The sequence below is a fragment of the Acartia tonsa genome, chromosome 4 (assembly GCF_053477335.1).
Source record: "Acartia tonsa isolate MP-2025a chromosome 4, ASM5347733v1, whole genome shotgun sequence".
In the NCBI taxonomy this organism is placed as follows: domain Eukaryota; kingdom Metazoa; phylum Arthropoda; class Copepoda; order Calanoida; family Acartiidae; genus Acartia; species Acartia tonsa.
In genome coordinates this window covers 33,353,620-33,477,953 of record NC_137263.1, presented here as the reverse complement: position 1 = coordinate 33,477,953, position 124,334 = coordinate 33,353,620, and the positions used below count along the sequence as shown (strand labels likewise).

The 124,334-nt window shown below is 31.3% G+C and overlaps 4 protein-coding genes across 5 annotated transcripts; 3 read left to right on the top strand and 1 right to left on the bottom strand.

Annotated features, from left to right (window-relative positions):
• Positions 1 to 10,973: 10,973 nt before the first annotated feature.
• Positions 10,974 to 28,504, top strand: LOC145316872 (Ig-like and fibronectin type-III domain-containing protein 1). Of its 2 annotated transcripts, none has more exons than XM_080157658.1 (16): positions 10,974 to 11,058; positions 13,413 to 13,503; positions 19,968 to 20,726; positions 20,949 to 21,081; positions 21,247 to 21,370; positions 21,455 to 21,639; positions 22,226 to 22,385; positions 23,309 to 23,530; positions 23,793 to 23,869; positions 24,685 to 24,793; positions 24,959 to 25,019; positions 25,119 to 25,540; positions 25,900 to 26,174; positions 26,273 to 26,504; positions 26,726 to 26,972; positions 27,081 to 28,504. In XM_080157658.1, exons 2-16 carry the CDS (start codon positions 13,431 to 13,433, stop codon positions 28,199 to 28,201), a joined length of 4,200 nt encoding a protein of 1,399 aa, XP_080013784.1. In that variant the 5' UTR covers positions 10,974 to 11,058; positions 13,413 to 13,430; the 3' UTR covers positions 28,202 to 28,504. The 2 variants fall into 2 exon arrangements, with proteins under 2 accessions (XP_080013784.1, XP_080013782.1); XM_080157656.1 differs by lacking the exon at positions 10,974 to 11,058 and adding an exon at positions 13,144 to 13,163.
• Positions 28,505 to 30,282: 1,778 nt separating this feature from the next.
• Positions 30,283 to 45,040, bottom strand: LOC145318301 (phosrestin-2-like). The gene is made up of 11 exons (XM_080159611.1): positions 44,968 to 45,040; positions 43,231 to 43,392; positions 42,429 to 42,539; positions 38,859 to 38,944; positions 38,330 to 38,537; positions 35,508 to 35,585; positions 34,535 to 34,606; positions 32,540 to 32,622; positions 32,119 to 32,180; positions 31,281 to 31,360; positions 30,283 to 30,766 (listed from the first exon to the last, which is right to left on the bottom strand). Exons 1-11 carry the CDS (start codon positions 45,001 to 45,003, stop codon positions 30,698 to 30,700), a joined length of 1,047 nt encoding a protein of 348 aa, XP_080015737.1. The 5' UTR covers positions 45,004 to 45,040; the 3' UTR covers positions 30,283 to 30,697.
• A 4,515-nt stretch (positions 45,041 to 49,555) lies between these two features.
• Positions 49,556 to 94,627, top strand: LOC145316883 (protein SSUH2 homolog). Its single transcript, XM_080157686.1, has 8 exons — positions 49,556 to 50,068; positions 69,990 to 70,050; positions 79,996 to 80,159; positions 80,399 to 80,680; positions 86,303 to 86,367; positions 88,719 to 88,779; positions 89,004 to 89,140; positions 90,374 to 94,627. Exons 1-8 carry the CDS (start codon positions 49,796 to 49,798, stop codon positions 90,672 to 90,674), a joined length of 1,344 nt encoding a protein of 447 aa, XP_080013812.1. The 5' UTR covers positions 49,556 to 49,795; the 3' UTR covers positions 90,675 to 94,627.
• Positions 94,628 to 102,037: 7,410 nt separating this feature from the next.
• Positions 102,038 to 109,325, top strand: LOC145315430 (uncharacterized). The gene is made up of 6 exons (XM_080155411.1): positions 102,038 to 102,045; positions 102,791 to 102,844; positions 103,415 to 103,478; positions 105,936 to 106,004; positions 106,495 to 106,593; positions 108,711 to 109,325. The coding sequence occupies exons 1-6, from the start codon at positions 102,038 to 102,040 to the stop codon at positions 108,780 to 108,782; spliced, it is 366 nt and encodes a 121-aa protein (XP_080011537.1). The 3' UTR covers positions 108,783 to 109,325.
• Positions 109,326 to 124,334: the final 15,009 nt, after the last annotated feature.

Sequence of the window (124,334 nt, the reverse complement as noted above, 5' to 3'; positions counted from 1 at the left end):
TTCTAGCCCCTTGAGGAGGCTGTAACCCTACGGGGCAATATGCCTAAGTGGTATTATCCCTGCGAGGCTTTTTTTACCTTTACTTCACCTAACCAAATAAAAATCGAAAAAATGTTGTTTTTTTTTTTATCAAAAATGTTTATTAATGGTCCTTATGGGTTTGAGGGGATCCGCAAAGTTTTATTTTTTAAGTTTGTTATCAAAATATGTAAATTACAAAATGGCAAACTTTTTTTTTTACAATGTCTTAGTTTTAAGGAAAGATAGAGAACAATTTATAAACAATCTTCCCTCAAATTCCAGTTTGTAAAATTTACTTTTAGTAGCTAGAAAAAAAATGTGGAGTAGAATAGGCTGCAGATTAATTTAACTGTCCTTTCATTTACTTTACTGTTTTCAAGTTAAATTTGTTTTACTGTGTGAATTTTAGCGGATACTTTGCGGTTGTCTTACTTGCCAGAAATTTCTCTCTTTTTATGTTCTCTTTACAATATAAGTAGCGGAGCTACTCCTTAATTAGCAAAAACTTAAAATATCAAAAATACCAAAATTCAAGCAAACAGTATATATTTACAGGCTTCAGAAAAGTCGATATTATTACTCTCTAGTGCCCTAGCAAAATAGGGTTAGATGTCACCACTTTTGACGTGCCTATTCTATTGACGTCATAAAATACCTTAAACCTCATCTCTTTTCTAGGGGGTTTCTTTCCTTCCCCCTTCACTTTACCTTTCCCTCTACTATGGCGTCAATAGAATACGTAAACCAAACTCGTTTACATCTATCCCCATTTTGCTAGGGCACTAAAGACAGCTACAACTAAGGTCGAATAAGGCTTTTTATATGATTTTTAACATTTGAATTATCTAATTGCCACGCCCTCTTGGTTATCATTATGCTTTTAAATATTGACGTGATGAGAAAAGTTATCTTAAATTTAGATAAAAAAAGTATTTTAGAAAAAGTCAACGTAAATAAGAAAGGGGTAATCAATGTAATGAAGAACAATAAGGCACTCATAAATAATTTGATTTCTTATATTTAAAATTATAATTTCTTACAGTTTAAAATAGAGAAGGAGGGGGGGGGGGGGGTGTAAATCGACCCTCCATTTTTTATTTTAGATTGACAAGATTATTTTTATTTGTGGGGAGAGGGCAGGTATTTTTTTCAGGGGCGTTATCTCATTAGTGATTGGAGGTACAATCACCCAATATAGTTATGACTTTACCTGAAAAGGAGAATCATATTTGTCCAGCGGTTAGCGAGATTTTAAGGTACAGACAGACAAAGATCCTGTAACTTTTATATGGGGATAATAATAACATATAGATGCAGAAAATCCTTAATTTTGTCTCAATTCTTAACAATGATAATTTTTGGCATGGTATAAATCTAAAGATAGAATACTTTTTTTGTATGCAATATCCTTATCCAGTGAAATCTTTTATAGAATATCTATGTCTCTCCCTGACTATTGATTGTAATCGCGTGTAGAAAATTCGTTTGAGGTCACATATAGTTAAAATTTGTCTCTATGTAATTAAAGATCTCGATAACCTCTGGACCGATATGGTTATTTTTTAATAGGGAAGCTTCTATTACATCATGAGGTTTTTTGAGAATAGTCCCTTTCGTGGCAACACCCCTTAAAAGGCGATTCGTCGTATTTTTAAAATGGCTTTTTATAGGTTATTTTAGGTTAGGTTAGGTAATATTTGGTTAGGTGATTGTCCCACAGGGTTAGGCAATTGGCCCCGCAGGGTTAGAGCCCCCCGCAGGTGCTAGAAATAGGAGAAAAGCTACTGTAAAAAATACGAAAAATCGCCCCTTAAGTTGCGTTGCCACGAAAGGGACTATACCCGGTTTTTAAAGCTAATTTCAGGTGGATGGGTTCATTGTAAAGAAAAAAAAACATGGGGAAAGGGGAAGGACCCTCCACCTCTGGCGTGGGGTGAAGCCTTGATTCTATACTATAAAGTAGTAAGTTATTTTTCGTTTTAGTTTGCTTTTCTGTTTTGGTTATGCTTTTCTGTTAAGCCTTATATGAATATTATCTAGGTTTTAAGCTATATCATAGCCGACAGGGAGTCCCCAGAAGCTTGAGGTTAAGCTAATCTTATTCAACATTTATCAAGCATATTTAACTTGCAAATCTGCTTTAAAGCCGTATTCCTTTTAAACTAGAAGATAGAGGCAAAACACTTAGTCTAAAAATATTTCTATAACTACGTTTATAAACTTTTATCTACGTAGATTTTTGATATCTTACTGAGATAATTAAAAAGAACTTTTAAAGTTAAACAATATCTCTTGATTACAACTCATTCAAATTGCTTAATGGTTTCTAAAGCGAATATTTTTTCTTTTGGGGTGTATTAGTCTGTAATGCATAGCTGTAATCAATTTCAATCTTTTAGGTACAATTTAGAAAGCGTAGTAACTCTATAATTACTGTCGGTGCGTTCATTTCAAACAGTTGGATTTTTTTGCTTCTATTGCCGTATAATTATAAGAACATCCTCCTACTTGATTTTTGGTTTCGTCATTCCTAAAATGATTGGGAACAAAAATTTTAAATCATTTCATTTAGTTGTTCATATGGATATTGTCATCGCTGTTATTCATTATAAAATCCAAATTAAGAATTATTTTACTTCCAACTGCGTTTCTCTTGTAAGAGCTATTTTTGTTACAAATCTACGTAGATTATTATTTAAACTTTAAATACGGATCTAATTGAAAAATATGTGATTATTAAGGGTTTATCAATTTGCCTCTTTGAAAATAAATTCATCGTAAATAAAAATGATAGTTACCTATCGCCAGGTATCATAGATAGGTTCCACGGATATTATAATAAAAAAATTGAAGCCAGTTTTGTTAGCCCCATTATTATTTAAATTCTCGTGGAAAATTGTCTTTAATACGAAGATTTATTTATCGATTTGTCTAAGAACCGGTGCTATTTCAGTGTATATTGATCGGTTTCGAAGCAATACTACTTTATTAACATAAAATATAATTTATGTTTTCGTTTTATGCTATTCTGAACAACTGTACTTATAATATTTGTTATATCTGTTACTTTGGTTTTAATTTTCCTATAAAAAAAACTATTTTTTTAAAATTATAACTATTTTCTTTTAATAATCTTTGCTCCAATTGGACGTAATAGTTCTTGTTAGCACGTAATACGAGCAATATGAATCATTTTTAATGTTTTTATTTACGATGCAGTGTCGAAGATTCGTACCTATAACCTTCACGACAACGAGCGAATACGCAATGTCGCGGGTTCTTGCTTACTTGTTTTATTTTATTGTTTTAATTTCTCCTTTCATCCAAATTTCCTTCTTTCTCTCCAATGAACAATCGAACAGGACACTCCATTATTTGTTTTTCTTGGTTTCAGAAAGGAATCAAAAATGCTTTTTTGAATAGGTACAACATAAAATATTATCTGAGGTTTTAATATGATAGGATGATTTTAAAATCCCAAAACTGCAATTACAAGATTATGTTTCTTTTGTATTGAGTTTTAAAAAGTTATGTGTAGAAAATTATTCCTGGATGCTTGCATGATATCTTTGTAGAAAGTTAGGTGACTCTACTCATCTAACCTATTCTCAATCCATCTTGGTTGTTACAGGCAACCAACCTTTTAAGTGCATACTTTTTTTCCCTTAACTGTTGATGATCACGAGTTGCACAAATTTTTGTGTTTATGCATTTGCTCTACTATTTCTTTTTTAAGTGGTTGCACCCATAGCCCCTATTAGAAACCTGCTTGGGACCCATATGAAGCTTTCCTAAAATGAAGAACTCAGTGAAGTTGGTAGCGAGATAAAACTTCAATGGCTAATATAATAGGAAAATATAAAATGTAGAATGGTAGTATCCCTTTAAAACTTGATTTAAATTGCGGTATACTTCTAGGTACTAGGTACTATCTATCCTCAAATAATTTACATACTGGCAACACAACTTCATTTCGGAGCACAACGGGGAAAGTTGCTTTTATCTTAGGGTTACAAAGATACGTAAATGAGAGAAAAAAGTAATATTCTACATGGTCAAAACCCGTGACATTTGGGTAGATAGTTCAGTGCCGGCTTTCTATCTATTCCATGTTTAATTCTAATCGGAACTACAACTAAAGTTATGCTAAAGATGTTTATAAGTACCTTCTTACAACTGCTATGTTTGGCGTGAGACATCAGTAGTAATTATAAGGGGTTATAGGGCTCGTTAATACTGTAAATGCACAGCTAAGATTTTTAGGTAAACGTCGTGCAAACAATGCTTAAGGTTTTGGAGAGAAATTATTTGCTCCCCTTGGCTGTTGGACCTTACTTCATACAATGGATTTGTTAATTCTTGGATCTTGCACCAGATTATCATGTACTCTAATAAAGTAAACTTGTAGCGGCTAAAATAACTAAAACCCCCATTCCCCAAACCTTCCTTGACCCCATCCCCTCCCATCCTACTGGACGAACAAACTGACCAATAAATACCAGGGAAATAACAACCTAAATTGACGACAATTTTCCCTTGTCATAATATTCACGTATATTCTACATCCATTGATAATACACAATTTTATATTATTCTCTTCTAAGCTTAGAAAGAACTAAAGGCAAAATGCAGAATATAAATAAATAATCTTCTTCTTTACCTATCCCAGAATTACTGGCTTATTAGAAATCAATTTTTACATGCAGACTAAAACGGGTTAGATTTGGGTTGCAATTTACTACAAGTAAGCACATAGAGAGGGGATAATGCATGGGCTGTTTATTGTTTATTGCACTAGTCCCCAAAGTCTTATATTAACGTTTTCTTATTTGTTGGCCCAACAACTTTAGGAACTTTAGTGAGTTTTGATTTGTTGGTTAATTAAGTTGAGTGTTCAAACGTTTCAACCACTATTTTCAATCTATAGAAGGGGTAATTTTGTGCATCATCATTAGGAATGCACAATGTACATCAATTTATCGCCCATTGTTTTATCCATTTATATCCCTGACAAGTAAGACTTTTCACAAATATAGTTATATGCGTCTGTCTTTATGACATCAAGAGTATTTATTTAGTTGTTGAAATGTTTACATGTATGTTAGAATTGTTTTTTCAATTTCATACTTGGTATTAAGGTATTTTAACCTATTATTGACGCTATAGTCATTAACGTCCAAAAATAATAAAATTCGTTTTCAATTGAAATTCATCTGAACAAAAACCGGTTGGATGTACAAAAAATAATACTTAACTTGATATTAAGTAAATTTAATTGCCTAAATAAAAGTAATTCAGAATCACCCTACAAACCCTATGTGCCCATCGAAATCTCGGGAATGGCAAAAATCGTTAAAAAAAAAACGCTGCCGTTAATGGGCTAACTTCTAGGAATATAAATTTATCATTGAATTACCAAAAAAAATAAATGAAAAATAGTACCTTTTCAAGTACGTGCTTCAATTTCCCTATATTTTCCACTGCAATCCTATTTAAGGATGATTTTTTTTTGTAAAATGTTTGTATAGACAACATTTGAATTTTCTATTGTGCCGAAGGTCATTTTCTTTTATGGTAGATATACTTATAATAAAGCAAAAGGATGTTTGTCTGCTTTTACCAGCTAACCGCTGAACCGATCGGGTTCTCCTAAACAGGGTGGCTTCTCATAGGTCCCGGGAAGGTTTATGACTATTTTGGAGGAGGGTACCACCACCCTTCCAAGAGAAATCACAAAAAAATTGACTTGAACGCAACATATACAAATTATTTCTCAAATTAAATAAAAAAATACATTTAAAGTACCACTAGAGGCCTAGTCGCTAGTATCTATACAGAAGTAATGCTGAGGTTTTACGTAAAATAGATGTAAATATTAAGAAAATAAATTCAATTATAGAAGAGCATTTAACACTTTTTTAAAGAAATGCTGTCTTTGATAGTAAATATTGGAGGATGAACTTAGGGAAGATTAAAGTGCTTCACTGATCCTAAAGCAGCACCTGCAACCAGAAACCACGTATTTTAGATATCGTTATTTTCATTTTACATAATTGTATGTTGGTGTATGTATAAAGAGGATGTTTCATTTAAATTGTGGCATTTAAAGCCACTAAAAAGTTTTATGAAAATTTGTTTTACCTCCAAATAGTTTTACTTTCAATGGCAAATCAACTGTGAATTTATAACTGTAAATTAAGGGGGTTCTGTGCTTGCTAAGCACTTTGAGCGAAAGCCCTGATTCACACTTATAATCTAAACGCAAAATTTTTTATGTTGCCTCGCCTCTAGCCTCTAGAGAAGGGCAAAGGCAGTCAACAAAAACAGCCAAAAACCACCCAAAGACATTTATAAAGCTTTCCTAAAACGTACAATTAATTCGTACTCGCAGTTTCCGAGATCTTTAGCTTCAGACAAAAAACCCTACTACGTTATGATAGGAAGAAAATACCTACTTTTTTTTCGCTAGATTGTATAAACGCACCAAAAACCAAAGAGAAAGCCATTTGTTAAAGTAAAACTTGAAGAAAATCTTCGTAGTTTCTCATCTTTCTTCACGTCAAGTCCAAACACATTAGGGGACTCTAACGAATATACTCCGTATAAAAAGTATTATTAATAGAATAAGACGGGCTATGTTTTGCCATTCAAAAATATTTTAAATTTTGCTATGATTTATTATTTCGTCTTTCATTGATTTGGAGTATAGCAAACTTCTATCCTATTATATAAAGCAGTAAGGTTTTTTTGTTTGTTTGTTCGTTGAAATATTCCTAAGCAGTGACCAATTAAGTTGTCCATTTAAAGGAAGCTTCATATAGAGTGTGGGGTGGTTTTAGGCTATTTTTTATTCGCCTGCCTTTCACTTCAACTTCAAATGTAGACAGATTATCTAATTGCAAGGAGCATAGTAGTATTTGCATATGTGGTAAGGTTTTTTGTTTGTCCCTTCGGGTCTTGCTATTTTATTGGGTTTTCATTGAGCTTCACATAAGTCCTAGGATTTAAAATTTTCAAATTTAAGTCTTGGGATTGACAAAGGCATCAAATCGAATTTATTATTACTGTCATTTATCAGACATAGCAGCAGTGGCAATAATCTTAAATATCTTTGGTACTTACGCTGAACCCTGAGTCTATGAAACCTTTGCATATAAAATGCATATACAAATTTAAGATTGGTTCTGGAATAAAGTAGGTTGATCAAGTCTTAAAATTTATAAAGGGTCATTCATTATCCTAATTTTATTTGTAAAATTTCATTTCAATAGTATTTAAGTTGTGTTATAAAATAATTTTAAAAACAAACAATAAGCAGCCAAGATTTAAAAATAAGCTTGGCTGAAGCTGCTATTTGTTTAAAAATTCTAATATTTGCAAAAAATCTAGAAATACATGCAAAGGCTACCATATTTTAGTACCAAGTCTGGAAAAAATGAGCAGCTGAGAAGGTTCTTTTTGGCTGCTTAAAATAAGTCAATTTGTCTTTTTGAAAATTATTTTAAAAGATGGGCAAATGATGCATGTCTGCTTTTTTTTAAAGCACACACAATCTGACTTATTCTAAGAAAAAAATATTAGAATTGCTCTTCAATTATACAAAAAATTTGTTAATCAAAGAATATGAAAAGAAAGACAGTTAAACAGAAACGTCAGATATATTGAATATACGCGCCAGACATGTAGAGCAGCCTTGCTACAAATTATACAATTTTTTTGTCATTTTTGTAAAATATAATGTATTCTTGAATAACCTAAAATTGCAGAGTTATCTTTAAACAAGCTTTCACTTTAAAAAGTTTCTCCTCGTCCTAAGATTTAGTTTGTATGAGTGTTTTCACTAATGGATGTAGAATATACGTGGATATTATGACAGGGGAAAAATTGTCGTTAATTTAGGTTCCTATTTCCCTTGTCATTTATTGGTCAGTTCGTTCATCCAGGGGAGTGAAAGGATTGAAAGGAGGAATTTGTAAGATCCAAGTGTATGTTTTTTAATATTAAATTTATTTTATTTTCATTTAAATTACAAGCGTTGTAACTTTACAGTTCTATCGGCTTCGATTTATAGATAATTTAACTTTATGATTTTTTTATGATATCCTATTATTAGTAAAGTAGATCTCCATTTTAAGGAGTTTGTACATAGGTCCCAAGATTTTGTCTTTATTTTTATCCAACCCCCCCCCCCCCCCCCCTCGCAACCTTAGAATGCAGCGCCCCATGATGCTAGGTCTCTATGTGGAAGATGATTAAAGTCCCTCTACAGATTTTGACGTCATACGATAGAATAGCTAATGAGAGGCCAGTATACACTGTAATTGACCAATGGTAAAATTTATTCTGGCCTCTTATTGGTTATTTTATCGTATGAGGGACTTTAATCATCTTCGTGAATGTGTATTTAACATGTATGTCTAGTAAGATCTTGCAGACAGCTGAATTGATCACTTTAAATTGTTGATGGAAGATTAGTATTTACAAAATATTGGAATAGATATATTTTACCCAAAAAAGCAGCTAGTTGTTTTGTTATACATTAAATATGAAAAAAATACTTTACTTTTTTGTCCAGTCATAATTGAAACCAAATAGTCACCTAATGACCTAACTATAACAACTTTTATATTGCCAAGTTTAATTTAAAGCTTTTTTTATCCGCAGATAAAAGTAATAGGATCCCTATTTGTGTGTGTCTGTCTGTACCAAAGGATCTCACTAACTGCTGGACCGATATGGTTCTTCTATACAATGTAGCTTCTCAAAGGTCCTAGGAAGGTTTATAACAATTTTGGAGGAGGGAACCACCAGCCTCCCAAGAAAAATCACCCCCAGAAAAATAATTACCCAAAAAATTTTGTTGCATTTTCTTTTAAAATAAAATTAAAAAGGGATAGCCGCTGTTTATTTATATCTTGGCGAGAGGAACTTAAAAAATCTGCTTAGCAGGCGGAGCAAAAATGGCGCGGTTGATTAGTAGATAGATTGATTACCAGCAGCCACAGCCGATGTTGGTCCTTAAATAAAGATGCAGGTAAACCGTTAATATTCAGGCGGCTGTTAAGCCTTAGATAACTGGTTGTAACTTGTGGTTGAAGCTTTTTAAAATAACTAAATAGAAAATATCGCTCCAACCGGCGGTTAATTCCATATTTATGATGCACGGGAAAATTTGACTGTCTCATTATAAACCACTGCAGTAAAAATGAAATTATTGTCTTGATGTATAAGGCTATTGAAAATGAGACATTTTTTCATCTTCTCATATAAAGTAGTATGCCTTTTTTTTGTCTGTAGCGTAGGATCTCGCTAACCACTGAACCAATATGATTATCCTTTACATTAAAGCTTCTTATAGGTCCTGAGATCGCTCTAGACTTCTCCTGCCCTTCTATTTCTCTTCAAATATAGAGCCCTTAGATGCTAGGGGCGCAGCCGCTAGTGATAAATAAATAGCTAAAATAAGGTTGATAAAATTATATAATAATACAAAAATCAATTTATATCAAACTTCAATTTTTGAAATTTTCAATTTTACTCTTGCTCAAAGTAGGAATTAAAACTTCCCAAACCCTGACCCGCCAAAAATACAAAGAAAATTATGGAGGGCCATATTTTTTAGAGAAAAAAGATTTATCATAAATATGAGAAGTATTTTTTTACGCATCTATCGAGAAAAGAACGTATGGGACGCGTCGAACATTAAACATTGGCGCAGTTTTTTTAAAGGTTTTTCAAAAATGTTTATTTTTATTTGTTAAGATACATTTACATGTAGTACTTATAAATCACTTAAAAAATCTGTCCTGGTTTTAAAAAATCCAAGTAAGATATAAAATTTAGGCCTTATCTTAACATATATGCATTTTAGAATTTCAAAAACATTGTTTTTCCATTAAAAAACTAGGCTTCCAATAATTTAAGCTTCTAAATTGGGTGTGGCGATGCCATAAAAGAGGAGAGAAAATGCTCAAACCATGAAAAAAGGGAGAGGGGCTGATTTTTTAGAGAAAATTCTGAGGAGAAAAAGGGTGAAAGGCTGAAAACTGGGGAGAATATGGAGGGCGGGGAAGGATTACTTGAGGGGGAGGAGATTTTGAAGATGAACCGCTGCGCGCAATCCAGCGCAACACATAGCAACCCATCCATCGGTAACCATATAAAACAACCAAAAGTCAAATATTTGGGTATAGTCCCTTTCGTGGCAACGCTCCTTAAGAGGCAATTCTTCGTTTTTTTTTTTTTTCACAGTAGCTTTTCTCCTATTTCTAGCCCCTGCGGGGCAAATTGCCTAATCCTGTGGGGCAATCACCTAACCTAATATAACCTAAAATAACCTATCAAAAGCCATTTTAAAAATACGACGAATCGCCCCTTAAATGCATTGCCACGAAAGGGACACTTCTCAAATATTTTAATAAAAAGTATCTTACTATGGAACTTAAAATTGAAAAGGAATGAAGAAAATAATCCTACTGTCCCGGAATTAAATCTGAAGCAAGATTCTTAAATGTCTAACTATGCAGGGCATTAACCCTGCGGAGGCTCAACTTATTAGGGTAATATAACCGTGCATAGCTATCTAAAACCCAGTAAAACCTAACTGTACGGTCAAAATAAAATAAATTTCTGTAACATTGTGCGACTATCGAATCTATCCATCCAATTTCTACCTTAGAGGTTCGTTGCTTTCGCCGTCGTTTGCCTACTAAAGTTTCATTTATCATGAAATACAATATTGTATAAGAGTAATATTTTTTGCGAATTTTTTCTTTCTTGTTGATTTTTTGGTTGAGTCGAAAATGACGACATTTTAAATGGCACAACATCTTGGTTAGAAATATTTTCCGTCTTTCGAAGCGAAGACTAATTTCTCTACGTTAAAAAAATTAATATGGAGAGTGAGAGAGAGAGAGAGCTGAGGGAGACAGAGAGAGGGGTAGTCTGAAAAAAAGCGGGAGAAAGAAGTTGAAAAAAGCTTGTGAGTGTGTGTGTGAGTGTGTGATAGAGGAAGACCAAAAAAGAAACTTCTTAGTGGTATGAGAAACCCTGTTTAACCAACAGATCCAAAAAACACGCTATAAGCTTAACAAAACCATCCAGAGCATTGACCCTTGCGAGTTTACATTTTATTATCACCTCACTTCCCCTTTAGAAATTAACCATCCCTTTTTGGATTCAACTTCCCTGTTGAAGGTGCACATTTTTAACACTCTACCCCTTTTTTCCTAATGGTCTAAGCCTTTTTGAATAATTAAATGCGGGAAAAGGAAGGTTGGATAACTATGTAGTTTGTACTCTTCTTCTTATGAGTTTTACAAATTAGTTGTGCCTAATCATCAGGAAGTTGTAACAGTGATTTAAAAAAAATTCAAAAAGTGATTATCTAATCATGCTTACAGTGATAGTTTCAAAAGAAATGAAGTAACTAATCATGTAAAAAAAATATTTTAAATTGTCGCTTAATCTTTATTTTGTATTGTGTGTTCTTGAAAATAATCAACTTCATGAGTGCGAAGCGCAATGAAAATTTTTACATTCCTTGTAAGATTGAAACTGCCTTGTATTGGATTTGTGGTGGGGGGAGGGGAGGGGGTGTAAATAAAACCTAAATAATTTTCTCCATGCACGCCCCTAGTCTTTGAAAATTAGCTAGTACATGATTTCATGTTTTAGCTTAATCAAAAACTGTTATGTTATGAATCAATGAAAATTATTTATGTACATTTTTACTTTTTTAGGCAATACAATAAAAAACATATAAATTTTGTAATACAACAGGAAAGACTACTTATGTAATAATTGATAAGATTATGTATTAAAACTATTTAGGCGCGGTTATACAAAGGATATGCAAGTAGTAAGTACTAGCTAAGCGTATCATTTTTATATTTTTAGCAAGGATAAGTAGGCAGCCGCTCTAAATATATTTACCTTTTAAAAATCAAATAATTGTTTAACAATATTTTTGTATTTTTTATCTCTAGAATTTAGTATATTTTTTTTGGGTGTCTAAAGGGTAGTAAATTGGCGGATAGAGCAGCTTATTGGCGGGTGTGAATCCCTTAAGCTTTTAAGTTTGCAATTTTAATTATCAACATCTTCTATTTTATGCTTAAGTAAGATTGCATCTAAAAAAAAGTTTTAAAATTAATGATACTTCCATGAAAGTTAATCTAACGACAAAAACAAATTTTTTATATGGTGAAGTAAATTGATTATTTGGATAAATTGAAAATCTTTCATTTAAGCCTAAACAAATTTTAGGCTATCCTAAAGTCGATAAAAGCCATAATACAAAACTGAATATATCAGAAACTTAAGAAAGTTGTTAAATATCTTAACATCTTAAAGGGATAAGACAATGATGAATGATAAATCGATTTACATTTTTATGATAAAGAAGAATACCCCTTCAGTATACAACAGTCATTGAATAAAAAGATTCCGTTTTAAAGCCAACAAATAAAAGCAAGTTTTCATATGAGACCTGAATAATTTACAGTCCCATTCCCCCTACCTCCCTGAAAATAAGAAACAAGAGCGAACAGGTCAAGTTTTAACCTTAGGTTTCAGAACATATTATGCTAAGTCCTTTCTTTTTTTATCTTTAGATCTAAGATCAGTGTAAATGCTAAAAAGAGTATATTAATAATACTCTAATATTTTTGGTCTTAATCAATTATGAACACTAAAAGGTAATTAAGTGTTCTTTTTGCATTCAAGTAAAGCAAAATATGTATACTTTCCAAAGAAGATAAGACTTTCATTAGTTGATATAAACCGATTTTATCAAAGAATAGTACTTATAAAGGGAACATACATATTACATAATATCAACAAAAAAAAGGTGTTTAATCCTATCAATGTGTTGATAAATGGGCGGGGCTAGGTCATCATAAAAAAGGGTTGTTGCTTCAGGTACAGGAGTAAGGGGGAATAGGGGACCGCCTAGGTACGCCGACACTCCGCCAAGCTCATGCAGGTTACATCAGCCAGGTACTAAGCGGTCAGACAGGACAACCTTAATATTCCCTCCGCCCTGCATAGAGGAAAGTTTGTCAGTTAATCTTTTACTTTCAAAGGTTAAACATATATTTTATATTATTTGTAAAAAAAGAAATTATTTTATATAAAGACAGGTAATTTATTTATTAAAATTTTTATCGTATGAATTGAGAATTTTCTTTTGTCAGAAATAGGATATCTTTATGGAAATTAAAGACGTATGGTGTCAATATATAATGTCGGTTTTACTGTCAACAGGAACAGACCTCTTTATTACATGCCTTGTAGTCGACATTAATCCTTGGAATATCATATTAACACAACAGAAATTAACCAACATTTACTCAAAAAATCAATAACAATGAAATTATTTTATTATTCAGATTGTGATATGTAAAAAGATGCTTATTCGTGGAAGTTGGATTATCATATTAGTCTTACAGTTGGTTCCCCTTTCTTTGCACAAAAAAGCAAGTAAGTAATCTTTTATTTCACGATAGAATCGCTATATTACTATTCATCCCGTACTTTGTAAAGAGGCCCTAATGAAAAATATTAAATGTTTAATTATGTCACAAAGAATCAAGTGGAGCATAAAATTTGTGGATTTGTTCAAGTAAATAAATATCCTGTAACAAAAAAATATTTAATTGGCCAATATATTACATAACCCACAGAAAGACCAATACTTAAGTGGCTAAATCATTGACTTTAAGCCATAAATGAAGTTAACAGAAAATTATAATTACTAAAATCAAAAAGTAGTAATATATATAAAGCTCTCCTCTTTTTTTAGAAACCTTTCTACAATTTTTTCCCCGCTTTTCATGAAAAACGAAAACCAATTTGTCTAAAAAGGCTAATTTAACATTTAATTTACAGTATTTTGTCCTTCACAGACCAAATATCTATATATAGATATCAGAAATTTAGTTTCTAAAAGAATGCATTAATTCACTTTACATGGTTATTGTTGAAGATAAAATTATAACTTTAGAAATAAGGAGATTGCTGCTTTTGTTGAAAGTCAAATAAATCTTTGGGTATTATATTTTATTTAGATTTTTAAAATCTAGCCCTTTTCTTAATCTTGGAAAATTTTGAATTCACGTTCAATGTGTTGTAAAAAATGGGACCCCCTTAAAAAAGGTAATTTAGGTAGTTCTAAATTAGACATCTTTGTGGGATATGGAGTTGTGTTCTTTTTTTGGGGAGTTACACTACATTTTTTGCTTTAAGAATTGTGTTTTTTTATTGAAATTTTTTTTTATGGTGCACAAGAATTATGGACAATTTTATCTATCAAATTTTTAATTGAAATGACATCTTCTGCTTTCATGTGATTTTATGTTTCTAATCAATTACCCAATCTATCAAATTTACTACGCCTTTGTCTTTTGTCTGTAGATTAAATAGGCTTTTAAAATACAAGTTTATCAATAAAGATATATTGACCCTGCTCAGAAGATATTTTCAAGAAATGGGGCAACAGGATTCGGTTTTCACCTTTTTTCTTCGTGCTTTCTAGTTTAGAAAGCATTTTTACATATTTGGTATTTGATGTGCGTGTTTGTGTGAATGTGCTTATGTGTGTGTGTGTCAACTTGTGAAAGCAGGATATGTGCCAAATATAGGTCAAATAAAATGGAAATTTCTGATTGGTATTTCAGATAACAATACATCTTGTTTGTGTGTGTGTTTGTTGATGTGAGGAGGGCCACTCTTGCTATTCTTGACTTTATATGGTCGTAATTTCAGGCAATGGATATTTTATAACTTGGATCTTGCGCCAAATTTTCAAGTTCTTTAATAAAATTAAATCGGGTTAAAATAACGTTTCCTCTCTCTTCCACCTCCTCTTTCCAAGCTAAATTGACGACAATTTTAAACTGTCCTAATATCCACGTATATTCTACATCCATTGGCAAAGCAAAACGACAAATTTAACTGCTTCCCTTTTAAACCATTTAGTCCAAAGTTCCTGTTTTCTGTAAATTTATTTATTTTTACACAAACTAAAATATTAACAAAGCATGTAAAACGCTATAAAACCCAACCATGAAATGTAATAATGGCAATTTTTCAATATTCCGCCAAAATGCCGTTTCAAACATTAAAAAAAAAAATTTTAATATATTTTCTTTCAATACTTGACTTGAAATAAACTATAACTTAATTTTTTAAACAAAAAATCAAATACTACTTTATTTGTTTTAAATGCGATTTTATTTAAATTTTAAGGCATATAAAATTATGTAATACTATCAATTCAACCAGAAGTAAGAGGAGAGTTTGAATTAGAGTTGTTACATTTACAACATGCACAATTTACAAATCTACCCAAAAAAGTACAAAATTCTTATAGCCTGGAACAGATAATTGGAATGACAAAATGATGACAAAATTAACTTTTTACATCTTAAACTTTTAGTAAAAATCTGCGTTTTTAATACATTTTACGTATTTTGTCTTATTGGGGGTGAATGGATAGGCTAAGAACGTATAGTTAAATATTCCCTATTTTAATTCAAAGATACTTTATTTTAGACTATTTTTTCGCAAACGAATTGACCAATGGATTTTTTCCTTATATAATCTACACACAATCTGCTTTAGTAACCCACCCACGCAATTTATATTTTGATTGTAAACCCCGAACCACTTCATTATGCAATCTACATTTTCCTGGATATTTTGTCTACGGTAGTCCATAAGTGTACAGCTTTACAGTACATTGTTTCTATTTGTTAAAGCAACACGTATGATAAAAGAAAAGGATTCTTTTTAAAGTAAAAGGCTTATCTTTCAATCAAAATCTATATTTTTTTATTTTTTACCGATCCACGTCATTATGCAAATCAAAAGAAAATCAATGAGAAAACGTTTGTTTTGCACTTTTCTCCAATTTTAAAAAATGATTCTGATAAAATAGCAATATTTTAAGGGATTAATGCATTAATTATAATGAAAAACAGTTTAAGGTAGATTTTAATGATTTTTCTAAATAAGAAATAATTGAAAAAAATAAATTCTATCCTTATCACTTTAGAGGACAGCTGTTAACCCCCATTCTTATGGATGAAGCTAAATACATGTTAAAGATAAAAGTTACCCTGAAAAGTATACAAAAATGTTTTTTGATGTGTTAAAAAATCCATTTTAAAATCTTGATTTTCAGGATGATGGCCTTTAAGATGCTCTTACTGGTGGTGAAGGTGAGCTAAATGTTATCTAAGTACATGAACATTACAACAACTTGTCTATTAACCTATGTACCATTTTTTGTAGTCATAGCAGCCTCCAGTGGAGCCTCTCGACATGAAATATAACCATTATCTAAAAACTACATTATTTACTTTATGAATTTTAGTAATTAAAATTGCAATTTTTTTCTTTTTTAATATTGCTTGGCTGGAGGCTGCTATGACTACAAAAATTGGACCATAGTTCAATATATAAGTTTTCTTCAAGGGCATGCACTTTGATAACATTTAGCTCACCATCACCACCAGTAAGAGCATCTTAAAGGCCATCATCCTCAAAATCAAGATTTTTAAATGGATTTTTTTAACACATCAAAAAACATTTTTGTATACTTTTCAGGCAAATTTTTTATATGTATTTAGCTTCATCCATAAGATTGGGGGTCGGCAGCTGTCCTCTAAAGTGATAGGGATAGAATTTCTTTTTTTCAATTATTTCTTATTTGGAAAAATCAATAAAATCTACCTCAAACTGTTTTTCATTATAATTAATGCATAAATCCCTTAAAATATTGTTATTTTATCAGAATTATTTTTTAAAAGTGGAGAAAAGGGCAAAACAAACGTTTTCTCATTGATTTTCTTTTGATTTGCATAATGAAGTGGATCGGTAAAAAATACAAAAATATAGATTTTGATTGAAATATAAGCATTTTACTTTAAACAGAATCTTTTTCTTTTATCATACGTGTTGCTTTAACAAATAGAAACAATGTACTGTAAAGCTGTACACTTATGGTCTATCGTAGACAAAATATCCAGGAAAATGTAGATTGCATAATGAAGTGGTTCGGGGTTTATAACATTGTTGCAAGTAGCTTCATACAACTAATTCCTATACTTTAACAATGAACAAACAAATTTCTTCAAAATGATTTGACAATTTTAAGAAATATAAACATAGGATTTTATTGTTAACTTCAAATGACAAGTTTTAAAAAAAGAAAAATCAGGCTTTTTGGAATTCATTGTTCTCTAAATCTTCAAATATTTTTGGGTTGACTATTTTCTGTCTTATTTCTTTTCTATCAAGGCATAATGGTGTTTGCAAGCCATCAATATTAAAAGTTTATAAATGTTCACTTCGCAGATAATAAACCACAAAAAGTTAAGCAAGGGTTGTCACTAAAAATGTTATATATTTTATAATTTATGTTGAAAAAAACCCAGATTCCTTAGGTATTCAATTGGGTTTCTAAGCTGCTCTTAAAAATAGATGTCTATCTTTTTTGTCCCTAATTTTAATTGCTTTTTGATAATTTACTTACATTTGCTCTAATTGTGTAAAAGATAATCACCTATTTTTTGTTTGTGAAAATTTGTTATTAATTGGCATGTCATTAATTGTCTCTTTGGTTCTTTTGGGTTCTAATTTTATATGAAGTATATGCTTTAAATATGGTTTCTAAACTGCATAAATTTCTTATCGACACAACCCTGTAAATGATTAAAGTAAAGGTATTGGATTGCAGCCATAGATCAATTTTTACAAGTACTTAAATGCAAGCAGTTGAAGTTCAATAGCAAAGCTACTCTTTAAATAATTATATATTTTCAAATTTTATTTCTGTGCCTTGTTAAGGATCAAATTAGAACATAATATCATATCTAATATTACCCAATTTTTCAAAATCAAATCACGAAACACTTAAATTACGCTTAAGGACTCATTAAATATTTTTTTTGCAAAAACCATGATAAGTTGTTATATTATCATCTCAAAACTTTGCCAAAAAATGCACAAAAATCATTCTTATTCATTTATTATTCTTTATCATTCTTATAATAGGCAAAACATTAAAAAGTAATAAAGCTCAAAAGTAAGTTTAAAATAATGAGAGGTTTTAAAAAAATGATGTTTCCTGATTTCTTGTGCTCTACAAATTTTGAAGCTTGACGTTAAAAACAGTAAGGGCAGCTTTAGTAATTAAAAAATGGCAAAAAATATAAAATTAGAATTTTAAAATAATAAGTATGGGACGTGAGTTTTGCATTATTAATAACCTCATATAAAAAAAGTAAGTTCAAATTTTCAAATTACGTCCCTGAAAGTCGTAGCCCACCCCCCCCCCCCAACCACCAAACCAATTTTTGTCATGCTTGAGAAAATGAAGAAAAAATATTGTCTTATGCAAATCATACGAAACAGCTACACAGTAATTACTTTTTCGCTGTAAAATTTAGTAACTTTATAATAAACTAGCGGCTACGTCCCTAGAGGCCTCTAGGTGCACTTAAGTTGGAAGGAAGGAAAGTTGACCTCCCTCATTTTTTAACTTGAGTTTTAAAAAGAAAAAGGGGAAGGGGGTCATTTTTATTAGGAGGGTGGAGATACCCTCCCCCAAAATAGTTAAAAACCTTCCCTGGACCTCTAAGAAGCTTTAATGTAAAGGAGAACCATAACGCTTCAGCGGTTAGCGAGATACTTCACTACAGACAAAAAAAAGCTTAATACTTTATATAATAGGATGAGCATAATTATTTTTCTTTCTTGTATTTTATTGTTCATTTTTCCCACTTAAATGTTGTTAATAGTATGAAACTTCTGTACACAGTTGTCATTAATTTAACAATCAAATATATTCTTTGGTTTTGGGGCAACACCGTTTTAAAGTAAGTTAGAGGATCCTAGGTTCTAGCAAATTTTCGCAGAGAATAATTTTTGTATTGCAAATTGTTTCCTCACTTTCAAGATGATTTTGTCACGGATAAGGGAACTGTAAATTTGCCTTTTTAAATCATCCTTAAATATAATTAATTTTTAAGAAGCTAATTTATGTCAAATTCATTTTAATCCGTTAAACAGTTTATACATAGTATTTTTTGGAAATTATCTTTTGATTGTTAAAAGACATGAGTTCAATTTTGTAATGTATATGATAATAAAATTGTTTTAGTTACTTTACAAACTCCAAATTCCCCTATCCATGGTTGACTTCTCAGAAATTTTATCAATTGAGATTGACATAATTTTCCTTCACCTTTTGCTGCTTAAACAAGATTTGCCTCTTCCTCAATTTGTATTATTTGGTATTGTACAACATTTTACAGTAATTTGGCACTTTTATCCTTTAGAAAAGGGTGGGGTTCAAATTGACCATTTCAACCATGATTTTATCAACAAATAACAAATTTGAGAAATCTTCATTCAGCTTGAAATATTTTTTGTTTTGTTTAAAGTGTAAATTGATTGGACCAAATCATTATCTTATTATCAAATATAAAACCAGACAAATTTTCACTTGAAAGCCTCTGAAGTCCACAATAGCACAAGTTTAAAATTCCCCCCCCCCCATATAAGTTTCAGTTTCAGATTAGATTAAAGTAAACATATAAGAATGTTAGAAATTTAATATTATTTTTCACATTATGTTAGAATAATTTCTTGAATCTTGCACAATTTTAGCCCATTTCGAAATATTGCACTAAACAAATTTGCACTAATATTATTTTAGAGTTTGTGCAGAATTTTTGCCAAGAAAATAAATGATGTATTTATAGATCTAACACACACACAAACTATCTTACAATATAAACAGATGAAATCAAATCTAACTGGATCTAAACAGTTTGTTGTTGGAAATAAATAGGTTTTGGAATGTTTTGATGCACTTCGAAATAGAAAAGAGGCAAACTTTAGATTATTTCTAACAAATCTTTTTATTTCTATTTTAGTAACCACAGTAGAGCAGCTACACACGAAGGCAGTGACTCGCGTGGTGGGGGAGGATGGTCTGTTGACCTGCATAGTTCGGCACCAGGGGGACAACACTGTCATATGGAAGAAGGACCAGAAGGGGAAGAACAGCATCAGAGTGCTGACCGCTAATAGTGCTGTCATCACTAGCGACAAGCGTATCAGTGTACTTCATGAAAATGATGGCGAAGTGTATGTGTTATTAATTAAAAATTTAATTACCAAAGATGCTGGATTCTATGTTTGCGAAGTAAACAGTGATCCTCCAATTAGAACTTTCCAGCAGCTTAAAGTTGTCAAGGAAAGTGCCGTTGAAATTGACGATGAAGTTACTGCAAATCCCAATGTGCCTGAGGCTGCCTCAATTCATACAGGACTAGTAGCTCCAGCTGCTGAAGCCTACTGGGCCAACCCACTCGACTCCCTTATCCACAATTTCACCCAATGTTGCGCGGACAAAAAAGTATCAAACACGTGTCTTGGCTTCTGTGACGTCACTAACATATTAGGCGGAGTGGCGGGAAATCCGAGCCAGTGCGAGTCAGATTTCCCGGCTATTGCCGAATGTATGGCGGATGGACGCAACCATGTGCCGTGCTGCGAGGCTGCTGGCATTCCTGAGGTCTGCCAGGATCTCTGCCGTGGAGAGTACAATGTCCAGACTGACCTGCTGAAGACACATTTTTCGTGTGCTGAACATACAACTGCAACACTCACTTGTATTGCCATTGGAATTGGTGAGTAAATTGATTTAATTTATATTCCTTGGAATTATATAAAAAAAACTTACGCAACAGATGGACGGACGAAAAATTTAAATTATAAAGTAGCTTTGATATAAAAAAGGGTAATGGCTCAATTAATAGAATGTTGATCTGTCTGTCCGTCTCAAATCCAAGAACTGCCTACGTCGAGGATTTTAGGGATTTGCTATCAATCAATATACTTTTTTTCTCCAGAATCCTTACCTGGAAGCCCAGAAGACCTGTCTGTGACCGCTGTGAATGATACAACCCTGAAAATCAGATGGAACCCTCCCCACACCCCGCCAGGACTTAACCACAAATATTTTGTCAATGTCACCTATCACCAGTAAGTATAAAATTCCACATAATTAAAAGCACATAAATACATTAGAAAAACTTTTTTTAAAATATGATATAAATTATTTGAAATTTTCATACAAAATTTAAATTTCAATGTCAGATTATTAGAAAAGACCTAATGATTACAGATTTAAACCTTTTCTTTGTTTAGATTGTTGATACCAGTATATTCTGTTACGGTGAACAGTACAGCAGCTAAACAGTTCTATCCTTCTCAATCACAAATCTACGAAGTTCCTATTAACACAACCACTCTTGTTGTTTCTAGTCTTGAGGTAAGCAATCTTTGCTTTCTTGCGTTTTTTTTAAGTGAATTTTTTGAAATCCATCATAAAAAATCTTTCAATGATTATTTTTAGGTATTTTCCCTATACGAAGTATACATGTGGACTGAGGGTAAGAATGGGGGTAAGAGCTTGCCGACGTACAAGGAGATGGTGGTCACCCACGTCAAGGGCGGAGAATATGAGTCTAGAGAAGCTCCGCCCCCTCAACTACCTGACATCAAGTCATGCTGCATCAAAAATAATGTCACACATGCAAAGTAAGTTACCATTAAGAAAAATCTTTATTTTGGTCCAAATTTAGTTTTAATTTTACAAGGTTAACCCTAAAAGACAATTATTGGGTAAAAATTATGACAAATTTTAAATAAATCTGTGTGTGTTTTAGTAAATTTATGTGTTCGTTTATTGAGAAATGCATGAATATATCTGGAATATTCAGGAATATGTCAATTGGTTGTATAATAATTTTCCAATTATCCAAAAAAAAGTCATTTATATTTCATAAAGGAAAACTAAGCTGTCTTTTTTCTTTAATTAAAAACATTAGAAAAAAACATTATGTACATGTAGTACATTATTTTTCTTAAATTTTCCTATCCCTACACGCCTGGGATTTATTTTCCTTTTGTGAATATTTGAGAGAATATATTTTGACTGGTGTGTGCAAATGTAACACTTACATCAGCCAATATTTATGTCAATACCCTCACAGGTGGATTCAAATTCAACACGGCTTCAAAATATAAAATTCAACATTTTTTTTAGAATTAAATTTTGATGCTTGAAAATTAAAAGTTGACCTATCTTTGGTGTACAGCTTCTTTAACTTAGTTTTATTTCTAGGTGCGTTGATGATTTTTGTGACCCGCTGCGCATGAGCTCTGCCTCAGTGACCGACCTTATGATCTGCGCACCCTGGGACACCCAGATATTTTCCTGCCTGGCGGATGGACGGGACCACACTCCCTGCTGCTCCAGAAAATCCATTCCTCCAATTTGCCAGGTACAGAACTCAAATAACGTCTATTGTAAATTAGTGGCTTGCATAGGGTTTTGCCATGGGGTTTGAGTTTTTTTCTTGACAATCCCCTTGGCTGTAAATTAAATCGGTATATAAGGGGGATTTATATAGGGGGGGGGGGGGTGTAGATATGTGCTAGACCCCTAGGGGATAGCATCAACCTTCATTAACTTTCAAGTGGGATGGATAATCCCCCTACACCCAAATACTGCATGTCTCTCTTGTAAATTCAAAACGTAACTACAATTTAGAAAAATCATTTTCCTTTTAATTTTTAGTAATAACAAACAAAATTAATCAGCTTGTTAAAAATGACATTTTCGTTTCTTTATTAAAAAAGTATTGAAAATTTGACATTGCTTCGCTATTCATATACAAACTGGCCTCATTTAAATGCATGACAAAACCATGATATCAACGTTTATGTCTGTGATTGAGGAATTAATCATTACTGATTGACACTGTCACAGTACCCTCATATGTCACAATTATAATCTGTGTCATAAAAGACATTAATATCAGAGGTATTTGGAGAGGCAAATGGCAGAAAAATAATCTTTCACTCTATTTAAAACTTAAGAAAATACATCTTTTGTTGACATTTTGTGTAAGATTAATAATTCTTCCATTTACCGATCACTTTATCAATGTCTAGTAGACTACTTATGGTACAAACCAGTTAAAGCTGATTTAGAACTGACTTTTTTTCTGGAAATATCTAGATTTTTAATGTACGTAAATTATATGCCTTTTTAGATCATTTTTTCCTAATTAAAGTAGTTTTAAAATATCTTTAAATATATGTGCTTAGATTAAGTCAATGCATAAAGAAAACAGAATAAACAAATAATAATCATAGACTGTTTTTTGGTTTATAGGAAATATTCTACAATTAAATATTTTAGGAGCTTTGTTCTGGAAGGGTAACCGACATAAGCTACAAATATTTCCGCTGCCTGTCCTACATGGATGAGCTGTCCAGCTGCCTGCTGGACGGATACAACGTCCTGCCCTCCGCCCCCAAGAACCTGAGGTTCTCGAATGTTGAGACAAACTTTGGTATTCTGCATTGGGATAAACCTGACGAGCATGCAGATTCTGTCCAGCAGTACGTTGTCTCATACCAGGTAGTTAAAAGTTCATAGCTATTGAAAAAAATCATCACTAATTTTTTAGTAATTTAAGTAAAATTATACATAGATAAGTCAATGAAATATAGCAAAACACTTCCTAAGTAACTGTTTGAAAAATTGTAATTTTTTTTAGATATTCTGAATTTGATTTACTTTTTCTTTTTATTGAGGGCAAAAACATGCTTTACCTCACTTCTTTTTCGATAGTCAATATTTCTGATTTATGAATTAAAATTAATATTGTATTTTATTCCAGGAAATGGGCAGAAATATGGGACAAAGAAAAGAATTATTCAACGCAGAAAGTCCTTTTATTCTAGAACATTTAAACAGGTAAAATTTTAAAACTACGGTCTTTTTATAATCAGTAAGTAGTAAATGATATTTTAAGACTAATACTTAATGTCTAGTATTATTTTTAGACAGGAAACTGCATTGAGAAATTATGTTACACTCCCATTAATTATCTATCTATCTTCAATTCTTTTTATTAGCACAGCTACTGTATAAAAAGTTACTCAATCACCTAGAGGCTTTTAGGGAGACTTAAAGGAGGGGAGGGGGTTACTTATTCTTGGTTATTAAATTCAAAAAAGAACATTGTTATTTTACATTAAAAGATCGTATATCGACTGAAGTCAGAGTCTGTGGTTTTTAACAATACCTGCCAAAAACTGTCTTCTCCGTTTGCATGAAAAGTGCTCTTTTGCTGGTTATTGCTGCGCTACTTATGGGTCATGTTTATCCTTGTTAAATACATACATCATTTAAAAATGATTGTCAGTGGGAAATTTTACTTTCTTTTTCCCACAACTATTTTTTCAAGCGGAAGATTTCTAGAATAAGTGTGTTTTTCAGGGGGGGGGGGGGGTTCTCGAATAAACGTGGTAAAAATCATTTAAGGCGCTAATTTTGTAGAAGTATCAGGATCGGTGTCTGCTTGTGTATACCAATAGAGTTTGCCAACCGCTGAACCGACATGGTTTTCATTTATATTTTATCGTCTCCCTTTGTAGCTATTTCGGGGAAATCAATCAGAAATATGACCCCAAAAATTCCCTACTCCCCACACCTTCAAGTGCCCTAAAAGGCCGCTAAGGGCGTAACTGCTAGTATTTTATAAAACTAATTGTGAAATTATATTTTAGTTCCTCGTCATATGAAGTGTATGTGATGGCTATGAATGAATATGGAGTTGGAGAGGAATCATCCAGAATTGTATTCAGAACAGCTTCCAGAACTCTGGCGGATCTTCAGGTAAAAACCAAAAAAATTTAAATTTTAATTAAAAATAAAAAGATAAATTAAAAAAAAACGACTTAACAATATTCTAAAAAGATTTGTTTTTAGCTTTTTTAGGCCGCTAGCTCTGCAAAGGTCTAAAAGGATTTACAATAAGTGATATACTTTTATTTAATTTAGGAAGATACAGGATCATATAATCAGACAAAATGCTGCATCAGCGCTGGTGTTAAAAAATCATGTAAGTTATTTAAGACATTAATTTTAACTTAGTTAAAAATGAAATTAAACTTTTAAATTTTTTTTTAAAAACAGTTTATGTCAATTTTTATTATTATAGGTCAAAAGTTGTGTACTTACAATGCCAAATTCTCTGACCTGTTGAGCCTTCACTCTACCTGCCAGGAGGACCTCAGCAAGATCCTGCGTTGCGGCGTGGGTGGGCGCGACCATCTGCCCTGCTGCACACAGCGTGGCGTGCCGCGCCAGTGTCAACCTCTCTGCCAGGCGGTCAATCAGCTGTCCAGTGGTACAGACTACAGCGCGTGTCTGCCCTACATTGGGCAGGTGTACATGTGTCTGGAGGAGGGAACTGCAAGCCTGCCAGAGTCTCCAAGCTACCTGAGGGCCGCTAGAGTTACAAATGACACTGTAACATTAATGTGGCATGTTGAAAACAGAGCTGAAATTGATCAATATGAAATTTATTACCGCAAAGTTTTGAATAACTCAGACAATTCTAACATCTTCAAAAGTGATAAGGTAAGACTTAAAAAATTATATAATTTTTTTAAAAATAAGAAATTAGTTGATTGGGGTATAGTCCCTTTCGTAACATCGCACCCTATGAGGGCGATTCTTCGTGTTTTTCACAGTAGCTTTTCTCCTATTTCTAGCCCCTGTGGGGGGCTCTTACCCTGCGGGGCCAATTACCTAACCCTGTGGGGCAATCACCTAACCCAATATAACCTAACCTAACCTAACCTAAAATAACCTATAAAAAAAACATTTTAAAAATACGACGAATCGCCCCTTATGGGGCGATGTTACGAAAGGGACTATTCCCGTTGATTGATTTTAATGTCTCTTTAAATGTTAATCTTAAAAATAAAATATTTCAGCAAATGAATACAACATCAATAATCGCCAACGTGAATGATCTGGAGACGAATATGTTCTACACCTTCTATGTGGTTGCCAGGAACAGCTACGGTACCTCCCTGCCTACCTCCATCCTCAAGGTTAACGTATCAGACGCCTCCTGGAATGGCAGCAGTATCACATCAGCCGCCTCACCGCCCCATCTGCTGGAGGTTGGCGCTAAGTCAGCGCTCTGGCTGGATATTACCTGGAATCCTCCAGTTATTGCACATCCCGAGGATATGCTTTCTTACAGGTAAATAACATCTGATTTTCATGTATTTTTACAAAATCTTTATATTTATAAAAAAAAAAGATTGTTGGTGCACATGTAAACATTTTGCATTTTTTCAGATTATTTTTCCGTGAAGTGAGCCAGGACGAAACCGCCAAGGCCGACAACAAATTCAACCAGATCGACACAGAGACCACGGCCATCCGGCTGATCAACCTGCGGCCCAACACTCAGTACAGCATGTACGCTGTCACAGTGTCTAGGAAGGCGGATGAAAATACCAACAGGACAAGTGATCCTAGTGAGACTCTGATTGCATGGACTGATCCTGCTCTTCCTGCATTTGTTGAGGTAAAAATTATTTAAACTGTTGTTACAATTTGAACTTTATTCAATCAGAATTTTCAGAGAATATGAAACAACTGATTACATTCAATGGTTTTCTCCTTCTTTTCGACTTTCCATAAATTTACTATTTCAATATTTAAATTACTTGTCTGTTTAAAAAATGCATTTGCATAATTAAAATTGGTAAATCTAGTAAATTTTAATTTATTTATATTAATTTTTAGGCACCTATATTAGAGCCAAGCGGAGCAGTGAACGAGGGAGACAACATGACCATCATCTGCGCGGCCACAGGCAGCCCCACACCCACCATCACTCTGTATGTGGACGGACACCCGCTGTTCAGCAACACTAGCAGGCGCATTGTCACTACTATTCATAATGTGAAGAGACACATGGGATATATTTCTTGCCTTGCGGATAATGGATATGGAACGCCCATGCAGACAACCAGAAATATTGTCATTAATAGTAAGTTTCCTTCCTAATTATTCTAAATTTTGATGCAAATTATATAAATTTACCACTTCTAAATTAGATTTGAAAAGAAAAATTATAACAATTTTTTTTTATTTTTAGGGACACCAAGCATTGAGGCGAAAATTAAATTCGAAGGTATCATCGGAGATGACCTTACAATCGAGTGCAAGGCTGACGCACTGCCCCGTCCTTCCATCCAGCTCTTCAGGGACAAAGCGATGCGCAACATGTTGATGAGCAATGGCCGCACAGAGATAAACTTCAGCCAGACCGACGACGAGACCAAGTACATGTTAAGTGCTACAATAAAGAATATTAGTGTAAATGATGCAGGATTTTATTATTGTAAGGCTAAAAACCATCTTGGTGAGAAGGTTGCTCCTATCAGTGTTGTTGTGCCACAAGAGATCAGAAAAACCATAGACGTGCGCACCTGCTGTGCCAACCAGAATGTCAGCGCCGACTGCCAGGACATTTGCCAGTTCTCAATCGACTTTGACGACCTGCTGCGCAAGCCCCAGTGCTTCTTGGAGTTCAGCAAGATCATGTTCTGTGCCTCTGATGGCTCCGACCACAGACACTGCTGCAAGATGGCGGAGGTACCCAACAAGTGTATCAACTGGTGTCGCGGCCAGCCTAGCGATGACGAGATCCTTTGCGCAGCCGAACATTCCTCAACCATCCTACAGTGCTTCCATGAGAACCAAGACGATCTGCCCGGCCCGCCACAGAAGGTAAAAGTCCAGTTGACCAGCAATCATTCGGCTGTTGTTACCTGGGATGTTCCTGCTAAAAACGCCGACAAGGTTGAGCTGTACAGAGTATACTACAGGGAACAGGGTACCAGAGAGTCAATCATCAATGATACACCCAAAAAAAGCTTCACCTTGGATAGTCTTATACCTGGCAAGTTGTATGAGGTGGTACTGAAATCCGGCAACGCTAAAGGCACCTCACATTTGACGCCACCCATAGTATTTGCTACCAACAACCATGTCCTTATAGAGACCTCATTCTACCGGGCAGAAACAAACCTGACTGCAATCATTGTCTTCCTTGTTGTGTTCATCCTTGCAGCTACAGTTACTGTGATCATATTTGTTAAGAAGCGCAACATGTGCTCAGCTTTCAGAAGAAAAAATAGTGCCATGAGTGTCTACTTTGAAAATCCTTTCATGAACATCCAAGAAGTACAAAATCCAACTGTAACAACCAGTTAAAAAAAACTTTTTGTTGTTGATTTTTTGTGCCTCTAGTGATGTGATATAATACTAAAATTATCTTACTCAAACAATTTCATTCAGTTACATAATATATTGCTGATAGTAAACACGTTTATTTAGTCAAAAATTTGATAAAATCGGCAATTTTTTTCTTCATAACAATATGTACAAGGCATTCTTTTTGTATTATCAATCTTGTTAAAATTTAAGCATTTTTTTGTATAGTGTACAGTTTTCTTGTATAGATTAGTAAAATCAATTATACAATATTGTAAAGAAAATATACGTATAAAATGAAAATTTATTATTTGTTTATTTATTTATAGAATGAAACTACATGACAACTTTAGACATCTTTATATCAAAATTGGAGTAAAGGGGGGAGGGGATGAAAATAGGAGAGGGATAAGCAATTTCAAAATTAAAAACTAAGGAAATGAGGGAAATTTGTATGTATATATTGATATGGTTTTTCAAAACAATTATGTTTTGGATCATCTGTAATTACAATTAAAAGATTAGCTAAATAATCACCATGTAAACGGCTGCATAATTTCGAACCTTTAACGTCAAGGCTTGAAAAATGTTTTACTAATAAATATTTAAACCAGCAACACGATGCAACTACGATAAAGATATAAATAAATGAATAAAGAAATTATTATATAAACTTGGGTTACTAACAAAAGTACATAATGATAGACATAGTGTCCAAAATAAAGTTTTGTAGAACACAATTTTCGTTGTTAAAAACCAGGCAAACCTGCTGAAATAAATCTGTGTAATGTATTTTTAACATACAGTCATCGAATTGATTTATATAGTTCTTAAACAATTTCCCTAGAGGCAAGGATATGAGTTAATAGTCCACTTATTAGGATTATTAGTTTGACAGTTAAGAATCGATTGAGTTCTCCATTTTAAGTAGGCTTCACATAGGTCCTGAGATGATCATAGACTATTTTACAGCACTAGCCTAAGAAAAAAAGGAATGCTGTATTACTGAACCTAGTAATAGTGTCTAACTTTTGATCTTTGTGACATATCAAAAATCCATCTCTTTTTTGGGGGTTTCCTTTCCCACATCCCCTCTCATCCTTCGATTTTGTTACGTCACAAAGATAAAAAGTTAGACACTATTACTAGGTTCGTATTACTCTATCTTAGCTCTAATTTTTGAATAAATTGTACAGTAATATGGTAAAGGATTTAAGCTTTGTTTGTGGGAAACAAAGAGAAGCAGTAATAATGAAAACTTGAATAGAACCCAAATCAGCTATTCATCCTGATGATGGTTTACCTCATAGTGCATTTGGACCACGAATAGACTTTTTAAAGGAAAATAACGTTTTTTTCCCAGTATGGCTTTGAAAACTATTAAAATCCGCTAAATTAGAACAGGTTCTCAATCATACTGAAAAATCACGTAAAGCATTTTATTACAGACAATTTTCCAGGAATATTAAAATACAAATCATAGGACTAATATCATTTTTTTGGTCTAACAAAGCTAGTTTTAATCTAAGAACTTTTCATTTTAATATCTGCAGACAGCTGTCTATAATACGATGCGATAAATAACTATGCTTCTTAATATATTATTAGTAAGAGGGGGGGGGGGGGCTGAGGGGTGAACAAAAGTAGGTTTAGTAAAATCACCATCCTACTACCACACATTATGTAGGAATAAAATTAAATATTAAAATGTTGTATCTAAATTTTAAATTTATTTAATTATTTAATTTATTGATAATTGTGCTTTTATCAAAATATCTATAAGTTTTGTAGTTTGATTTCCTTTTAGAAATGGTAGGCTGCGAATTGTAAAGCAAAAAGTTTTAAGAACTTGGCAGCTTTACACGGTTTTCTTAACTGCAGCGTGTACTGTGGGAGTAAAAACGAAGATGAAACATTACTTGAGTAAAGTTTAGTAATAATTTAAATAATATAAATAACATAATATTTAGAAAATAAGTAAAGATGTAAATTAATTGTTTATTTATAAAAATATCACAATTACACATTCAATATTATTTTCTTTTTAACATTTTTTACATTAATAACACAAAACGCATACATTTTTAAAATTTTATTCGGGGATATATGAAATGTAAATCATACTGTTACCCAACTTTTTATTAACACATTTTCTCATTCGTTTGCTCAGATCATATCTTGATTTTTTTCTATGTTAGTTTTAGGAGTCCCTTTTTAATTTTTTGTGTTTTGGGGTGGTTTTAGGCTATTTTCTTTCTAACGAAAAGAGAGCCCCTACATACTAGGGGCGAAACCACTAGTTATTAATAAAACAATATATATGGCTACTACAACTAAAAAGGTATACCAATTAAAATAATTTTTTGTTAAAAATTTTGGACACTGAAGGTTTGCACAACTCCATCAAAGTTTTTAAGCCAACAAATGAAAGATTTTGTTTATGAAACATAAATATTACTGATAAAACTTTAATCTTCCAAAATTTAACATATATATTTATCTGTTGAGAACAAAAGGGAGCTTCAGAGTGATTTCTTTTGATACATTCTCCAATTTTACTATAACCTGAAAATTAATTCTAATAATATATGAAAAGCAGGACTCCGGAGCCGCGCGCCAGCCACAATAAGACTCAAATTTAAACACATCTAGATGCTTTGAAAAGAGGCATTAACATATTTTGGGTCAGGTTTTGACTTCCAGCTAATATCTAAAGTAGTATAAGATTGATTTTCATGAGGCTTACAGGCTGGCGAGCGGCTGCCGAGCCCTGCATAAAAGCTAAACAAGAATGATACTATCTATAATAAAAAAAATGGATTGAAACACAGAAAAAGTGATATAAAGGAACTTGTCCAGTAGTCTTAAATAGAAAATGAATAAATAGAAATCGCGAAACCTTTTACCTTTTTTTTTGTATGTTCTTATATTTCTATTATTATAGCATGACTAACAGACCAACGGAACAAATGATTTATATACTGGACGCTCATAATTATAGGAAATTAAGGAAAAGTATCACATTATTTCGTCCAGAAGATTTTTATCAAATTATTGAAAGGTTGCGTGATTATCATACCTGTGCGTAATAGATGATCCTTATACTGAATAGATTTTGATCAGCTGACAGAACAGACCCGGCCAATCTCTCTCCAATACCTTGATGGACATATTATTACTTAGATCTTACACCAGATTTTCATGTTCTATAATCAAGTGAATCACGCAGCTGGCTAAAATAACAATTCAACCCTTCCACCACATTTATCTCCCCCTTCCAATGGGATGAAAGAACTGACCAATAAATGAAGGGGGAAATAGCAATCTAAAATGACGAAAATTTTTACCCTGTCATAAAATCCACGTATATTCTACATTGATAGCTTTAATTTAAAGAAAAGAGATAAAAATAGAAACTGAATTACTAAAGGTTTTGATTTTTTTTCTTATAAGAAATTAATTAGTTACTTCACTCCTCCCTTTGACCCCACCTACATAGCAGCGGTAAGTGAAATTTCATCATCTCTAGTATAGTATACCGTGGAGTGGTGTAATCCAGACTAGAACCCGACAACAAGCAAACGTTACCAATTACCTTAATCGTCAGAATGGTTAAATACCATTGCCTATATCCCTTCGAAAAAAAATTTTCATTATTAATTCAATCTATTCACATAGTTTAATCTATCTTAGATATAAGATAAATATACCTAACTTTTTTGTGATTAACAAACTAAACATGTATGCTATTATTGTTTATTAGTAGCGCAGTTACTACTTGGCATGTCTGTACATTTTTTCTCAACAACACAACGTGATAGTGCTTTACCTTACAAGGTATAAGATGTTTCAGTATTGATTTAATTCTATTATGCGCAACTTATGTACACACTTGTCCATGTTTATTGTTTACTCACCTCCTTTGTTATGTATTGTGTCCTGAATGGCCAACCAATGTTTCCCTGGCCTGGATAGAGAACTGCAAACATTATACAAACATGCAGTTAACATAATTAATCCAATGTACAACAGGGAGTAAGGGATATAGTCTGTTTAATTAAAGATAAATTTATACTCGAGATATATATAATATAAATTTCAATAAATCTTATAAAAATCAGAAATATCGAGGGATAAGACAATGAACGATAAGTTGATATTCCCAATAATAATAAACAAATTACAATTTCACTAGAATAAAATAAAAAAGTTATACCACTGCTAGTTTGAACCAAGCATTCAAGCTTTAATAAAAATATCAAAACTTTGGGAACAAATTCAATTTACAATCCAATGTCCACTCCCTCCCTGCAAAATATTACTACTTGCACCCTTTACCTGCAATGTGGCGTAATCTTGAACTGAAACCTGTAGGTGTTTTCAAAATCAACCATCTTGGATTCTGCAAACCCAACATCATTCTAATAATGGATATATTATTACTTGGATGTTGAACTAGATTTTCATGTACTCTGATAAAGTGATTTCCCTGTGCCTGTTTTCCTAATGAAATACGTGTGTTCTTGAAACATTTTTTATTCAATTTTTAACCATTAAAAGAATTTTCTATTCAAAAGAATTGATATCATATCAAACGATCAAAGAATGTTTGTTCAAAGTTTCCATGAAAAATGTAGGACACAAAGTTTGAGAATCCTTTCTAAAAATTTGCATTTTATCTTTAACAATGCTTTGCCAATGGTGGGGAATTAGGGGAACAGAATTATGTTCATACACAACTAAAAAAAAAACAGATTTGAATTTTAGAAAATTCATAATTAATAGAAAATAACAGTTTTAAAAAAAAATTCTTTGTTAATAAAATCAAGGTTGGAACAAATTGCTTAAGTTAAAATGCAAGGCTTAGCATTTGGAACATAAAATTGGGAAGCTGTGACTAATCAGTAAAAATGGAGACTTCTGATAACAACTATTGCAGACAACTAACTAATTTTATTGAAGAACTTTAGCCTGGAAGTCCTTGTTATACATGAAAAAAGCGCCTGTTTAGGGCGAAGGATTTTCGTCTGCCATAGAATTTGTAGGTAATACTTTTAAGGCTTTTAGTAATGGTGTTGTTTTGGACAAGATTCGAACCCTTTACCTCCTTGACAACGAGAGGAATTGTAAAAATAAAGCTAAAATACAGAAATACAAATATAACTAGAAAAATAATGTTAAGTATTAGGAAATGGAATTTTTCCTCAATTTCGAATTTTATTGGAATTAAAAACAAGCACTGAGAAATAAATAAATTGCCATTCAAGTGTGATCATAACATATTTTTATAACGTCACAATTGCATCATTGACCGCCCAACCAGTGCTAAGACTTGTAGAATAGATATGCTACTGGAAAAAAAGCATAGATAGTAAATGCAAAATTTTGCATAAAAAATCTCCAAACAATGAAACTGAAATGTTTTTTTTTATTCTTCAATCTCGTAACTATATGAGAAGCATTCATTCAGAGATAACTTTTATCTTTATTTATTCATAAAAGAAATAGAATTGCATAAAGAATTCCACTTTCAAGATTAATACAGAAAAAAAACATTTACATTAATGAAAATAATATATGCAAATTTTGTTTATCAAAAAAGTCGATAGGCCAAATTCTATGAAAATTTTTTAGGCTAGCTTATGAGTTTGAGTTACCATGGCCTTCCATAACCTAACATATCTAACAAATCAATTTCTTAACAAACTTTGGGTATAGTCCCTTTCGTGGCAACACCCCTTAAGGAGCATTTCTTCGTATTTTAACAGAAACTTTTCTCCTATTTCTAACCCCTGCGGGAGAATCTAACCCCGCGGGGGCCAATTGTTGAACACTGCGGGGCAATCACCTAACCCAATATAACCTAACCTAACCTAAAATTACCTATCTAAAGCCATTCTAAAAATACGACGAATCGCCCCTTAAAAGGCGCTTCCACGAGAGGGACTATACCCCAATCTTTTTGTTTGTCTCTTCTTCAATTTTTCCGTCAGTCTGTAACGCTATAGAGAAAATTTATTTTTCTTAGTTGTCATTTAATATAGACGGTCATATTTTTTGTGGAGATTCCCTGAACCGATAAACATCCATGTACTGTGGGTCATTAATAATTTTTAAAAACATTTTTTTTACTTTCAATATTTTTACGACTAGTAAACATCTGCTCTATATATCCATTTGTATGTCTGTCCATCCATTTTTTTGGATGTTGTCATCATTGTTAATAAATCTTTGAAAAGATGCGAATTGGGCTGGGACATGATACTATCAACCAACCTCCCCCCTCACATCTAGTGAATGAATTATATATGACGAAAATGCCGCAGATTTTACCTTAAAATATCCGCTTGAGAACATGGCCACATCAACTGCTTGGATCAGGCGCACTTTCAGGTGCTCAATCTTCATATTTGGTATATTTAAAGAGTTTAATATTTAGATTTTAGAACAAAGTTTTTTGAAGTAATAGTAGCTAAGATTAGATTGTCTAGAATAAAAAATCCCTTTGTAAATGTAAAAGATGTTCGTCAATAGCTTGGAATCTCATTAACTGCTTGCTTTCATGGTTCTTCTTTACGGTGAATATTTACAATTATTTTGTGATTGAGTACCTCCATCCCACAGAAGATAAAGTATAGAATAGAATCCAGGTAGACGATTCTGCATGTATTTTGAAAGTCCTAAAAGTCAGTATGGCTTTTAGTAAAATAGCATGATTTCAGGAATTATCTAGATATATTATTAAAATTAATACCTTTTTTAATAATTTACTGAAAGTTATACCGACTGGCATTCGGCAATTCACAATCAATTAAAACTTTATATAATGTATAAAATTGAATTTAGTAAAAAATGACAAAGAAATATTTGGACAAAAATAATGACATTGGCACATTTTTTAAAATTTCTTTTTAAAAAGTATTATTTCAGTTTTGTCCAAACTGGACAATCGTTCAATTCAAGTTGGTTACAAGTTTTTTTTTATTTCGCAAGATATATTTGAGGTTTTCAATTCTATATTTTATCTTCTTTGCTCCACCCTCACAAGAAAAAAACACCAACAAAATCTTTAAACAACTACAATGGAAAACACCCACCCCCAACCGACTAAACCTGTTTAGAGTAGCTTGGATATCTGTGAAGTAAGAGGATTAATGAGATCAATGTGTATTCCATTAATCAAACTAAGCCGTTTTAGAGATCTTAGTTAGTAAACAAAACCAAATTTTTATCTTAATATAACTATTAGTTCATTTTCGCATTTTTCATGTTCAATTTCTGTTTTAAAAATATTTAAATATTCCTTTTTGCATGGCCAGCATTGGATGTTTCCTTTGACAAGGACTGTACACGCCTCCTTTTCTTTTTCTATTAGAGCAGCAGCCTAAATGATAAAAGTATATAAGTAACATAGTGTATGTTTGTCTTTGTGTATGGACTTCCCATTGTGAAGCTTCATATAGGTTCAGGGAAGATTTATATCTTTTTGTAGAGGGTGTATCTCCATCTTCCCAAGAAAAGTCACCTTTAGAAGAAAATGTAAAATTAATGTAGAGTCAAATTCCATAATCCTATCTTTCCTGAAGGGTCCCTCGTGGCCCAAAATGTCGTAGCCACTAATTTATAATATAGAAAAGTCTTAAAACTGTAATTTTGTCCTCCTAGCATCCTTTTAAAGGAAATTTTATGACATTTTTACATCAACCTTTTGTTTAGACTCTGAATTATATTTTATTTCACATTTTCCTCTAACTAACTCCAGCCCAAAATAAGTAAGGAACTTTGTAAGTAATTATTAAATAGCTGCAGCCAAAACATAAAAAAGTTTACATTCTTTTTTGCATTTGTCTTATTTCTTTGCTAAAGGACAAATAAAAATATCATTTCCAGAAACTTGAAACCAATTAGTAAATTATTTTATTTTATAATGTGAAATTGATACTTTGGAATTGTTTTTACAATAAAAGAATGACAACAATTATAAAGCATATATTCAGTAGTTATAAGAAAGAAAAATATATGATAAAGGTATGAAATCACAAAACCTTTATAAATATTTAAGAGTATTGATGTCTTTTTTTATGTCTGATAGACTGACAGACAAAGTACGTCGTATAATGGATGGTTATTAAAAGAGTTATCTTACCCGCAAAAAGCACCAGTTTATCTTAAATAAAAGCTGAAAAATACACATCTCTACATAGTATTACACACGAACTGACGAATGGAAAACACACTAAACGAATTTTGAAGCATCTTTTTTTTTAGCATTTTAGCTTTTTAAAACAAGCAGCTACATCATTGTTATAGTATTCAATTTTTTCAAGGAATGTCCTTTTAATTAAGATGACATTTAATCTTAATTTAGAGAAGATTGTCTTGTCTGTTTTAATTAGCCATAGTAATATACCACCAGACATAGAACAACTATGAGACAATGCCTTTCTTAAACTAATAATAAATCTTCCCTATTATGTAAATGATTTTTTTATGATTTTCCTGTCACGATGGTTTTATTCCATTGAGTACACTGTACAGTATGATAAATATTATTTTATCGCTTTTACAATTTCAAATGATATAATCCTCATATAAAAGAAATAGGATGTATATCTGTCTTTCTCTGTGTCAATACTAAAAGGTCTCACTAACTGCTGAAACTATATGGATCTCCTTTACAGTGAAGCTTTTTTATAGATTCTAGAAAGGCTATGACTTACAACTTACAGTGGCAATTCGTCCTTTATACAGCTCAGTTTGTTGTTGTTGCTTGGATAAGTGCGACACTTATTAGGGGACTTTTGTAAGCCGCGCACCTGAGATGCTGTGCCGTAATTTATACCTACTTTTCTTTAGCGATAGTTTGTAAATGTTAACAATGAAAAATGTTTGTCAACAACATACCTCTTTTTTTTCACAGAGGTTAATTACTTGTATAAAGTGATATCTCTGTATGACATTAACCACCCAGCACCCAGTTAACAGGGTTTGGTCTGTGTTTATTAAAAACTACAAAATAGATAAAAAATATATTATTGCTAAACCGTCTTTTATTCTGTCTGTTTGTTAATACAGATCTCTAAAACAGCAGCCAGAGATTTTTCACTTTATATCATAATATTTTCGTTTCTAAAATATAAGAGGGAGGGCGGGTTTCCCATATATGACATTAGAAGAAATATTTTGCTATAGAACAAAAGCTTGTATAATTGAAAGAGCACCATCAAACCTGGATAATCTAGAAGGCTAAATGGTTTTAACAATTGATTACACACAGCTGGCCATTCTATGTACACAGTCTAAGAGATATAAGTTTTCCGGAATTGTAATGTAGGGAGTAGATTTGAAATCTGCATCAAATTTTAAGTATTTTTTATAAAATTCTTTTTTTTGTAAAATTCTTTATCTAAAAGCGAAAATACATTTTAAGTTAATTAATTTTGACCAATAGGATAGGTGGATTTTAAACTACCTGCGCTCTAATGGTTGAATGATGTAGACATCCAATCAGAGCGCAGATTTTTTAAATCCACCAATCACAGATGCCAAAATTAATTAACTTAATTTGTATTTCCGCTTTTAGATAAAGAATTATACAAAAAACGAATTTTATAAAAAAATCCTTAAAATTTGATGCAGATTTCAAATCTACTCCCTACATTACAATTCCGGAAAACTTATATCTCTTACACACATATGTACATACATACAGGTCACTGACATGGTTAAAAGAGAAGATTTTCTATAACTGAGACCTGTGCTCTTGTAAGTTTATGTTTTACTCTATGAGCGTCGCCAAACGTAAGATATTTTATCAATTGATTACACATATTCGGCCTTTTTTATTTATGCATGTATAACAAAATAATAGCAACCCTACCCACACACAAAAAAAAACATTTGGGGTGCCTATACAACCCCAACTTTTTTTTGGGGGGGGGTGGGGGGGGGGGAGAAAACAATATTTCCAGAAACATTATTTTGTCTAGGAAGATAAACACCCCTTAGTTACCTCCCACTCCCTTGGATGTCTTTACCTTTACGAATATTGATCGCTCTAAATTAAATTGAAGCAACCCGATTAATATAAATGAAACTATCTATGTTTTAAATAACAATATTAATCACCTTAACTTTGACAAAGCTCCTCGGCATAAGCAGCCTCTTGAATATCTTAGCCTCACCCAGGTAGATCTCATCCTTCACCTCGGGCTCTTTCACCCACACGTTCATGTGGATCATAGAGGTCTTCTGCAGGTTCTTTATCCCGTCCTTCTCCGTGGTGATGTATACGGACATGGTGTAGGTGGTTCCTATTGGACTTCCAGTGTACAATCTAAATTCGTGATCGTATTTTGAACCTTATAAATGTCTGCAAGTGCTTATAATTTTCAAAAAAAAATGGTCTGCTAAAAGTGTAACTATTCAGTGGCATTCTGTGATAGTGTTCAAAGCTTTAAAAAAGCCTAAACAAGAAAAGTTGCGTTAGCTGTAGTACCTAAAGTCAAAGACAACCAAAAGAATAAATCACTGTATTCCTTACAATTTTATCTGTTCGGAAAAAAGGATTTCGAATTAATTCGTACTTAGCTTCAATTAAGACCTTAGAGTCTTAGAATACAGTAAAATATAAAGAAGTTACGTTACTAAATCTGACCTGCTGGGTTTCAGCCTGACCGTTGGGGAAAGGTTGCCGCTGATTTCCATCTTGAAAGGTATTACCAAGGTTTTATTCGCAGTGCGCTGAAAAAATACTACAAGTTTAGGCTTATGAAAATGAAAACATTTACAATTATATATATAACTAGCGGCTGCGCCCCTAGAAGCCTCTAGGGACATTTAAGGTAGGAGGGGGAAAAGTCGACCTCATCCCATTTTAAATTTGAGTTTTAAAAAGGTAAATTTTTTTTTTCTTTTTTGGGGGGAGGGGGTGAAGACACCCTCCCCAAAAATAGTTTAAAACCATCCACGGACCTATAAGAAGCTTCACTGTAAAGGAGAAAAATATCGGTTCAGCCGTTAGCGAGATCCTTCGGGACAGACAAAAACGCTTACTACTTTATATAATAGGATTAGCTAAGCAACAATTTGATTTAGATCAGATTTTTCCTCTTTTATAATAATCTGAAGACATATTTAGTGAATGTATTGTAAAATGACATTTTATGATTTAGTCAACGTTGAGGTGTTTTTTGCTTTAATTTGCAATATTGTTTTAAAAACTATATATAATAGACATGATATTTATGACATATTCTATTTACTGAATTAAGTTTATAGTGCAGTCTTTATTATTAGATAATGCATATGTAGTTTCCATAATTATTATACTACATAGTTACAATATATTTCCATGGTGTAGCAAAGATTTTGTACTGTAATATTGAATGAAAATATCCATTGTAACCGCCTCTATTATGCACCAGAAGAGTGCACCAATTTACATATAAAAATAATATTCTAGTTTTGTCAGGGATCTCAAGGGATAAGACAATAAGAGTTGGATTCATGTGCATTCTAAATTATAATAAACAATAATACTTCTTTAGAATTATTGATTTAAAAGTTTTAACCAACCAATATAAGTAAATTAAAGTTTATAAGCCAACGAATTAAAGAAAGTGTAGATGAAACTTACGGTACCAATGTACTTCTAAAAAGTAAAAAATTGAATAATGCAAAATTAGAAAAGTAAAAAAAATGTATTTAATTTTCGTGATAAATACCATGCTTTACTAAAACGGCAGATTCTTTGACCTTGTCGTTTACGAGATTTTAACTTTCAAATACTATCCTTATGTAAATTTTCCATGTACTGTAAAATATGTCGTTATACATATGTAAATAAATAACAAAAGTTTGTTAAAAAACTGTAATGAAATGGAGAACAAACCAGACAAGTTTAACTTTAGAAACTTAATAAACATTTCATAAAGTGTACAATGTACAATGTAACGTTTTATATTTTGCAGGGTTTTTAAGAGATAAGACAATAGGCGTATCATTGATGTACATCCTCAATAATAATAACAATAACTTCTGTTGAGGCAAGTGTAAAGTAGCCGCGTTGATAAATATGAGTAGGCTATCAAAAGCCCCGGACTTCAACTGCCCAGTAATAGGGGATTTAAAATTTCCTGCCTGCTTTTAAAGTATATGTACGTATATGTTTAATTTTTTGTTGGATTTCTAAATAACATGTATATCCTATTTATTACATATATAAAATAGTAAGGTGTTTTTGTCTGTGGCTTTAAATTTCAATAAATATCAAACCGATAGAATTCTCCTGTTAAGGGAAGCTTAATATACATAGGTTCCAGGATGATTTTAGCACAGTTAATTTTTAGATAAAAGACTTTGGTTGGTTTTAAGATATTTCTGCCATTTTCAACTTCTTTGAATATAGACTCATGAAGCCTCTAATTCTAACGGACTCAGCGCTTGCCTATGCCCAATGTAAAACAAACAATCAAGAAAATCTTAGATGCATGTATTGTAAATATGAATAAAGGAAAATTATGGTTCAAAAACAAATATTCATCATATACAATAGTATATATATATGTATTTATATTATAGGCCAAGTACAAAGATAGAAATTCCAAGGAAGGCGTATAAGACATTTCTAGAAAGTGAAAGGAAGAGGGAAGGGGGTCAGAACTCTATAATTTTTTGCTTTATTTAAACAGTTGATAATTATTCCTCGACGAGGGGGGTTGTAATTTTTAAATAAAATGCTATTTTCTCCCAACTTCCATTTTACAATATTTCTTTTAAGTTTAAATTATACTCTTCCTTTTAGGATATTTGGACAAACATTAATTAAACTTTCATGAATTTTTATATTTCTTTTTTTTTTTGGGGGGGGGGGGGGTGTGAAGTGCTAAAATTTGATGAGCACCCTTCTTACTATCTAACCAAGAATATGACATGTATAGATGTCTTGTAAATATCACGGAGCGAGTGGACAATGACAGTAAATTTAATCTACCCCACCCCCCTACCATTATTCACTTGACACTAAAGGTTGAATATTTCTTTTAATAAATTTGAGGAGAAAATTATTCTATATTTTATTGTCATATCCCTGTGAACGTGTGTAGAAATACATATCATGTCTGGGACTCAAGATTATTCAACATAAAACATGAATTAATTACATAAACATAGATTGCATTTTTCATATCTATATATTGTACATATAGATATTATGTCAGTCGCGTGACCAAAAAAAGTATAAACAGTGAAATGTTTTGATAAATAAAAATGACCATGATATTTTAATTTAGATAATCTAATAATGATACGTACCAATTTCTACAGCTAGTTTATCAAATTAAACTAATTCTGATATTCTAAGCAGGAAAAATTGTTGGTTTATCAATAATTATTACTAGTGTAGTAAATGATACTTACCCTGATATACTGAGCAGGATAAATTTGTTGATTTATCAATGACTATTTCTAGTGTAGTAAATGATACTTACCCTGATATCCTGGGTAGAATAATTTGATGGAATTTCAATATGATTTCTAGTGTAGTAAATGATACTTACCCTGATATCCTGGGTGGGATACATTTCTAAGAATATCAAAAGTATTCCTAGTGTAGTAATTGATACTTATCTTAATATCCTGGGTAGGAAAAATTTATTGGTTTATTAAGTAATACTAGTGTAGTAAATGAAATTTACCATGATATCCAAAGCCAAATAAATGTGTTGGTTTATCAATAAGTATTATTAGTGTAGTAAATGATACTTACACTAATATCCTGAGACGAGTAGATTTATTGATTATCAATAAGTATTACTAAATTAGTAAATGCTACTTTTACCTTACCATTACCTCGTCAGGGTAGGATTCTCCTTCGATTTAAGTGATCATCTAGAGAATCCAGAGCATCATCCGCTTTTAATGGGATGCGATACTCTAACACCAAAGGATATTAGTTTAAGTAATATGGACCAAGCCATTGCCCCTACTCTTTCTATTTATGTCGCGCACCTGACATAGCAGCAGTAGGAACTATTTATAACGTCTTTAGTTATGACGCGGTGTCGGCCCGAGATTCGAACCTATTACCTCCCTGGGGACGAGCGGATGCGCTAAATGTTGAGCCACGATCGCGGGTTTCAGTAAATGATACTTACCCTGATATCCTGAGCCGAATAAATTTGTTGATTTATCAATAAGTATTTATAGTGCAGTAAATGATACTTACCCTGATATCCTGAGCCGGATAAATTTGTTGGTTTCTAACAATCATTTCATTGCAAAACTGAAGTCCCATCAATTCTTCATCTTCTCGGCCATATCTCAACTCCAAGCTCAGCTAAAAAGAAAGATTTTATTAAATGGTTGCTTTAAAAAATGAGAAAAAACACATAGGAAAAAGGTTAGGGTAACGTCAAAAAATGTTGCAGTAAAGCTTTTCTATAGTTGGAATCACATCGATAAATCACCATTGATAACAAACAAAATTGTCCCATCTGTAGATAATTTAATTGAAAAATATACCATTTATAATTTACAATCCCTTTCTTACTGCTAATCTTTGAGCAAAATTATTTGTACAAAAAAACAAGAAAAGATTTTGTAAAAATTTATTTATATTTACTTTTATTTTGAGAACGTAAAAGTATTGAGCCAAAACACAAATAGATAAATTCAATTATAGTGGTTCAACAACTTCTATGTAGAGTATTTAGACAATAGAGTAAAAATAGAGTATTCTAAAAACTATATATGATAGAATTGTTCAATTAATTTTAAAAAAAAACAGTAGATAAAATCATTTAGAGTGGTTCAACTTCTAGAGTATTTAGACATTATAGTAATAAAAACATAGTGATTATGGGACAATATCTGATTTTAATTGAAAAAAAGGAGAACAGATTTGCTAATCATCATTGGGGACGTATATCATTTTATCATTCTTTATCTTATCCCTAAAGATCCTTGGGCGATGGAAAGTCTGCCAGCTTATTCTCTCATAACAGAGGTCCCTAAATTAGTTCCTATACCTGGGCATAAACCTTCCAAGACATGTCCGTGGTGTCCTGGTCCTCAATGACGACCACCCCACAGAGACACCTGTCCCTGCTGTCCACAGATGAGATCTCTCTCTTCGGCATGAACAGAGTCATCTTACCATTGTACGAGGACTTCTTGTACAAGCGAAATATCTTAATATATAAAATAATATTTATAAGAAGGATTTTTCTTTTGTGAGGGTTAGGTTCAAAGACAAAGGTTACAGGCTGGATTATTTAATTTACACATTTTTCTCCCCCTTCAATTAAGAGGTTGGTCACCCTAAAGTAACCTTTTGGTAATATTTTTTGTATTCTACAACATTTATCATGAAAAAATAACTCATGAAAAATATGCTTTTCTCATTAATTGTTATTTTTTGCTTATATCAATTATTTGTTATTTTTGTAAGTAATTACAACAAATAACATATTATTAATGCAAAAAAATATATTAGGAAATAACAAGGATTGACAATTGAAATTAATAACAAGGATGACAACATCCATAAAAGCGAAGCACTGAAACGGTAGGACAAACGGACATTAACACTTGTATAGTATCTGAACTGAAAAATCGGAACATAAATGTATAAATGTCGAATCAAAATTGTAGGTAAATTTGTTGAAAAACTGCTTAAAAACATGATAATGTTTACGGACATACTTACATTTTGGGACTTGATTATAGAGTTGCTTCGCTTATAATATTGTTCTTTGTTGTCCCAGGAATCAATATACCAAAAATCAGATCAAACGGATAATTAAAACACTTAAAAATTTGTTGTTAAAAAAGTAGAAAAATCAACATGTTTAAAATGGACGTACGGACATTCTGGTAATGATTATAGAGTTGCTACGCTTTCTAAATCGTACCCAACTACTACAGGAATCATCATGCAAAGTTTGAAATCGATAGGACAATTCTAACATGCCTAAATTAACGAATAAAAGCTATCTATCTCGGACGGACGTACGTACGGACGTACGGACGGACGGACGGACGGACGGACGGACGGACGTACGGACGGACGGACCGACCCTAATTATAGAAAAGCTTCGCTTTTAACAAGAAAGATTACATTCATAACAAAGGCACTAAGCACAAAAAAAATATGGAAAACTTACAAAGTGTTGTATATAGCAGATGAACTATAAACATATTATTTTTTTTTTTTGTAACATAACCAACAGACCAATAGACCCAGTACGTTGTATACTTGACGCTTTTTTTGATAAGGGTTCCCCTTACAAAAAAAAACAGTAGCCTATAACAATTTCTAAAAATGACAACCTAGAAAATAACATTTCCCACATAGAATTACAGAAAAACAGTATGGTGAACAGACAAACAAATGGGATATAAATTAATTTGATCAACAAAAGTCTTATAATCTTTTTTTGACACACCATATTTATCCTATCATATTCTATAAAGTAGTAAAAGTTTTTTTTGTCTGAAGCTTAAGACTTCAATAACCATTGAATTGATTGGGTTCTGTATTTTAGTTAAGCTTCACAAAGGTCATGTGATGGTTTTAGGCTATTTAATTTTCTGATTTTAATCTTGGGATGGTTTTAAGCTATTTTTCTAGGCTCATTATGCCCCTTTGAATATAGAATCCCTAGATGCTAGGGGCGCAGCCGCTAGTTATATACAAAGGGAAATATAAACATTGATATCTGTTATTTCCTGGTTAGATTGATAACTAAATGATTAAAACTTACCTTGTCTTTAGGTTGCTTTTTACGTTCCAAACTCATATTTAATAGCTACAGGTAGTTGCACCTGTTTACAACTGAAAATACAAGATATAAAGTAGAAAATTAAAGTATAAAACTCCTCAAAATAATGATTTAAAGATTAAATGTTTAGAAATTATGATTATTTAAATAGATTTTGTCACAAAAATGGTAAAAAATAAGTTATATTTTATATTAAAGAGGAAAAGTAACTGTCTCAACCTACTTATTCATATTTTCTCTCTCTTCCTCTCTTCAAGTTGGAGATCAGTTTTAAACAAGAAACACATATATGTCTTTTATTTATGCTACTATAAATGTATAAGTTTATTTATCAAGAAAAAAAAAGAAAAAAACTCGGTAGTATGTATTAGGCAATTTTGGCATTAATGTCTTTTTAGAAAAAAAGGGAAAAAATATTTAAAAACTTTTCATCTCTGTTGCTCTCTGAGCTGATAAACCTCTATTTCTCTTTTTTTTTCAAAAATGAATACATCTCATGGAGAAAGAAAAATATTATTATAAGCTTCTATCAATATATTTATTCTAGATTTTAACTGTAAATATCATATTTAGAATAATAAAATTTGTAATAAAAATAAATGTCAATGAATGAAAAACAAGGACGATGAAATAAAGTAGCAAAGCTATAAGTAATTTGATGTAATAGTAACAAAAACAAAGAAAATAGGTAAGCTTATATGCAAAGAAATTTCAGTCCCATGTTAACGGATTAATTAAGAAATGAACTGACGTATATTTTAATTAAAAGATAATCTTTGCAACATTATGTTAGTTTGACTTTTACAAAGCATTTGATATTCAAATAAATCAAACGTATTTGATCCACTATATATTTTAAAATTTGTATGTCACGTAAATAAATGGGTAGATCGAACCATGCATTTTTTATCAAATCTCCCTTAAATTTAAGGGGTGTGGTGGCCTTTTTAACTTAACACCCCCATTACTATTTTAGGGGAATCTATTGGTATTAGTATTATTTAGTGTATTCACTTGTCAGGGGGGGTGTAGTGTAGTTGTCCACAAACTTAATTTTGCCAGGGGTTTGATTAATATTATACCCCCTATACCCCACTTCTCGTAACTGCGTACTGACGGACGTGTGGACTGACCTAATTATAAAAAAAAGATTTGCTTTTAATAATACTCGTTCACTTTGATAAAGTAAGTTAAATTACATTATGAATTAGTATTAAATACATGTATTAATTATTCTATTTAAAATACAAGAGAGTTTGGTATACCCACTTTAAATAAACATATAATTTTTATTTTTATTTTGATGGGGGAGGACAAATAATAACCGTTTGAGAGATCGCTAAGGACATACAAATATATACAGACTTAATTCCTTATACTTTCTAGTATATAGGTTAGAATTAGAGGTAGTAGTCAAATAAACAAGCTCAAAGCATAAACACACACACGCGCACAAACACACAGTGTTCACCGAAACGGTTGAATTAGATTTTAAAGAATGTAAATCTTAACTCAAATGTCCATTTAAACCTCTATTTGTCAAAAAAAACAAGTTACATTAGCCCTTACAATCTAATGTTTTTATTGTAAAAGAAAATATTTACCTTATTAAAAATAATCTCTTAAAAGTTAAACTCAATTAACAAATTTTCAGTAACACACACACACACACATGAAGCAACTTTCAGGTATAAAGGCTTGTGTGTGTATAGCCACAAATCAACCTTCATACAATTTCTGTGATAAACTTTGAAAAACTTTGCTCCATCAAATTGAATATTAAATGAGAGGATAGTCTGGCTTCTCTAAAAGTTTCACTTTAAAGTGAAAATATCAACTGCCTTGCTATGTGTGGGGGGTTATGCGAGCTCAAACAAGGACGTATACGTTCATAACTAGCAAAGCAAATATAAAACAAGTTTACGTTCACCATTGGGGTTCCATATTCAGCTTAAATATATATTTCCTTTCCAACCTATCCCACTTTTTTGGTTTTCAAAATTTGTTAGCTCATGCTTTACTCTTTAGGCAAAAGCTTCAGTTTTTGTTTGTAGCGAAGGAGCTTGCTCTTTTGAGTATGTGGTGAAGCTACTTATAGGTCTAGAGAAGGCTTTTAACGATTTTCTGGGAGGAAATCTTCACCTAGAAAAAACTAGTCTCCGTAAAAAAATAATTTGTTTCCTTTTTTTAAATTGAAAATTAGGGGTGAGTATTTACTTTCCCTTCCCAGCCCCTTACATAAAGTGCTCTTAAAAAACCTCCAAGGGCGTAGCTGCTAGTAATTTATAATATAGCCACATAGAACTCAAACCCTACATCCCCCCGATTTTGGTTTAAAGCGGTGTCAAAAATCATTATTGGGTTCAAAATATTAAGGTTTGCTTCGCAATTCTCCTTGGCAAAAACTTGAATTTTACAGTGCAACCAACCCCCTTATGTAAAAGACATCTTTTTACTTTCCTGTAAACTAGGTCTTGCTTGGCTGTATTTAAAAAGAAAGTCTAATTTTGAAGAAATATGTCTGGATGGAAAAATATTATTTATTGGATGTGTCATTTATATTTCCGTTCAACATTTCCTCCATTATTTGCGTGACTTTTAACGTTTACATTTGCAGATGCGGAGCAACTCTATAGATATATTCATTCTAATTGACCGGAGAATAAACTAGTCATACTATGGCTTCAGGCTATTTTCTTGAGGATAGAACATCCCACCTTTTCACCTAATAAAATGATCTTTGTTAAAAAAGGGACTTTCACCTTTAAAGGTGAAGTAACAAGTTACCATTAAAGGACTACAATAAATAAAGTTGTAAATAAATTATTATTTTTCAAAATTCCTTTTTGAATAGCTGCTCTATTACTCATTTAAGACCTAAGTCAACCAACTGTTAAAAATTATTAAATTTCTAGATTACAAACATTTCTTAAAATTCAAATGTTCTGATCTTGTTCTTGACGAACTACATATGGCAATTATTATCCTTGTTGATTCGAACTAGGCTCTGCTTCAATTAGGTTAAATCCCGTTACATTATTCCTAAATTTTATTATATACATATTCTTTAGATATATATATTTATTACGATGATCTTATAAAGAGAAAGGGTAGGGGTAAGAAATAAGTAAGAGAGAGAGAAAGAGAGAGAGAGAGAGAGAGAGGGAGAGGGAGAGAGAGAAAAGTGAGAGATATGGAGAAAAGAAATAGACACAAATTGAAATAGAAGCAAAAGTGATAGAGAGAGAGATAGAAAGAAAGCAATACAGAGAGAGATAGAGAGCGAAAGTGAGAGAGACGGAGTAGGAAAGAGAGTCAAAAAGATAAAGAGAGAGAAATAGAGAGAGAGCGAAAGAGAGAGAGAGAGAGAAAGAAAGAAATACATAGAAAGATAGAGAGAGAAAGTGAGAGAGACGGAGTAAGAAAGAGAGTCAAAAATATAAAGAGAGAGAGAGAAGGAGATAGAGACGGAATAGGATAAAATAGAAAAAAGAGAGTAATATAGTAAGAGAGAAAGAGAATCAGGACAACCGGATAGGGAAGCCTTGTAGTACTATATCAGGCAACTTGTGGCTTCGACCATAGCCTCTAGGGGCTTCACCCTAATAGGGATTATCTTCTTTATCAACTAACGTAATATTTTTTTGGGGAGGGGGGGGGGGGTGGTCAGCATATTTAGGAAAAAAGCTGAAAACCAACTTGGGACCAATTTCCCGAAAAGGACAACTTTATCGGTTTGTTGGTTAGTGTTATTTAAAGGTACAAACTAAATATTAGACGGACTGACAGACTTTGTTCTACTTTGTATTATAGATATACAATTCTACTCGAACAGAGGTGGGGGATAATCACAGGAAAGGAGGGAGGGAATATGGAGGGTATATTATTTGAAATAAGTTGTAGGAAGAACAGGAGGAGGGAATGTGAGGAGGGGTCATACTATAACAGTAAAGGGAAAATTATGACCAGGGGAATCTATTTTCCATTAAAACTTTATTTCAAAACTATACCAGGCACATAAAAGAAAAACATTTACTATTAAAGCAATTTTTTATTGCTAAAAATGGTTTAATTATTTTTTTTTAATATCTATAAAGTTCTCGTAGCTAAATAGACGCTCTTTAAAAGTTATCTTACTATTTCACTAATTTATCAATAATTATATTTAGGTTATGGTTTAGAAAAAAAATTTTCTTCAGATTTTTAGTTGTCTGATTTCCTTTTATTCAAGAATTATTGAAAAAAAAACATGTATTATTGGCTATAAAAGAATGGTAAGAATTTAAGAATTTTTGTGATTACACCACTTTTAGTTACCCTCTTAATTCCCCTCTATCACCCTCTTTCTATTCCGACTTTATACACCCCCCCCCCCTTCTCCCGTGGCCCTGTTTTATTTCCTGATTATTCTCCCTCCCCAAGACCCCCCCCCCTCCCTTCCTCTCGGAGGCCGTAGTTTACCTGAATATCAACCTCCGTCGTTCCGACCTTTTATGTATATTATATATATATGCGTCTCTTTTCTTTCTTTCTTTCTGTCTCACTCTCTCTTTCTCTTTTGAGAAGATAACTGATTCAGAGAGTCTAACATAAACACACACATACAACATACCAACACATCCAACATAAACATACATACATATAGGAAACATAGATGTATGTACACAACAGTTTAAAACCGTGTCTGGTGCCATTCACAAGCTAACATACTTATATGTAGTCCATTTTACAATTCAGTTACACGCAAACCAGTGAGCAATACAAATATAAAACAAAAATATAATCAGCCTAGCACATATAAAATTGTGTTATGATGGGTGAAAAAGATCCGTTATATGGGCTGGGCGACCCGTTACCGCCGCTCATGAGTGACATATTTCTGGACAACGGCAAGAAAAAGAACAAAAATAAAGATCCGTTGGACAGCCTTCTATTCTCCGACCCCATGACGATGGCGTTGAAGAAGGAGAACAGGACTGACTCCGACGAGCTGGACAAGACTGGCACGGAGGAGGAGGGGACGGAGGATGATGAGGACTGGACAAGCTCCGCCCCTCCGCTGGACTACCTGGAAAGAGTTAAGGTAAGACAAGACACTTAAGCTTAAGGTACATAACAATTAGGTATACTATCTCAATGTTTCTTGAATTTATATCTACCACATTGTCAGCTAAAAAAATCCTGGCCTAGTAGATAGGTTTACCTAAATTAATTATAAATTCCCCTTGTTCTGTTTTCGTGATATCAGAACGCGTAATCACATGCTCAACATGCCGCGCCCTGTTGCAGACACAAATATTGCGCGCATTTTTGTGTCCTTCCATTAGCGCATTTTTGCTCACTCTTTTTGCGTCTTTTTTTGGACAGTTAAACTGGCCTTGTTTTGATAATAAATCACTTAATGTAGAAATATAAGTGTACAGAGCATATACATATATGTATATTTTATGCTTAAGCATTCAACATTTTGCTTTCTATTGAGGTATTTGAAAAATTTGACAATGAACTTCAGATGCTATCTATAATTAACGCCGTCTGATCACTTTTACTCTTGTTTTGTTTATTTGTTTAGAACATTTTTTTCTACTGAACTTGCTTTGAGCTAAAATATACAGTAAAATACCAATAATGTAAAAAAAAGACGCATAATTTAAAAAAAAACATATTGCTCAATGCTCGCCAAGTACTAATTACTAAAATATAGGAGTAGGAATACTAAACTTAACATTAACATCATAATGTCATACTTGATAAAGCTAAAAAAAATCTCGATTAAAAATAATAAAATTTAGTTTTCAGAAACTTTTTACTTACATAGACAATCGATTTGATAAAATTTTCATTAAAGGCAAACTAAAAGTACTTTCTGAAAATTTGTAAATTGTTATTAAAATTTTCTGATATCATGGTGAGAATACAATGTAAACACGTGGATATTATGTCAGGGAAATCTTTAAAAAAAGGTAGGGGGGGATTTTTTAGTTTTTCGGGGGGTTGGGGGTGTCCCACTCCCCAAGAAAATAGCTTCAAACCACCACAGGACCAGTAGGTATATTCTCTGAAGAGTAGAATCCGATCGGTTCAGTGGTTACCGAGAACTTAAGGGACGGACGGACGGACAGACAGACATCATTCTACTTTGTATTATAGATTATGATAATCTGATGTAATATCCAAGTAATAATAAATCCAATGAAAACACAAAGTTGAGTCATCCAATATCAGGGATACAGGGATAGAACTATATATTAGGGTTGGGCCGGATACTTTTTTGGCCGGATACCGGATACCGGATATCCGGCTGATTTCAAATGCCGGATATCCGGTAACCGGCCGGATATCCGGCCAACGCCGGATATCCGGCAAATATCCGGTTATCCGGCCAAATTACCGGATATCCGGCCGGATAACCGGCCAAATTACCAGATATTAAAGTAGTAAAATAAAAATTTCTTCAGAAATCTTATATAAATTTACATAAAGTTAAACTTATTCAGAAAAAGTGTTCTTCTAGCTTCAATAATAAGAAAATTAGAGCCATTTAAGATTTTAAAAAGCAGAGATTTTTGGTGTAAAGTATAAAAAATTATAGAGCCGGATATCCGGCCGGATAGTTTCAATATCCGGTAACCGGCCGGATATTGAAAATGGCCGGATATCCGGCCACACCGGATATCCGGCCCAACCCTACTATATATGCTATTTTAATCTCTCTATCAACTTCCAAAGAACCTTTTTGTTTATATAACTAGAAATTATAAGCCTTTGGGAGAATATAACAGGGTTCTTTCCCTCCCTGGTAAGATAAAACATATGAACACTTTTATTTATAACAAAATACAGTTAGAAAAATGAATAACACACTTTTTTATGTTGTTTCTATGCAAGACATCTTTAAAATTAACAAAAAGTATTTTGTATACATCTTGTACTACCTCTTTTGTTAATGGAGCTCCTCTATAATTTTAATTTGTCCGTCTGTCTGTCCATCTTACCGACCATCTTTAATGTAATGTGATTTACATTAAAAACTTTTGAAACTTCAAGCAGAAGATTCCCCTGACCAATGTAAAATCTATATCATTGTTATTGAATATATCACATCTGTCTTTCTTACCGTATAAGCACTTCGCTAATGAGAAAATTTGATAATTGAAAATTGATTAGATATTTAGGATATATGATTCCATTTATTAAAAAAGAAATTCTTACCAGTCATTGAGCCTTTGCTCTATAACATAAATAATTCTTCTGCTTTTCATATTATCAATTTATAAAGATATGTGGTTAATGATATAAGTAAAATTTACTTGTCTCGTGAAGATTGCTACAAGTCTTGATCAATGATCATCTCCTCTTTGACTATCTTTGTCCGTTTTTTGTTTTTCTGTATATCCAACGTCAGTCTGTCCGTTATAAAAATTTAAACCATCCATTTAAAATTATTTACAGATCCTATTTTTTAAATCTTCAAATATCAAAAAAAAACTGGTTATTATTCTCAGTATTGGATAATTATTGTCTTTTTATCTAAAAGTTATGGATATTTTATGAATAATAACAAGGACTCTGACTCAAGTGGTGTTTTATTACTTCCACGAAAAAGTAGGATAAATTTCGCAATAGTATAAAAGTATTCCTATTCGCAAAAAAACACAATATTAATAAAGAATAATTGGAAGTTTTTCATTATATAATTGTTACTGCTATAGAGTTTCATTTTGCTGTTTTGTTAACTTTTGTGGATGTGGTTGGACACCTTTCAAGTACCACACAAATAGGTAATCAATAGACATAATATATCATTATCTAGATGGTCCATCTGACCCCAAAATTCGTTAAACTTAAAAAGGGTTTTCAAGTAATAGGGCGACGAAATTTTTCGAAGAAAGCTAGCTTCATACTAAAGAATTAAACTATTCATAGCTACCTTTTTATAGGTTTTGTCGTGTGCTTCACATTGTACTAGGAAATACATTTTTAAACGATATAATTTTCCCAAAAAAAGCTTCATAAAGCGAATGAAATTTAAAATTACAAAATGAGTACACAATTAAACAAATACAATGTCTCTAGATTATCTCTATTAGGGTCATCATAATAGCTCAAGTAGATATACTAAATAGATAGACAGATATTATTGGTATTATTTGGTTCACTTTCAATTCTAGAAAATTAACCAAAGAATTATATTTTTTTGTTATGTCAATAAAATGGCTTTTATTGCTTGAACCTTATCCAGAGTCCTAACCCATGCTGCATATAAATGAGCTATTACAATAAATGCCTCGCGTATAAAATAGCCGCAGCAAGTAACATTTTTCGGGATAAACCTTTCAAGGTGCATTATAAAGAGTGGGGATTGAGGAGGTTTAATTTGACCACAAGTTCCATTTAGTTTTGAAAGAGAAATCAAAAATGGGAAAAATTTAAATGGTGGAGGTACCCTCTCCCAATGAAGTAAAAATTTGTCCCAGGACCTATAAAGATATTTACTAAAAAGCAGATAGCGGGGTATCCTTTTACTCTGAAATAAGGCATAGATAGGGAGATAGAAAGTGTAGAAATAGGATACATAGAAAGTGTATATATGTCAATTAGCAAGAAAAAGAGAAAGAAAAGAAGGAGGGAGAGCCAGACAATTTTGTAATTATAAAAATATTCTATTTTCTTAAATTTCTTTTGCATATTTAGTCTATTTTCTATATAGAATTTTACCTTGAAAATAATATTATCAACGTCTAGTTTTTTTTTATCCGCTCAGAATCTATAAGGTCGAAAATCAATCAAAATAGTCCTCCTTTTTTAGAAGGCCTTTAATATTTAATTTTTATACCAAAGTTTCAGGAAAAAGTTCAAGGTTTAGTTTTTTAAATGGAAAATTAAATATTATTTTTAAAATAGTTTATTGAAATAAAATGTTAAATAAAATTAGAATAAAATTATAGAAAAAATGTTATACATTTAGCATGGCAAGGTCATTTATCAGATTTGCTCCATTTGTAGACAGTTATCTTTTCTAAATATTAATTAGGTAAATAAGTTAAAATATTTATTTGTTATGCCACTAATTAAAGAAATTTCCAAAGAAAATATGGCTTTTGAGTAATTTTTTGTTTAAAATAGAAGTTTGAAAAAAAGTTACTTAAGATCGATGCAGCAAACCAATTATAAAAATATGATTTGATACTTAAAAATGAAAATAATATTTACTCTACTGAAATATGTTAATTCTCCTTTTTTTGGTACTAACGGCTGTGCCATTAGTTTTAATGACATTCAATGGAAACCCGAAAATTGGTGAACCCGCACCAATTTATATTTTTTTAGGGGGAAATTGGGATAATTTTATTTTTATTTAGTTTAGGCTACCATCTCAAATAATGACAATATAAACCAAAAACCATTAAAAAGATTTTTTGATACAGATAGATAGACATAGAAACATCTAACTTATTTATATTGGGATGCAAGACAAAAAAAAAATAGGAAGAAAGACAAAAAGAATAAGAAGAAAGATCTCACAATCGATTTATGATTACTTGGATGTTGCACCAGATTTTTATGTGATATTCCCAGCTGGCAAAAATAAAGATACCCCCAATCGACCCCCTTTATTCCACCCCCTCCCTTTCTACAGTATGAATTAATCAATAAATATGGTCCATATTTGCAACCTAAATTATCGAAAGATTTTTCTTTGTCAATATATCCACGTATTCTATATCCATTTATGTCAGTGACTAGCGACTAGGTTCACCTCTCCAATGTACAACAATTGGTCTCCTAGGAATAATTTTATTGTATACATGTACAAATATACACAATAGAATGGTTCAATATTGTATTCATGTACAAATATACACATTAGACAGGTTCAATATTGTATACATGGACATATATACACATTAGACTGGTTCAATATTGTAAATATGTACTAATATACACATTAGGCTGGTTCAATATTGTATACTTGTACATATATACACATTAGACAGGTTCAATATTGTATACATGGACATATATACACATTAGACTGGTTCATATTGTATTCATGTACTAATATACACATTAGGCTGGTTCAATATTGTATACTTGTACATATATACGCATTAGACAGGTTCAATATTGTATACATGGACATATATACATATTAGACTGGTTCAATATTGTATTCATGTACTAATATACACATTAGGCTGGTTCAATATTGTATACTTGTACATATATACACATTAGACCTGTTCAATATTGTATTCATGTACAAATATACACATTAGACAGGTTCAACAGTGTATTCATGTACATATTTACACATTAGACAGGATCAGTATTGTGTTCAATTACTAATTTACACATTAGACTAGTTTACTCTTGCATTCATGTGCAAATATAGTCAATAGACAGGTTCAATATTTTGTACAAGTACAAATCCTACAATGGTATTAGATAAAAATAGGCAAATGAACAGGCCTAACATAAAAAATACATAGACATTCTTTTTTTTACCAATGCAAAGAAATGTATTATTCACACAGAAACTTATCACTGGCCTAAGTCTCAACATTTTATTATTTACAATAGGGAATTTACTTATATAGCAAGAAGGGAAAGGACAATGCTGCATAAATCTTTCCACAAACTATTTGTTTTCATATTCTGCCTTTGAAAGAAATGGCTGAAGGTTAATTTTAGGAAATTTTCAGGAAAACTATATAATCAGATAATTTCAATAAATGAAAACATAAATTATTGATATGAACTGAAAACTTTTCTAAATTATAATAAATATATTTTCTTATTTACTTTTATGATATTCCCCTTTCCGTGGTAAATTGTATAAAGTTCATTTCATGTTGGTTTTATATTTAATCAGAAAGTTGGGTGCTTTACCTTAAAGTGGCTATCGAGCAATAACCCCCATCCCCACCCCCCCCCCCCCCATTATTTTTACGTTGAATAAAGAGGAGAGAGCATATATTATATGCCTAACAATTCCAGGCCTATTCTTGCAGTGTTTTAATCTAACCAGGCTTAAAGTGAACAAACAAACGAAAAAATAACCCCCCTCTCATCATATTATTTGAAAATAAGGGTGGGGGGTCCGTGCTCGACTAGACATTTTGAGGAAAAATACTGAAAGTTGTACTGGATATTACGTGATTTCAACCAACTTATATTTTTAATCATTAAATAAGCTCAAAGAACAAATATTAATTTTCGTTTACGGCTTATAATATGCTTCCTTTCCACTGCACTGGGTAGAAACCGATTTTGAGCCGTTTCTCTTGTTTTCTATTTTTTATATTTTTATGTATCAGCTTTTCATTGCTTCTTATACATAGATGTAGTAAAATTATCTATCATTAAATAATCTTTTGAAATGTCAAAATAGATTTTGAATATGAATTTTTATCGCTAAAATATCGGGACAATTTTCAAAGATATGGAAAAATAGATATAGAATATACGTGGATATTATAACAGAGGAAAAGTTGTCGTCAATTTAGATTGCTAACAAAGTCATTAATTAGTGGTTTGTTCATCCAGAGCTTGATCTTTAAATCATTTCAATGGTGCGCCAAATCGGGGTGAACCAACTTTCCACCAATGAGAGCACAGCATTTTACGAAATGCCGCGCTTTGATTGGCTGAAATTCGGCGCACCCCGATTTGGCGCACCATTGAAATGATTTAAAGATCCAGCTCAGTACGAGGGGAGAGGATGGGGTACAGAGGGTGGATCAATGTTATTCTAGCCAGCTACGAGTTTCACTTTACAAGAGTAGAAGAAAATCTGGTGTAAGATCCAAGTAATAATATATCCATTTATGGAAATCAAATCATAATTTTTACGTTAAATTTTATCTTGAACATAATTGCCATTAAATTGTCCAACTAGCACAGGGATTAAGGGATAGAACAATGTAAAAAAAATAATCTTACACAATTTTGAGGTATTTCCGTTGTAAAAACCTCCGAACATAGATATACATATCGCTTTACCCGATTTTCTCGCCACGATTTATTGTAGTTGCAGTTCAACGATGCAGGTGGACTACTAAAACATTTTACTGTGATGTTTTGCGATTCATAACGGAAAACGGCTACATGAACGGTCAACACAGTATAGAACAAAAAAGTCCAAATAATTTGCGTTACTGTAATAGTTATTTATCGCATTCTATTATAGACAACTTTTTGTGAATGTTATATTGAAAATCATAAGGTCATAACCAGTTTTGTTAGCCCGGGCTAACAAAGCTGGTATCAATTTTATGATTTTGATTCTAATATGATGCTATACACCATTTTTCAGTATGGTCGAAAACCGGTTCGGATAATAATCAGTTTCAAAGCCATACTTTGTAAATAATCAATATTTAAAAAGACAACTTTAATAGGATGCTGCGCAAAATGGTACAAAAAATGACGTCATATGATAAAATAACCAATGAGAGGCGAGTATATATTTTACCATTGGTCAATTACAATGTATACTGGCCTCTCATTGGACAACTTTGTAGTATAACGTCATTTTTTTTGTGCCATTTTGCGCAGCATCCTTTAATAGTATTGCAAAATTTGAATTAAAAGGAAACTTAATATGTCTTCTATATACCTCTCCCTGTATCCATGTAGCCTCTTTCTGAATTTGAATTTAAATGCTTTGAAAAGGTCTGAAATGACTCGGACACGGCGAAATTTTTTTCTCTCAGACACGACGTAGGACTAGGACGCGACTCATTTATAAAAGAATTCAAACTTAACGGGTAGGGTCGAAATCGCCCCGATTACAAATAATTTAACTTTTTTTACTACTGTTCATTTTCCAAAGTTTTTAGTAGAACATTGTTTAAATGCTTTTTTTGGACTGGCTGAAATTTCTGTGGCATTATAGTTTCTCTTCAAATTAACTTATCTTGAACGGTTTTAAATTTTTAATCGGGGCATTTCTAGACATTATCAATGTTAGATACATTAAAGTCATTGCAAGAATGTTACAATAACAAAAACAAAAAAAGTTAAATTTTTAAAATAGCATAGCTGCTCTACAACTTACTACAACTACTTAACGTCTGTCTAACTAATGCTAATAATATCATTAAAATATTATATTTTATTTTTTTTAAATATCAGAAAAATTAAACAAATTGTTAAATTGAAATGTCATAAAAGGTTATATGCCTTTGTGTATTATTAAGCTATGCTTATTTTGTATTTAGTCTTTCCTTATTTTTGCAAATTTATTTTCTGTTCTTTTACTTTCAAGATATTTTTGTACTTATTTTTGTTACGAAATATCACTGGAATGGTCTTCACTTTTATTCATTTTACAATTCTCTTATTAACATTTACGATTTATATTTCGTTTTTATGTAATTATAAAGAAAATGCCCTTTCCAATCCAAAGTTTCTTTCATGTGTGTTATGATTTAAGAATTATTTAGCAAGTGGTTATTACTAATGAAAAACAAAAATATATTTCTCGCCTAACTGAAATGTTTTCATGAAGAAAAAATGTTATTTCAATCTTGCCACTCCCTTTTTACCTCCATAATGATAATACATCTTTCTTTAATAACGATAAAGAGGGGGGTAGGTTTCTGGTAAAATCCGTAGAGGTGTGTGTTTTAAGCTTTAAAAATAGTAGTAGAACGATAATATTCCATAAATATGTGTATTTCTTATTGAAAAGAACTATAGACAAATTTTTTTTTTAAAGTTAACATAAATTTTTATCGTTTTTCTACTTTTTTAACTTATAGCACATAACCTTTACGGATTTTACCAGAAACCCTCTTTTTGATACCCTGTATTTTGGTTTTAGCAATAAAACTCTCTTAACCCTGTGAGAGGTTTAACTTTCCCTCAATTGCCCATACAGATGAAGGTTTAAAACCTTAATAAGGGCAATATCCATGAGGGCAATTCTTTGCAAATGGAATAACATGTGCACCCTGTATTTTGTATTATATGTTAAATAAAGGGTTTGCAAGGATTTAAGTTTGTGGATCATTTAAGAGGAAAGCTTCCCCATCATTTACAGATTGTGTGGATTTTAATGCATTTAACTTGGCAGGGCTCGGCAGCCGCCTGTTAAAATGGCGGTTGTCTGTCGCGCATTGATGAACAAGTTAATGTAGATACGGATTGTTTTATTTGTAAATGGGAATTAGAAAATATATTTAAAAAATAACAATTACTGTGGTTTAACAAATGAAATGATAATTTACAGATTTGGTTAAAATTCTTCATTTCGTTTCATTCTTCAGCCAACAGCTGCCAAGATGGTGGCAGCTTTGTAGATTTTTTTTTAAATGTGGTGTGCTTACAGCTATTAATATTTTTTTGCGGCTTGCTAATTTCTTATTGTGGGCACCTGAATAAGGCATCAAATGCGGATACCGAGCCCTGCGCCTAACTTGAGAAGAAAATAATAATAAATTACCCTCAGTTTCTTAATTACACACAAAAATATAATTTGGGTCACTCACACAAATACACACATACATACTCACCAGCTAGTGTGAGTAAGTGTGATTTAAAAAAGAATATTTTAACAGAATAAAGTATTATTATTTTTAGCTGCTATCAATACTGCCATCCTTGTTTTACCTCCGAATTTCCCGTAAACTTTTCAGGAACAGAATATGCACATATTTTATGCATTTTCTTTACAATTTTACCCTTAACAAATACTAAATTTATTCCATTTAGGATTTGAAGCAATATTGCACACATATAAAATAAGATTCTATTTTTATTTAAGATATTTGATAAATGATAAGGGCTTACCTAATTTAAGTAGCATTTGAATAGTTTATACGTTTTTGACATGGTCTGAACAGGAATCACCATTTTAAAGGTTTGTATGGTTGAATGATGGTTTGATTAAAGTGTCAAAATTTCTTAAAATAAACATAAAAAAATACTTACTGTCCTTTAGTATGGTTGAATTATGGTTTGAATAAAGTGTCAAAATTTCTTCAAATAAACATAAAAAAATACTTACTGTCCTTTAGTATGGTTGAATTATGGTTTGATTAAAGTGTCAAAATTTCTTAAAATAAACATAACAAAAATACTTACTGTCAATTAATAATCATTATAAAATTACAACGATTGCTTGATTACACTTTATCATTACAGGACTTTTCAAGAAAGCACAATTAGGGGATTCTATCTTTTTATATTTTTAATTTAATAAATGGAAAAAGCGGACATAAATTTTTAGAAGTTCTTAAAAATCCCAATTGTAAAAAAAATAAAACAAGATTTTACCAATTTTAACTTACAACATTTGGTGCTTTCACTCAAAACTATGTCTTCAATCCCACCCCCAACCCCTTCTCTATTATTTTTAATTTTGACGACAAAAAAAAATACACCTAACCCTAGAGGGGGGGGGGGGGGATCTTCCCTTACTAAACGTAATATTCAATGAACATTAAAATACATTTTTTTCTTCAAAATTTTAATTTGTCATTCAAATAAGATATGAGGGAAACCGCCCACCATTTTATCCTTGAAATTTGTGGTTGTCAATGCACAAAGCATTTCATTGTCATTGATACAATCAAATATTTGTATATTAATGGTCGAGAAATTCAACAACTAAAATTGCATTATTGGTAATGGATAGAGAGAGAGAGAGAGAGAGAAGTAGAAAGGGGGAAACAGGGGTGTGGATCCTGATTACTACAAGCCATCATTTGAGAAAGCTGTCTATATTTATTCAAATAATTTATTTTAGGTTGTCATTAAATTTATATCCACATGTTAATACCAACTTGAAGTTAAAAACCGATGGCTTAAATTAGCTGCCAGGATTAAAACGGCTGCAAGGTTTAAACAGGGACAAAGTCGCCCCATTAGAAACCTTTGGATCCAATTCTCTGGGAATAAAATTGGGGAAGAGAGAGAAAAGGGGGCGAATGGAAAAAGAATGCAATTAAGCTGTTGGCAACTGTTCATTTTGGCTTTACTAATGCAGTAATACTTTTAACAAGGTTGACAACAGCCATGAAAAGCAAAGCTTAACAGATAAAATAAATTGACAGTTTGAGTTTTAATATTAAAGAAATACATGCTTTATATGAAATATTCATGGTATACATACTATTAGAGCTGCAACGCTTCTATTGCCTTATCTATAATACAAAGTAGAACTATGTCTGTCTGTCCGTCCGTCTGTCTGTCCGTCTGTCCCTTAAGATCTCAGTAACCACTGAACTGATCGGATTCTACTCTTCAGGGTATATACCTATTGGTCCTGTGGTAGTTTTAAGCTATTTTCTTCGGGGGTGGGACACCCCCAAACCCCCCAAAAAACAAAAAAATCCTCCCCTCATTATTTTTTAAAAAAAGAATTTGCTTAAGATTTCCCTGGTCCTTTTACGAATTTCGCCTTAATTTTTTTAAAATCAACTCTTGATGCAAAGCCCCTAGAGGCTAGGGGCGAAGCAGCTAGTTGTCTATATATTTTAGGAATCACCATTTCAAAATGTGTTTTATATTAATATACACCTTATTGTTATATGAGTCTTCATATAAATATTTAAATAGATAGGACGATTATATCAAGCATTAACTCTTAAATAAGACACACGGTTTGACGGACTAAGTTCAAGTGTATATAGTCTTTGCAACAAAACAGGAAGAGAGGGAGAGACCTAACTTGCCCCCTCTTAACAAATTTAATGGTATTACTGTTAATCCAATGCACACACACACACACACACACACACACACACACACACACACACACACACACATACACACACAAACTCGCAGTTACACACACACTCAAAACTCATAAAAAACACATACACACTTTTCATATATATTTAAGTACAAAAATGCACAATTCAACGTTTTGTTTTCTTTCGAAAACAATCATTTTAACAAACACTAAACAGTTTGGGTACCTACAAAATTTAAATTAAACAAGGATGACATTATCCATAAAAGCGAAGCTCTGAAACGGTCAGACAAACGGACATTAACACTAGTAGAGTATCAGAACTGAATAATCACAATATAAATCAATAAAAGTTGAAGATTGTAAGGAAATTTGTTGAAAAACTGCTTAAATACAGGATATTTTATAAGACATACTTACATTTTTAGGACTTTATTATAGAGATGCTTCGCTTATAATATTGTATAATCATAGAGTTGCTACGCTTTCTATATTGTACCTAACTACTACAGGAATCATTATGCAAAGTTTGGAATCGATAGGACAATTCTAACCTGTTTAAATTAACTGTAAGAGCTAACTGCCTGTGACGTACGGAGGGACGGACGGACCGACCCTAATTATAGAAAAGCTTCGCTTTTAGTTATACAAAATTAATTTTGCTTCATGTTTTTTTTTTAAATTTCAGGTAATTGACGTTGGAAGGTCGTTATGACATATCCAAGTGAAATATCTTCGCAAGTAAAAACAATGAAAATGTCTTTTATGACAATTTATCTACGGGACTAAATTGAAGAAAATAATAATTCTTATTTTTATCTAAGTTTTGACAGAAAAGGTCAACGAAAAAGGACAAGGGTCCCTTAGCCGCTTATTGCTGCCTTTGAAAAGGCTTTGCAAGCATTTGACTTTCCAAAAAATGGTTGCGGTCGATTATAATCAAATGACAGTTGGCTTTTGTTGCAAATTGTCTAAAAATTTTACACGCGAAAAAATTGTGGCATTAAAGAGCGACTGAACACGATTGCAGCTGCCAAGTCCTGAAGATGCGAAACATTAAGACCTTGCATAATAAAACAATATGTGATATATGTAGATAAGATTTTAGACTGGGTATAAATGGACTTTTATAAAATTTTGTTAGTATTGGTTTAGATATTTATCGTATCGTATTATAGACAACTTTCTGGGATAGTACATATGAAGATAGATTTATTCTCCTTCAAATTTTTATGTGCAAACTAAAAAACAAATATTGAGAAAGAGAAAACAGCACAGATTACTTTATCCTACTAATATCCTCTCCCTCCCTGTATAAAATACAAGCCTAGTTTATATAAAATATCTAATTTCGATAAAGTTTCTGATGTAAAATTTTTGGTTCATAAATTTTGTATTTTTCTATTCGGAAACAAAAATGCGGCTACTTCTTCTATTTTAATATTTTTTTATATTTACTCATGATTCTCATGTATAGGTATCATTATAATTATTAGTAGGGAAGCTAATTTCAAAACCTCTTGAAATTCTTATGGATATTGCTTTGCTTTTCTGTATTTTATTATTCTTGTATCAACTCTTATTGGTAGCTATAAAAGGATGTAAAAAGAAGAAAAAGTAGTAAATCTTCCAATTATATGCAAAGAATTTTTTTATGGCTTCCGAAAATGTGAGGAATGATTGTAATTTTGTCAGCCATGCATCTCAAGATAATTCATTATTTTACCTCTTTTATTTTAGTAGCGAAGCTACTCTATAACTATCATTGGCTTTTATAATTTCTAAATCACGTCGGTCTACGAAACGTGATTTATTCTGCTTAGAATTAACATAGATAGCTGATTTTTTTTAAATTGAAGATTCGTCGACATCTGAACATCAACTCACTAAGACTTACTTAATAAATAAATTTCATTTTATCTAAACTGTATACGTGTTATAACTGATCAAGGTTTTATTCTTCTTTTGTTGTTGTTTATTGTACTAGTGGCTTCGTCCCTAGCCTCTAGGGGCTTCGCCCCATGAAGTAATTGAAAGTCAACCCTCTAGAATAATTTTATAGTTATTTTTTCAAAAAAGTTATTCTTTGCCGAATTACTCTTTGGTAAAATTAAACCCAGGTTGTGTGCCGTATGCACAAAAATTTCAATTCGTAAAAATTAAACCCAGGTTGTTCACCGTATATCTCGTACGGGGTGAGCATAAGCGAGTACCCCTTATGCGGCGCAAGCTCCGATAGTCCCACTGATTGGACCACATATACACAAAAATTGAAAACTCTCCTCTTTAAATTTTATTTAATATCTATAATTGCAACAACTTTTTAAAAGTTACAAAAAGCCTTAAAATTTTTTTGGGTGAAATTTTTTTTTTTTTCGGGGGGGGGTCATGGGGGCTTCGCCCTATGGTGCAGTGGGGTTCCCCCAACCCAATTACTGGTTTTTGTTTACAAAAATAAAAAAAAATTTTAAAATTTGGAAATGGGGATTTTTTTATTTTTAGGGGGGTTGAGGTGTCCCACCCTCCTAGAAAATAGCCTTAAACCCCCAGAGGACCAGTAGGTATATTCCCAGAAGAGAAGAGCCCAATTTGTTCTGCAGTTACTGAGATTTTACAAAAAACGTAAAAAAATTTTTTGGGAGGGGTGTTCTTTTTAGTTTTTGGGGGTGTTGGGGGTGTCCCACCCCCCAGGAAAATAGTTTAAAACCATCACAGGATCAGTAGGTATAATCCCTGAAGAGTAGAGCCCAATCGGTTCAGCGGTTACTGAGATCTTAAGCTTCAGACGGACAGACATCAAGCTACTTTGTATTATAGATATACTGTATAATTGTAATTTATTTATATTAACAAGGAACTAAAAATTATAGAACATTTCTAAACAAGAGACACACCTAAATTTAAGCTTTAAAATAGATATAGAGACGAGCTTGAATGTCATATATTGAATATTGTTTAAATGTCTTAAATAATTAACAAAGAAAAAGAAATTTTTGACGTGATTTTGATTGATTTGTTTTTATGCAGAAAAAAAACTTGAAAACAAAAAAGCAAAAAAGGGAATTTTTTATCTTAAAGAAATATATTACTTTACACAAAAAAATCTAATATGTAAAAGTTAATAAGTAGGACATTGAGAAAGGTACACTTATAGAGATACTTTGCTACATAAAAGTTGGGGGGTATGATCTAATAAGTGTCTCACTTTCGCGAAATGTAACATACACATTATTGGATCATTAGAATCGCGAATTAATTTTACAGCACAAACTGGCCCTTCCATAAGCTAGTTTTTCCCGGTGATTTATTTGCTATTGTGTCTTTTTGCGAATATAAAACTCCTTGCAATCGGCGATTTGCAGAAATGATGTTACACCCTTATAATAGGATAAATTGAAGGGGGAGGGGTAAACCCGAGTAGTAATGTTTGTTTACATAAATGATTTAGCCCTTGATTAGGTTTAGGCCAAACCAAATTTGTTTTGTTAATATATATTTATCTATATTCTATATTATAGTCTGCTACTACTTATTAATCAAATAGCTTGCAACTGTTTCACATTTAGTATTGAGGCTTATAAAAAAATAAATAGTAGGTAGAATTAAAGTAAATTTTGAAGGGAAAAAAAGTAATAAATTTGGCACAGGGCAGGTTCTAGGCTATTTAGCAAGAATGGGTTCCTCCTTTTCCCCTTGGGTATATGGACCTGAATGAATTCTTTTAAATAATAGAAAATAAATTATTTTTTATTACTCATGGGGGAAGGCACTATTTATACCAATCTATGAGAGAGACATTTAAGGTTAGGGACAAAGCAACTTGTTTTATAGCCAGAAATAGTTTTTAAGCATATAAAAAACAGACTAAGGTATAAATAAATAATTTCCAAAGATAATTGATATAGTTAATGATCAGATGATAAACATACAGTAATCTATCTTTGTAAATGTTCATTAATAATTCATATTCATTCATATAGCTTTTACATATATTCTTTTTTTTTGTAAAAATAGAAATGAAAAATGTTTCTAGATAGAAAAATTATGTTTATAAGTAGCACAGCAATAACGCAAAAAGGAAACAAAGGCAAATGGTGTTTTAAACGGACAAGATTGATAAATAAAATTTCTTTACAGGCATCGTTAATAAATCACTAAATATGGCATATTCTGTAAGAAAAATTATTTAAAAATCAGTAAATTTTTGTAGTATGTTTTCTAAATCGATCAATGTCCGCTGGATTAGAACACGATCTCAGCCATACTATAGAATCATGTACAGCAACGTATTACAAACAATTTTCCCCTTTGGGCTAACAAAACTGGTTTTAATCTTGTAATTTTTCATTTTAATGTCCGCGGAAAGTTGTCCATAATACGATACCATAAATAAATTCGGATACATGTTACGAATTTCTTGGTCTACTTGCTAGTGTTTAGTAATGAAGTGACGTACAGACTAACAGTAACAAAGTAGCTGCGCTACTAAAAATATTTATATTTTTTAAACAATAGTTTCTTTAATCATGCTGAAGGAAAATTATGACTTATTACTTTGAGATAAAATCTTTTACATTGTTAGTTGGGCCAAAATAAGAGAAAAGTTTTATGTACATATTTTACACAGTGGTCTAAAAAATAGTTTGTGCACTTTTAAAATCAAATTGAAATCATATAATCTTGTGCTTTCCGACAACTGCCAATCGAGCACTTAAATCCCCTACCGTTTTTTAAAATAAGTTTAACGTAAGGTTAGGAGATACTGTTTTTTTTCCCTAATCTCTGAGGTCCTAACCATGCGGAACCTATACCTGTGGTGCCATGACCTGGTGGAGCTAACTAGTACCGAATATAACCTAACATAACAAATAAACTAATAAACGATAAACTACACTATCCGCTTAAATTCAATTTATTTTGAAAATAAAAGGAGGTAGGATTTTGTGCTTAACACGGCACTTTGAAGGAAAACGCCAATGATTTTTAAAAAATGAAAACAAGAATAATTTTACCCATTAGTGGCCCAGCATCAACACTTTGCCAAAAAGGTTTAATTGTAAAAAAAGTCTTGGGATACATTTAGTGTCTAGATTTCTACCATTATTTCCAATTTAATTTTGGTTGCTTATAAAATAAGTTTATTTTGAGCCAGTGTGAATATTATATAGTATACATATATGGACCAACAAAATATTTTCTTTATAACTTTCTTTTAAGGAATACACTGAGACCCAAAACGCGGAGGATTTTTTTTGTAAATTTTTCCCTAGCTGTATTGTTTTTGTAATAGAAATTAAGAAAACGATAATATTGCGAAGTACCTTACAGGCCCATAAAAGGCGTACAACTATTTTAGGGAGGATTTCTCCGCCTTCACAAGAGAAGCCTTCCATAGAAATATTAACTCCCTCTAAAAAATTTTCTTTATAACTTTTTCTTTTGAGGATCATTTTAACCTACCCTTTCCTCAAGAGACCTCTAGGGGCTGGCTGCTAGTTAAAATAGTACATATGATTAAAAGATAATCCTCCTTCAGAAAAAATTGTAGATATGAATATAATATGTATACATAAGGAGGTATACATCAATAGATAATGTTTACTAGTACAACCATTATTACACAAAATATATTACTTAATAAACAAAAGCTTCAAAGAAACAACTTTATGCTTGCATTTGATTTTTAGAAGCGTAGCATCTTAACATATGTTTTAGTTCAGTAACTACAAAATGAGAGAAGTACAAAGGTATGTAAGTTACTTAAATTGGTGCTTTCCTTTTAAATGTCTAGCGAGCACAGATAACTCCCCCTCACCCTTCCTTATTTTAAAAATAGAATTAAAGATTAGGTAAAAGGGTTGTTTTTATTCATGCCTCATCCCTGTGGGGCCTATGCCTGCAGTGCCCTAACTTAACATAAGCTGACACCCCCGCCCCCTCCATATTTAATATTTATTACAAAATGAAGAGGGAGAGGGAAGGGGAAATACAAATACATGATATTTAATATTGTTATGTTATTGCTTAGCTACTTCTGAACATAGTGAATTATCATATTAGCAAAAAAGTTTGATACACATCCAATTAGCAAATTTTTTTTTGCAGAATTATAAACTAGTTTGAAATTTTTTTTTAGGTATAGTCCTTTTCTGACAACGTCATTTAAGGGGCGTTTCGTCGTATTTTCTAAGTAGCTTTTGAGATGTTATTTTATTTTAGGGTAGGTGATTTCCCCTAAGAGGTGATTTCCCACTTAAGAGGCGTTGTCACGAAAGGGTCTGTTCCCCAATTTTAATAGTACAATAAATAGTGACAAACAATTTTAATAAGGAGTAGCTACGCTTCGACATATCCTAACCTTTACTTTGGCAATTTGCTATATATGTAATATAATATATGTTTTCTGGTTAAAAGTATAATTGAGTTTACTTACAAAACAAAATTTGCCCTTTCCACATAAATACAATATACAATAAAGGGGCTGGCAGCTGCATTCGCAGCTTTATTAAGGTAACAAAATTTAAAGGCCAATTTTTTAATTTAATCAACTGTCTTGAATATCCGTTCTTTCAGTCAACCCGGTGCAATCACTGCCATCTACAAATTTAAATTAAATACTACTGACATTTAAACATAAGTTCTAACTCAATTCTAGCTGTAAACAAATGCTGCTTTTATGTCAGATGCATGACATTAGTAGGAAGATTAAGAAGTTAATATCATTATTCATAACAAATAACATTAATACTTTTTTACATTAAACAATTAAGACTTCAAAACAATTGTCATACAGCCATAAAGGGTTGACTAAAATATCTCGAGGGCGTTTAACTATATGAGAATTAATAAATGTATAAAGAGGATCTTTTTTCCATTATTTGCAACAGAAGTTTAAAATAATTAAAAATAAAGTCTCTAAAACACATAAAACAAATTGTAGCATTTATATAGCTTTATACGGCAGGGATAAAGGAAAAATTTAATCAATGTTAAAATTATCTTTCCCTAACTAACTTTACTATTATAACAATCGTTATAATATTACTTACATCTGATTTTATGTTCTCTAATAAATTGAAACACATGATAATACGAAAATAAACGATACCCCCCATCCAAACCTATTACCCCATTCCATCCCATCCTACTGAATGAACTAACTAGCCCCTGTCATAATATCCACGTATATTCTTTATCCATTATTAACACCTTTACTATTATAACGAAAAATAATCAAGTATAGAATTTAATCTTCAATTTATCTATCCTACATCCCACAAAAATATGCACTTTGTAAAGTGCTAAAGCAATTTAAATAAACTCAACATAAAATGCCATTTTAGTCAGACTCTTTTGTTTCATAATGTATAATATTATAAAAAAAAATTTCTTTTAAAATATGTAAACACTAGCGGCTTTGCCCCTAGTGGCACTTAAGAGGGGGATTTCGTTTAAAAAGAAAAAGTTGAAAATGTTTGTATTTTTTTGTTGTTGGGGGTGGGAAGGGGATTTTTTCTTCGGGCGACTTCTCTTTAGAGAGTGGTCGTACCCTACCCAAAAATAGAAGAATCAAATCAGTTCAGCGGTTAGCATTATCTTTCTAAAGTTTGATTTTGATTATAGAGGAAATGTACTTACAGTCCAATTAGGCAGTTTGAAAGATTTAGTTAGTACTATGTAGGGCTGAGATACCTAAAATTCCAACAACAACAAAATACACCACTTTGATTTATTTTCTTTCCAGTTTAAATATTTAACATTACACAAGTATTTTATTATACAATAATTAAAATTCACAAAAATAAACTTTAACAATGAAACCACTGTGCATTGCAAAAAAAGTGCGAAAGGCCATTCCATTTAGTTTAAAGATATGTGCAATCATTAAACACAAAATAAAAACCAATTTATTTCTAAATGTAGCATCTAAAGTTTATACTGCATTTAATTAAAAGCAACAACATTTTTAGTGGTGAAGCTGTTCTTTAAGTCATGTGTGTCTGTCTTCCGCCTTTGACTGACATCATTGTTTTTTCTTGGATGATTATGCTTTTGCCGATATTCAATTGGGTCTTTGAGTATCAGCGAATAGCTTCGGAAATATAAACACAGACAAGTCGACACAAATAGCAGAAAGTAATTTGCTTGCAGACGAAAAAGGTCCCCACCCCTTGTGCCAGGTATTTGTCTGGGTTATACATCTATACGTATAAATTTATTATGCCAGCCAACCAAAGGAAACGACGGCTACACATTTCATAAATTCTTTCTAAATCTAAAAATGTGTTTTATGCTTCAGGGCTACGAGACAGTTGGATTTGATACAGTTGCCATACCCCCGCCTATACAGTTACCTTCAGGTACATTTTATTTTTGGTAGTCAAAAGACTTAGATTCTATTATACAGGGGGGGTGGGTAGTACTAAACCCAAAGATCTTAAGGAATAAGAAATGAGCGATAGATTTTTTCAAGTTTTTCTATGATATAAAAAATTACCCCTTTTCTTTGAAATTAAAATTATTGGTGTACCAACCAATGGAGATTTAATGAAAGTCCCCAAAGCTGTTATGCCAAAAAATGAGGCTACGCCATCTTTTAAATACACCCCCCCTGAATAAAATAAGCAGGGTGCTTAAACATATATTTCAATAATATTTAATTTTTTGTTTGTCTTTCATTATTAATTAGTTACAGAGTATCTATAATTTAGCCCTTACTGCTGAATCCATTATATTTTTGTATATCTAACAATTTTTTAATATAATATCTTTTTTTAAAGCCTTATTATATTTTACAATTTTGGTGTCAGCAAATTTTATAAATGCTGACAACTTCTTTAATTGTATTTCACAGCTTAAATTTCAAAAGGTTTTATAATTTCTTTTGTAGTGCAGCTACTGTATAATATTGGGATATCTGACATTAAAGTCCGTACGTAATTTTAGGTTCCGTTATGATAGCCTGAAAAAATTTGGTTGTTGATATGGCTTACAATAAATTTATTGGAGGAAGTGACATTGGACTTAAAAATATACTGGCACCAAAAGATTTATAAACTCATTCTCTCAATTGTTGACTTTAGAACATAATGTACTTTTTAAAAATCCTGATAGGTTGGTTCAAATTAGTAGTGTCCAAAGTTTTCAACCAATAATTTTAAGTTGTAATTTTGATTGATTTCATAGAAGATGTACATCAATTTATTGTCTATATACTTTAAGTAACCCTGCTAATAATATTATGAGAATTGATTTTTATTTGATTTGAGTCAATATGATTGTATATTTTTATATTCGTATGGATGAGAACCGGTTCTAATCCACCGGATATTAATCGGTTTCGAATGAATACGAGAAAATTACATTATACTATTTTTAAAAATGGTAAAAAATTATTATTACTTTTTCATTTTAATTAAATTGTCAAAGTTACTATTCATGATTAAATGCATTGTACTATATAAATGGTTATAAAACTATAGAAGTTTATTATAAAAAGCAAGAAGTATTTTATCGGCATGTTTCCTCCAAATAAAAATAAAAACTCCAATATTTTCTGAGAAGCAGTAGCATTGTTTAAAAAATAAAAGAAGAAGTAAATAAGTTAAGAAGATTTTCATTAAATAAAAAAAGAGCTAGGTTTGTAAGTATGTCTAAAGGCTCATAATGTCAACAATGATGTCGCAGTTATCTTTAGTAACAAGATGTCTACTATTACTTATATGTGTGTTTGTTTGTAGCTTAAGATTTCAGTAGCTACTTTTTTATGGAAACACAGGAGAAAAAATAGGTTGTGAAGAGGGTTGGGAAGGGGGGGGGGGGCTAAAAATAGCCTTAAACTTTCCATTCTTAATTTTAGAACAAAAACTCTAAGTTTCAAATTACGTTTGTAACTGAATGATCAACATTTTTCATGCAGTTTAAGGTACATTAAGGAGATGCTTTGCAACCGAAACTCAAGTGGGCGGAAAATGTTAAGAATGCTTGTATAGAAATATAGAAAACTTGACGAGACTACCACAAAATATTTTTAATGTCAGTTCAGCAAAATATACAAAATTTTTAAAGGAATTCTAAAATTGGAATTTAGTTCTGTGAAAATAAAATATGGTTCAATCACATTTATCTTCACTGATTCACCCCCCTCCCATCCTCCACCTATATTAAGATTTCAATGATTTCAATCTCAGCAGAAGTGCAGGATGTCTAAAATCTACTCCTAGTGTGCAAATTCTTCCGTTCAGTAAACTTTTTAAAGCACCGAAAGGGGAGCAGAGCTAAGTTCTGAGGTCCCATTATTACTACTAGAAATTAATATCAGCCATATAACGCAATTCTCATAGTGGCACTGTAACTTATGTATTAAACCTTGTTTTTAAATCTTAATATCATTTAACCTTCAGGGAGCCTAAGGGATAAGACAATGAACGATAATTTATTACACATCCCAATGATGATAAACAAAATTAAACCCTTCAGTTGATTAAAATTATGGTTTAAAAGATTGGACACATGCGTGTCTGGAACCAACCAATCAAAAATTAATAAAAGTAACCAATGTTTTTTTTTTAGCCAATTACCCCTCCTCAATAAAAGAAAGGAGTGTGAGTGTTATTGGTCGCCCACTCACAAATAAACTATTCAACCAAAATATTATATAAGGAAATATAGTTTTATTACTTCATTTTAGTTCCAAAGGTTCATCATTAATATTTAATATTTTTCTATAAAATAAAAATGCAGAAGTTTAATAATAGGATTAAATTTGTTGCAAAAGCTTTTACAAGTTAGTAACTTACTGCAAAAGATTATAAAGAGAGACTCATTGTTATTTTCTTTAAATTATAATAGCGGCTAAATATTCTAAGCCTCTAGAATATACTTGAGGCAAGGGTGAATTTGACTCTCCACTTTAAATTTTAGTTTTATATAGAAAATGAAAAAAAAATTTGGGGGGGGGGGTCATTTTTTCATGGAGCGATTACTCTTGGGAGGGTGGGTATAGCACCTCAAATAATAATAAATCTTATCTGGGTAAATAAAAAGCTTTACTGTAAAGAGAACTTTTTTAGTTCCGTGGTTAGACAGATAATTCGTTACAGACACATATACAGATAGATTTACATTCTGCTACTTTTATGCAAGGTTTTTGACTTATTTAACAACTAATGTCTTGGTAGGTATTGACAAAAAAAATTATATTCTAGAGAATATTTGTATTAATTATTAGCATGTTTTAAGCTAGTTTTGAGAAGGGTGGGCCAAGTCTATAAGGCTATCTATATTTAAAAATAATTTATCACATTTTAAGGGTAGTTTAATTTATTGACTAAAAATTTTTCAATCAAATTAAAATTTTATTGTAAATACAAAAAAACATTTCATTTACCTTTATTATCCCTTTTCAATGTCAAACTTTGGTGTTTATATTATGAACATAACAATTTGTCAGTTTTAATCACCTTTTTAAACTGTTTTTAACCTATTTTTAAAACGTATATAAAAAATATACTATGACACCAGTAGAATGAGACTGCAGAGCCTAAATTTGAATTAAGTCCCCAATAAACTTTTTTGGGGGGATTTAAATATTAATTTTTACTGTTGCCGTGATCATTTAGACCGAAGCAAAAGGTCTTTTTTTTATTTGGGTAAAATTCGTAGCTTTTAGAGTGTTTTGCTTCATAAATATTGTATTTTGGTAAAGAGTAAAATTAGGCCTTATGATTTTACTACAAATATTCACTAAAAAGTTAATTCTTTATAATATATCAACGAATTAACATTAACATGTTTGTGTTCTCTCACTTATTTTAAAAACATAAAAAATGGCTGTAAAGGGTTAAATGACAACAAATGTTTATGCAATACAACAAATTTATTTTTGTCACATATACAAATGTGTTATAAAATAAGATTATTTAAACTTATCTTTTAAAATAATTTTAAAAAGTATGTATCTTTTATGGTTTTCATTCTTTTCATTTTAATTAAATAAAAATATTAAAAATACATTGGAAATAAGTCACTTTGTGAAAACACTCTTTTTTTGAATTGTAAAGAATTATATAAAACAAGGCTTCTTATTGGTTAGATTTCAGAATTATTTGTTTTATTGTAAATGTTAGATTTTTCAATGAAATTAACTGTTTTGGAAAAAAAATTATTTCCAATGAACAGAGTAATGTTTTTTTTTATTGTATCAATATAAAGTGAATTATATAAAAATGTTCTGTAAGCCACAATATTACCCGAAGTAAAAAAAAAAGCTTTTGCTTCGGTCAAAATGATTACAGCAACACTAAAAATTAATTTTTAAATCCCCCAAAAAAAGTTTATTGGGGACTTAATTCAAATTTGGGCTCTGCAGTCTGATTCTATAGGTGTCCTAGTATATTTTTGGCCCCCGATTCAAAAATAGGTTAAAAACAGTTTAAATAAAAACCAATATAATTGTATGTCAGCCTACTGTAACCTGGTTTAATAGGATATTTACTATCCAATCTTTTGTAATTTATAATCAAGTTGGTAGCCAAAGCAATACTTTACTAGATAAAGCCTTTATTACCAGGGATAGAGGGATGGAACATTCTATATATAAAAATTATAGGATATCTATCTGTATGTATGTCGCTAACTGCTGGATTAATATATCCTTTACTTAAAGCTTTTTAGAGGTGGAAGGAAGGTTTATAACCATTTTGGTTTGGGGTAACCTACCCAAGAGAAATAGATCCTCAATAAAGATCCTGGTATGACAGCATGTTAAATATGCAATTTTCCTTTCCCTGTATCCCTGCTTTATGACCCATTAACAATGAAAAATTGACTCAATTACGCGGAGATTTACTGGGGAAGGTGATTATTTTCTTCCAAGATTATAACTTTATCAAATAAAGTTGCAACAGGATTATTAAAGTTCAAAATTCTTTTTACTTTTAAAGAATAGTTTTTATAGTGTTAATTTTTTTTATTAGCGAAATTAAAGTCCACTTTCAACAAAGGCACATTGTCAACCATGATTTTTGGTGCTTTGCTACTTAGGGATGTTGCCATCCCTGTTTTTATGTGTAGTTCTTTGATGAAACTCTTTAACAAAAATCATCAATAAGTATATGTAACAAATTAACTCGAGTAAGCTTCAGAGTTGGTGCTAATTGTAAGAAAATCTTCAGTTGTCATAAATTGAAAGCATTAGTAAAAATAAAGTGCGGTTTCTATAATGTTATATATATTAATTTTAAGCAATAGATTTTTGAATAATTCTTAAGTAAGACAATAAACAAGGATGATATAGTCCATTTTCTTAACTTCACGGAAGTAGATACGAGTCAACAGACTCTTTTTATACAGTACTTGAGCTATCTAAAAGTATTTTTTAGCATATTTCTAGCTGGGAAAAAAATAATAAAGAAACCATAAAAAGGAAAAAATATTTATTGAATATTAAATTATTCGTAAAAAAAATATAATCATATTCTTTAGAATAATAATATTTGAATAAATTTAAATTAGATAAAATTTGTAGAAAAAAAATTACAATAACTTTGCATAAAAAATATGCGGATAAGAAATGACAATTTCAGGCAATTTTTGTGGGTTGCGAATAAATTTACGGGGGGGAAAGAGGGGATAGTGAGCTAGGCATGGGTAGGGTAGAGCATGGACCCGTGGGGGTTCTGATAAAGTGCAGGATACCGTTCTTAACTGTGCAATTTCTTACATTGAACCACTGCACAGTGAGCAAAAAATGGAATAATTAGGAGTTTGAATAGGGCTAAGTAATGGCTGATATTAGCAAGGAAACTCATAGTGTTTTACAGGAATATCTCACAAAAAGAACAACTACATTGCCTGTAAATTTTCCGCAAATTCCTAAAATCAGTGAGGCTCGTTAAAAGTTTTTGTGAAAAATCCTCCAAAATCGCATAAAAAATCTATAAAAATTAAATAAAATCATAATAGGGTTATTAACATAAGATTTGGTTTAATTTTTGTAGATCTTTTATGCGATTTTGGAGGATTTTTCACAAAAAGTTTTAGCGAGCCTCGCTGATTTTAGTGAGGCTCGCTAAAACTGTTTTTTTAAAAGAATCCACCTAGGTACAATATTACAATTGCAGATTGCAGCTAATTTTTGACCAAACAGATTACAGTTAATGATACATTTTTGAATAACAGAAGGAAAATTGTTGATAATGTTTGGAGGAAAGATTATTTTATTTTAATTTTACCCTCCCTGCTTAAATCTGTATATTTTGACCACCTACTAATCCACAGTGTTAAGTTGTGCAAAATCTATTATTAGGTCAGGATTACGTTCACATTTGAATACATAAATCTAATTGTGCAAAAATTCAAAGTTGGTGTTTGTGTTTGTGCGTGTGTGTGTATGTGTGTGAGAATTAGTAAGTGTGTGTGTGCACAGATTTCATTTTTATTTCACGTTTTATTTAAAGTGGATTTTAATTTGGATCTCTAATTTCACTTTTAAAATTCAAAATTGTACCGTGAATAGGATAAAATTTCAAGCTCCTTTTAAATATTTAATTTAGAATATAAAATAATAAATTACTAATTTAAATTTTAATATAGTAGGCCATTTGGCATTCAAGGTCAACTGAAGAATATTTTTGTATCAAGATAAGTTTCAGATTAGATTGGAGAACTGCATCCAAAGTATCAAAAAACTTTTTATAAATTCCGACATTTTTCAACAACAATTATCTTCAGTTCGCGTGTGATATCCTAAACTTTGAAAATGGGAGTATTTTTGTTTTCTTTGAAAAAAATTAAGTTTCTTTGCCTTTTGTTTCCCTAGGAAATCTAAAACAAACAAATTAGCTACAATCAGCACCGGACAATTCTTTCTTTCGTTAAAAAACTACTATTGGAATTTTCTAATCCTAGATCATTTTAATAACTGGTTATATCCTCATTATCCTATACATTTGATTCATTTAAGGGTGATTTCTAGAACGAGTAGGCATTTGAATACATCTACCATTTCTAAAAATATTCTGATTCTTTTTTTCATGCAAGTGCTGTAACTCTATAATTCTTGATATTTTATTGGCCCTTTGACAGTATTATAAAGCTTCGCTTTAATTGATGTTATTATCCTTGACATTTCATATAGCAGGCCTATCATATTATCAAATAATCAGAACCGAATATAATTAGAAAAGCAAAAACTGTCTGCTATCCTTTTTTACTCTTTACTTACGGCGTGTGCGGAAGTGAAAGCACACAAAATGTCAAAATTCTGCCAATTTTGTTTGAAATGGAATGGTTGGTTATGCAAAAATGGTTTTCTTTTTTTCCAATTTGAAATACAACCCTGCAAGCTTGCTTCAATTGGAAATAGATGTCACCATTTCTCATCAATCTACATTGACCACCCACCCAACCCCCTCTGTCTTAATGCCTAAACAATATTTTTTCTTTTTAACATAAAAATTTTATTTTGGGTTACATTATATTCTTCTTAAGTTTGTTTAGGTTAGACTCGGTAGGGAGGAGACACTATGGTATAAATTGTATTGGCACCCAAAGAATGATTTATTCTCTAATTTGTCTTTAAAAACATGAAATTTTTTGAATAGCTAGTAGAAAAAAGCAATTTCCAGTAATTTACCACCAATAATTTTATACTAAAGAGGTGGTAATTTTGTTTACCCTCTTGGGGGGTATACAACAAACATTTTAATATAGTTTCATTTCTATTGTTTTAATGTTTTAAAATTATGATAAAATTAATCTATAATTAGAAATGTAACTGTATGAACTCTTTTTTTTGGAGTCCGAGGGTGGGAATTTGGAAGGGTCCAACCTGAAATGAATTGGATTATGCCTGTATTTGAAATTTGGTAAGCTCAAAGTAGCTCCCTCAGGGCGGACAAAAGGTGAATAAACAGAATTGCCTCTCCTCAAATAATTCAAACACAGGCCAACATAAAATATTTTCCCATTTTTTTTGTAACAGTCAGAAAAAATTTAAATTGACATATTTTCTTTTTCAATTATGAGAAGCTACATAGTACATTCATTAATTTTTTAAGGTTGGATTGCGCTTTTAAAATATCATGAACCGAAACGAATCGCCGATCCTGCTATAGAGATATTAACATACACATAGCCGCTACTTTTGAGAAGACAAAAAAATATATAATAATATGCTTGAATTAAAAATACTTTTGAGTAAATACACAACAAGTTTTTTGTTCTAACTAAAAAAGTAATTAAAACTTTTTTTGTAACTTGTAAGAGTAAGATCATACTTAAAAACTATTATTTTTTTTATTATAGTTTTATAGTTATCCACTATAAATCATATGTTTTTCAAATGTTTTTTCTTGTCAAAAATGAAAGCATTTGTCGACGTAGAATTTAAAAGTTTAATATTGACTTCGTGTTATCATAGAAAGGGGTTATAACTGACTTATAATCCTAATCTAAAAGATATTAAGCAAAGTCCCATTTATTTTATGCTACCCTTATATTCCTTATGTACAATTTTATTTAGACTTACAAATAAGTGTTTTGCTTGTAAAGTTCTGACACTCTACAAGAGCTATTGTTAGTTTCTCCCTCATTCTGGTTTTAGAGCTTCGCTTTTATGGAAGTTCTCATCCTTGCTTTATATATAAACAACACTAAACTTTGACAGAATCAACCTTGAGATTTATTTTCGCATTAGCACTTGAAACTTAAGCAAGAAATATATTTTTCCAAAGGCTGCAAAGTAAGTTTAGTTTTTAATATCCTAATATAGTGTTCAGATGTTTGTAGGGAGGAAGGGGAAATTGCACTGTAAATGCTCTGGTAACCAAAATTTTTATAGCCAAGTTATTTGATTCATTGGTTCAAGAGGGGGTAAAAAAAATAAGAGGGGGTAATTTTGTTTCTCTTCTTCGGGGATGTACAACATCAAATCATCGTCAATTTTCGATACATTTTATGTTTTCTCGCTCTGTTTACTTTAAAAGATCTCGCTAAGGGTTAGACGAAACATTTTTTTAATAACTTATCACTCTACAATTTAAAATTAGTTTGAAAATAGCTGCGTTACTTTTAGCATAGTATAAGAAATGCGGCCATTAGAAAGTATAATAAATGATGGATATATTTTAACAGAAATAATACCTGGAACAACAACCAAGATTAAAGGATGTTTATAAATAATTTTTTTTGAGGTTAATTTAAATTAAGAAATTTATATAAAAGAATATTCGACTATATATGATTTTTGCAAGTATTTAAGACAAGAAGATCCAAAAGGTGGGAGGGGGGGGGTTGTATTGGGAGTAACATATGTTGTAATCACACCCTCCCTCCAATTCTCTGAATCACTTTGCTAACAAAAAGCATGGCTTTTTTAAGATCCAATACAGAATCCATATTTTCCTGAGAGAGAAAAAACTTGGAATCTTTGCAATTTATTTGTGCTCAGACCATTTTTCTTTAAACTTCTGGTTTTGTCCTCATTTTATTACAGCTAGGCTTTTAGTAACAAATACTAAGAATTTTAAAAAATAAATGAAAAATGAGGCGGTGGTTTCGCTAAAAGCGCCTACACGAGTACAGAACCACCAGTTTGAAATAAATAGAAAATGAAAAGGAGTGTGACTGTGTGTTTTTTTGCTAGGTCGGGTTAGGTCAGGTTATGTTGGGTACAGCGTAGCCCCGCAGGATTAAAGCTCCGTTGGTAGACAAATTGCAGCATGGTCTGCATCCGCAAAAAGTTATCATTTTACTTGAAACATAAAGAAAATAAACCCACCTTATAATTTTTGATATTACTCTATGTGTATGATTAATAATTTATTTTACTTCATGGTAAAAAGCAGTCAAAATTTTGCAAAAAGTTTTTCTATTCATTTTGCATGAGACAGAAAAGTTGTGTAAATTGAAATATTTTATAACACATACAAACTTTTCTGCCATTGAAAGTTGAGACATTTTTACTTTAGCTGTTTTTGTGCTTCGTTTCTAAACTAGAAAATATATTTATATTTAGCTCTCTCATATTTGCTGTTTCTCTTTTTCTAAATTTCTCTTAAATTTCCCATTTTTTCCCCTTTTTCTGAATCTATCATTTTATTTCTCTCCCTATCTTTCTCTCTCTTTCACTAAGAAACTATTCTTCCCTTCCAAGGGTGAAAAGGGGGAGTTTCTTAACCCATAAAAAGGCCTGTTAGATTCATAACAAAATATGATATATAACAAAAATTTAGATATAGTTGTAGGGTAATCTGAAATACAGTCCTTTTATTAATTTAAAAAATTAATTTCATATTTTTTAGATGCAGATGAAACAAGTTCTGACGAATCCAAAGGAAAGGACAAAACCAAGAAGATTGTGATCAAGAATGAAATAACCCCCCACTTTTCTAAATCCTCAGCCAAGGATGCGCTACTTAATGAAGTGTCTAAAAAGTGTTGTTACGGCACAACAGCAGCTAAACAGGTGAGACATTTGCATTTTGTGATTATGTTTTACCCGCTTACATTTGGTCATATTCTCTGCAGAGAAAATAGCAAATACATGCTAAGGAAATTATTAAACCAATCATGTTGTTTTTGAGATCTTATTAGGTACAACTTTGTCCTATATTTTATTTTTAATTAAAATTTCATAAACCAAAAAAAAGGTCTTTACTGTATGTTTTGAATGATCGAAGCAGTAATCATATAAATTATGTCTAGATGGTGATAAAGGAGGTACACTACCAGCCCGCCTACCACTACGAGCTCCAAACCTACGTGGAGAAGCGCGAGACCAACTGGACGTACGCGCCGCACAAGGGCGGCAGCATCAACGGGCCTTCGCACGGGCGCGCGCCCCTCCCCTGGGAAATCGTTGAGGAGCCGACCTCCATGTTCAAGGACGAGGTGCGGATCGTGTCGATCCCGCACACGGACGTGATTAAGGCGTGCCACAAGTGCCGCGGCACCGGCGGTATGACCTGCAGGGAATGCTCTGGAAAGGTAGGACTTGTTGTTTCTAGACCTTGCAGCTAGGGATCCCAACCTCTTTGGTGTGAACCTTGCAGGGCTATCGCGATCCCTACTTTGCTCTACACCCCGGGAGGGAGGTAATATTGGACCTGTAATTTAAACTGTTAACCAAAGTTTAAAGGCACGCTCATATTTAGTTAGCTCACAATCTTTGGGTAATTTTATTATCTTTTAATGTCTTACACTAGCTATAATTAATCAGCAGCACCTAAAATATATTTTTTTTTCATTGGTAAAGTGGGTGATTTTGTGCGTTTCAATATCATTTTGAGGAAAATTTTCAATCTGAAAAAATCTAATTTTGTTAGTTTAATAAAGGATCAGGATAGTTTGTGTTCCAAAGTTTAATTAAAGTCTACGAAATATATTGTAAATACTTTTATGGGTTTTGCGTTTTTAGTATTTTTAAATCTGCGCTAATAATGGTATGGTATAGCATTATTTTTAAAATGCTGTTTTATTTTACCGCAGCTTCTTGAGTATCCTATTATATAAAGTAGTAAGGTTTTTTTGTCTGGAGCTTAAGCTTTCGATAAGTTCTCCAGTTTAGGGAAGCTTCCCATAGGTTTCAGAATGGTTTTAGGCTATTTTTTAAATCTTTTAAGACAGAGCTGTATAGTAAAAATCAAGCTGAAATTCATTTGCCAAAAAATATTAACCAAAAAAGCATATATGCCTAAAGCAATAATTTAGGCTCATTTTGTTTGTAAATGAAATATTGAAATTTGAGTAAAGAGATGGACGGACAGATGTATGAAGTAAATTGAGATGGGAAATAGGAATGGAGGAAGTTGGGCATGTCAAATTAATATCAAACTTCAAACTAGAAAGTAGGACTTGAACAACATAATTAATATATTGGAATTACAAGGATTCAGATTTAGAAAGATAGATAGATTTTTAGATAGAAAGGTAGATGAAAAGATACATCAATAGATTTTTTCTTTAGAGAGGAATGTTATATTATAGATAGATTCAAACAAGGATGACAAAACAAAACCCATAAGTGGAAAAGCACAAACAAATCTTGGATGGAAATAAGTAGCAGATGTTCAGTGTTCAGAAATTAAAAATACATTTAATGGGGGGAAAATCACGCAACCTTTTAGATGTAATTTTTATTTATTTTCACTTTTTACCTTTATATTTTTGTAGCATGACTGACTTACTGACCAAGTAAATCATATACTAGATGCTCTTTAGTATAGGAAATATTTACAAGTAAAATCAGCCGTCTATCTTGAATAGAAGCCGAGAAAAAAAACGTTCTCACAGCGTTACGGACTGACAGATTAAGTGAATCATAGAGTAGTTTTGCTACTAACAAAGATACATTGTATTATCAAATGCTATACTTAAGTCTAAAATACACAAATTGCCCAATATTAATATATAGATAAATCACGTAATAAAAGCCTATTGTCTGTACTGAAAGCTTTGAAAATTTCGATTGACATTATACATTATGTTTGATTTATTTGTATTAACTCTACAAAATTAATAACAAAATTAATGCCAATGATTTATTTTGAAATAAGAACAATGTGTTAAAAAGTAGCATAACTAGAATAAAAATTGAGATATAATAGCTGTTTATTATACAGGGATCTTAAGGAAAAAGACAATGGATGATAAATTGATGCACACCCCCAATGATTATATACAAATTCTATCTTTTGGAGATTAAAAAATATTTGAGAACACTAAGTTTTAACAACCAATAAGAATAAAATAAAATTATCCAAAGATTTTAAACCAACAAATGAGACAGCCTGTTTTTAAACTTCGGAATCCGGATTAATTTAGGGTCCCATGTCTATTCCCTTTCAGAATTAGAAATTAGCATAGCTTGGTTATATTTTTGGTTAAGATTCCATTCTTAACCGACAGACTCACCAACTTGTAGAGAAACTGCGCTAAAAAGGTATTTTATAATATTATAAAGTTTAATAATGGGACACAAAAGTTTAAAAGATTTAGAACTTGACGATCATCAGTTTGCCAAAATACTTTCATATCTAAGAATCCATTTTGTGTGTGTTTGTGTGTGTGTGAGTGTCTGGTTGAGTGTGTGCGTTTTTTTTTTTGTGTGTGTGTTCCTAATTCAGTGTTTTTTTGTCTGTGTAAATAATCAGGAATCTAAAGGGATAAGACAATGCTCTATAAATTGATGTACATCCCTAATGTTATTACACAAAATAACCCCTTCTGTAGATTACGATTAGTGGTTGAAACGTTTAAACACTCAACTTAATAAATCAACCAATCAAAATTCATTAAATAGTCTCCAAAGTTGTTAAGCTAACAAATAAGAAAACGATATTATAAAACTTTGGGGACTAGTGTAATAAACAACCCATTGTCCCCTCTACACTGGTAAATAATATTATGTGTGATTGGAAGATTAAGTGGACAATGGCATTTTGTCTGTGTGTAACTTTGCAAACCCAGCCAATATAAGTCGGCTAACCTTTTTTTTATATAACTATTTCTTTTCTATATTTAGAGCAGTTAGTCTATGATTAGAGTAAGTTTATTGTTCTTTTTTCATCAAAGCTTTTGTGAACTTTCATTGCTACCCTGCTTATGGACACAATATACTTGTTCTTCATTTATTAATTTTGAAAAATTAAAACTAACTAAAAAAGTTATGTTATCAAATTAAAAGTCGTTCAATTTAGCCGAACTTTTATTTTATTCTTGAGCTGCGCAAAGTATAAGGTTATCATACTTTGTTTTTCCTAATTGTAACTGTTGAAGAGATTAAGAGCATCCAACAACCAAATAAGAACTTCTTATCCGCCTCAGACATAAGGCGGGTTCATTGTAGGATTCTACTAGACAAAAGCTTAGTTTTAATAATGTACGGTAGACAATGGACAATGGACGATAAAATATCAACGTGCTTAATAATGATAAACAGAATTGTAATGAATCTATAGATTAAAATTATTGGTTGAAAAGTTAAGAACTAACTAATCAAAATTTAATGAAAGTACCCAAAATTTTTGAGCCAACTAATAAGAAAATAAGAAATCAATTCCCTTTATGTTAGGCATATTCGAGAAAATAGACAGATGGAAAACAAAGCTGCATCTCCCTTCTTCCTGATAAGCATGCAATTCACAGTACATACTCTATAACAAACTTACAAGCGCACCCCCACTCACACACACAAACACAAACACACCACACACAAACACACACACTAAATTAAGAACTTTATACTTTTAATTCACCCCCACACACACAAACGTCCAAAACGATAACATGCAAAGCCAGATAAAAAAAATTGCAAAAACAAGGATGATAACATTAAAACAGAATATTATTGCAAAATTTGCGCAAATATTTGATACGAATAATGAATATGTCGTTTAATAGCTTAAATAACATGCATTAATTAGATATACAGAAGTATGCGTAAAGATTTTAAAGTTGCTCCGCTTGTACCTAACAGTTTTAGGAATGAATCATGCAAAAGTTGAAATCAACCGGACGATTTTAACATGCCTAAATCAACGATCAAAGGACGGAACGAAGGGCCTCTTTAGTAGAAAAGCTTTGTTTTTAAATGGCCAACAATCAAACTTTTCTCCTTTACATGTTCATATGTGTGTAAACATGACAGACAGCCACATACAAATAGGATGTATTATAAACGGCTTTCCGCTGATATAGAATGTACAATTGTAAGATTAAAACCAGTTTTTTAGCCCCGAGGTGCCCAAGGCACCGGCTAAAAAACCTGGTTTTAATCTTATGATTGTACATTTTTATATTCGTAGAATGCTGGATATAATTAGATGCTAGACATGGTTTTTTCGTATGGATGAGAACCGGTTCCTATCCACCGGATTCGAATGAATACGAGAATAGAAATTCACTCTCCCCCAAAATTCAATGAAATTGCTCTGTCATTATTTTGGGACCTCTAAAACTACGGTCCTCGTAAAAATTAGCTGATACATATTATCAGAGTGGTATTTTTGAAATTTTTTTTATCTGATTTAAACATTTGCGGAATTTTATGAGTCCATTAAAGAATCTTTTAATCTTGTTTCTTGGATTTAAAAGTATTGAATAACATGTTTTTTTTTCTTCAAATGAATGAATTTACAATTACTAAACATTAAACCATACATAAACTGACAAAACGACACAGAATACTCACACACACACATAAGACAGACAAAACTACACAGAAAACACATACTTGCTAACACATAAGACAGACAAAACTACACATAAAACACATACATGCTAACACATAAGACAGACAAAACTACACAGAATACTCACACGCACATATTAACACATAAGACAGACAAAACTACACAGAAAACACATACATGCTAACACATAAGACAGACAAAACTACACATAAACTAATGTATCGAGGTGAGGACACAAACAGAAGCCGATAATTTTGTGTTGTTAATGAGCCCTATTCATAGATTCTCCAATGGTCACACCTAAAGTTTACACTTCTCTACAACATTCATGTCATCAAGGTCTTCTGTAAACGTAGCATCTAGACAAATGTCCACTTTCAATTGGTGAAAAGTTTAACACTCGCGAAAGACCCCAATAATCTATTCCTGTAAAAATTGTACCTTAAGTAAAAGGCCTGTTTGTAATGAAATATATATTTTTATTAAAGTATTACGGCTTTTAAGCAGCTTCTAGAGGCTTTTTTTACGCGTGTAGAGGGAAATTTAAATATCTTAAAATCTTTACCAGCTTCCCTCAAATGAAAGAAATAAGTGCCGCCACATGACAAATTATTTGCTTCAGATGAAAAATCTTTTATCATTTTGGGTTTTAATACTATATGGTAAGTTACACTTTTTCAAAGCCTAAGAATTATGACAAAAAAGTAGTTAACAAAAGCTTTATTTTAAGGCAAAGTTACCCCACTTTAAAATTTTGAATTGTTGGGGAGGGGGGAATCAACAAACCCCCCACAATTAAAAAGTTATTTAAACTTAAAGGCGAGGACAAAAATAAAGATTAACTATCAAAAATAAGTGAGGTTTTGTGATTTGTCAAAAGCATTGGATTCAATACACTTCCCACATTAATTTAAGTTTAAATAATTTAATGTTATACATTAATTTATTGGTATTTAATAAGCTATTTACATTATTTATGTATAGTAGTAATTAGCATTTAGAGTGGGGATTATTCTTAATTATATATGACATATTCTGCCCCCTCTTCTTTAATTCTCTTTCTATTTATATATATTCTCTCTATTAGTGTCCTAATTTGTTTGTTTATATTCAAACATAAAGTGGATGGGACTTTAAATATGTACTTAAAACCTATAAGAGGCACAGCAAAAATAAACAAAAATCATTTTCTACAATAAAAAAACAACAATATGTAACATAGAAAGACTAAGTTACTGAAAATATGACAATTATATCAGTAAATAGAAAATAGCATGGTAAAAAAGTTAACAAGAGTTTTCAAAGTATTATTTAGCAATATCTACCATTTGTTCCTGTAAATAGTATATCCTAAGCTATGTTATCCCTTATATTCATGTGGTTTGTTGAAATGTTTTAATGTAAACTGTTTGTTTAGGGTTGGACACGCTGTCTACACTGTCATGGAGATGTTTATATGACAGATAATCTGGGCAGGGACAGGTACATAGATAGATAGATAGAAAGAAATGCAACATAAAAATAAAATTTCAATATGTGAAAACATTTGATGCAAGCGTATTTGCGTACTGAAGCCACGTCATGTCATGTCAGTATGTACTTAAAAGCGTCATTAGAGCAAAGATTACTTTACAATTTAATAAATCAGATCCTTTTCAAATATGAAATAAAACCTTCTGATTTTACTATCAGGAACCCCCTCAACCTAGTTAGATGAAAAACATGTTTATGTCTTAAGATTGAAGCCGCTAGGTAAATTTCTTTGCATAAGTTGCCTTACTTCTCAAAGAAATCTAATTCATAATCAATTTTGACTTATTATTTAATTTAGATAAAAAAAATAACGAAAATTCTATGTTTGTATAGAAAATTTTTTAATTATTTTAAACTTCTCTTCCTGTCTACGTGAAAGCAACAGCAGTTTAGGAGAAAATCCTCCTTGTTTGAAAAGTACAAAGTGTGAAATGATTGTTGACAGCATTTAGTATTTTGTCATATTGCGGGACATACAGATTAACAAGGGTGTTATGTCAATATTGCGGGGCATACAGATTAACAAGGGTGCTCTGTCAATATTGCGGGACATACAGATTAACAAGGGTGCTCTGTCAATATTGCGGGGCATACAGATTAACAAGGGTGCTCTGTCAATATTGCGGGGCATACAGATTAACAAGGGTGCTCTGTCAATATTGCGGGACATACAGATTAACAAGGGTGCTCTGTCAATATTGCGGGACATACAGATTAACAAGGGTGCTCTGTCAATATTGCGGGGCATACAGATTAACAAGGGTGCTCTGTCAATATTGCGGGACATACAGATTAACAAGGGTGCTCTGTCAATATTGCGGAACATACAGATTAACAAGGGTGCTCTGTCAATATTGCGGGACATACAGATTAACAAGGGTGCTCTGTCAATATTGCGGGACATACAGATTAACAAGGGTGCTCTGTCAATATTGCGGGACATACAGATTAACAAGGGTGCTCTGTCAATATTGCGGGGCATACAGATTATCAAGGGTGCTCTGTCAATATTGCGGACATTAACAGTATAGTATCAGAACTGAATAATCAGAATATAAATGTAAAAGAGTCGAAGCAAATTTGTTGAAAGACTGCTTGATACAGAATAATGTTGGCGTAAAACTTAATTTGTGAAGTAACTAAAGGGAAGTGGGTAAAAAGGGGAGGGGGGAAGTGGGTTGTGGGGAAATTTTACCTAGAATTGTTTGTCAGAATTCTGGTCCCTTGTCCCTAAGAAAAACAAAAAAATTTAGTACCTAAACCAAAATTACATTTATTATGTTATAAAAGATCTTGGCATAAAAATTTCTTTTTTGAAAGGATTTGTCTCACTGTGTCGAAGTAGAAAAGTTTTATATTCTTTTCTTCTAGAAAGTGTATTATCACACAGAGATTCAGGGACAGGAAACTAGGCGTAAAATTAATCTTCACCCAAATTGATATCTTAAATTTAGTTTTTGGTATTGGGTAATTAATATAGGGAGAACAAGGGGTTGAAGATTGGTTTAACTAGAATGGGCCACTCACTCCCTGATTATCAAAAGACTATTTATAGCAGAACACAACATCAAAAAGAAAAATATCAAATATTTTACATAAAAAAAAATACATATCAAAATAAGATTTGTAAAATAGATATAAGGTAGATTTAAACACAGCGGATCACCCATAGCCACCCACATCCCTTTTCAAAACATTTAAAAACTAATTTGAGGTTCCTTTGGGGTCCGTCGAATAGTTTATATCTGCAAACGTTCAAATCCTTTTTAAATATCTTTAAAAATCATGGACGTTTTTTTGAGAGATTCACTTGTGGTTTAAGAGATTTTGTCTGATATGAATAAAATAGAAATTTAATTTTCCTTATGTATTATATCTAAAAACATATAAAAATATGTAAATTCCTAATCATAAAGACAGATTTATTTCTATTTTAAACATGCTTAAATACTCTTTATAAATGAAACCTTACAATTTTACAATTTAAATACTTTAACTAGATTGTGATTAAAATGACTTTCTCAGTGATTTTATATTTTCTTGGCTTTAATCGTTTTATATTTCTTTTTGAATTGAAAAATAAGTAGGATTTTTCAAAAATTTATTATTTAGATGTTATTACTGCCAGCATAGTAATCATAGAGAGTAGGGCTGTTCAAAATTATTATTGTTTAGATGTTATTATTGCCAGCAAAGTAAACACAAGAGTAGGGCTGTTCAAAATTATTATTATTTAGATGTTATTATTGCTAGCAAAGTAAACATAGAGAGTAGGGCTGTTCAAAATTATTATTATTTAGATGTTACTACTGCCAGCATAGTAAACATGGACATGGCCAGCAGGACTGTTCAAAATGCCAGGTATGATAATTCTTTCCTTTTAATGGTACAAAAAACCAAGAAAAATCATGTTTTGTCTATATTCTTTTGTGTTTCCTATACGTTTTGTATAATTTATGATACTACTTCAAAGACAATGGTTTCTCAATATATTTTACAGCTTTTTTATAAGAAATGCTATGCCTGTCCTACAGTTTGTCTGAACTTCCAAACTAGTATGCATAATTTATTTGTTGAAATTGTAGGCACGTGGCAAGGTGAACTGTGCTACCTGTGAGGGCAGCGCTTACATCCGCTGCTTCCTCCAGCTATCCATCTCATGGAAGGTCGTGACGGCTGAACATATTGTAGAGAAGCTTAACATTCCAGAGGATCTCATCAGGTTTGCATAATCATATGCCTTATCTTGTGGGGTTCTTCTTTACCCATGTATACCTAATCCAAAAAGACCAATAGAAATTTAAAAATTTAAATAAATTTCAGGTTTGCTTTTTTTTGATTTTTTAGTAGCGAAGCTTCTCTATAATTTGAAATGTCCGTCTGTCAGTCTGTCCGTATGTCTTAGTTTGGGGGAAACGTGATTTTCTCGGCTCCTATAAAAGATAAAAGGCTGAAATTTTGTTACAACATTCGCATTATAAAGGAGCACAATTAACTATAAAACATCAATGGCGATAGGACCCCTTTTTAGCAGGTTTTAGGCTATTTTTGTATTTCTCACATTTTTCTCCACAACTTTGGTGTTTATGGTCCGATTTTTAAAATTTTTTCAGTTACAGTATCAAAATTAAATCGTTTCAAGAAAACAATTATGACGGTCAGACTGCCTTTAAGCAGGTTTTAGGCTATTTATGTATTTTTCACATTTTTCTCCATAACTTTTGTGTTTATGGTACGATTTTCAAAATTTTTGTAGTAAAAATATCAAATTAAATTTCCCGTTGTTTTGAGCATCCAGTATGTAATTTACTTTGACCGTCAGTCTGTTAGTCATAGTACTGAAATATAAATATTAAGAAATTAAAAACAAATGTTGAAAAGGTTTTGTGATTTTTTTCCTAATATACATTTTTTCGACAACTAATCTTTAAATTCTTATACATAATTTTTGTGCTTCGCTACTTATGGATGTTGTCATCCTTGTTTATGTAAAATTGTATGTATGTACCAAAGGATCTTCTTAACTGCTACACGTTATGTTTACTGTGAAGCATTTCGACTGATTTTAAAGAGAAAAGATAAAGAGAAAATATGATTCCAAAGTCAAACCGCAAATTGTATAGTTGTAGAAAGTCAGGAAGGGAGAGGACATTGAGCTGTTTATTACACTAGTCCCCAAAGTATTATATAATGTTTTCTTATTCGTTGGCTTAACAACTTTTATTGAATTTTGATTGGTTGGTTCATTAAGTTGAGTGACCAAACGTTTTAGCCACAAATTGTAATATACAAAAGAGGTAATTTTATGTATCATCATTTGTGAGGTACATCAATTTATTGGCCATTGTCTTATCCCTGGGAATAAGTTTCAATGATAATTATTGTGTGAAAAAAATCTTTTTCGTTGCATAATAGTTTTGAATATATTTTGACCTAATACTATCAATGCTTTTAGGGACGTGTCAGGACAAGTAGCATTTGAGGAGGAGCACGAGAAGATTGAACCCATTGACATATTTAACGAGGAGATCATCAAGACCGCCTCCACGCAGCTGGTCAACAAACACCAACAGTCATTTACGGACAGTAAAATATTAAAGCAGCGTCATCAAGTTAGAATTGTCCCTGTCTCGAAAGTGACGTACGAATGGAAGTCCAAAAAGAACTTTTTCTTTGTTTACGGTTATGAGGAGAAAATTTACATTCCTTCTGGTTCCTATCCACAATCCTGTTGTTGGGGTTGTGTTCTACTTTAGTGTGCGAGGATGCCGCGTTTTATTGTTTTTGTGCGCCCATGTTCGTTTTACTTTGCATGCGCATGTATAAACAGTTTTTTTTTAGGTTTCTCATATTCTATGATTAAAACTCTACTCAAACAAAATGACTCTAAAAGTCGTGACAAAATTCATTCTTATTTTTTGTTTCTATATTTTTTATTTTATTTAAGAGCAATATCAATTTTAAGTAAAAAATATAATATTATTTCTTAACAGAAACATATATTTAATAATTTTATTCTACAAAATTGTTACTTTTTTTATGATAATAATAGTAATTAAGAATGAAAGATATAATTTTATGTATTAAATGTGTATAGCTGAATATATTAGCAAGTATAAATGTAATTGTAAAATAATAGCTTAACATAGATTTAATTAAATCTATAGTTTATAGGTTTTCATGAGTGGAAAATTTGCACTTTTCATTATTTTCATAAAAGTTCCTAAAAAGAGTGAAACACAAGCATTTAATGTCACAGTAAAAATATTTTTTTTAAATACTTTCATTCTTACCATAAAGTACACATTATCATCTAACAGTAAATCTATAAAACAAAAAATAATAATCAAGATAATAAAAACAAAATTTAGATATTTTGAAAGCTGCCATTAAAAAAGAAATATTAAGTAATTAAGAACATTGTAACCAATCATTTTTCATACTGAATAATAAACCAAAATAAATCTTAGTGTCTCTAAAATATTTAAAGCAATTATTAAGTTAAAAAAATCCTTTCTCGCTTAAAACTTACTTTTTGGAAATACCATTCCTCTCTCTCTCTCACTCTCTTTTTACCATTTCTTATTTCCTTTGATTTGATATAATATAAATTATTGTTATTTAATGACAATTCTGTGCAAGTTTTAGATAAAAAGAATTTTGCATTTTATTCTCTTGTGCATAGTTTAGTCATATCTGTGGTTTTTAACAGCATTGCTTCTCTATATCATCAGGTGTGTGTTATATCGACCGTCCAACGGTCCGACGGTTTGTCACAAAAAAATCTTGAAACATATTTTCTTCCTCTCCCTTTTACTTAAATCATTTAATCTGTAAAATTCAAAACTAAAATTACCCAAAAAATTTTCATTAGACATAGAAACTTTACTGATATTATCTAGTTACTGCTGCGCTACTTATGAACAAGATTTTTCTTGTCACAATTTATGTCTCATGTTTTCTTTGTTATCAGTTTTATTTTGATATTTAGAAGTTATTATATGGAGCACAGACAATATATGGCAGAGGAACACATTAAGATATTGGAAAAATATTATTTATAACATTTCTTTTTTTCTTTCCCAAAATACTTGCCTAGGAAATTTATGGCAGGCTAGAGGTATAGGACATAGGAAGATAAAATAATATCAGCATAAGTAATTGTTTTGCATCAAAATTTAATACCATGTAATTATTTTGATTACGTAAATGCTACATATGATAAATAAGATTAAGTGATGCACGAGAGTAAACTTTCTTTACTTGACATATTCCTTAGTTCCCTGCATTTTAAGTTGTTGGAGGGATAGAACTTATTTTTCTTTCTCAAATCCTGTAGATTAGAAAATAATCCCTTTCAATATTCTAAGACTTTTTTTGAACCCCTTAACTTTAAGTAACTTAATTTGCTTTTTTATCTGTATTATGTTGAAAGATACTCATAGATCTACTTAAGATATTTTCTTGAAATTTAATTCAAGAAAACGGACCAGTTTGATTATATTACCCTTAATTTAATTTTGTCCAGTAATCCGACAATCTTTTTCAATTTTATTAGTCCTGAAAATAAGGAAAATAATGTTTTTTTTAAGTTCTTCTATAAATGTACATTTTACTTCATTCTATCCTTATCGTTTTGTTCAGGTTTTAAAGTTAGAAATAATCTCATTAACAATATATAATGATTTCTCAGTATGTACAATATAAAAAAATATTTATCTAAGGGCAGTTTGACTTATGACTAGCATTTGATACAAAAATATAAGAATTTAAGCAAAAGGTGGTTGATGAAATATGTGCTTAGATATTGTTTTGCATAAAGTTCTTTTATAGCTAGTGGTCCTTTGTGTAATGATATGTTGCATGTAAAAGAAAGATAAATGGGTTAGATGCAGCTTTTTCATCAAAACATTTTTCTTTTATGCTTCGCTTTGGGGTAGGGATAGTGCAAATTAAAAATAGAAAGGTAAAACAGTCAATGGAGGTAAAAATATTTCGCCTTAATCTTTATGGCATTAAAAGATACCCTGAAATGATGTGAGAGTTTCTTTGTTGATAACACAAACAGCATAAAATACAGTTTTAAAATATTCTGATGAAAAAGTTAAAGGCAAAATTTATTTTAATTTCGAAATGGAAAATGGAAACAAAAGTTAGTGTCCTAAAGAGATAAAAGAAATAAAAAAGGATTTTCTAATAGGTCAATATTTTTTTATAGAACTTAGAAAAACAAAGAAAATTTAAAAAGAGCAATAAAACACATGTGTAAACTTAATAAATTCTAATATTAATGAAAATAATAATTTGTATAATGTAGTTTAGGTTAGTCATCAACTTAATGCACATTGTAACCAAATTTTTAACTAAAACTACATTTTACTTTTTAGAAGCGAAGCTGCTTTATGCATTAAGTGTTTTGGTCTGTCGGTCTTTCAGTCCATTTATAATACTTTATAAAAAAACATTCTACTGATTTGAGTACTAGTTTCTCTCACTGCTTGAAAATACGTTATAATATTTTTTTAATTGGTTATTTTTGTTAAGGGCTTGGAATTAATTCTATATCTTACTTATTATACAAAAGCTTAACTTCTATTTGAAACCCGTCCTTGTTATTTTTATCAGAAATGGGACCCGAATTTTTATGTTTAATTTTATGATAGTTTGAAATTATACATATGAGCACAAATTGTACTGTTTTCATGTACAGTGTACACTATGTACAAAGACCAATAAATGCATAGCAATCATATTTAAAAATTTTTAGACATATTTCAATCCTTAAATCTAAATGATTGAGCTGGAAAAAAAATAAATCTAATTTCTAAGAAAAATTGTAAGATTCCATACTATTTACTATAAAAGAGGACACTGTAGCTGTTTGGACAATCTAAATTAAAATTAGATTATCCATTCAGTTCATTCAATTCAATGGAAAATGTATTTGTGTATGTTTTTATATAAAGCAATATAGTTAAATGTTTTTCATTTCATTTCTATAAAAAAAAATAGAAATATATAATATTTAAAAAAAATACTTTAAATAATTTAAAATCACAATCTGATTATAAATTTAAATAGGTTTACTTTCAAAAGAAATACAATTTAAAATTAAAATTATAAAAAAAAATTCTTAATAAGAAAAGTTTCAATGGTTAGGAGTATTTTGAAATAATGGATTATTTTAATTAGAAATTTCTATACATAATTTTAATTAGCTTCTTTAAATGGAATTTTTATACAATAGCTTTTATTTTTAAATTCTCAATCATTTTGAATTTATTTTATAATACTCATTAGAAATCTTATTCGTTGAAAGTCTTTTCAGTAAATTGTATAGAACCCAAACTAGAATGATCCAATCTGTAGAAATTTAATTGTTGATTTGTGACAGTGAAGAATTTAAGTGGTTTATAGTTTACTTAAGCATCTGTTTAACCATTATCTTGTATAGATTTTAGTAATCACCATCCCACTTAAATTCTTCATTGTCAAAAGTTACCGTTCATCAGATTTTATACGATGACATTTTGTAATAATAATGATCATGATATTTGAATACTCACACTTTAAATTTATATGATAAACTGATTATATATGTTATAATTGTATTTTATGTTTATATTATAATTATAATAAATGTGTAAGCTTGTATATCAATTAGATAATAAGCAAAGTTGTCAGATAATAAATTATCATTTATTTTGGATATCATTTTTATTTTATTTTGGGTGGAGTGCTTTTATCATGTGTGTTTTACAGGGAGGAGGAGGACAGTGGACTTTAAGTTATAATGGTACTCAAAGTTTAATAACCACATTATCTTATTCTTTGGCTAAGAAACTTTGGATACTTTAAATACCCACTATTAATTTTTATCTACTAAAGGGTAGTTTTGTTTGTCATTATTAGGGTTGAATATGAATGTATCGTCCATTGTCTTATCCCCTAAGATCCCTGGTGTTTTAGCATGTTATTGAGTAACAATATTATAAGAAAATAAATTCCACCCTCTTTTGTAGGCAGTCATCAGTCTTGTTTAAGATAGGTATACCATCAAAAAGCATCATTGATTATATAATTTTTGTGACGTCACCGAAACTGTCCCAATTTTGTATAACTTTTGCGGAACAAGTTCCAATTACGTCATATTTTTCTTTCCCGAAAAAGAGAAGGGGGAAAGAAAAAAAAGGGAAGGGGGAAGAAAAAAGATATGGGAGAAAAGGGGGTTTTCCCCATCTCTTTTGAAGAGATTTTCTTCCCCCCCTCCCTTTTTCGGGAAAGAAAAATATGACGTAATTGGAACTTGTTCCGCAAAAGTTATACAAAATTGGGACAGTTTCGGTGACGTCAATTTTTGTTCGAAAATATTATGAGTGGAGATGGGAAATATATTTACAAAACTTCTTTCTTCATATGTTCTTTGGAAAGGCATTTTTATTTAGTATTTCCACCTTGAAACTTGAAAGATTAAGCTTTTTCTGCCATTATCGTCTCAAATTTAAATTTTTGTTAGAAAACACTTCCAAGTGAAATCGCCCCTAAAAAATATCACCTTATTCTTTCAAAAACTAAAAATAAAAGTAAAGTCGACTTAACCTCTCCTCCCACCCCCACCCTCCCACTTTTCCCTTATTGCACCGTGAGGACTCTAGGGGCGTAGCCGCTTGTAAAGAAGGAGTTCAAAAAGCGTTAAAATTAATAATCAACTAATGCTACTCAGTCAAAGGTAAGAAAAATATTATTTTTTAAAAGAATGTTTAGAATGTCTTTTTTTATGAAAAATCTAAATGTCTTTTTGCTTTATTTTTTCAAGATTACTTATTTATCGCAAAGTACAAGACAGCTTTCCGCGGATATCAAAATGAAAAATTATAATATTAAATCCAGTTTTATTAGCCTCGAGGTTTCGATAGTCCGGGAAAACAAAGCTGGTTGTAATATCATGCTTTTTCGTTTCACTTTTCGTAGAAAATTGCAAAAATGAAAAGCTATACATGACTTTTCAGTATGGCTTAGAACAGATTCTAATCTAGCGGATACAAATCGGTTTTTAAGCCATACTCGAAAATGTGTTTTATTTCTGTCTTTGTCTTTAATTAAGATTGTTATTTGGAGTGAAGTGAATTTTTATTTCTTTTTCTTCTTAAATCAACAGTTTAAATCTATGGCCGTACAAAAATTAACAAACATTTATTATATTTATGTCACAAAATTTATAAGACGATTGTTGAAAAAGACTAACATCCATGAAAGTAAACTGAAAAAAAACGAATAGTTTACTAATAAATATCTCTTAAATTGCTTGCGGTTGGGGTTGTAAGTTTTATATAAGAACAAAAATAGTATAAGAATTTATGAATGTAAAGTATGTTTTTAAACCAAACAGTTTTGTTAAAAGGCAACAAACGGTAAAATATTAAAATATTTTCTTGTAGAAACATAAGATAAATATATTCCATCACTGTAGAATTGGAGCGACAAGACAATATGGAACAATAAATCTTGGGGTCTAATTGTTTTCATATCACCATTACACGGCCTGGATTTTTAAAAAATAATTATATCTCAATGCTTAAATGATCGAAAGATTTAAGTCACTTTTAAGACAGATGTGAGGGAAACAAATTTCTTCGATTGGCATTATTACAAAATAAGTCCTGTCCCGATATATTATTGGGGTGGAAAATAACTTTAAAATAATTTTGCGATGGTTTATTGGCTCAATTAAATACTTTTAACGTATTGATTTATCTAAGTTAACTTTAAGACGGAATAATGCGTTGAGGGTTGGATAGACAAATTGTTAGATATCCCCTGCCACTGGTTCTCTACTAACTATATTCATAAATCTTGTAATAACTCTTCATTATGTATATTAAATAATAAATTACCTATCCAAGGTGGCTAATATTAATATTGAATGGGAGGTAAAACAAGAAAATTATAAATCTTTACAAAATACAAATGTATTTTTATATTTTGGGGAAGATGAACTTTCGCCGTTTGCTTTTAAGCTCTTTTGGAGGATAAATCAGTAAGGATAGTAACCCAACCTTTCGAACAAATTGAAATACTTTATTTATCCACCCCCTGACAAAATTAAGAGGGATGGATACATTATCCTAGCTTTCTACCCACGACATCTCTCTACACCCCCCTTTACAAGGGTATATATATATAACCCCCTGATACAACCCTAAAACAGCTAAGGTAGGTGTCAATGGAAAAAAGTCATACCCCCAATGAATTTAAAAGTGGTGTGGGAAAAAAATGTGCGCACGCGCGTCGATTTTCAAGTCCAAGGACGCTTTTTTTCGCTTTAGAGTATGTTGATTATGTAGGGTATGGACTTTATAGGGTTGTATTTACCCCCCTAATATCGCTCCTAGAAAGTGACCCTTCAGAATAGTAAGGATTTCAACATTTTCTTTTTAAAGCTAAAATTAAAAGTGGAGGGTCGATTGTCTATCTAGTCTTTTATATTTTTTCATATTTTACCATCCTAATGATGTATTTACCTAACATATATATTACCTACTTAGGAAGAACCAGGGACAATGAGTAAACAACTATCCAACACTATACAGGAAACATTTCACAAAACACTTAATAACAAGGATGACAGCATTATAAAGTAACAAAGCTCAAATTGTAAAATAATTATCTTAACACAGTCATCTACATTAGGGTGGGCCCATTTCCCCCTTTTTTTAGATTTTACTGTTATCATAAGTTGCGGAAGTCATATATATGTATGATAAGCCCCATTCAAGTTTCAAAAGTGACTTGGCTCTTATGGCTGCCGGCGCGCGGGACGTACGGACATTCTAGTAATGATTATAGAGTTGCTACGCTTTCTAAATCGTACCTAACTACTACAGGAATCACCATGCAAAGTTTGAAATCAATAGGACAATTCCTATATGCCTAAATTAGTGAAAAAAGCTATCCGTTACGGACGGACAGACGGACCGAACCTAATTATAGAAAAGCTTCGCTTTTAAAAAGGTACCACATCAGAAATAAAGGGAAAAAATCAGTTAGATTTTTCTCAAATGTTTTGTATCATTTGTTGGCTCAATAAACTCTAAGTAAATCTTGATTGGATGGTACAAATTAGCCATGTCCGAACTTTTGACTGATAATTTTAAGTTATGGAAGGGTTTATTTTGTTCATCATGATTTCTAAATGTCAGATAATGTTATTGGGTTACATATTAAAATATATAAAGAATTATTTTTAGAACAAGAATTTCCACATAAACTAAGAGTGAATTCACTGATTTAAAATACAAACCTGTCTGTCTATTTGACCCAAAAGATCTCGGAAAATGTTTGAACTCTTTTACTTTTCAGAGAAACTATTTTAACCTGGATACTTTTTTTTATAGCAAATTTACTGTTCATTTTCTGGGTGTAATATCTCTCCCCTTCTTATTTATTTTCTTTTGATATCAGTAATGTTTGTGTTAGGTTAATGGGTGTCCAAACAATATTACAAACAAGGACAAATTCGTCTATGGGCAGCAAAGAGATTTGTAAATATATATTTTGGTTAAATAAAATTCAAATAATTATATGTGTATCACTTTTTTGTGAAAAAAAAGTATTTTTTTTTCTCTTTCTCCTTTTAACTAAATCTCTCCTTCTTTCTCTCTTATACTATAATCTAAAGCTTTTCATTCTAAAGAGATTTGATAATCTTTTACATCCTTGTTTTATACATATACATTCAGATTAATTCATAAATTAACAAGGATGGGACATTGGAAGAAAAGTTTTTTAATAATTAGTTGGCTGTTATAAATACAGGTTTATATTAGTTGTTATAAGAAAAGGAAGTAAGGGTTAATGTAATGTTAAGTACCAGCTACAATATATTTCATATAAAACAGCTAGGTACATGAATGGTTAAATGTGTATTATGAGTAGTTATTAAGACTCAAGTCCATCATCATAGGAGAAATAACACTTGGAAAAATGCCATCAAAATTATTTCCGTGGAGGTGGGAAACTATACAAGTAATTTAAAGTGTTTTCTTTTACTAAAACTAAAAAGATATTAAATTTTGCGATTTTTTAAATTAAGGGCAATTGTATAAGGTTATTAATTGTATTCCATTAAAAAAAGAAAAAAAGAATTAATATCATTGCCATTTAAGAAAATCAATTCTCCCAATCCCAATGAACATTAATCCATTAAAGTATCAAACTGAATAAGATTGAGTATACATAGATACCATTCTTATATGCTGGAATAGAGCATCAAACTTTTCAGCTATTTAAAAAATAAAAATATCCTTTATATTTGATCGGTAACGATTACAGAAAAACAATACTTTTTTTCTAAGTATTGAAAATTTTCGGTAGGTAAAGGTTATATAGAAATTATGTTTTCTTAAAATATAACTATGTATGGTATAAGTGAATTTTAAATACATAGCAATAGTTTTTTAACTTTACAATTTTTGATATTCCCGTTTATGAAAAATTTTCTAGGAGGGAGAGGACAACGAAAATTAAATAACAAACTATTTCTTTCTCTCTAAAAATATAATTATTGTATGATTGTTAAATCATAGCAAATATAAATAGTAATATCTGGTTATTTAGAACCAGTTATGAGCCATACTGAAAAATTATGTCTAGCATCATATTATATCCAGTTTTCTAAGAAAATAAGAATGCACAATCATAAGATTAAAGCCATTTTTTTATATCTGCGGAAAGCTGTTAATAATACAATGTGATAAATAACTATTCTTTTCTACATATATAGTATTTTTCTTTGCGAACGACATGGATTGTTAGGGGGAGAAGAATAGAACTATAAGCTTGATTAATTTTTAATATCTACTCGCAAAATTAATCTATAAACATTAAACATTTATGCTAGATGAATAAAGACACAGTAGTACTATTTACAACAATGTATTAATGATTTAGAAAATATTAAAACCTACGCCCCGAGAGTCAATTTCCATTTTAGTTTTCAAAAGAAATGATAGAAAAAATATTTTGAGGGGAGTTTTCAAGAACGATTTATCTTGGGAGGGTAGTGATATCCTCCCCCAAAATAGTTAAAAACCTTCCCTGGTCCTATAAGAAGCTTAATTCATAATTGTCAAGGAAAAAATATCGGTCAAGCGGTGAGCAAAATCGCTACAGGCAGACAAAACCACATGATAAAAACATTTTGTTACTTTTAAATAAGAAAATACATACACAGAAGGGCTTTGCTTTTCCTGAAGAGAATCGTCCTTTATTATACACTAGCGGCACAGACGGACAGACAGACGGACAGACAGACAGACAGACAGACGGACAGACAAACAGACTTACGGACAGACAGACTGACGGACGGACGGACGGACGGACGGACGGACGGACAGACAGACGGACAGACAGACTGACGGACGGACGGACGGACAGACATAATTCTACTTTGTATTATAGATTACTTTGACAAACAGACAGACGGACAGACAGACGGGGACAGACAGACTGACGGACGGACGGACAGACATCATTCTACTTTGTATTATAGATTACTTTGACAGACATTCGGACAGACATCATTCTACTTTGTATTATAGATTACTTTGACAGACAGACGGACAGACATTATTCTACTTTGTATTATAGATTACTTTGATGGATATATCTTTGTATGAATATTATTATATCATTTTCCTCAAAATTATCAGGGAATTTTTTTTCCTTAAATTATAAATAGGATGTCAGTCGTTATATTTGTGTTTGTTTATAATTCAGGAGGTATAGTTCAGGGGGTATTTACACTCCCCTTAATTTTACTACGATGGTGGATAACCCCCCCCCCCCCCCACATAATTTTTGCGAAGAGGGAGGATACAACCCCCTTATTTTTGTCATGAGGGTGGATACACGCCTCTTAATTTGCAAGGAGGGTGGATACACTTCCATCAATTTTGCCAGGGTACAGCACACCCACTTCTACACTCCTCTGATGTAGACTAACGTACAATACAAATTAATAACAGCTACGATGATAAAATGTTTGAACGTTTTGTAATGTGTATATGATAATGTATGATAAGGTTAGAGGAAACATGTAATCAATCTTCCTCTTTATCTTTATATTGCCCTCTTTGGACCATACAAAATTATCATAACATAGCATACAAGCACGTTTATAGGAATTACCAATGGTATACCTCAAAATGCCTGGGTACTGGGTAGCCCTGCAGGGTTAAAAAAACGTAGTTATGGGCCCCATAGGGTCAGAACTTCCCCGTAGAGGTTAGGCATAGGAAAACAATTAACCCACAACCCCTCCCCCCCCCCTTCTTTTTATTTTAATTCATTTTAACAATAAAGGGAGATGGGGTTTAGTCCTCAATAAGCACTTTTAGAGAAAGTATCAAATTAACCATAGCAATATTAAAAGTTTTTATTAAAATACACAACCTTTTTCATTTATTCAAAATTTTTAATTAATAGTTCAAATTAGTGAGATAGAAAGGTTTGAGCCGTTCATGGAATCCTATGAGCCATGGCGTAAGAGAAACACATCCGACATCTCTAATAAATAGGATGCAAAACAAACATTGTAATGTGCATTGTCCCTTGATATGTAACTAACTATGCATGCATCTCAAAGTTTAATCATGCGTCATCTCTAGGTTCTACATTCTTCTGTCATATGTAATTCTGGTATTAGACTGGATCAAAATACATATTTAGGTTCTATTCTTCTGTCATATGTAATTCTGGTATTAGATTGGATCAAAATATACATTTAGGTTCTATTCTTCTGTCATATGTAATTCTGATATTAAACTGGATCAAAATATATATTTAGGTCCTATTCTTGTGTCATATGCAGTAATTCGTATATTAGACTGGATCAAAATATATATTTAGGTTCTATTCTTCCGTCATAAGTAATTCTGATATTAGACGGGATGAAAATATATATTTATATTTTGATTCCATTATATTGTTATCCTTTGATATAAGTAGTTAAGCTATTTGTCTGAAGCTAAAGATCTCGGAAATGCTAGTCCGAAATTACATTATTTAAAGAGTTACTGAACTTATTATCTAAAGATTATACCGGATAATTGATTTAATAATGAATAGGTAAAGATTTCGTTTATATAGAAAAACAATTAGTTTTTCATATAGAATTGCATTATTATAAATATATATTGTGTAATTATACAGTTAGGGAGTTGAATCCATTTTTATAGAAGCAGAAATATAATCTATGATTATGGTTTGGACCCTCTAAAACTGTTATCTACCCTTCCACTTTCCCCTCTCTTGGTGAAGATATCTTCAACGCCGATACGATTTTTGAAATATAAGATTCCACTTTTGTCTCTCTTGTTAAAGATATCTTCACCAAGAGAGGCAAAAGTGGAATCTTAAATTTCAAAAATCATATCGGCGTTGAAGATATCTTCACCAAGAGAGGGGAAAGTGGAATCTTACATTTCAAAAATCGTATCGGCGTTGAAGATATCTTCACCAAGAGAGGGGAAAGTAGAATCTTACATTTCAAAAATCGTATCGGCGTTGAAGATATCTTCACCAAGAGAGGGGAAAGTGGAAGGGTAGATTATAGTTTTAGAGGGTCCAAACCATAATCATAGATTATATTTCTGCTTCTATAAAAATGGATTCAACTCCCTAACTGTTATATATTCATAGAATATATCCTAATCTTATATTATATCAAATAGAAATAGGAATTGTACTTTGAAACGTGCTTTTTACAATATATATTTTTCACATTCAATTCATTTCTATAGTGCACATATATAGACAGACAAACATCCACGTATTGTGTTAGTTTTGCAACTAAAGAAAAAAATTGAAAAAGTTGTGTGATCTCGTTACAGACTCTGACATTCTTCCTTGTTCTGTTCAGTTACAGGTAAATAAAAAGTAAAAGAAAAATAGGCTAGCGACGCCACTCTATAATTCACATTACCTTTGCTTATATCCAACCACCCGTCCATCAGTCCATAACGCTATAGAGGAAATGTGATTTACTTGGCTGCTGATATTTTGATGAAGTTGCCCGTTACCCTTGAGCATCAAACATTCAATTTATTTCGTCCGTCGGTCTGTTGGCCATGCTACAAACTACATAGATATTTATTTTTTAAGGTTTCGTGATTTTATTTTACTAATTAATATATATTCTCTCTCTTTATTTCTCTCTCTCTCTCTCTCTCTCTCTCTCTCTCTCTCTCTCTCTCTCTCTCTCTCTCTCTCTCTCTCTCTCTCTCTCTTTTAAAGCTATAGGTCATCAAAAGTGCTCTTATTGTCACTTGGTAAAAGAAGATATTTGAATAAGTAGTAATTTTACATTTAGAGTCAGACCGCTCTTGTACTACCAGCTGTTTTTTTTATCCAAGATATAAATAATTTCGTTCACCTACTTTAAAACTCTATCTACTTTCTAAATATGCAATTTATCTTTTCTTTAAATTTTATTTAGTCGTGTATCTAGCAGCCACCCTGTAGATGAAATAATTCCATATTCTGGAGATTTTTCCACCCAGGTAATTAGTCAAAAAAAAAAATTTTACAGTATGGTTTCGAAACTGAAAAACCATGTATCGTAATTTTCTAATAAAAGTAAAATGAAAAATTAATATATTAATACCAGTTTTGTTAGAACGGGCCTTCGGCCCCTTAGGGCCAACAAAACCGAAATTAATCTTATAACTTATAGTTTTACTATTTTGTACAATGTGATGATAAATAAGTTTTCCAAGTACGAACTTTGTCCTGAGATAATAATTAGGTGTAGCACTATCATGTTAATCTGTATTTTTGTATTGCCATTTTAGACTTCCCTTTTTATCTTAAATTCCTGTTAATCTTTTTCATATCTTTTAGGTGAATTTGAAAAATTTAAAGTTAATTTATAATTCTTTAATAGCATTCTTGTTTTTTTTTGCTATTCTAAGTATGAAATATAAAAATGAAAAGGTTTTGTGATTACACTTTTATAAAAAGTTATACTCAACTTCAAACCTTAAGCTCTTGCCAAGTGATAAGACAATGGACAATAAATTTATATCTACATCCTCAACATAAACAAAACTTTGTACCAATCAATCAAGATTTGATGATAATATCTAAAGTATTAAGACAACGATTGTGAGACAGTATATGCCTTTTAGGACCAGTATAATTTAAAGCCCAATAACCGGTCCTAACATAAACATAAAAAACATTTATTCAGTGACAGATTACGCCCCGTCTTACGAAGCAGTACATACAATAGTACACCAAGCTACTGCTTAGTACCAGGTGTACTTTACAATTTTTCATAATATTTATAAATTTAAATTGCATGACTAACACTAGATGTTATGTGTGGCACTGATTAGGCTTCCCTAAAAGTAGGAATATGCGTATCCGAGATGTTTGCATTGCCTTTTTTAGGTTGGCATTAAGTTAACAAGAAAAATAAGAAATAATAATGTCAAAATAAATGTAGGTAAAATTAAATGGACAGGGGAAAAAGAGAAGGAAAGAAATGTTACAACAAATTTTAAGGCTAGTTTTTCTTCAATTTCAAAACTATTTCTGTAATTAATAATGTAAGGTTTTTAATGAATCCAGGCAAATCAATATATTTTAAGTACATTCATTACATTCTTCAATATTACATATAGATTTAAAAAGTTCATCTTTAAGATTTAATGCAAATGTTTTTTTAGGAATATTCTCATTTAAAAGATCTTTTTCATGACAAAAATTATTCCATAGTCTTTGAAATGAAAATAATGGAAACCTTTCAATTTTTTTTAATTTGGCTATTGGAATATAAAACTCACTAGAATTTCTTAGTTGTCTCTGATTTCTTAGATTATTTCTAATCCATACACCATCAAAAGAATTTGGTAGCCTCCTGCGAATAAAATCATAAAAAAATAGTAGTTTTGTATAAATAGATAGCTCCTTAATAGGCAAAACATCTCCTATGACAAACGCAGGAGTCCCAAACGTCGGAGTGGACACTTATACTAACCTAACCCATTTTAGACCATCTTGTAGGTTTTTTAAATGCCTAACCCCTGCGGGTGGCTTATTTGTTCATTCATATCTTAACATAACCTAATCTGTATAGAAATACTTAATAAATTTGATATTTTAACACTCCTGCGTTTGTCCACTCCGACGTTTGAGACTCATGCGCTTGTCCTAGAACCCGATATCCTCCTTTCCATATATTCTTAACAAAATAACGACCGTAAACTAAATGGCGTTTTAGACTACGACATAGTTGAAGTTTATCTTTTCAAATTTGTTGTTTACAAACCAAAATAGAACTTTATTCTTGAAAGCAATCAAATTTTTGTTTTGTACAGAAATTAATGATAATTAATATATTCATGAATTATTATGTAAATAAAATATAAATAATTTTGTAATTTATATTAGTTATATAACTATTATGAATACAGAAGCCATACTTTAGGGTAAACTAAAACAAAAGGATATATTATTACTTGAATCTTACACCATGTTCTCTAATAAAGTACAACATGCAGCGGGCTAAAATTACGATTCCCCCATTACATACCCTTCAGCCTGTTGCCTCCTCTTCTTTTGGAATAAAGAACTGACAAATAAATGATAGGGGAAATAGCAACCTAAATTGGTGACAATTTGTCTGCTGTCATAATATTCACGTTTATTTTACATTGAAAACAAAGATGACAACATCTATAAGAAGCGAAGCGCAATTTTATCATGGAAGGATATGCAGATGTTCGGTGTTATTAAATCAAGAATAAATTCATAGAAAATAGATCACGAAACCTCTCACTATGTTTTTATTTGTCTTAATATTTATTTATTTTTGACTAACAGACCGACGTAAAGTAAATTATACATTGGATGCTCAGACGTATGGGTAGAAAAATCAGCCATTTCTCTCGAATAGCAGCCGAGAAACTAACCACTAACTCTGCGCTACAAACAAAAATTAACTTACTTAATAGATTGGGAGTCCTATTGAGAAGAGAAGCGGAGGAGAAGATGAAAAACGAGGAACTTTGCTCCTAGACAAGGTAACAATAACCTTATTCTTACAATCGAAGGTACTCTCTAATTTACTATGTATGTATGTCCATCCGTTATCCCGTAACGCTATGGGGAAAATGCTATTTTCTCGGGTGCTATCAAAGCTAGACCTATTATTTTTCTTGTCCAAAGTCCCATCATTATGGAGCATATTTTAGTATATATCATTCATTGCAGTCCGACTGCTTTTAAGCAGCTATTTAGAAGCTTTTATCTTCTACCGATTTCTAAATATTTTTGATGTTTTATTCTAATTTTCAAAATTTTTGTTGATAATAGTATCAAAATTAGATCTCCCGTCGTTCTAAGGGATTTTTGTGCTCATAGAGGTAGGAGAGGTAGCTTTATCTTATATATTTCACATATTTTTTTCTTTGTGCTATTTGATAAAGATTACAATTTTTTAGTGAAGGTACCCCTGTAGAAGCTGGAAAAAGCAGGAGGAAGATTTTAAATAAATTTTTATAATTTTTTTAGATAATGGTTGCAGTGAAAGATGCAGTGCACAACAAGAACAATACAAATCATTTCAGCTCAACAGCACCTATGCTTGGGGATATGGCCACTTTCACTCAGGTAAGATAGATACGTATCAACTGTACTTTTTACAGACATAAGGACATACTCTAATATAGAGAAGTTGGTCAATGGTATAAACTTAATTGGTGACACACCATGCAATTACATTTGAAATAGAATTAACAGTGTAAATATCGGATAGTCTTTAGGACAGGATATAGCATGATACTTTATTCTAGTATATCTCTGAACCAAATCTTGCTTAACTCTGTGCATGGTGATACGGTCATACGACCTTTGTCATAGAAGTCCTAACTGTGCATGGCAATGAGATGCGCCTGTTTTGGGCCAAGGCACTCCTCATACTCTAACTATTTATAACGCATAACTGACATAGCAGCAGAAGGATCCATTTTACTGTCTTTAGTTACGACGCGGTTTCGGGCCGACATTCGAACCTTTTACCTTCCCTACAACGGGGGGTTGTGCTACTTGTTACGCCCTGGTCGCATCAAAAGTATGTAATTGTAAAGAAGATTTGTAAATTTTTAGAAAATACATTAGAAAGAGATAAAAAGTAAGGGTTTTGTGCAACAGTTTATAACACAACTGAAGGCATTATTCTAATATGTATGTTAGGTTCATTTCAAATAGAGACAATTGTTCTATAAAACAAATGCAAACTTGTATCCAGGCGAATTTGTGGTCCTCTCGGGGCCAACAAAACTGGATTTATATCTTATTATTTTCCATTTTATTATCCACAAAAAGATGTCTATAATACGATACGATGAATAACTATTATATGTAAGTGGTGAATTACTGAATTTCAAAACATTATTATTTAAAAGTTTGCTTACAACAAATATATTTTAATGAAAATAAATGCAAAGAACAATAAAATTCTTTAAAAAGTGTTGAAAATTATGTGTTAAAGTTTTAACTAGAGAAAATTTATTTTTACTACAACTGCATTTTATTACTTTCAAATACTATGTTGTAAAATAATAAATTCTGGACCAAGTTCAACCAACACAAGTTAAACAAAGACGATTATATCCAAAGGTAGCAAAGTAATTCTAAAACGTAAATCATGGAAAATAAAAACTACAAGCATGACAATATCCAAAAGTAGTGTAGCACAAAAAAAAATTGGAAGGAAATACGGACAAAGTGACTTAAAGATGTTTAAATCAATAATATATTAAATCACGAAACCTTTTATGTATTTTTAATATTTAGTTTTTGTAGCTTGACTGACAACACGACAGACCAAGTATATTATATACTGGATGCTCATTAGTATACGAAATCTTCACTGAAAAAGATTCCTCCGTCTATCTTGAATGACAACCCATTAAACCACATTTCCCCATAGCGTTACAGACTGACGGCGGACATACAAAGTGAAAGAAAGAATAACTTCGCATCTAAAAAGAATTTGGTTTCAAAGAGTTAAAATTGTTGGCTTGAAATAGACTTGATTCTAAACATTTTCATAAACATACATGGCACTGAAAGTTTATGGTTTCAGAGCTTTGCTTTTGTTCACTAGGGGGTGGTCCAATATTTTAGCTTAGTTTCCCTTTAAACCTAAATAATTTAGTAGATATGATCTATAGCACTAGAAAAAAAGATGCCTGTCCATCTGAATGTAGTTTATGATCTCGATAACCACGAGTACTTTGTTAGGGGGTCAAAAACCCCTCTAAGCGAATACGTTCCCAACCCCCTAAAATTAATTTCTTTAAAAATTTATTTTGCTGGGGGGGGGGGGGGGTTACCTCCCACCACTACTATGGACATAATTATTTTTTTTGCAATCCTATTTTGGCTTTTTTCAAGGATATTATTCTCCAGTGATTTATGGTACTTTGAATAATCTCCCTCCTGGGGCGCAGCTTCTAATATAATTGTTTTAATTTAAACACATTCTCTCTATCATTTGTTAGCTTAAAAACGTAGGGAACTTTCACTAATTGTTTTTTTTCTTCTAAATTTGAAGTGTAAAAATTATTAACAAATAATTGAGACAAATAGGTATTTTTCATCATTGGGTATGTACATCAATATCCCTTAAGATCCCTGACTTAAAAATGAAATCTTAACGGTCAGCCTGTTTTAGAGATGACTTAAAACACATTACATACAGCTGACAGGGTTTTATATTTTAGGAGGGTGACAGAAGAGCAGGAAGCAACAAGGTCTACTGGAGATGTTATTTCAATGCAGTTGCGTGCTTCTAATCATATAATTCATCAAAACTTAAATTCAACATCTTTATTCATAATATATACAAACACTACAACAACAAAAAACATTTTATTGTTTCTTTAAATTTTTTTTTATAAATTTACTGCTTATTTTATTTATTTTAAATGTATCTTTTGTTACAGTTAATCTTAAAATTTTTTATAACTTTTTGTTTCTTTTATATAAAAGAACTTATTTAAATTATTTAGGTATTTAATTTGTATTTATAGGTGACCCAGTTATTCCCCAAACCATCTTTAAAATTTAAACAAATTGCTTAATACTAGCCCCTGAGGTCCATCCTAAATTTGAATTATACCCATTTAAGATTTTGTACCACCCAACCCATAAAAAATATAAATCTTGAACCTCTTTCCCTAAAGTTGTATAACTTCCATTTTTAATTGTTGTAATATTTTCAAAATTTGAAAAAAGAAATATGTTTATGTTTTTATATGGAAATATGAATATTGAAATGTTTAAATATTTATTGAACCTTTTGTAATTTTGTATATTTTACTCTTCTAAAATATTGTAGGCATTCAAAATATAAATTGAAATCAATTTGTTCTTTTTTAAAGCAAAGCTTTTCATAAAACGGTATATTTCGAATAATATGTTATGTGCATTTGAAATACATTGGGGCTATACTCAAAAAACTCCTATATTATTATCATTTTTTTTAATGCTAGATATAAATAATAGACTATAAAAGTTGGAAAGATTTTTAATCAATATAATAGATTTGAAATCTGCATAAAATTTTAAGGATTTTTTATAAAATTCGTTTTTTATATAATTCTTTATTTAAAGGCGCAAATACGATTTAAGTTAATAAATTTTTACCAATAGGATAGCTGGATTGGAAACTACCTACGCTCTAATTGGTTGAATGATGTACGTCACTTAAGCTTCTCCAATCAGAGCGCAGATAGTTTTCAATCCACCAATCACAGATCTCAAAATTATTTAACTTAATTTGTATTTGCGCCTTTAAATAAAGAATTATGTAAAAAACTAATTTTATAAAAAATCCTTAAAATTTTATGCAGATTTCAAATCTATTATATTGATTAAAAATCTTTCCAACTTTTATAGTCTAATAAATAAGGCTTTAATTTTAAAAATGCAGTAGGCATTTTATGAGAAAGGCGTTTTCTGAGATGTCTTTATGAGTATGTCTGTCTTTAGGGGCTATCAAATTGGGGGTAAATTTCTTTATAAGGGGGGTAAATACCCCTTTAATACCCCCCCTCCCACCCTCTTAGACGTCCATGGTTCTGTGCTCAAATATATCAAAATAGTTTTATTGTTGGTATATTCGTTCGTCTGAATTCTCGGGCTTCGCTTTTGTGGATTTTGACATCCTTTTTTTTCTAAATGTTTAATATGCAATATGTAAAATTGTTTTTAGTCGTAGTCAAAATTCAAACAACTAAGGTTTTAAAATGTTAGGCTGCCAGAAATTCCACAGCTATATGTGTTTCATATGATTAAAATTTGACTGTTTTTTTTAAAGTTATTAACAATATACAATACAAAATGAAATGAAGGTATTAGTTATTACTTCAAGCAACCTTCATGGCGATTTAAAAAAAGAATAAGGTCGCGTCGTGCAGAGAGATTTAACAGTATAGATAATTATTCTGGTATCCAAAGTTTTATATTAGGTTAGCAAATTAATTTTGGGTTATTTATTAAATCTTGATTGGTGAGTTTAAACTAGCAGTGTCTTAACTTTACCACCAATCTACAGAAGGGGTAAATTTGTCAATCATAATTGGTGGTGTATACTAATTTATCGTCTATTGTCTTATCCCTTACGATACCTGAAAGAAATGTCTTGTAGTTTGGTTGACATGATTTAATTATATTTCTCATCAGGAGAGTTTTTAATTATTTTTGCCAAATAATCTTTTCATGTTGGATTAAATCATATTTTCCTCCTTTCAACAAAAATAAATCAGGTCCTAATATTTTTTATATTTGCTTGTGGCTTCGCCCCTAGCTTCTATAGGGTGTTGGGTAAAGGGGTACAGGCCCTATACTATGCATATCTGAATCATGAGCTCATACAGGACATACATACAAATATTTACCAAGCTGATTTTTAATTTCATTGCGCCTTTTGGAACTTTATTTGATACATGAAATTTGATGGTTAATGTTGACTGTATGGCATTAGTTTTCATAATTGACAAATTGTTGCCTTTTTTTGTATACATTGTGTACATATGTACTTATCTTCTGTATACTGTTGGTAAGAATACATCATTGTTATCCTATTTATCAAATTATAGGAGGATCTACTGTTGGTAAGAATACATCCTTGTTATCCTATTTATCAAATTATAGGAGGATCTACTGTTGGTAAGAATACATCATTGTTATCCTATTTATCAAATTATAGGAGGATCTACTGTTGGTAAGAATACATCCTTGTTATCCTATTTATCAAATTATAGGAGGATCTACTGTTGGTAAGAATACATCCTTGTTATCCTATTTATCAAATTATAGGAGGATCTACTGTTGGTAAGAATACATCCTTGTTATCCTATTTATCAAATTATAGGAGGATCTACTGTTGGTAAGAATACATCCTTGTTATTCTATTTATCAAATTATAGGAGGATCTACTGTTGGTAAGAATACATCCTTGTTATCCTATTTATCAAATTATAGGAGGATCTACTGTTGGTAAGAATACATCCTTGTTATCCTATTTATCAAATTATAGGAGTATTTGCTGTTGGTAAGAATACATCCTTGTTATCCTATTTATCAAATTATAGGAGGATCTACTGTTGGTAAGAATACATCCTTGTTATCCTATTTATCAAATTATAGGAGGATCTACTGTTGGTAAGGATACATCCTTGTTATCTTATTTATCAAATTATAGGAGGATCTACTGTTGGTAAGAATACATCCTTGTTATCCTATTTATCAAATTATAGGAGGATCTACTGTTGGTAAGGATACATCCTTGTTATCCTATTTATCAAATTATAGAAGTATCTACTGTTGGTAAGGATACATCCTTGTTATCCTATTTATCAAATTATAGGAGGATCTACTGTTGGTAAGAATACATCCTTGTTATCCTATTTATTAAATTATAGGAGGATCTACTATTGGTAAGAATACATCCTTGTTATCCTATTTATCAAATTATAGGAGGATCTACTGTTGGTAAGGATACATCCTTGTTATCCTATTTATCAAATTATAGGAGGATCTACTGTTGGTAAGAATACATCCTTGTTATCCTATTTATCAAATTATAGGAGGATCTACTGTTGGTAAGAATACATCCTTGTTATCCTATTTATCAAATTATAGGAGGATCTACTGTTGGTAAGAATACATCCTTGTTATCCTATTTATCAAATTATAGGAGGATCTACTGTTGGTAAGAATACATCCTTGTTATCCTATTTATCAAATTATAGGAGTATTTGCTGTTGGTAAGAATACATCCTTGTTATCCTATTTATCAAATTATAGGAGGATCTACTGTTGGTAAGAATACATCCTTGTTATCCTATTTATCAAATTATAGGAGGATCTACTGTTGGTAAGGATACATCCTTGTTATCTTATTTATCAAATTATAGGAGGATCTACTGTTGGTAAGAATACATCCTTGTTATCCTATTTATCAAATTATAGGAGGATCTACTGTTGGTAAGGATACATCCTTGTTATCCTATTTATCAAATTATAGAAGTATCTACTGTTGGTAAGGATACATCCTTGTTATCCTATTTATCAAATTATAGGAGGATCTACTGTTGGTAAGAATACATCCTTGTTATCCTATTTATTAAATTATAGGAGGATCTACTATTGGTAAGAATACATCCTTGTTATCCTATTTATCAAATTATAGGAGGATCTACTGTTGGTAAGGATACATCCTTGTTATCCTATTTATCAAATTATAGGAGGATCTACTGTTGGTAAGGATACATCCTTGTTATCCTATTTATCAAATTATAGGAGGATCTACTGTTGGTAAGAATACATCCTTGTTATCCTATTTATCAAATTATAGGAGAATCTACTGTTGGTAAGAATACATCCTTGTTATCCTATTTATCAAATTATAGGAGGATTTACTGTTGGTAAGAATACATCCTTGTTATCCTATTTATCAAATTATAGGAGGATTTACTGTTGGTAAGGATACATCCTTGTTATCCTATTTATCAAATTAAAGGAGGATCTAATGTTGGTAAGAATACATCCTTGTTATCCTATTTATCAAATTATAGGAGGATCTACTGTTGGTAAGGATACATCCTTGTTATCCTATTTATCAAATTATAGGAGGATCTACTGTTGGTAAGAATACATCCTTGTTATCCTATTTATCAAATTATAGGAGAATCTACTGTTGGTAAGAATACATCCTTGTTATCCTATTTATCAAATTATAGGAGGATTTACTGTTGGTAAGGATACATCCTTGTTATCCTTTTTATCAAATTAAAGGAGGATCTACTGTTGGTAAGAATACATCCTTGTTATCCTATTTATCAAATTATAGGAGGATCTACTGTTGGTAAGAATACATCCTTGTTATCCTATTTATCAAATTATAGGAGGATCTACTGTTGGTAAGAATACATCCTTGTTATCCTATTTATCAAATTATAGGAGGATCTACTATTGGTAAGGATACATCCTTGTTATCCTATTTATCAAATTATAGGAGGATCTACTGTTGGTAAGAATACATCCTTGTTATCCTATTTATCAAATTATAGGAGGATCTACTGTTGGTAAGAATACATCCTTGTTATCCTATTTATCAAATTATAGGAGGATCTACTGTTGGTAAGAATACATCCTTGTTATCCTATTTATCAAATTATAGGAGGATCTACTGCACTTGTTCTGTCATCATGTGTCAATAGAAATAATTTTTTTCTGCACAAAAATTGATGCAATAAACCTCAGGTATGCAGGGATAAAAATTGGTCACAATCAACAATTTTGTTATCGCGACTATTAAGAGGAAGAGATGCCACAACTTAGATTTATATTTGGCTAATCCTATTGTTTCAGAAAAAGAGATAACGCATCTAATATTATTTTATCTGATATATCTTTATATTTTAAACATGTTTTTAACCTTATTTAAAAATAAAAACACTATTCTATTCTAAGACTTGAGATGTATAAAAGTTTTAAGCAATCTTTAATCATTTTTATCTGATGCTATATAGTTGTCATTTGACTTTAGTGTTCATTTATTAATTTCCCCGCCCATTTAGAAAAGAAATCTGCCTACAATTGTTATTTATCGAATCGTGTTATAGATTTCCGTGGATTTTAAAATGAAAAATTATAAGATTAAAACCAGTTTTATTATTGTTCGTAAGAAATTGTCTGTAAGACACGATTTTCGGATGGCTGATAACTGGTTCTAATCCAGCGGATATTATAAAAGATGACAAGAATCAAGGTGTTAGGTGCAACCAATAGTAGACCAACTTAACGTAGTTGTGAAGCAAACTAATATAATTATGGATGTTATGGGATCAGACAATTACCATCAACAAAATTTCCCCTTCTGAAGAATGAAATTAATTGTGGAAAGATTTGTACACAATAAAAGTACTTTATAGTTTATAAGCCAATGAAGGCAAGGTGATGTTTGGAAAACTTTGGGTACTAATATAATTTCCAATCTTTTTTCTTCTTCCCGGCCCTACCTGCTTTTTATATAGAATAGTTATGCTCTCGGGATTTAGCTGTCTTATGTTACAAATATCATTATAAGAACAAGAATGACAACAAGGGTCCATAAAAGCGAAGCTCTAAAATCAGAAACAAGGGCAGACAAACAATAACTCTTGTAGAGTGTCCTAACTTAATAAGCAGATTATTAATTTGCAAGTCTAAATAAAATTGTACATAAATTTGTTGCAAAATTGCGTAAATGCTTGATACTATAAAAGGACATTTATTTTTAGGATTTAATTATACATATGCTTCGCTTCCAAAACTCAGATGTAAAGCTATTATATCTTTAAAAAAATTGTTCTTATAAAAGAAAAAAAACTTCATGTATTAAATAGACATATGGACTTTCTGGTAAAGATTGTAAAGTTGCTACGCTTCCTAAATCGTACATAACTGTTATCATCAAGCAAAGTATGAAATCGATAGGACAAATCAAAGATGTCTAAATAAATTAAAGCAGCTATCCGTTACGGACGGGCAGGCCCTAGTTATAGAAAAGCTTCCCTTGGAATAATAATAATTTAGTCCTAGTGGCAACCAAAACTAAGTCTCAGAACAATGAGGGGGAGAGGGAAGGGAAAATAAATGGGGAAATTAGTCGGGAGGGGAAATTAGATATCATAATATGGTGAATTATGGTAGGTACAGTGCACAATATAAGGTAATTATTATAAAAAGACTAAATACCTTAATAAAAATAAATGTATGGATAAAAAATAGTTATAAATAATGTTGAAAAAACAACTTTTCTCTACTATTCACGATCTTTTTAAATTTGTTGTATTAAAAATTCTACTGTATTTTCAACTGTTAAAATAGAGAAGATTATTAGAATAATGGTAAATTACCAGAGAAAAGTGGAAGCGGGTGGTGGGTTTATTCATGGGGAAAAGAACAGCAATTCCATAAAATATCATTGATAAAACATTTTTTCTTCATTTTAAATCTTAAATTGAGCAGAAATAATTTTAAATTTAATGTTACTAATAAATTTTGTTAAAGATATATAGCTGGCATAAACTCATCAAGCCTTCTTCTAATGTACACGCACGAAAATTTGTAACATCAAAACTGTTATATTTCTTATAAAATAAGCAGTTCAAACTTATTTACAACTTTCCTTTTTCTTAAACCCTGGTGAGAGAGGACGTAAAGAAGTATTTGGCAGTGACGAAGGTTACCCTGGCCTTGAGTTCAAGTCCCATGGCGCTAGACACACCAACCTGGCAGAAGCGTCCAGGTACAACCACCTCACTCACGGCACAACCTCAACACAACACCGTGGGTCCAACAACACTCGGAGCTGTGCTTGGAGATTTTATTGAATAAACAAGAAGCTAAGTTGTCAAGCCATTTGTGTTTTGTTTCTGTAATTTTTTGCACTTAACTGTGTACAATATTCAGTCGTGTTTTTTTCTTCGTGGGAAGCACGTACAAACACTAGTTTTTTCCATGTCTTTTTTGATTACCAAAATATATTGTTGTCTATTTTGTACAGGGCTAGAAATATGGCAACCAAAAAAAAACTATTTAGAGTAAAAATATTGCAATTATAAAAGTAATTGTTATTGAGACCAAACGTATTGTTTAATTTCTGCATCTTGTTGTGAATGAGCAATACATAAAATAAAATTATTAAAGAGATGCAATATTCGGAGCTAAAAATATTAAAAGTTAAATGTTTTTTTTGTAGGTACCATATCCATTTTAATCGAATGATACTTTATTTTAATCTTTCTATTGTACTTTATTATTCTAAAAACATGGATGATAACATCCATAATTAGTGAATCGCATAAAATCATGGATGGAAATTTTGTAGCATGTTTGACAGACAGACGGACAAAGTAAATTATATACTGAATTGGTAGAGGGAATCTTTGCAAAAAAAATTAGCCGTCTGTCTTGAACAGCAGCTGATAAAATCACATTTCTCCTTAGCGTTACGGATTGACGCAGGGACGGGCAGACAAAGTTAATTATAAAGTAGCTTCGCTACTAAAAAAAGTGTGGTTTTATATTATTATTTCAAGTACAAAAGATAAAAAAATTCAGGTTGAAGATAAATGTTTGTTTTATTCCAGAAATGGTAAATTTATGTTGTATTTTTCTGTGCATACAAATAATAGACCAATTTATTTTGCATAAAAAAAGCTGCATTGTTTTATTAATTGTTTGCAGTGTGCAGTATTTAAGTAATTTTTAGTGGTTTTTACACATTTTCAGTTCAAAATTTAAATTGTAAATTAAGAAATTTATAGTTTTCAAACATACATATATTAGGCAAAAGAATGTTATCCCCTTTTAAAAAGATTGCTCTATCTGATGAACCAATTAGTCTATCCTTTGTAGAAAAGCTTACTATAGGACTATAATTAAAATGTAAAAAGCATAGCAACTCTACCAGCAAGTATGTTTGTCCATTTGAAACATGTTTTGCTTTTTGTTTCTTAAAAATAATTTTTGATATAATTTGATTTTCGGAATATTAATTCCTAGGCGTAATGTCATAAGCAAAGCTTTTCTATAATCAATTCCTAAAATATAGGTATGTCCGTAATAAGAATTCTGTATGGATGTAATCTTGCAACGTTTTTACATACAAATTTGTTTATATTTAGTTTCTATAAAAGGAAAGGTGCTAAAACTCAATGTCAATATTCGTTTGTTGTTTTTTGAGCTTTGCTTTTATGGATGCTATCATCCTTGTAAAAAAAATGCACAAGTAAACATGTTTTACACATGGCAGGTAATTTATGCCCGTTTTAATCTTTTAATCTGCAAATATCTAATTCTAATTTTAATTAGCAAGAAGCCATTACATTTAATCAACACATAGAATCTTTTGTATCAACTTGTAGCTACTCCCTACCCCATCTTCCTCGATTTTTTTTTAATTTGTTTCTAGACTCGCTAGATAGCTCTAAATGCAATAAATGAGGTCCATATTAGCAAGCTAAATTGACAAAAAATTTTACCCTGTCATTATAGCCAAGTATATCCGATATCCATTCTTATCCTACAGCCAAAAGTAAACACAATATGTTTGTTATAAATTCTATAAAAAAAATCAGGGGGTTCTTACGCTGCTTTATTACAATTAAAGAGAAATAAATAGAAGCCTTTACATTTTAACATCCTAATTACCATAATCCAAACATTTCAAATCTTTTATCAACAAAGTCAACAAAAAATTTCTTAAATTCATCACCCACCCATGTGACGCCTACCCCCCCCCCCCCGGCCCCCTCGATAAAAATATATTAAATTTTTTATCCTTTGGCTTAAAAAGGCTGGGGGCGAAGCCACTAGTTAGCAGACAAAGTAAGACAAAGAGAAGCTTAAAAGCTAATCTAATTAACGTTAAACGAATCCTTATAAAGAAAAAGTATCAAAAAACTGTATTTTTGCAGATTTACATTTAGATGTAAATTAATTTACATTTTAAGATGCAGATTAACTTTGGATTATTTGCAGTTTTTATGGATACAATTAATAATTAAATTTAAACCTTAGTTTAATGTTATTGGTTTGTTCATCAATAATACAAATTTTGTAATATTTTTGAAAATCATATATGGACTAACGGACAAAGTGAGCTAAAAAGCAGATGTTCAGTGAGATAAATAAGATAAAGAAAAAGATAATTAGGAAAAATTAGGAACCCTAATAACTAAATATGTATTTTTATATACCATGACTGACTGACTCACGGACTATATATAAGTTGTATATTGGATGCTTCTTGGTAAGTTTATTTAAAAAAAAAAATAGCAGTGATTACTAAATAGGGAATCACTATCCTCATAGCGTCTGGACAGATGGACTTATAAATTGAATTATAGAGTAGCTAGGGTACTAAAACTAAAAATAAAATCATATTTAAACAACAACAAAAAAAAATAAAATGATAGACACGTACAAAATCTCGTTGATTAGAGGAAAATTAATGAGAAAGGAAAATGTAATTACTGCTGAGTCTAGATGCAATTATTTTTGCCCAATCTAATTTTGCAATACCTTCAATATTTTGTTTTTTTTTCTTTGCAAAATAATCTAAATAAAGTTTAAATCATTTTGATTACTTTTCTATTCGTATTCTTATCTATGTTAGGGAGTACCATGATCACTTGGCAATAAACTGTCATACGGTAATATTAGTCTTAAATACATTTATTAAATTATAATCAATAAGATATTATTTTATTACAATTTTTTTTTGTAAAGATTTAAAATGACTATGTTTCTTAACAACTTTTTGTCGGTTATTGACGATTTAAATCGTTGAAGACGGTTTTTATTGTTTAAAGCCATGGACTATACTCTAAGCACGGACGGACGAACGGTTTAATATATATTTTACATATACATAGAAGCGTTGATGCTTATAACCAGGGCTCGGCAGCCGCGCGTCAGCCACTTGTAAGCCTAATGGAACAAAACATTTTGCGTTTTTAAAAAATCAGCTGGAAGTCTAAACTAGACACAAATGTGGCAAAAAGTATCAAAGTTTGAATTTGAGGCTCAGCCGCGGCTTAGTCTTGGCTGCCGAGCCCTGCTTATAATTGTAACGTGCATTTTTCCTTAAAACATTTTTATATCGATAATTGAAATTGTAAGTCAATTAGATCTACTCGATTTTCCTCTTTCCGGGACAATTTTTAACAAGGACATGTAAATCCATAGATATGTTTTTACTTTTTACTTCTTTTTGTGAATTTAAATATTGCAATTGCAATGGCAAATGAACTAGTTCAGAATCCTGCAGACCAAAGGGGGTGTCAAGAAAAAAGCTACATCCCCTAAAATTTACCTGTCAAAGGACAATTTTGAGACTTTTTAGTATGTTGATTATCTGTGGGTTGGACCTTAAGGGGTTGTATCCATCCTTCTGACAATAAATAATCACCTCGCTTGCTTTCTCTTTTACACCCCCCTCAATTTTAGTTTTAATAAATAATAACAACTTTGTTTTTAAATTTAATGTAATGTTAAAAAGAAAAAAAAATGATAAAACTTTAGTAGCTGCGAAAATATTGATATTGAAAATGCATTTTTGCACACGCTGGCAAAAACTATCGCACATGCAAATTATCCATTGAAAAGTTCATCGAAAAACGACCATTTTCGCAATTTTATGGGGAGTGCATTCCAAACATTTTTGTTTACATTTATGACATTATATTTCATTTTAATATCTTATTTTTACATTAAAGCACTGCAAAAATGTCACAAATAAAAAATGCTGTGCAGCAGTTTTTTATTGGTTCTAATCAAAATGGGAATTTAAGACGATAATCAACATAATTTGATGTTATTGTTTTTTTTTTCATTTATTGTTTTTTTGGTAATTTGTTTTATTTTTATTCTTTACTAAATTAAGATTTTTTCCTAAAACTTTCTTATATTTTTTTTATTTTGTTTAAGATTAAGCTAAGCTAAGTTTATATACATCATTTTGGCTATTTTTAGTATCTAAAACAATTTGAAATTATCCTCCTTTGTTGATGTAATAATAAGTGGAATTAACGTCAGTTTGATTTTAGTAAAGCATTTGATTTACTTTTCATAATACTGTGTTACAGTGCTGTGGTTGTATTATTACTTGGATATTTCACCAGATTTGCATGTTCTCTTATAAAGTGAAACGTGCAGCGAGCTAAAATAACGATTTCTCACAACCCTTTTTTGCCCTCCTACTGGATGAATGACCTGACCAATAAATGATGTCCATGTTAGCAACAACGACAATTTTTGCCTTTTCATAATATCCATGTATATTCTATGTCCATGTATATTATTTACCCATTTGTGGACTTCAACAAGGATGACAAAAGCCTTAAATGTGAAGCTCAACAAAATTTACTGTCAGTTTACAAACATCAACAATTGTAGACTATAAAGCAACTAACATTCAACACTATTTAGAAGTCTAAGAATTTCGTATAAATCTATCCCAAAATTAGATATATATAGGATGTTGCATTCCCTGTGGACATATTTGTCCTTGTTTATTGATGAAGCTTTTTTACAACAATGCATATTAAGATTGTTCAAATGGCCTTATCATCGTTGAAAATAAATCAAGTTTATATAGGTTTTAATGATAGAAAAGGCAAAAAAATCTTATTTGAATCTAAAATTAAAATTACTAAGTGAATTTTAATGTATAATATATATTTTGATTTCTCTAACTGTGAATTTTGAACTATTAAAGTTGCTTTGCTACAGTTGGAGCCTGTTGTGCTTGTAATTGCAACAACAGCTAAAGACAGCAGAACAAAAATCAACTTGGAAATCCGTTTTACTCAGTAATTTCTTCTGCAATTATTAGAAGCCTATAAATCAGGGCTCGGCAGCCGGCCGTCAGTCGCCTGTAAGCTACAGGGAAATCAACCTTTTGTAATTTTAGAAAGTTGGCTGGAAGTCTAAAGCTGTCCCAAATATGGCAAACCATATTGTCAAATATTTGCAAAGCATCCATAAGGGTTTAAATTTGAGGCTAAGTCGCGGTTGCCGAGCCCTTCTATAAATGAAATTTAAAAAATACTTTGTCATCCCACTTTCTGAGTATTATTTGGACACAAAATGAAGTGGACAAACATTACATGGAAAAATGCATCTGAAACAAAAAGTTGACCTATGTTTACTATCATTTCTAACCAAGCATATCATTTCTGTAAACAAAAATGAGTCACGGCATTTTGCAGCAAATAAAAAAAACATTTAAAAACACACTTCATGTCTTTTACAAGAATATTTATGTTCAGGATTACAACAAAAAACAACTGGATTACTATATTCAGAGAATGTAATGTTTAAACGACATTAAGTTAAGTCATAGCAAAGAATTTAGAATAATTTTATTTACTCATTTTTTATAGAATTCCTTTGCAATTTTTGTATCTCTCTCCTCTCTCTCTCTCTCTCTCTCTCTCTCTCTCTATCTCTCTCTAGGTAAGAGATTTAAGGTATCAATAACACTCAAAATGTGTTCTATAAAGCTCTCTATGTCTGCAACTATGTATGTGTGTAATACAAATTTTATATTTTAAATATATCAGTCGTTCATGGACAGAATGTTATGATTTTATTAAAGGGTGTTAAAAAAATAACCGATCGCTCACAATTTGAACCACCATAAGTACTTCAAATCTTGTAGATAGACCCCACAATGTTTAGAGTTTTTGATGGGGCATGTAAAAACCTTTCTTTAGACACCTTAACAAGGTTTCTAACTCAATCTATGCCAATTTGACATAAAAAAGACATTCCCATCCAACTTTGAGGCATAACGGCTCTGTCTATTCCTAGTTCTTGATGATTGCCAGGTCGATCTTTTTGATGCCAAATTGGCTAAGATTGTGTTAGAAACATTGTTAAGGTGTCTAAAGAAAGGTCTTTACATGCCCCATCAAAAACTCCAAACATTATGGGGTCTATCTACAAGATTTTAAGTACTTATGGTGGTTTATATTGTGAGCGATTGGTTTTTAAAAAGACAAATTTGTAATAAAATATGCACTTTCGGCGTAGGGCAAATTTCTCTGCAAGGGCTAGGTCTTAAGCTCTAGGGCTCTGGAAGGGTAAGTAGATTTAAAATTCAATATTGTTTTCTCATTGACATTGCTTGGGCATGAATTGTATTATTTTTTATTAGTTTTGGACCAAAACTGTAAGGTTTATATTGAAAAAAGTGAAGCGATTGGTTTTTATTTTAACACCCTTTAGGTCGAACGGCCAGACAAACCCTAATTATAGACTTCTATGCTTTTATACAAATTATTTATTCTTATGTAAAAGTAACCGGACCTTAGTCTTTGTGTACTGAAGAACAGATATGGTTCTCCTTTGCAATGTACCTTTTCATAGGTCCTGGGAAGGTTTAAAACTATTTTAAAGGGTTGTACACCCCAAAAAAATAGAGCGGAGATTTTACTTTTTCTTTTTGAAACTAAAATAGGTCCTGGGAAGGTTTAAAACTATTTTAAAGGGTTGTACACCCCAAAAAAATAGAGCGGAGATTTTACTTTTTCTTTTTGAAACAAAAATAGGGTGGGGGGTCGAATTAAACCCCAACTCTTAAAGTGCCCCCAGAGGCCTCTATGGGCCTAGCCGCAATTATTGATATAAAGGAAAATGCTAAAATTGAATACAATAAAAACATTACTGTAATAACTTTTTATGGTTACATAAAAAATTAGTTGGTTGATGAAAAAATATTAATAGACCTTCGCGGAAGTTTTGTTTACTTTTGCAATATAACAGTTTCCCTCCTCCTCCACTATTTATTAATCTACATTACACAGTTAAATATTCAAGTCATTTTTGAAGAAGAAAAATTAGATTTAATTTTAGGGAGGAATATTTAATTATTCAGGTATAGAACAACTATTTTGTCTTTTAAAAGAGACAAATTTAATCATAAACGAAGAGAAGTTTGGGATTTACTGCATAATATCTTTTTAAAACGTCTTCGTGTGCTAGAAAGTACAAACTCCTTTTGTGGGATAGCCGCGCTGAACAAAATACAGCATAAAAGTCTGGGAGAACATTGGGCTGTTTGTTACACTAATCCCCAAAGTTTTATACCATCGTTTTCTTATTCGTTGGCTTAAGATCTTTGATGACTTTTCTTGAATTTTGATTGGTTGGTACTTTAAGATGAGTGTCAAAAAGTTTTAACCACTAACTGTAATCTACACAACGGAAAATTTTGTGTATCATCACAGGGGATGATGTAAGGGATTAGATAATTTTTCATTGTCTAATCCCTTAAGATTTCTGATAAAAGATCCATAGTGTCAATTTTGTATATTCTAGTTGATGATAAAGTTTACCTCTTCAGAGAACAGCCGCGGATGTTTACACAAAACAAAAGAAATAAATTTTCAGTACGGCTTCGATCCGCTAGTTTAGAACCGGTTCTCAGCCATACGGAAAAATCATGTGTAGCATCGTATTAAAGACATAAAAATAAATACCAGTTTTGTTAGGCCGGGCCTTTTTAAATATTTTCATCTTATATCCGTAGAAAACTCTCTACAAGAAGATGCGATAAATAACTATTAACTATTTCAAGTACCTACATATTTAATAATTTAAGTACTTAGATATATAATAACTATTGGTCTTTGTCATCTTTTTGTGGGGGGAAGGGTAATGAAGCTGTTGTTTGGCTTGTCACTATTTAACATTGAGCTGTTCTTTTTTCCCATCAAACATGTTTTTACTAAACAAAATTGTCTTTTTAAAACCTAAAAATCAAAAAATAAATTAGTCATAGAATGTTGTCTATAGAAAACCACTTGTTACTTTCCGTGTGTAGGATTGCAGGAACTCCCAATGAATGTAGTAAGACCATGAAACGTGAGTCCTGAGTAATCAAACAAGTTTGGATCAAAACGCAAAGCTTCAAACTGCTGTCGTTCAAGATATTTGCTAGTGGTGAAACTACTCTACAATTCAAATATGTCCGTCCATCCCATTCCATTGGCTAAAAAAAAATTTATTGAAGTTTCTAAAATACCACATTGATTGGTTAAAACGAGGGCATGTTTATTTTTGTTTTAAGATGTTGCTATTTCTGCGCTTCTTGCTTACATCATTTTTCTTGTTACTCTTCCTTTAATAGTTAATAAATCCAATACTCCAAGGAAGGGAAGGGACATTGGACTGTAAATTACACTGGTACCCAAAATCTTATAGCCACATTATCTTGTCTATTGGCTGAAAAAAATTGGGTACTGAAATTAAATTGTGATTGAATGATACGAATCTAGCAGTTA

Bases quoted from the DNA above. Each gene is read 5' to 3' on its own strand.
- LOC145316872 (XM_080157658.1), top strand. From the start codon at position 13,431: ATGCTTATTCGTGGAAGTTGGATTATCATATTAGTCTTACAGTTGGTT. The intron at 23,870-24,684 runs GTAAAATTTTAA...ATTATATTTTAG, and splicing joins ATTCTAGAACATTTAAACAG to TTCCTCGTCATATGAAGTGT. The intron at 25,541-25,899 runs GTAAGACTTAAA...AAAATATTTCAG, and splicing joins ACATCTTCAAAAGTGATAAG to CAAATGAATACAACATCAAT.
- LOC145318301 (XM_080159611.1), bottom strand. From the start codon at position 45,003: ATGAGTTTGGAACGTAAAAAGCAACCTAAAGACAAG. The intron at 42,540-43,230 runs GTATAGGAACTA...CTTTCTTTTTAG, and splicing joins CTTGGAAGGTTTATGCCCAG to CTGAGCTTGGAGTTGAGATA. The intron at 31,361-32,118 runs GTGAGTAAACAA...ATGTCCATCAAG, and splicing joins CACAATACATAACAAAGGAG to GTATTGGAGAGAGATTGGCC.
- LOC145316883 (XM_080157686.1), top strand. From the start codon at position 49,796: ATGATGGGTGAAAAAGATCCGTTATATGGGCTGGGCGACCCGTTACCG. The intron at 50,069-69,989 runs GTAAGACAAGAC...TTTATGCTTCAG, and splicing joins ACTACCTGGAAAGAGTTAAG to GGCTACGAGACAGTTGGATT. The intron at 89,141-90,373 runs GTTTGCATAATC...CAATGCTTTTAG, and splicing joins ATTCCAGAGGATCTCATCAG to GGACGTGTCAGGACAAGTAG.
- LOC145315430 (XM_080155411.1), top strand. The intron at 102,845-103,414 runs GTAAATAAAAAG...AATTTTATTTAG, and splicing joins CTTGTTCTGTTCAGTTACAG to TCGTGTATCTAGCAGCCACC. The intron at 106,594-108,710 runs GTAAGATAGATA...TTTATATTTTAG, and splicing joins ATATGGCCACTTTCACTCAG to GAGGGTGACAGAAGAGCAGG.